General features: G+C 38.0%; 1 long non-coding RNA gene across 1 annotated transcript; it reads right to left on the bottom strand.

Moving 5' to 3' along the window:
• Positions 1 to 118,890: 118,890 nt before the first annotated feature.
• LOC124174026 lies at positions 118,891 to 120,495 on the bottom strand. The gene is made up of 3 exons (XR_006868841.1): positions 120,473 to 120,495; positions 120,289 to 120,389; positions 118,891 to 119,259 (listed from the first exon to the last, which is right to left on the bottom strand). It is a non-coding gene; the product is annotated as an uncharacterized LOC124174026 (long non-coding RNA).
• Positions 120,496 to 144,179: the final 23,684 nt, after the last annotated feature.

Here is a 144,179-nt window from a genome sequence, read left to right as displayed (position 1 = left end):
CATTGCCACCTACGGCTGGCTTGAGCAGCATTTAAATCTTAGCCTTCGCCGGGATTTTCTGTGGAGATTCGTTGTGGCGGATGTGTCGAAGCCGATCAACGGAGCCGATTTCTTGAGGTATTACGGCCTTCTGATGGACATACGTAATCAACGGCTCATCGACAGCACGACGTCACTGAAGGTAAGCGGCAGCATAGCGCGAAACCCTATCCACCACATAAAGGCCGTATGCGGTGGAAACAAGAATCATAGTATCTTGGCGGAGTTCCCTAATGTGATTCATCCTGGAGGTGCACCTAGGCAGACATCCCATTTCACTGTGCACCACATACGGACCACACCTGGACCACCGATCTCTTGTAAGGAGAGACGTTTGTCAGCTGACAAACTCCGTTTGGAAAAACGGGAATTCGAGGCCATGATGCGAGACGGTGTGGCACGCCCCTCGGAGAACTGTTGGGCATCACCCTTCCACCTAGTGCCCAAAAAGCTCCCTTAATGCCCCGTTCACACTACGTCCTTTTTACGCCGGTTAGCCCCGACCATGGTTACAAAACGAGGTGTGAACGCAAGTTCCCGTTAACCGTGGTTGGGATTCTGACCACCGTTTTCCGACCATGGTTGGCGGTAGTTCATGCGTGTGTGAACGCAAGTTGGTTAAAAGCTGGTTAGAAAAAGAAGAAGGCGAAGCAGCAACGAAGTGGGATAGGAGGAAAGAAAACAGAAAATAAAGTTTCGAAGAGGAGACGGCCGTTATTGTTGAATTATATTCGTCAGAATTAATTCAAAGGAAAGTGCTATTGATTCATTCCGTAATGTGTTGTATAGTATGAGATTTTAAACCTGATTTAAGTTATGCGATATACTTTATAGTTCGTAGTGAATTAGCTATTAGCTCGTATTGTATTGTTACGGACAGATTGAATAATCTATATTAATATTTTGCTAGAATTAAGTAAAATGTGCGAAACTACCATAATAAAAATCCGAAGGTCACAATGATTTTAATGTTTTGGTAAGAGTTCTTTGTCCCAGTTTGAAAAAGATCACTTATGTTCATCCTTGAACAAAAGTTCTTCCCATATCAACATAAAGTATCAGGCTAACGGCTAGTCAGATGTAACGATAGAAAATAAATTTAGAAACGTCGGGTGATACCACATATCGCAAAAATTACCACGTTCTCTCTCTTATTTCATAAGTTAAAGTTCAACAATCGTCACATTTCTGCAAGTTATTCGTCCACATTTGAAGAAGAGGTAATAGAGTTTTAATTTACGGTATAGCATCAGATTGGATCATGTCCTTTGTCAAAGTCAGAAAACAATAATAGCTAAGAATGTAATGCAGCGAAAAGTGTATCTCCATCCCAAATCACAAGTGACTCAAATTGAGGCTCAAGTCTCAAGATTAGGTCCTCGATTTTCTTCACCTACATCAATGATTTGTCGACACATCCGAATCAAGGGCAAGTAGTAGTATATGTTGTTGATATCAACCTAATTATCAGTAATATTCGCTTTCATTCGTATTAAATAGAGCAGTAGAAGAATGCAAGCCACACTATGGATGAAATGATTAGTTGGACGAACACATTTGAATTACCTTCTACGTAGCAAGGAACAATGATTGTCGACGCTGGAATGCAATTTTTAATTCATAAGCCGCTCATAATATGCACATATGTTTAAATTCATCATCAATATCATTGCAATTAACACAAGAACTTTTCCCTGCACATTCTATATTTCCTTCCAACAAGTTATTCGCTCTTGTCAATTCATTTTTCACTTGGAATTACTCTACCTCATCAGATGTCGCCAGGGTCTAACCATGGTTGAGTGTGAACGCGCGTTGGTTCTGACGTCATCTTACGCTGGTTAAGAAAGATGGTAATGTGAACGGGGCATAAGTGACTTTTTGGGGGGAAAGTGAAAGGGAAAGACCAAGTGCAATGGACTCCCGAACAAAAGAAAGCCTTCGAGGCTTGCAAAAAAAACTTAGCCTAGTGCAGGCCACTATGCTCGCCCGTCCCAACCCCGACCTACCGCTAGCATTATTTACAGATGCATCGGACTTCGCAAGTCGCCCTTCAGCAGCGCACAGGTGATGGTTTGCAACCCTTGAGTTTTATCTCTAGGAAGCTGACGGCGCCACAAAGGAAGTACAGCCCATCGCGATCGTGAACTCTTGGCAGTGCACGACGTTATTCGTCATTTCCGTTATGTGGTTGAAGGGTGACATTTCATTGTGCTTACTGACAGAAATACAATCGTAATTCTGTCAGTAATTTTCACGTTCCAACAGAAAGCGGAAAAGTGCTCCCCGAGGCAGTTTCGCTATTTAATGCCTCATTCACATTACGATTGTTCCAGCGATTGCCGGAACTATCGGAACTAACTTACTCGACGATTGTTTTTCACACGACGACATTCACACACGAAAAAAATTCAGTATTGAATTTTTCTTAGTCACCACCATTATTATGCTGATAAAATAAATTGCATTCTCTTGCATATATCATGTTTAAAAATGAAAAACATTGATTACTTTGGACTTGATCCCTCGCAGGATTCTCATGAAGTTACAGCGCACAGTGTAGACCCACTCGGCTACGGAGCCACGTATTGGTAAGAGGTAAACGGTGAGACCAAATATGAATCCAAAGATAGGAAAAACCTTGCCACGGAGACCGAAAGAGAACACTCCGACGGCCCAACGTCTGCGGGAACGTGAATTACCTCAATGCATTCCATGCGCTAATCTTAATTTCGATTGGGCAGTTGCTCTGGGAGTTTGACTCCAGGTTCGGTTGCTCAGTCACGTCCATGTCCGTCCTCGTCGACTCGCCGCGCGAAGACAAAGAATGCAGGTTGCTTCATGTGCAAACCTTCCAAGTTTTCACCGACCCGGCCACATCAATTAAGCGGGTCTCGTGAGTGACTACAACGTACATTTAGATATGGAGAATAAACCACTGTTACTAAGCCCGTATTGGTAATAAAAAGAGATAAATATAGCATTTAAGGCTATATTGACGAAGTTTAAAGTTTATCTGAAGAATTTCATGCTTTTAAGAAGAGTGAGAATGATCAACAAATAATGAGAGTATACAACCCGCGTGCCACCCAAATTGTCCAACTGGGGTGGCGCGCGCTCACTCTCGTTGCGATATCACGGGAGCCAAGTGGCAGAAGTGAAAGAAATTTGAGGTGATACTCTGCAAATGTCTAATGACTCGTTGTATAAGACAAAATGGTGATAGAATAATCCGAGAGTGACATCATCTTCAGTTATATCCGAAAAACACCCAAAAATACCAAAATTTAAAAACTTTAAGTGCAATGCTGCACGTTTTCCCGGTATCCGATTGCAAAAATAATTTTCATGATTTATTTTCTCACCAAATGGAACAAAACTGGGGGCGTCACAAAAGAAATTCGAAAACTTTAAAGATAAGGACCACCCTAGTCTACATATTATTGAAAACGATAGAATATTCGGATAATATGAAAAAGGACTTGATGAAGCAGTTAACCTGATTGAAATATTTTCCATATTATTGGTGCTTCAATTCCATCTTCATCAAATTATCACTTTAACAATGTGTCAGTATTATTCTGTAAGGCAGAAAATTCACTTGTGCACCGGTATCTAGTTTAAATTTGACGTTTACACCATTAACATTAATAATCTCAGACCAGACATTCGAATCATCTGTACACTTAAACTGCTCACAACACTTTAAATTACAAAATCATTAATATTCTTTCCTTTACGTATAAATCCTTTCTTATGGCCATGAATTCCAAGTTACAAATTTTACACTTCTCTGGCTACTATCCCGAGCAACGCCGGGAGGTCTGCTGGTTATTTATACAGTATTTCACCGGTTAAGGTAGGTCACGAATTATACCGGCTGTCTTCCCTTCAATCATTGACTTCCCTCTTCAATTCCAAATAAGGCCTTTTTCCTTCATTCCATGTAAGTATATATATTATTCTCTTCCTCCCCATTCCTCGCATTCCAAGCATTCTCCCTCCTGGTAAGGTTTTCAATATCCCCTCTCCACTCACTCATTGTCAGTACCCGCTCCATCCGAACCCTCCGTCTCCTCTGTATCTCACCTAAAAGCTGCCTCTTCTAACCCGTCGAGTGTAGCGTTTCCTCGTTCCTCTTCCTCAACGTCCAATTCACCTTCCCCAATCTCCTTAACACCCACATTACGAAACCTTCCAGCCTTCTCTGGTCCTCCTTCCTCAACGTCCATGATACCGCAACTTGAAACCTTACACTAAAGAAGTCAGTCTTCATCAGTTGCCCTTTCATTTAAATCTTTGAATTCTTACCTAAGGATCATCTCACCAGTTCTTTCGTACTCATGAGCTGCTCCTTTGCAAACTCATTTTTCTTCTTGATGTCCTTGCTGCTGTGTACATTTTCCTCTTATTCACTGCCCAAATAGTCGTGATCACCTATTTTTATCTTGAGCTTCACTGCCTCAGCTCGCGATACTTACGAAATCGCATAACTGTAGTCATTTTGTGCCGTATTCCTCGTACTCCGATGAATAAACTCTGATGGTTTGTTTATGAGTGTTGACATTTTCGACAGCCATCCTTCTTTCGTCTTCTGGTCGAAGGTTAGAAGCCTTGATTTTTCGCCACCTTATGCAGCACTGGCCGTCCTTCCGCTGAGTGGAGAATGGTGAGCACTCTTCCACACGTTGCTGATTGGTCTGGATGGTCTCCCTTTATGCTATCAGTGTTGTGGATTTCCGAGGTTTCCCTGATCGGCCTAGGGTAGTTGAGACTCTCCTTTGCCACCACCTTTGCTCCTTCAAAATTAATCTGAACCTTGCTTCACTCCAAAAGTGTTCTACTATGGCTGACAATGGCCTGACAATAGTTTTGTTTTTGTTTTGTGGCTTTTATATGCTCCTTAATCCTATTCGCCATTCCTCGGCATTTTTTTTCCAACATTAGGCAGTGCGTTAGAGGAAAACGGATTCAGTAGTAAGGACATCAGGAAGAGAATAGCATTAGCGAAGGAGGCGTTCATGAACAGGAAGGAGCTTCTAAGAGGATCGTTATGTAAGAGTTTAAAGAAAAGGTTAGTGAAGAGTTTGATTTGGAGTGTAGCTCTCTACGGTGCGGAAACGCGGACTCTGAGGAAAGAAGACGAGAGAAGATTGGAGGCATTCGAGATGTGGGTATGGAGAGGAATGGAGAGGGTGAAATGGACGGAGAGGAAAAGGAACGACGAAGTGCTGGATATGGTTGGCGAGGAGAGGCAGCTTTTAGATGAGATACGCGGGAGACAAAAGGTATGGATGGAGCGAGTACTTAGCGGGGAGGGGATGTTGAAAATGATGTTAGAGGGTAGAATGTTAGGGAAACGAGGGAGGGGAAGGAAAAGAATGGGATTTTTAGAGAGATTGAAAGAGAGGAGGCCTTACAGTTAATTAAAGAAGGCAGTGCTGGAAGGAAAGGGAGGCTTTCAGATCACTTCTTGAACACTCCATGGAAACCTACCTTAATCGGTAGAATACTATAATAATAATAATGAAATATGTACACACAGGAGCATGGCATTCTACACACGCTTTTGCGTGACTGAAGACGAAAGCAGAATGGCTTTCGAAATTGCTGACAACGGTCCAAATATAAGGATCATCCCGCTGACAGTCATAAAAAACAAACGCGGCCTCAGAACCCGGAATCGCGCAACTATTACGAGCATCGCCGCGGGAATCAAAGCAAGAATTTTACTATCCTCTACGGAGAGGAGGTTCTATGGAAGCCGAAGAGATTTGAGAGGTTAAGGAAGAAGAAGGGAAAATTTTATCCTCCTTTGACGTCCTCCAATGCTACCATCTTGCGTGGAAGTGAATCACGACCGGAAAAATTATGCAGCAAAGAAAATACTTCGCTGTACTTGTGAAGTACACTATAAAAAATGAGACCATCACATGAGGCTGGACCTTCATCGGTTATCTGAGGAGCTCTATCGGATTCACCTGAAGTTGGCAGCTATTCTGACTACCAGCAATAGAGTATGTGCATGTTTTTGGGAAGTGATCTTAAAAAAAAAATTAAACCTCAATTAGGCTAAATTCAGAGTCTGAGAATAGAGAGGTACTTTTTAAGTGAGATATTGATTATTAAAAGTTGCAAAATTATTGATACGCTAAGTCGGCCATATTGTCAAGGCTGTGACGTCCTTTTGTTCGATGTGTTCTCAGGCATACCTTGCTCTTTAGGGCGAGCCCCTCTACAGCATATACTGAGTTTGGAAAGCCATGGAATGGCTTATAAACTAGATTAAAAGTGTGTACATGCCATAATCTACACCTTTTAATTCATTCATTTCTCGGTTACGCTGACGACAAGACTATCAACTTTTCTACCTTGAACTACCTAATCGTATTTCTTACTCCTCGATCCTCGCTTTTGCGTTCGTTTGCAGATTTATAGTGACATTAAAATTAATAGAGGCACTTATACAGTGATTATCCTTGAAAATAGTACGACTTAATTCGTGATAACTAAGTCACAAATTAGTAACTAACTTACTTAGTAACAGTACCCGTACTACTTACTAAAAAACGGAAAATTAATTTTCGATAAAAAGTGATAGTTTGGGTATTCAAAATGTTTGTAATTTAATGCAAACACAGAGATGCTAATATTTTCCAAATCGGATGTGAAATGAGCTCATTATTACGTATCACAAGTCGGGACTACTTTTTGGAAATGCACCGCGCGCAGGGATTCCTCGCTTAATGGATAGTCATAACAAGACAGTTGTACCTTGAAAACCTATAAACTTGTGCTGTGAAGAAATTTAAAATGAACCAATTTTAAAATTGCGCTAACAAATGCTTCTAGAAGCATATTGAAACCGAAGGAATGAAAAGTAATCGTCTGATCTAACAATCAAACATTTAATTTCCAGCCCGAGAGATTTCCATCATACATCCGGGCCAAGTTTTCAATAGCATTATTTTAAGATATACCTCACAAATGCTATTCATAACCCTCAACCAAGCAAATGTATATCTGACTGATATATCTCTATTAGCGAAATGAAAATAACTTGTAGAAACATTGAGATAATTAGAACTCTGCTTTTGAATACATTAATTCTACGAAAGAACAAATACGTCGATAAAAAGTGCGTTTTGTTAAAGAAATTAAGATCACCTTACTGCTTAGTTAGTAAAATGTAACTTCAGTTATTTGTGCTTACGTTTCAAACCTTAAATAGCACAGAAGAAGAAGAACCCAGCTCAGTAGCGGCAATTAAATAATGAACTATGGACATTCATCCAGTCACCACGGGCCATAACTGAATATAAAAAATTATTTTTCGCGAGTCAGTAGGTTAGAATAGAAAATAGCTAAATAGATAAATTAAATTATGATCGGTATTTGAAATGATAATAATACAAATATCGATAGTTATCTATGTACCGGCACTTTTACTTCTTTAAACCTTCGAATCGTGCTAATAAACTTTTGGCCAATTACCTACTGTAAACAATCTTACTTAATTCACTTATTGTTAGACCTAATTTCCGATGAGGTTTCCCGTCGATTGCTCTTTATTATGAATGAGGCAACACAACAAAAAAGCTCCAGTTCAACATTAAAACTTGAAGGAAATTAAATGAAGGAAATGGAAAAATTTAGCAAATGAAATTCTTTTTGGAATTGATTAATAGAAAATTATATTAAGAACATGTTGATTATATTAAAATCCGAATATCTCTTAGAGTATTAAGTTGAATGGAAATGAAATTATCCATAAATAAAGCATAAATAAACAAATAATCCATAAATAAACGGTATTGTCGGAATCAGCCTGTTCCTATTCATGAACCTCCCTATTTCAGGAAGCCATTCTTTTCCTGATATTCTTTCTCCACATATTTTCTCTGAAATGCTCCCAAAATATTTACATTTTGAACGTGCTGAAGTTTTTGGCCATCTAATTTACAGTCAAGCGTTATATTCCTTGCCATATTGCCCAAAAACATAGTTCCTGAAGAATAAAATCGAGCACAGAAGGTGCCTAGTTGGCATGTTCGTATGGACAGGACACTTCCATAAGCCTTGGATATGTCTGTCATCGATTCTGAACTCATATAATCAGTTTATTTTAAAGTGGATATTATCGACCGCAGGGAAGGAGATGGATATACGAGAGCAAGTCAATTATCATCCGCAATTTAGTTACATCTTTGTTTATTTTATTAGTACTGCCGCTTTACGCTGATGACGTATGCTTTGTTTTTTCGTTGTTATGTCTCTGCAAGTTTCAAGCTGCTTTGTTGGTTTCGTTATCGCTGCCGTACTGTTAATCACGACTGCTCCGCTTTCTATTTGCACCACTGAAGAACAACGTTCAGTGATCCATTTTTTGTGATCGGAAGGCGTATCGGGGACCGAAAGTCATCGAAGACTTTCGGTACAGTACGGGAACAGTGTTTTTCCACAACGGAGTGTCTACTAATTGATTTAAATAATTCCAAAATGGTCGCACAATTGTTACGCGCGATGAAGGAGGCGGAAGACCGTTTACCGCCACAAATGAAGAAAAAATTGAGCGTTCACGTGAAATGATTCTTTTAGACAGTCAAGCAACTATTGAGGAAGTGGCATATCGTCTGAAAATTAGTCACGATTCGATTATATTTTAGTATTATACATTAAAAAATGTATAACTACATATAGGATAATAATTGACTTACCCTCGTAAGATGCCCCAGGAATTAAAGAATGAATGCCTATTTACTCCCGATTCCTTTGACATTCTCGTGGCATTGAGTTTGTCCAATTATTTCAACGGAACGGAATGCTTGAAGCATAACCAATTTCCTTATATTAAAAGAGATGATCAGCTCTCAAGACGTTGAATATCGTGATAAGCATCGAGGTGATAAGTTTAATGTTCCAATTACATTCCTAAGCGATTATTCACAGATAGGTTACTCATTTTTATCTGGTTAGGTAGGACAGACATTTTGATGTAAAAGATAATATAAAATGATACATTCTTCTTAACTCCTGAAAATAATTCTCTAAGATAGTAGTTTTGAGAAGGCCGACAAGTTAAATTTAAATAATATTTTGACTTTCACGAAACCGTCCTCAATGTTTCATTCACTCGAATAGAACTTCAAGGATTCATTTTTTTTACCTCTTTTCCGTTTGAGTAATGCCACTATGATTCCAATTTCTCTCCTTCCTACTTGCATGGTGCTGCATTCTAGTCATCCGAATAGTTATATAATGTTATATTAATGAATAATAGTTTTCACAAAACAAAATAACAATTTTGGCGAAAAATTAACGGGATTTATTGATGATTTACTTCAGTCATGTGAAACACCACGTATTGGTTAAACTGAAAATGAATACAGTTAATTATAAGAGAAAAAATTCGTTATGGACATTCTTGAGATGTCATCTCGTTGTCAAGGCGTTCTTGCTTAGATGATCTCTCCATATTTGGGTTTTCGCCGCGTTGTTAGTTATAGAGTGACAACAGTTTCTCCTGGATTCCACCACGCATCTTCAGGTCGAAATGTCTGTGTTATCAACAGGTTTTTGACAGGAATCTCAACTCGACTCCATAACTACCCAACCTTTTCAAATTAACACGCCTTCTCAATTAATTACCTACTAGTAACTCGCCCTAAACCCCTCAATTCTTTTACTAGTCGTTATTTTCGTCCACCAATGGTTCACTAAATCCGGCAATCCATATGTCATTTTACCAAAAGGCAGATTAAGTTGTTCCGTCTTTGGTTCTCAGAACTGCGATCGCGTAAACAGCAGATCCATTTTTAGGGAAACGAATTAGTCCCAACATCGAAATTTTTGCATGAAGACTCATGAGGAGCTTGTACTGACCCATGCTGCATGAGCCGCGCTGCGCAAGCGCTACCCCCGAAACCACTAAAACCTAAAAATTATATCATCTCAGAATATGAAAATGATTCACCATAGTTTGAAATGTAAACATAGTGACGCCCATGGTTTGGGTTGATGTTGGAGATGGATGTTGCCTAAAAACTAAATTGTAGGAAGGGGCATATCTGTTTACGTATATGATCGAAGGTTATGAAGACCAAGTCCAAATTGACCTGTCCCGATGAAATAATGATGCGAATTGACATGAGCTTACCATGGGTGGAATGCAAATCAAGAAACGCAATTACTGCCTGGATAATCCTGCTGTCTAAACCGAAATCTATCATAAAATAAATGAAATAAATAAATGTAGAACATGATCAATAAATAGGGAACGGGTGTAAAGATGGAGAACCTTATTGAAGAGCAAAATTCATGTCTATTCACTCAGGAATCAGATTTCGAATAAAGGAAGTCACCGGGTTACTAACAGCTTGGAAAAAATAGCAATCGCTTTAATTCTGAGAAGTGTATACACGTTTCTTTTAACTTATTGAAGCTAAATATTTATATGTAAGCGACCGCAGATCTTCACGAAGTCTTTAAGGGAATCACTCCTGCTTATTTTTAACTACGTACTTTCCATTAGTGAAAACACCACATGTGAATAAGCAAAAGAACTGTGGAATAAGGCGGATGTAAGAATATTTATTTATTTAATTTAATTTCCCCATAAGCAGCACATTTATGCCCTTTGCAATGGGGAATTAGCAATCAACAAAGAAGGACATTCATATATGCCCATGCCCTGGATGAGGGTAACTTACCCAGGAGGGACTCGAACCCGTGACCTTGTATTTGGCAGGCAGGAACTTTACCCAGTCGCCGCCGAGGCCGGCTCAGATGACAATGTAACTCCTCCAAGAGAGGACTTCAGGCTTCGTTTCACTCCAAGGCACCTTTCATTTCAGTACCTAGACGTCAACGCAAAAGAAGTCTCCCGTCAGTCAACGGGGATTTCATGGCAAATTTGATTGAAAAGGGATACGAAAAATTCCCTCTGCCCTAAATTGAGTTCAGTTGCACCAAAGATAATCTTAACAAAGTCTCTGGGAGTGTAAAAAAATGTTCCCCTCATGACCAAACTCGTGCTGAAGTAATGGCAGGAAATCGTTTCACGAGGCGAAAGTTGAAGGTACATGCCACACTAGACAGCGCTTGTCAATCCTAGTGTCCTGACACGAGTGTAGCGTTCACATTCTACCGTTATAAATCAGAGTAGTTTCCTCACAGGGGGACAAAGGCAAATGAAAGGGACACTCCATCAAAGCTGTAAAACTTCTCTTTCATCTCAATGGCACTTCCAGCAGCCCTAGGTTTGCTTAAAACCTGTAGGCTTCCCTCGGCTTCTGAGATTGGATTGCATTTTATTCGTTCTGAATAGAAATAATCTATTCTGTCATGCCTCACGGTCGGAGTTAACTCTCTGTCAATACAATGGTTTTTCAAACAACACCGTGTAGCAATTTGACAGTGGTCTATTGCTTAAAATAATTCCTTTGGGTTTATTTATCGCGTACGTCATTTAAATAACAATTGAATCAACCATATTTTGAGGTATCAAGGCTAAATGAAGACTATCCTCGAGTGAAAGAAAGGAAAAAGAAGACTTCGGATAAAATATGTCGAGTAATATAGTAGATATCGTGAAAATGAAAAAAACACATAGGTGTGAAATTTTAAGCTGACGTGAGAATTTAGTAGTGAGCTCCGTCAAACTGATCTTTGGATTGTTGACTGGTAATTCTGTGATGATATTTTTAAGGGAATTTCATCGGTTAAATTTCTTAACACGTGAAAAAATGATTTATTCGAGTTGATAAGGAACATGAGCTAAAAATTAATGTTCAATTTAAATTAAAAGCTTGTATCAATAAATAAAAAGTAAAGCTAAAGTAAAAAGTGAAGTATAAGTAAATATTGAATTAATATAAATTAATAAGTAAAATTATGAATGTTATGCGCATTATCTGCTTTTCCGCTTAAAATCAAGACATTAAAATAAATGCTTCAACAGCCCTACTGCAATAGAATTATTTTTTTACTCACTTATTTTTTAATATTCTCCTAAAGCTAAGAAAAACCGATGACCGTGGGTAAGGTGGGTGCTCTGCCAAGTCGAAATCATTTACTTACTACTCTCTTATCACTTGAGTATTTTAATGATAGATCAGACGCTAAAATTATGAATTTTAATGCAGGTGAATATTTACTTCGCAAGGAATTCTTTTGATTATCTTGGACGTTAACATTGTTAAATTGAAGCAAACATGAATGAAAATGCGTAACAGTGCTTCAATTAAGATATAAACATCAAAAAAGGACAAGCGCCCTCCTCTATGGCCAAAGTCGCCAAGGCCAGGCCAGGATAACGTTGTGTTCATTAAAGATTTTAGGGAGAAATTTCACCCATTTTTTTCATCCCTTTGCTATAATCAGGGATCGTAACAGAAACTAAACGAAAGCCAAAACCAGAAAAATTTCAATAGTTTCGTTATCGGGAGCGAAATGTAGAAACGAAACTAAACGGATTAAAACTCGGGGAGCTAAACTCGGGTCGCAACGAAATCGGAGTCAAAACTACTTCGGGTCGAAACTAAAGTAAGTAAACTCGGGGACGAAACCAAACATAGATAATGTTTCGCATCGGAGGGAGCACGTGCTTCATCTTCGAACGGTTTAGTTTCAGACACACACAACGTGTACGAAATAAGGTTGAATGAAGTAGAGGTTCGGCCTACTGCCATTAGATGCACAGGGAACTCATATTTTTACCACTGACAGGAGAACGGTGAACGCAAACTGGTCATTCGATTTTTAAGCTCAATGTTTTAACCTCCAAATGTATATCAAACGTAATGCGTGGAAACTATTCTCTTATCCCCCTCCGCCCAACTTTTGGGATCAAAACTTAACTGTGAGCAGCGGAGTTTCTTTTAATTTAGTTTCATTCCCGGGAGCAAAGTTTTGTCCCGGGTCGAAACTAAACTCCTTGGTGATATTAATTCGTGCGGGAACGAAACTGAACCTAGGCCTCGTATTTTTGCTTCCCTCCGGGTCGAAACTAAACATTTTCGTTTCGTTTCACTAGCCATCCTTGACAAGAATCATGAGGGTTCAAGGCGAACCCTCTTGAGGATACAACACACCGGGGCCGGGACCCAAGCCCGAGGCTTATACGCCCGATCACCCGGGGAGGGGCTGGAGAGGAAGGAAAAAGGATATAGGCGCCGCCGCGATTAGCCATCCTTGACAGTGACGCCGACTCCATGGGGCCTGAGGGGCCCGAGCCCCATCGAAAATTCGATATGGGTGAGAGGAAAAAATGTATCAGGCTTGCCGATTTTCCCCTGAGTGTCCAGATATCGATATTCGAATTATCAGGGTTCTATTGTTGATCATACGACTCTTCTAAAATGCTTAAAAAACTTAAAACTCACTACTTATAAAATTTCCCGGGGCATGATCCCCGGTTCGGGCAAGGAAGTATAAAGGAAAAGAAACAGTACTCCTCACTGAGAGAACTGCCCCTTCACCAACATGCTAATTACATCCGCCTAGTTTCACTTTCAATCTTTCGCCTTTCTCAGTACCTGATAACCTTCGTCCTACTTCAAATGAGTAGCAGTCATTGTCTGCACCCACGATGAACCAGTTGCATACAAAAATGTGTTCCGATCAATGATATAACAATAAAATTTTACACAATTCCCTATATTTCCAATAATTCCTTTCCTACGATTGAGATAAAAAAATCCATCCATATCCACATAGGAAGAAATCACATAATGTTGAGTACTATGTTCAGTCTTCGATTTTTATTCCATATAACTAAATACTGATGAAATCGATTGCATAATTTTGAATATGGTAAAACCAAGGGTGGCTATCGATCTTCACGGCCAAAATAGTTCGATCAGGACAACATAAAATACGTAAAATATCATCAGGCCAAACCACTGGGAAATTTAACAAAAGAAACAGTAGCTATTTTCTTTCACATTTTTCTTTTCCTTTAGTTACCCAACCTGATGATGACACCGTTGAGTCGGAAAATACTTTAAAACGAAAATAAATGTGTGGGAGAAAACTAAGTTATTGCTTTTTTGTGATGCCAGTAAGTCTTAGCTTACGGTCAGAATTTAACGCAAAAATTGTGACCGACGCCACGTGTCAGTCACATGATTTATTTTCTTTCCGTTCACCATTTTTTTCCGAATCAAGATTCGGTTTCTCATTTTTTCGTCATGACACGAAAGGTGCCTTGAAAAGAGACGAAGGAATTCCGCACCGACACAAATATTTCCTTCATCACCATCCCAGTTTCAAACCGCTACAGTGTGGCGTTAAAGCTAATGTCTACAAAAATTTCGTTTTACTTTGTCTTTTATGATATTAAGTACTTAATTTCGACTTGTGAAGCTAATTTCATGGAGGTTGAATTTGATATTTTAGGCTATTGTGGGCTAAAGGCAATGCAGCTCCATTAGTATTTTGCCACAGTAATAAGATAACTGGGAAAATTTTCTCTAAATTTTGCATCGCAATAAATAAGTCACAATGAATATTATGCATCTTAAATGCTAATATTTTCATAAAATATAAAATTGATAAAAATAGCAGAATTACGCTTCAATTAAGTATGAAAAACCGTCAAGGATGGATACCGTTATTTGTAGCCAAAATCACTCTATAGAAATATTGGAAAATTGTGGCAAAATGGTAGACGTAAAAGAAAAAACATTCTACCGAGTAACGTTTATACTTTGCGGCCCTAACTTCGAAAAAGTTTCCTTACACGAGAGACAATAGGGCTCCGCACCAAGACTACATTAACTTTGTCATCATGCCATTTCCCAACCGCAACTGTATGGCTTTCAGCCGGTTGGATCTAGCCTCCTTATGAAAAATTCACTCATTTAGTCGACTTCCATACTTCTTCTTTCATCCCAACCTTAATAAAGAGAAGAGAGACTTCTTATTTTCAGAACTCCTCCTCGACCCACCAACTTCTGGGAAAACATCCGGACCCACTCAATATTGACTCAGCCCCAGGTAAGAGAACAAAACGGCTCCAAAATATTGGAGGTAGGATTTGTTTGAAGACATGAGGAGGGGATTTATGACGACGAAAAGAAGGCATTTGTTAAGAATGAAAAACTCGATCGGATTCATTTGAGCAGGAAGAAGATACGTGTGGGGAAAAGCCTCCTCTCATGGCAAGGTTTACTCTCTGACGAAGAAACGAAATCAATTTTCCACAAGGAGCATTAATACTTACTTTCCATCCGTTCCATTGTGAAACTTCCGAAATCCACCTTTTGTTTTGAAGGGGTATCACTCGTCACATTGTTAGTTGAGGAGGGAAAGCTGTAACAATGAGCTGAGTACAAGGGTGTTTAAAGTGGAGATAAAGGCATCTGGAAGTTATTGATTATGGCCTATAGCGGGTAAATAATAATAATTTTGATAGCATTAATGATAACTAATTTATTCAAAATAATAAGCTGAGGTGTTTTTATTTACCAATATAAATGTATTTAATGGGGGCATGCGTGATAATCAGTAGCGTAGCCAGGTTTTTGAAATGGGGTGGTGTTTACCGGAGATTTCGAGGCCCTTCCAGGCGTATGAAAAATACCCCAGGACAAAGGAGTCTCCCCCTTTGCCTCTTTATTAAAGGCTTCAAGGGAGGGTTGTCACCCGGAAAACCCCTCCAGTGGCTGTGGTAACACTTTTATCCCCTTTGTATGCTCTCTAATTATATTTTTTCTCGGTAGGAACCTCCAGGTCAAAGCTTTAGATTCTCAAAATAAAAGTTACTATAGCATTTATGTGCACATAGATTACTTCCTGGTGTATTAAAATTTCAATCACTTCTTCGCTGCCGCAATCACAGTAGGGGACGCATTATTCACGACCAACCAGAGTTTTTCTTGGCCTACTTCTAGCTTAAAACTTTAGACATCTTGAAAATTTCCTGGCATACAGGGTAGACCCTCATCAACATAAACCTGTACCTCTAATTTAAAATATTTAAATCAGAATTTTCACAAAAACAACATTTTTCAAACTTAGTGCATAGGAAAATATTGATAATGTACTCTATATACCTACATATATATACATACCTACCCTGATAACTTGAAGATGGTAGGCTAAGTTTACAACATTGAATTAGTCACGGAAAAAATCCATCGGTTGAGCGGGAAGGATGCGTTAACGATCCTTTTAACGATATATTAATCCTCACACTCAATTCATGTAAACTTTTGCATTTCAAAATGACTTCGCTCATTATCACGGAAAAAAGAACAAAATCCACTGGTTGATCGGGAATGATGCGTCATATTAACGATCAATTAATCTTTACACCTAATACGATGAAAAACCACCATTTCCGTATGAAAAAATCGCAGAAATCCTAACAATGGGAAAATTATACCTATTTTTAGTTCAACGGACGATGTAGTTCGTTGCAGCACGATTGCCGGCTGAGAGATCATAAGGTGTAATTGGCCGCATTCATTACGTGTTGGTGACTAGTGCTTCCTGAATAAAATTAATGAATTGCATCTACTCTACGAATTTTTGAGGCTTAGAAGCACATTCATGCTGGCCTGTGGCCTTTTATTTCACAGAATCATTCAGTTCCACCCATTTAATTGATTATAGATTATGAGGTATTAGTGATAAGTCGTCTGAAGTATTTTCTGTCTTCGGGTGCGTGCTTCTGACAAGAATTGCAATGGAAAACTTTTCGAAAAGTTTCGATCCTGCCTGGACAGGACTCCAGCCTCATTTATGCATTAAATGCATAATAGTCGTTGGTATATTAGGAAGGCTGGTCGAGAAAAGTATTAAAATATAGTTACTATGGTATCGCTTCCAAAAACGGGGTTTTTGGGGAAATTAATCCAATACATACTCCCAAAACCCTAAATTGCGGAGAATTGCAGCATTTATTAGAGGATTTTTTCTTCAAACCCATCTAAAAAAATATAGATAATATCATTAAAATCTTCATCGAAAAATAATTAAAAAAAACCATCTGCGCTTGCTCTTCATTTCATATTTTCATTAAAAATTTCAAATATCATCCATTAGTATTTATTGGCATGCCATAATGCACTGGGTGAATAAAAGACGCAAGTGGAGACGGAGTAGGTCAGCGGGACCGAAAATGGAGGCCCTATGAGTGTGAATCCTTACGGGAATAAAAAAATAAGCTCATGCTACGGAGAAGTTTGAAATTCGAGGGTGATTCTTTTTTCAAGATACTATCGGTCATAAAATTCAAAGCTCAAATTCAAAATTCAAACGGTGACATTCAAATTCACTGAATGCAGATGGGTTGCACAGTGTCTATAGTATGTCCGTCGACCGCGTCACGTCGCAATTGTTAGATTTGAGGGCGCAATGAGCACTTAAATACGTCTTTAACAACAGTGTCTCCCACCAAATGTGAAGCGCGAGCTGTTATTTGATTTCTTCGCGCTTAGTAGTGCAATACCGCCGAAATTCATTAAAGAATGAGTAATTTTTACGGTGAAACTTCTGTGAGTAACAGTAACGTGCGACAGAGACAATAATAGTGCAGCTGGCATAGGCGCCGACTCCACGGGGCTTGAGAGGGCCCGAGGCCCCTCAAAAATTCGTTACGGGTGTGAGGAAAAAATGTGTCAGGCTTGTCGATTTTCCCCGGAGTGTCCAGATATCGAGATTCTACTTATGAGGGTTCTAGTGTTGATCATACGACTCTTCTAAAATGCTTAAAAAGCATAATACTCACTTCTTAGAAAATTTCCTGGGGCAAGATCCCCGGCTTGGGCCCCCCCCAATATTTTTTGTAAGTCGGCATCCCTGGCAGCTGGTCACGGGAAAATGCGAGTGTCAACCTTGATGATCTTGCTCAAATATTGGATCAGGTGAATTGAAAAGATCGTCGTTTTGCGATTGCAGCGCTGAGGGCTTGGCTTCCTTTGACTTTCATCTCTTTGCTCACATGAAACGATTGCAAAGAAGACGATGTTTTGGCCCCAAAACAAAAGCCAAATAAAGCGTAGAGAATTGGCTAGGAGCCCAGGAGCCCTTCTATGATGAGGGTATTGAAAAATTGTTACCGTTTTAAAGCAAATGTCCAAGACGGGTGTATGCAGAAAAGTAGCTGGATGGCGTAGCAAAATGTCGAAAGTAACATCTTTTAATTAAATTAGAGGAGTATTAAAAACATAAGATGATCGAAGAATATCAGAACTTGTTTGTTTAATATTTACTCTTCAGCAGCACTAAGATCACGCGTATTTTCGCGCTGTGAATAATATCGGCCGCAATTGATTTATGTGACGCTATATACTATGTTGGCTTTCTATATAGTGCACAATACGCTCCAACAAGGAATTAAACCTCTCTGTTTTACGTAATCACCAATGATCTACGTAATTTTACCATTACATACAGTGGCGAAGCAAGGTGGGTTTTGGGGGACCACCCAACTCCCTGAGCACAGATAATTTTTTAAGTTAAATCCATTTTACCTACTTGGGTTAACCCTTAACCAGTGACGTGCATTTCTTGTTACACCACCAGTGACGTGCGGTCTGGGAGACCGCAATAAATCAAAAATTAATTAATTATTGCTACGCCATTTTTACTGCTTTGTTTAATTTTTCTTTGAATGCTTAACTTTTCTAAAACTTATATTAAAATTTTTACACTCCCAATACTAACCAATTTGTCATAAAAAATTGTGATTTGAAGCAGGATCAAAAACTGATGCCAAAAACACTCGAGTTATAATTATTATATTTATGTATCAATATTTCGAAGGGGTTCAAAAAAGGCCTTAAATGCTAAAGTTGGAAGGCTAAGTAGTAAGTAGCCATGAAAATCCCGCTTATTCCTTTTCTAGATGGATTCTTAGTATGTGACGTGACAAAAACTTTGCTTCAACTTTCCTCAAACTACTTGTTTGTACTGTATTTTAGACATCGAAGGGTAGTCCTAAAAGAGTAAGGAGGCATGTATGCATCATTTTCGAAGGAATGAAAAAAATTGTTATCTTCGGCGATTTCATTTGATGACAAAGTTTTTTTACGTCGCGATATTTTATGTACTATATTGTAACCACACAGCTTAATTGCACATATATACACCTCAAAGCGCTAACTCCTTCTATGGTCTACACGTTTAACATTTAAACATGTTACAGAATTCCATGGGTGTAACATATTTTACTATTTTTTGCATTCTACCAAAAGATCTAATTTAGCGATGAAACTGATTATTTCTCACCGTCTTACGCATGCTATTATTGACAGTTAATTGCATTGTTAGAGTGGATTGATACCTGACACAGGCTGTAACGAGAAGAAAAAAATCGATATCTTACCGAGGAGTCTAAGAGAGAGATTGATAAAAGACGTTTGTACTAAAAATATTTATAAAGAACAGTTAGCTGTGTATGAAGGTCTAAATTTATCATAAGAGCAGCATTTAAAAAAAATTTCTGGTGCTAAATACGCGAATAACATCAGTCGCTGGGTTGATAAATATTAATTCTGGCTTTTTCTATAAGTGTACTGCAGATATTGTTCTGTGCACGGATATCCAAGTAAAGGCCCGTGACAGAATTTGCTTGAAATTATTGTGACAAGCTGCACAAGCCATATGATACCACTCTAAGCTTTAATTTACTCTAAACGTCCAATAAACAGTATTTTCTACCTGAATGACCGTGACTGTTCGCCATGAACAGATATTTTGAACTGTTCGTTTTACTGAACACGTTTAAAGTGAACGGTTCATCAAAATGAACAATGGATTCGAAACCCTAGGGCGGGCGCGCGGGGTTACTCTCCTGGGCTGAAGTCTGAAGCTAAAAGCTTATCACCTCTGCAGCTTATCATCTCTGCACCACAGCAGGGGGAGGACAGGAAGGAAAAAGTAAGCAGGCGCCGCGGCGCCTGTCGGGCTCCTATCGCGGCGGCGCGCGATAGGAGCCCGACGACGCCTCCTGGGAGTGGATAGGGAAGGAAGGGAAGGGACGAGGAATCCCGCACAGTCACAGAGGCGGGCGGGTCCTAGTATTAGCGAAAGAAGGCAAAGCCATTAATATTCTGACGACCTTGAAGGATTATTCTATGAGGAAGAATAATCCAACGATCAGATCGTTAGATCAACAAAATGAACAGTTTAACCCACCTTTACCTCCTTCTATTTTTACTTTGCCACTAGCATACAATGTCCTTCCGCCTGCACTTCCATTCCTAGAATTCGCCAACACTCTCCTGACCCTTTCTTCCAGTATTTTTCTCCTCCGTTCATTCTCTCCAAACCATTGAACTGTTTCCCCATCAGGATATTCCATTTTCAGGAAGTCAAGGGCCGGTTTCAGCTAGGAGGAGATATGTCACAGTCTCGGAAATTTCGATAACGTTAAGTCTCAACAAAGGATAACACCACATACCATGTTCATGCAGTAAATTCTACATCGGTGAGTCGTGTAGACCCATGAAGATCCGCCTGCAGGAACACAAGAGGGCCAAACAGAACAAGAAATTCGACCTCTCAGCAGTTGCCGAGCATGCTTGGAGCAAGCCTGGGCACAAGATAATATTAGACGAAGCGAAAATCATCGCAAAGGAAGAGAGGTATTACCCCAGGCTGATAAGGGAGGCAATGTAAATCATTAAAACGCCCAAGAATTTCAATAAAGATGACGGATAAAACACAACCAACGCCTGGAACAGTGTGTTCAGAAATCCGGCCAATCACTACGCAGCAGCAAGTGGCCCGGCCAAAAACACCGCGGCCGCGAGGAAGGAGAACTATATTTACGAGGCAATAACACGGAAATCATGACTTCCACCTTAAGACGCCTGGTGGAATCCTGGCGAAACTGTCGTTACCTCTGACAACAACACTCGGCGAAAACCCGGGAAATGGAGAGATCCACGAATAGTTAGGTACATAAACACATTCCGTGCAGTCGTGCGGCCTCCCAGCACATGGCGAATGACTGCTTATACCGTCACGGGGCCTATGACGGGTCTTTAGATTCTCCCACCCTGTCGCTACTGCGTAGCGTTCTCTTTTAGGCCCGTCGTCATCAATTGAACCCCTAGCGTAGCTAAGGAAGTATTCGTTCGTGGATCCATCACTATTTTTTGTTACAAGGTTCAAAATGTTGACGGTAACATTTCTCTGCAATCTAATCTCTTGGTTTCCTAAATACTCCGCTTCTCAATTTTAATTTTGTAACCTAACTGTGAAAACCATTTATTTAAAGAGATGACGTATGTGCAAGGTAAAACAAGGTGCCTAATAGCAGTATAGAAATCAATAATATTTCGTGGAAAACAACTCCATGATAAGACAGCTAAAGGAAAAAAAAACTTTTTGTTACGAGTTGCTTGAGTAGTCATAAAGGTCACACCCGCGCTGAAAGTGTTAATAATTCCTAGTGTACGTTGATGATTCCTGGAAATAATTGCAGTTTCCCAACAATGATCAACTTAGACAAATATGCAACACCCATCCTCGCAGGTAAGTTAAGTGATGCCAATGATATGTTACAGCTTAAACTGAAATATCAGAAAGTTTACAGAACTATCGTAAGAATGGAAGTAAATTCAGAGCAATTGGATCCACCATTACCATACTAGTAGCCAAAAATGTGCCATCTCAATTTCATTGTCTCTTGTGGATAAAAAAAATGTATTTTAACACCTGCAAAAGGGATTATCCATTTGACCCCAATTAGATAGATTACAGTTGGTCATGTATGTAATAATGAGTTCGGAAAAGGAGAAACAGCAGATGAATGGGGATTTCGCTGGAATATAACCAAATAAATTCATCCAACCATAACGTCAATGCCAACAGCAAGCAATCACGCTTAGTTCTCCTCAATTATAGAAACTTCATGATCTGAAGTGAAGACTGAACCGGGTCAAGAATTATATTTTAGCAAAAAAAATCAGAATTAAGAAAAATTTTAGCTGCCTGAAATTTAGAATGCATGTGGAAAGTTGCAATTTGTTTAATATAATTTAATGTTGATAAAAAGGTTGCCTATAGCTCGTAAAAATTTATCGGACACATTTTTCCAGCGATATGGGAACCTTGAAAACAATTATTTACTCAATTGGTAGCCAAAAATATGTTTAAGAGAAGAATTTTACAAAACCTTAAAACATTTTCGATGAATTACTAATTTTTAAATCCTCACATTATCGTGCAAGGTTTCACGATAGTATTGAATTTACATTGCGCATTCAATATTTTCATTAAAGCTTTCACATTTAACGATATATTAGTACACCGTTAAGGCTGCTAATCGACTACACCCAAGCGCATATAATTTTCTGCAATGTTTTCTTTTTAAATTACCTTCGAAGAGTTAACGTAAGTAAACGTATTATCGAACTGATATCTCTAAGGGTGCTTCTACTCTTGAAGTCGGCAATTCGTGGCTCATGCAACACACACCTATTTATCATAATATTTGTTATTCTAAGATATAACATGCCAGGGCTTGCTTGGAGAATAGATTTGGTTCACCATGTTTTATAAAATGGATATAATTTAAGCCATGTGTGGAAGAGATACATTTCGAAAATTTAATTACAATATTCCACCTTTCATCTTCCTTTTTTTATATTAGATGTTTTAAAGAAGTTGGCTTTTATTTTATTTTTATTTTTATTTACTTTTTTAAATACCTTAACAACAATGGACCAGTTTTTCCAACGGTATGATAGGTGTTTATATTTTCATTCTCCTGACGACGTTCCCAGTAAGTGGAACGAAACGTTGAGTTAAATATTAATAGCACGCAGACGTATTCCCGAAAATGAATTATAATAGTGCATGTTTTATAAAAGTTAGCTAGTAAGGAGACTCGTATTGGCGTCCTTTGTAACACTGCTGATTCATTCAGTACACAGATTGAAAATATTGTATGTAAGCGAATAAGGCTTAACTTAACCAAGTACGTGGTATTTTACTATATCAATGTCTAATTAGATAAAAACCATTGGTAACTTCTTTGAAAATTGGTTGAGAATTGAAAAATCATGTGGAAAGTTGCAATTTGTTTAATATAATTTAATGTTGATAAAAAGGTTGCCTATAGCTCGTGAAAATTTATCGGACACATTTTTCCAGCGATATGGGAACCTTGAAAACAATTTTTTTAGAGAGGCTGGGGAAATGTACACCAACACGAAAAACTTTTTAAAAAATCAGTTTTAAAATATTAAAACACGATTTAAAGTTGAATAAAAAAACCTAGTTTAAAATCCAGTGATTTACTTTCAAGTACAATACTTCGTTCCACTACAAAGTTCGTTATTATTTGCATGGGGAATCTAAATTCAATACTCTCATGGTTCTTTTCCTCCACTAACGAAGACTTCCAAAGCATTTCCACTTCAGTTTTCCCCTTTCAATACTATGTACGGATTTCCTGGTGGCTTTTCTCCATCTTCCCCACCCTACCCATGAATTCATATGCATTGAAGAACATGAAGCCAGGGAGGACTATGTGATCATTAAGAATATAAGGTACGAAAATACGTTATGAATAGAAACAAATTCTCATCTTCATTGATCTTTTATTGAAAAATCTCTCTTGATAAGGAAACGGAGACGTTTGAAGTGGTTAAAAGTGTGTAAAATGTAGATTATGATCAGGTTCAGTACATTAAATCGAAACTTGAAGCTTGTGTGTAGTGGAAAGGCTAAATATTAGCAATGTAAGGCACTTTGTTACTTCCACAATTTATGTAAAAATTGCTAACGGTTTCGACAGTTACGCCATTATCAAGTACATATATTTTATTTTTATGCACTAGACAACTGCGTGAGTGCCTTAATCGGTGGTAATTTTTAAATAATTGTGGAAGTAACGAAGTATCTTTCATTGCTAAATTCAGTACAAATGAATTTCAAAATTCACTAACTCTTGCTTTACTTTTTGATTCCATTGTAAGTTTTCCTGGATATACACAATTACTTATACCACTTATTTTTTATCAGAGCGCGACCCGGGTTTCAATGAATTACCATCATCTTCAGGCGCAAATTATGATTTTTTAATCGCAGTTAATTTTCTTGATATTTCTTAGCAATTAGAATTAAAAGAGCATAACAGGAAAATTTATTGAAATTTCAATTTCATGTTATAATCATTAAGGCACTTCTTAATCATCATTTATGTAAGAAACTAAATTCATAAGTAGGCGCTCATAAGCACTGATTGAACGCACGCGAATTATTTGCGCTTATACCATAGGCGCAAAATATCATAATTTGCGCCTGAAGGTGATGATAATTCATTGAAACCCGGGTCACGTTCTGATAAAAAATAAGTGGTATAAGTAATTGTGTACATCCAGGAAAACTCAAATGAATTTCCCCTAAATTTACTCGCCCATGATGTAGTTCACCTCATCTTATTTCCATTTCTCTGTTTCCCGGCTGTATTACTTCCGTTCGTGCCGCGGATCAGAAAGTGGCGAGGGGCTAACAAACATCCTCCCATTTGATGAAACACGCCGAGGAAAATATTTTCCCTTGCGACCCCGAACAAGACGAGTCCTCTTTCCTCAAAGGAACGAGCCTTTGTGAGCGAGGATGAAGTGATAACTCCAGAATTCCCTCACTTTCACCTCTATTAGCTGTGCGAAAAGGTTATTCCAATTACGCTCTCCTGTACCTTAAAATTCCTCCGTTAGATAAAATAGCACGTGCGGAAATACTCCTTTAATGATAAAAAAATGGAAACAGGCATAAAAAATTAACATTTTATGCTCTAGAAACCATTTTCATTTCTTTGACATTTCAGTAATTTTAGGCTCTAGGCAATAGCTTTTTTCGCGTGCGTTCAATGAGTGCTTATGAGCGCCTACTTATAAATTTAGTTTCTTGCATAAATGATTATCAAGCAAGTGCCTCAATAATTATAACATGAAATAAAAATTTCAATAAATTTTCCCGTTATGTTCTTTTAATTCTAATTGCCCTAAAATATCAAGAAAGTTAACTGCGATTAAAGAATCGAGAGTTCGAATTACACGAATGAAATGATGAGATAATAACAAAGAAATAATGGAATAATGACATCACGCAATGGGCGGAGAGAAAAAATACATTTCAAACGCAGAGCTAAGAGCTATTATTGCCTGAAACATAATTCGATGAGGAAAACCACCAGAGATGCTATGTTTTATAGCTAGTAAAGTAAAAAACGTCGTGTTTCTCTCGACGAAATCGGGGAAACCAGCCAAATATTATGCAAAGCAAAGGTCTTGCGTGTTCATGGCATGGTGGGATCAACGTTTCGAAAGTTCCACCCAAGTTTTCTTGAGAGACTCTGGGAGCGGCGGTTACCCAGCAACATAAACACAGATCTCCTTCCATTCAGAGTGTTATTCCAGGAATAAACACCCACCGTCTGCCTCCACCTTTCCTCTCCCCTGCCCCCGCCGGCTTAAAGAGCAAGTTACAATCCTACTTCCTCATACGCCAAGGTCGTCAATGCCATTGGCTGTCGGCGAGCCTTTTTGCTATTATACATTACAAAAAAAATCCCAAGATACAGCTTTTTAACTTTCCTCCCTTTCCATCCTGTGTTCAAAGACTCAGGAGGTAGCAAGCTGCGACTAAGCATTCCTTCGTGAGAGACAGTCCCTCACATCCAATCCATCAAAATCTCCAGTCAGGAAAGACTTTACGACGGTTTAACAACTCAGCAGGAGGGACATGGTGGATAAAAACCGAAAATTAAACGAGCTTGAAAAAGGTTTTACAGCCAAATTTTACGTACCGGATGTGACATAAATGCTTTTTCTATCAAACATTGGTGCTTTAAAAATATTCGTATCTTTAGTAATGTTATTGCACTGTATTTAAATTAATCTCCTCAACTATTACCAAACTTTGGTTAACTTTGTGTACATGTGGTAACTAATGTTTACTCCTAACATGTATGCATCGGATTGACTTACAAAGGAAGTCCCATAAGTGTCACTACCAGATTTCGTTCAAATTTTTCTAGGTGATGGAAAATGGATAGGTACCCATTAGATGTAGTTCTCGTTTCAGCCGCCGACGCTCAATACTTTTCCAGATTTTAGCGGCGGGAAAACGCCTTTTATGCAACCCACATCACGACAGTACACTATAGACACTCTTCGTCTTCGCAACCTAGTATAAGGGCACATTGCTGCTCAACTGGTTGCATACATTTCGGCGTTTTCCTGTTACTTTTCGTAGCTAATAACTCGAAAAGTAATGAGCGTTGGCTGCTGAAACAAAAACTACACCTCATGGGTAGGTATCACTTTTCTACCACCTAGAAAAATTTGACCGAGATCTGGTGGTCACACTTGAGGGATTTTCCCTGTTAAACAAAATCCATTTCCTGATACGCTGATGAATGTGTCTGAATGGGAAATAAAATGAACTCAGGAATAGAGAGATAGGAGATAGGAGAAGCCTCCAAAATTGGCGGGATAAAAGCGCTCTAATCTGGACACCAAAGCAGCGACCAGGCACAATAGAGTGGTTTCCTATTATTTTTTTATTGCCTTAATCGAAAGATTATTACTCCTGGAGCACGCATTTCACGCTCTTAGATTTTTAAATGACGATATCTATTTTTCGCGATTAAATGAAAAGTGAAAATTTTCAAGCGCGCGAAAACGCGGCGGCTAAGTATGAATGATGGGAAAAGCCCGTGTGACGTCAGTCTGGTTCCCGCTGCCGCATTGTGAGGTGACCTTGGGGAATGATGGGAAAAGCCCATGTGACGTCAGTCTGGTTCCCGCTGCCGCATTGTGAGGTGACCTTGGGGCGAGGCTTTGAGCGCTGATACGATGCAGGCTGCCAGCAGGTAGCAGAGTACCATGCTAGCAGGTAGCGTTTGGCTTAAATAAGGATTATTAATACCTTATCAAACGAAGGAAACTTTCCGACTATAGGCAGTTTTAATCGGTGATTATTAAGAGATGTTTCCCTGAAGTCTGTGCCTCATGCATGCATTGGTAATCTCAGACGATGTAAAACTCCTATCTACTCGTATAGAAACTAGGTCCCTGTGACGTCACGTGGAGTGGCATCGCATGGGCGCCAACCTGGCCTTTTTCAAATGCAGTTAAAATTGACCATTGCCATTCGTCGAAACTGTGATTTATAAAACCAAATAATTTGTATACTATGAATACACTAATGGTGGGTAACGAATCGCTATCAATGCTTTTCGTTTTCTTTGATGAAGGAAACTACCCTATTGTATTGTGGCTGAAAATTTGAGCAGCAGTGCTCGCGAAAGTAACGTCAACCGACAAATAGCGATACAGGAGGAACTCCTAAAGATGGAGTTAGCATCCAGGACTCGTGGGAGCCTTCTGTCTTACAGACTAACTCTCATTTGAGCTGATAGAATAAAATAAGAGAATTCGCAAATTTTGTTTTTCTTGCTCCACAAAATTTTAAGTTTGTACACCTTTATGGCCCGATATGGGTCTTCGCTTCCTCCATACTGCTCCTCCAGTCAGCTCTTCTGTTCTTGTTATGTCCTTCGATTTCGTGACTCCTAGTACCTTTTTGCCTTTTTAGTCTTTTACTTTACTTTAACTCTAGTACTTTTAAGTCTTTTTCTGCATCCGGTAGCCGTCTCGTCCACGACCCACCAGTCTCTCTGATTCAGATAAACTTACATTTGAAAGTAAATCTTGGAATTCTTTCGATTCTCATTCTCTCTACGCAATATGTCTACGCCACACGCAGTGCCTCGGAGAATCTGACCATGACTTTCTCTTTTAGGATACCGTTCATCAACATGTTCATTGTGACCCTTCTTCCTGTAACTGCACCATCGATCCTTCTGAAGATATTTCTCTTTTCTACGGATGTCTTCATCGCGTTTTGATGACGCAAATGTATTAGTCCCATAAATTACTACTGGTTTCACCCATGTTTCACCAGAGTTTTTTTAATACTAATTTTTGTGTTCCTTAATAACGAGTAGTTTATTTGAGGAGAAGTAATAGGATATTTTTCTTTCCATTACTTGTCAGGAATATTTTCTTATTTTGACATTATATATTTAGCTCGTTTCACTAAGAGATGCTTTCCGCTGATAAAATGGAGGAACGTAAAATAACCACGGTGTCAAAAAATACTTATACCTACCTTTTAAGCGCATTTCGAAGACGGAGACAAATTTACTATCCAAGGCGGTTCTTTGAACGAACATGAAAATGTAGACACAGGTGGGATGGAGTTTATTTTCCCAATGGTGGAGAGCAAATGGTGGAGTAGTTTGGAGCGTGGCCCCTAGAGTGCCTCGAAATGACATCTAGCTTCTTTGAAGCCTCAGCAAAGCTACACTGGAAGAGGACGAATTTGAATCTCGCGATACCTTAGCCGAGGCGAATCCGTTAGAGAGCTACGTTAGTTTAAGAAACCGGACACCCTTAAAATGAAGAACAGATTTCATTGACATTTTACATAGAATGCCATGACATGAAGTCATGAGAAATCCAAATCGCTGTTCAAAGCGTTGACACCATTTGGCTGTCTTATGGCCAAGAGCAGAGTATTCCTTTCCTAGGAAGTAGAAACAAATTGATTGCTCTGTCGTAATAAAATCGCTTCTAACGTATTCGAAATGATCGGGAAGTGAGGAGTTACTGAGATCGGCGATGGGATAAATAACTTCTGTGAATGCGAATTCAAAAGCCATGTGTGAAGGTAAAATCAGTCAATAATCTTACCATGAATGAAGTGCTAAAAATATCCCAAAAATAAAACATTTTTATTACTTTTTAAAATTCATCTGGAGCCAATAGAACTAAATTTTATCGCATAGACAAACACAGCTCAGCACTTCGAAATATACGAAAAAATATACGAATAAATTAAATAAATTAAATTTAAAAAAATAAATTAAAAGATAAAATGTTGAATGCAACTCAGAAAATAAAAATATATCCATATCGGAAAAGATTCAGGGCAACAAAAAGAGTAAATAAATCAGTAAAGAGAACCAAAGCATACGAACGTGAAGGAAATTTGCAAGCAATTATCACAGTAAACTTGGTCATTGTAATACCTTCAAATCCATCGACATAACACGCTCAGGTAATCATGAATGAATGGACACAAATTTATGTATGGGTCCACATTTATTCATAGATTTTCATCTCCTTCCTCTTCTGCGTTATGTCATCAGCGGAAGCACTACTGGTTAAGTCAGGAGGCGGAAATCTTCATTCGCCATGACTCACTCACCTATTTTAGAAACAGTTTCCATAAATTAACCTTCAACACGGATTTTCCATCATTATTCCCAACGGCAAGCCACGGAAACGCTTTACTTTTCCCATAACTTCCTTAATCCAATCGCTCCCGGCTTTGCACGCGGAATTAGTAACTTTTTCCTCCACAATTCCCCAAATACCTACTCTTGCGTACGAAAGCATTAAAAACCAATGGCGCGTCTTTTTTTTCCTTTTCACGGTGCTGCTAGCCTGAGAAGTTTGAGAGAAAAGTAATCCAATTATAAGAGGTGAGGAGATAATGCTCTGTGGAGCAAAACTGCAAACACCGGATGAAAGAAGTTTCAAATATGCCATTTGTCATCCTCGACAGGTGGGAGACTAATGATGCAATTAACGTATATTATGCTCCAATATATCATTCCTCATGGGCAACTTGCTCAATAAAGAAAATCATGGAGTTGACGGCTGACGGTGTTCCTAGTATATCTGTGCGCGCCGCCGACAACGAAAATTAGTCTAGGAGTTGATTACCTGCATAGTTCCAATTTTGCTCTAAACATTGGATAATGTAACAGATATAGCCAAATACGGGCTTTGTGTGGAAGTTAAATGAGTGACCACCGACGGTGCGCAAGAAAGGCAATGAATGATTCACTTGCCTACTCGTTTTCGTACCCAATGCGATCATTTTCATTCGGAAAAACAGAATAACTTCCGAGAGCAACGCTGACGCTGGATCCGCTTGGAAGTAGCTTAAAATCGCGAACTTAAACTGACCTACGATGCATACATAATGCACAAATCTTTATTATGCAATTTATGATCATTATAGTCCAATGTTTAGGCGTTAGCGACCAATTCCCGTCGTAGAGACCATTTTGTTCCATCAAATTCTACAGTAAGGTAAAAAGGGTAGTTTCCTTCATCAAAGAAAACGAAAGTCATTGATTGCGATTCGTTACCCACCATTACTGTATTGATAATATACAAATTATTTCGTTTTAGAAATACCGGTTCAGACGAATGGCAATAGTCCATTTTTATCCTCATTTGAAAAGGGCCAGATTGGCGCCCATGCGATGACACTCCACGTAACGTCACATGGACCTAGTTTCTATACGAGAAGATAGGAGTTATACGTCGTCTGAGGTTACAAATACATGCAGAAGGCGCAGAGCTCAGGGAAACATGTCTTAATAATCACTTATTAAAACTGGCTAAGGTCGGAAAGTTTTCTTAATTTGATAAGGTATTAATAATCCTTATTTAAGCCAAGCGCTACCAGCCAGCAGGGTACTCAGCTACCCGCTAGCAGCCTGCGTCGTATCAGCGCTCAACTCGCCTCAAGGTCACCTCACAAGGCGGCAGCGGGAACCAGAAATACGCCACACGGAGAGATTTCCCGACATTCATATTTACGCGTCGCGTTTTCGCACGCTAGAAAATTTTCACTTTTCATTGAATCGCGAAAAATAGATATCGTCATTTAAAAATCTAAGAGCGTGAAATACGTACTCCAGGAGCAATAATCTTTCGATTTAGGCAATAAAAAAATGATAGGAAACCACCCCATTCTCAATAAATCTTCGGTATCGCAGCGCAGTGGAAACAAATAAGTTTACAATCTCCTGGTACGACCCATCTCTTTTGGTTCCAATGATTACAATTCAGCCCACGAGAAGGGCCGGCTCAGTGTTCTGGGTGCAATTGTCTGTCCTGAATTTACTACAAATTTTATATCCTATTGAGGATTACGTAATTAGCAACTACTACCTAGAGCTCTTCGAAAACCCAACGTTGATATGCTCACATTAAAAGTAAATGAAAACAGCTATTTTATGTCAAAGACGTACGTTTGTAATCTGAAACGTATAAGGCAAAGATGTAAATCTAATAATTTTTTAACTTAGGGGTCAACTGAATGATGAATTTCTAAATACCGAGTTATCAAGGCAGGTGATTTGAACCAGTACTCTCAAAAAGGGGCAATTATTTTCGTTACAACTTGCAAAGATTATAAGTATAAAAATGCGTTTCTTAAACTAATATGTTGCTTCAAAGAATACGGAATCAAGCCATAAAATTAACGATGGATTTGATGTTCCCAATTAATTATCCAATGTTGTTATCTGTATCCCAACTTCGGACAAGGAAACAGAATAAACAGAAAATATTCTTAACAAATCAGAAATAAAAGTTTCAAGTTAAATTAATGAATTCAGAGCGAATTAATGGAAACTCAATGTCTATAATTTGGGAGAAGAGTGATTAGATGAATTCCGAAAAATTGTAGCTTCCAAATGACTTCTAAATGCCGTACTCAATAAATGTTGGACTGATGACTGGAGTAATAACACTTCCTGTGGGGGACAGGATGAAATAGAGAAGTCTGCGGTTCATCAAGCCCTCTCCTTCCAATTTCATAAATGCAACAGGACAGAAATAAAGACAGATACCCCAATGAACAACAATAAAGAAAAGAAAGTGAATACATACTAGTCAATGTTTCCAAGGTTCCCAGCGACGTGAAGCGATGCGGTATCACTACGAAGCATGAGCACTGGACAGCCTATGCGCCCTGCATGAATGGAAAAATTCGCTCTCCTCCTCCACAATTTTCTAGGAACTTACAACTAACATAGACCATTTTACGATGGAAATTCCAAAAAAAGTGTCAACAATGGTCAATAAAATATAGTGAAATACTTCAGCGATCGTTTTGAAACGAAGCTGTTAGAAATGAAACGTTTCTAGCCCACCTAAATCTATTTGAATGAGCTAGCTAAAAGTTTGTTCTCCTAAATGAGCTAAATGAAAGTCCTTCGTTTGTTAGGGGAATAATAATCCCTATTTAAGCCAACCGCTACCAGCTAGAAGGGTCTGCTACCTGCTAACAGCCTGCGTCGTATCAGCGCTCAAGCCTCGCCCCAAGGTCACCTCACAAGGCGGCAGCGGGGACCAGAAATACGTCACACGGACTTTTTCCCATCATTCCTACTTAGCCGTCGCGTTTTCGCGCGCTTGAAATTTTTCACTTTTCATTTAATCGCGAAAAATAGATATCATCATTTAAAAATCTATAAGTGTGAAATTCGTCCTCCAGTAGTACTAATCTTTCGATTTAGGCAATAAAAAATAATAGGAAACTACCTTATTGAGGACCGAGTTTAAAGTGACTGCGAAAAGCAATCGTAATCGCAAATCGCTATGGTGTAAATAGCAACGCTCGAAAAGCAATGCCAACGATTGGTCCTACCTTTGTATAAAATCACCATACCATAAGGAATTTTAAAAATTAGTGGGACTGTAAATATTTAGAATAGGAGATTCAAACTGTTTATCGAGTTATTTTCACTAACGCCGCGGAAACGACAGTAAAAAAATTCTAAACACGCAATCGTTTAAAATCACACCTAAAATGTAAAACCTCGTAAATAAAAAATATCATAATTGACAGTTTGAACAAAAACCTGTTTATTCTCTTCTCATACAACATTTAAATTACTGTTTTCTTTTTTGAATTAATTTGATTCAATTTTATAGGGAATTTTTTCTGCTGTATCGTACGAATTACAAGGTTTTACAACTGATGGTATAAAAATCAAATTCTTATGAAATATTTGATTCACGAGGTTTTACATTTGAGGTGACGATATTCGATTTTGCAGCTTTGTAAATATACATAAATGCAGTAACGCACTACTACGCAACTATTATGCAATGCCATTCTTTTAAGAAGATAGCTAAAGGAAGCATATAGCTGAACAGAAAATCGCTAGTAATTTCATTTTTTTCCATATTATCACCGCTCAAGTAAACCATACCACGTAAAGACTTCACAATGTACATTTATTTGGAGTGCAATGTAATATTATTGAGTATAAACCAAATTTAGCAAATAAAAATGTATATCGTGATGTTACAAAGTAGGCTAGGGACACTCCGTTTTTCGTAAAAAGACCCACACGGACCGATATCTCCATGCAGACTCCCATCGCCACCCTCCACAGAAATTCGGAGTATTTAAAGCATTATTCCACCGAGTATGCTCTCTTTCAGACGCTGCTTCAATCGGAAAAGAAAAACGGCATCTAAAGGAAACTTTCCAGATGAACGGCTTCCGGCGAGAAAACATCCGGCAGATAATCCACAGATTGAAACGAAAGCAGCAGCTGTTGGCCCCGAAAAGGGTCTACAAAGAGAGACCTACAACAGAAAAGGCAGGAGCACACGCTATCCTTTCCTACCTCGCTGGTACCACGGAAATGATCGCGAGAGCCCTTCAGAAACACAACATTGTGACCAGGTTCAAATGCGACACCAAAATGGCGAATACCCTCGTCAAAATCAAAGACCACCACCCTAAAGACATCTGTGGAGTATACCAGATTAAATGCAGCTGCGGTGATTCCTACGTTGGGCAGACTTCAAGAGCACTGACATGCCGAGTCCAAGAACACAGAAAGGTCGTAAAAAATAGAAAATTCAGCCAGTCAGCGGTGGCGGAACACCATTGGAGTGGACCGACCCACAATATTGACTTCGACAACGCCTCTCTATTGAATAAAGAAGGCCGTTATTACCCAAGGATCATCAGGGAGGCAATTGGAATCGCCAAAACACCATAGAACTTCAACCGTGAAGACGGCTACACTCTATCCAGCGGATGGAAACGAGTCTTCAAAGATCTCGACCAATCGGGGCACACCACCACAAAATAGGCGCCAAACAGGCCGTATATAAAGACGACCAAAGTTTTGCATCGACAGCGGACTTGAGGAAGCCAACCGGAACGTTGGCGAAATATTATCCAGTAAAATGGATAAACGTCCAGACAGCCTTCTAAAGATAATTTATAACGCCTTATTACAAAGCAGACTGAGCTATGGCATTTTTTGTTGGGGTGGCGCATATTTAAACTCCTTGAAACCTGCCGTTTTTTTACAAAAAAAGGATTGTACGTATTACTTTGAAAAAGGACAGATTTGAAAGATCCTTCCCATTTTTTCTCCATTTGCGTTTGCTTCCGTTGAGGCATCTATATATTTATAAGGTCCCACGATGTTTTTATGCTAGAAGTGGCAACTCTGAAATATTTCAGTCCCTGCCTTCTCCCTTTACCCTGTGTAAAATAAGTGTGCTATTACCACAACCAAAGATGTTTTTGTGTAGGACCAAAGGTTTTTAATTTGTTACCCCAGTCATGCAGTATTTCAAAGTCTTTAAAAACGTTTTTGCAAAATGCACATTCTTGGCTTCTCACTAAAAAAGTGTAGAACAAATATTGTTATAAAATATTGATGTAAACGAATTATAAATACTACTTTAGTTGTTTTTTCATGTACGCACTTAAGCTTTGTTAGTATAGATTATCAAGGTAACACAAAATGAGCTTCACTATATGTAAAGCATAATGTATTATTATTTTGGATGGTAGCCTCAAACAGGTTATACTTCGCGGCTACCTAAAATTACTCAATTTTGCCATTGTCATGTAATTTGTGTGTGGAGTAATAAAATTATTATTATTATTATTTTGTTCTTTAATTTTCTTCAGTTTTCACTGAGTAGCTTTAGTGTTAAGAGCACGGGTTCTCACCAAGGTAACTCTTTACTGTTGAATTGGGTTGAGAAATTTTCTCGTGATATGACAGGTTGAAATTATTACAGCCTTTTGCAGTTTGATGTATGTATTTGGGTGGAGGTTGAGTATTTTGAAACTATTTTGTATATGTTTTGGAATGATACCGGTAGCTGAGATGACAATTGGAGCTATATAAACCTGTTCCATATTCCATATTCTTTTTATTTCTATTGCCAATTCTTGGTACTTGTTAATTTTTCCTGTAATTGTCTTTTCGATGTTATGCGACAGTGGCACGGCAATATCTACTATGTAGCAAGTTCTATATTTCTTGTCAATCAACACTATATCTGGTCTATTATTAACTATAGTTTTATCTGTTTGTATAGGCAGATCGTAATAGATTTTAAATGCGCCGTTTTCAAGCACTGTTTCTGGGTGGTACACATAATATGGGGTCTTAGTATCTATTAACTTGTGCTGGTAGGCCAGTTTTTGGTGGATAATTTTTGCAACTTGATTATGTCTACTTAAATATTCCGTATTAGCTAGCATCTTACAGCCAGATATAATGTGCTGGATTGTTTCAGGTACTTGAAAACACCTTCTACATTTGTCATATATTATGCTTTTATCACCAAGGATGTACTTTGCATAATTTTTAGTGCGGATAACCTGGTCTTGTATTGCGAGCATGAACCCTTCGGTTTCTCCATAAAGTTCACCCAATGACAACCATTTGTTTGATGAGATTTTATCAACATATGGTTGATTGAGGTCATTGATGTGTCGTCCATGTAGTTCCTTCTGGGCCCATACTTCTACCTTTCTATTTAATAGAACAGCTACTGTGTTGGTTGCTTCATCGGTCGTGCCATTTTTTAGATTTAATGGTGTTAATTTGTTGTCGGCATATACTATTGATTTGTGAAGTTTCGAACTGTTTGATTTATCGTAGAAGAAATGTTTTAGTCCATGAATTTGGTTTTTGAGGAGCTGTTGTAAATCTATTAACCCTCTACCTCCCATATAGCGGGGTAGCGTTAGCCTTTCTATTGCAGCCTTTGGGTGATGTAAATTAAATTTTGTGAATGATGTACGTATTGATCTTTCTATGCCTGCTATTTCGGTTTTGGTCCAGTCAATCACTCCAAATGTATATGTCAACACAGGTACCGCAAACGTATTGATGGCTTTGATTACATTTCGTGCATTTAATTCTGTTTTAAGGATGGATGTTAGTCTTTTATGGAATTCAGTTGTTAATTCCTTCTTGATCTGTTTATGTTGTATTGATTTTGCTTGCAGGAATCCAAGGTATTTGTAGTTCTCATTTGCTTCCATAGATATTATTGACTCGTCATCTGTAACATTGAAGTTACCATGCTTGATTTTCCCTTTTTCTATGTGAATCAATCTGCATTTATCCAATACGAATTGCATTTTTATATCCGCGGAGAACCTACTTGTGACATCCAAAAGGTACTTGAGCTGTATTTCATTTGAGGCATAGATTTTAATATCGTCCATATATAGAAGGTGAGACAGAGTAAAACTGGTGTTTGTACTATTTTTTATTTTGTATCCATATTTAGTGCTATTGAGGGCATTTGATAATGGGTTCAACGCCAGGCAAAACCAAAGTGGACTCAATGAGTCTCCTTGGAATAAACCCCGTTGTATGTCAATGGTTGGTGTTATAAAGCCTTTACCCGATATATTGACCATTAGGGCTGTTTTCCACTTTGCCATAGTTGCTTCTAAAAACTTAATGATGGTGCCGTGGATTTTGTATGTAGTCAGAACTTTTAATTATTATTATTATTATTATTATTAAACGCGGAAGGAAACCCGGAAGAATCGCTGACTACCGTATATCGTGAAGATCTGCAGCGATGCTTTTTTGCCGAAGTAGACAGCTTCCTCATGAATATTAAGGAAAAGGATGTGAAATCGGAATGGACAAGAGCAGAAACGCTGATTCATCTTCATATTTCCTCCATCCACCTCCATCATCGCTTGAGGACACCCAAGGTCAATGCCGATTTCTTTCGATTGGTCTACTTGACTCAAAGACACTTGACGACTTTTCCCTAGAGACGGTCACGATATACTAAAAATAACCTAGCAGATAACAATAGATTACACACTCCTAGTGGTCCTTAAACGATTAACTTATTGGCACGCCTTTTAACAATCACTTTCGTAAATCATAAAAGCGAATGAATAGAAAACGAAAATAATAGCACCACGATAAAAAATGAAAAATGCTAAAATTAAAGCTGAATATTTGAGAATGAATCAAGTAGAAAAAATGCGTTAGTACGGTAGAATAATCACACGGGACAAAAAATGCTAAATGGAAGTGAGGATACAGATTGCTCAAGCAAAACTGGCATTTATGACAAAAAAATTATATACATTAAGGAGCAAATGCATGATTACGAAAAACAGAAAATCATTTCGCAAAAACAGTAGAATGGAGACCACTACTAACTGGAAGCGGAAACTGTGGCCATGGGCAAATTATGCGTGAGGCTGCTGAAATGTGGATATAATGGAAGGTGATAAAAACAAGCTGGGTGGAATTCAAAAGAAATTTGGAATTCTAACGGGAAGAGTAAAATATGGAACAAGAAAACGGCAAAATAGAGAAGAAAAATATTTTTACCGGAAATAGCATCAGGAAAATATTCATAACCAAAATTTCAGAGGGGAAAGTATGTAGAGCATTTTAGAGCGGACGGCCAATTTCCTGGATAAAAAAAACATTCGAATTTGAGGAACTCTTCCGTCCCTACGAATCAATCTTTCAATTCGGCTGAAAGCATGTAAGGTACTCGTTATTTCCACCGTGCCTTTAAAAAATGTTCTGTGCCCTCAAGCATTTATTGCACTTAATTCTTTTCACTAACAGTAATAGTTTTCAGTATAAAATAAAGCTGCCCAAATTTAGCCGTTTGGAATTCCCGAAGTTTGGTTCTGAATAGCTTTAAATTTCGTTCGGAATAAGCCATACACCTTTATATTCGCAGTAGTTTGCATAATAATACACAGGTTACCCTATAGGATTAATAAATATATATATTCATTGGTGATGGTTTTCCGGGTTTACACCGCGTTGTAAACCCGGAAAACCATCACCAATCAACTCACTGCGGAAGCCTCCGTAATATGTATTCATTTATTCAAGTCAGGAATAAGTTCTTGCTAATGATGCAGTAGAAGATTGAATGCAGCAACTACACGTAATTGAAGGGACAACAGGCAGGATAAGGGAGGATGGTCAGTTGGGGAACAAAATACTCCGAAATTCCCAAATTACTACACATTGGACGAAAATAAAGGTAGTTGAGGAAGGAGAAGAATAAAAATGGGAATCTTTAATGGCAATAGTTGCCGAAGTTAATGGATGAAATAGATATAATAAAAGGAACAGGAATGATGTACCATTGAGCCTGAGGCCAGCAGGCGTACGACCATAAACGTTTAACGTCAAACAAACAATTGTTAACAAATGTAAAAATATACACGGGAGCGATTGCGATGGGGAGTAACTATTTATAATACATAATCAAATTTCTAGAAGAAGATTATTACATATTGTGCGAAAAATCCTCAGAGAAAAAAAAATCGCCTCATATATATAATTGTGATGCTAAAAGCATTGCCCAGAGAAATTTCACGAATAAAAAATAAATATAATGCATTAGAAGATTGGTCCCCTTCTCCATTGAGTATCTTCTCCACCGTCATTGATACATAGCTACACCACCAACCCAGTTTGCATGCAGCAGACGTTGAATCCTGCCATAAAATACTACATGCTTGTGCATAGTTGCAAGATCGGTTTCAAATGAACTTTTATAGTATAGGGGCTAAAGCTACCGTGTGGGAAATATTGACCATAGGTTGATGCACAGAGGGAGCGTAGTAGCCTGGCGGGCAGTGATCGGAGGGTCCCTGGTTGAAATCCTACACGAGTCTTCGGACTTCTACTGCAAAAATATTCAAAGTGCTAGATAGTCCCGGGAAAGGAGCTGCCTCCCCAACCCTAAATGCATGGTATCACACGTCTTTGGCTTAGCCTAAGGTGAGCTCTAATCTCACCTATCCAAAACAACCTTTGGGTATTTATTCATGCAGTGAGTCACAGAGTGCGCGAGATACACGTGTTAGTGTTACGACATGATTTAACGAAAATAGGAGAGTTGCATAGCTACCGATGTCTTTCATGAATGGGAATGGTGTGTGTATCTATTTTAATATATCTACATCTCTTGATATAAAGCAATTTCTAGCTATGAGAAGTAGTGTTATCATATACGCTTAGTGATGCACATTGTCTTAACATCTCACAATGCATGTTTTAGCAAAGTCGAAGAATATCATAAATTACCTAGCAACAAGTACTCGCTAATAGACCCTTAACGGAGATAATAATATAAGCATTGAGGACATGCTTCATATTAGCAGTATGACGTAATGTTGAAAGGGATACTGGATAGTTTCAGAAATCTCGCGTTATCTTCATTGGCGGCACTAAAGATTGAGTGAACTACATCGATATCCTTAGATCTTTAATGATAAGAATGTCACATATCAATTCCACTTAATGTTAAAGTTATTCGTCTTACAATTTTATCAACCGTATGTTCTGTTCAGCTGTGGATGACATGAATTATTAGTGGCAATAGCTTCTCAAGGACTCTTACAAAGATTACGAATTAAAAACTACTCAGCGCTCAGATCATGATTCATTGCGTTACATCATATCGTTTTGAATACAAGTTTTCCGGGTGGAAACTTGCTATTAGATGAGACGTAAATAATGGAGAGATTAACTATCGGCTATCTGTTGTAACACCTAGAATTCTAGGCACAAAAGATCTAACCGCCGGGGTTGGTGAAAAAACTATTGACAATATAACCACTTCGTAACGGATTCCTGCAGTGAGGATGATCATAAATAAGAGCTTCGTTGCATGGGAGTGGCCCTAAGGACTAGGACTAAGCTGGGTCGGAATGCATAAGACAATTGCTACCTCAGCGGTCATTTCTATATGGTATGGTATTTGGAGGAGGCGACCGACAGCTGAGGTCATTTGCGCCATGAAGGAAGGGTATGGAAGGAAGGGTGGAGAGAAACCCGGCGTCGGCTTTAGCCTGCTCTTAACGAAAGGCGCCAAGGGGACCACGGCTTAACGTCCCATCCGACGGACGGAGTGTTGCACTTGAAATGTCCTCCACTCAACGCTCAAGCAGGGATCGGGCAGTCTCTGAAAATTCTCTGTCACTGCCGGGATTTGAACCCGAGCCCGCCGGGTGGGAAGCCAACACTCTAGCCACCACACCAAGCCGATCACCCATCAATTTTTGCGGTCACTTCCCATATCACTTGCCTGAAAATCTCATCATCAATACATTGTGGGTGCTCATACGGAATCACGCAATCAATCAATCAGCTAGCACTTGTTATTGACCCGATTGCGACGGATTCTACTCAGAGAGATATGATTAGTCTCTTCAGAACAACAAGAGAATTTGTATGGCGATTGCCATTCATAAATTCCACCCTTATCATGAAAACATATTTATGATCGAAATTGGTTTTATTACTTTTCTCCATGACGATCACCACATTTATGTATGCATATGAAACGATATTCGAAACATTTTTTCAATTTCGAATAGAGTCAACTCCAAAGATAGACATGATTAGTGTGAGTGGATACGATATCTCCTTTGAGTGTCAAAAATCTCCGCCGCCAAGTTATTTTCTTTTGACGAGATGGAATAAGGAAAATTTTTCTTCGAGGAACAATTTTCTTTTATTGCTAAGCGATCATGCAATATCTTATTTATACTTGCCATAATAAGGACCAAAAATTTCTCAAACTCACAGTATGTCACGTGGTGATCTTGCTATATCAGTTCAAGTATAGCATCGGTATTTCCCGGCATCACGACCGACTTAGGACAGCCTTCACAGAATACGTCTTCGCGTGGACATCAGCTGCGATGGAATTCGTTGCACCAATTTTTTTTACACGAGCGTGCTGCGCCCGCTCCCAGCGGGCTTCCCCCGCTCTTTTCAATGCAGGTCCACAGAGGGATAGGCGCGTTCCTAATTTTAAAATGTAGAAAAGAAGGCAGGGTCTTATGTACAAAATTTAATTGAAATGTTCATGTACAAATTGAGGTCAGAGGACCTCTTTAAACACAACATTGGAAGTAATTACACTATCCCCTGTTAAACGCACATGATCGTATCAACAGGAGACTTGAATGTGGAATCAGCCGCATTTTGATAAAAGTTATTTAAAGAATACGAGGTATTGTTGCAAATGAACAAATGTATCAGTTTGTGCGCCGTTAACGTCAGGAATATTTACTGTTTTTTTTTTATTATTATTTAAAAACCAATTTTAGGAAACAATAGCAATATTTAGAAAGTAAGATATGCCGTCGCATATTCTCTGATAAATTCTGTGCATTTTGGTACCTCATTTGTAGAATTTGGTTGCGTATAAGTTGAGAAAAAGGTATCTATACAGTAGAAATAATATAGAGGATTGCTATAGGATATTGCGTCATCGCCGGACTTAACAGGTAACTTAACCGATGGAAGTTACCAGTGGACCATATATATACGCGATGTACTACTACCGCAATTGGGATATTTCAAGTCTACTGGTAACTTAACCGATGTAAGGCTGTAGACCAAAAATATACGCGTGATGAAAAGTAAAGAAAACATTAGTTATTTCACATAAATATCATGCCATGTATTTTCATCATGTCAAGTAGATTCCATAAAGTTACGCCTGAAACAGCTAATTATAAATATACGCGACGTATGATACACGAAAAATTGAAGGCGTATGCATTTGGGATATTTCTAGTCTACAGGTAACTTAAATGATGGAAGTTACCTGTAGACCATAAATATACGCGATGTATTCTACCAATGCCTTCTAAGCTAACGAGCCGTATGCTGGAGATGGTAACACAGTTGGTCGTCTGCAGACCACGTTAGTGTATTGTTTTGATTGTTTATGAGTTGTGAGCAGTTGTGAGAGCTTCGTTTAGTGATACGTGTTGGTTATTTCCAATTTGAAGCAAAATATCCGACGATAGAGGCTCAGAAGCCCTCATATTTTGTATTATTTACAATATTAATATCTGAGTAAGCGCATAAAATATAAACTGGAACAGTGGTTAAACCAAAAAGTCAGTAGCATCGTTGTAGCAGTCTGACAATGAGCCTTTGGAGGTGGATACGTTAATTGTAAGTAGATGTTATCGACGGCACCTCATCCATTTATGTAATTAGAACAATTTTGATAATTTCTAATGCCCGCTATGCTTTGACAGTCAATAATTTCATCCATTTCTTCGTAGGTACTGGAAAATTCGTGGTTAAGGACTGCTTGTGCTTGTATTATAAGGTGAACAACAAGAGAATACAGTTCGCTATGCTTGGATATTTTCGATTTTTACCAAAACATCTTTTTTGCCAAAATAGTGTTAGTTTCATCGTGAAAACTCTCGTTAATCTTCTGCTGGTAATCACTGTGCCAGTGGTTGTAATGCACTATGACAGTTAAGTTTGACAAGGTTGAAAAACATCGGCCAAGAGTTGTATTTTTAGATTTCCATCGTGATTGAATTTTAAACAGTGCTATTGCGCTATCGATAAATGGACAGTTATGTAAATGTCAGTGGCGTGTTATCCTTCGTTTTTCACCGTGGGTATGACATATTACGATCAAGCAATCAAGATCAAAGCTGTGTGTGAAGTTTATTTTTCTAGTATATCAACGAATAGCAGTGAGAAAAGTCACCTGTGCCACTTGAATGGGCTAATTAAGTCTCCAAATCGGTGAATATATAGTATTTTTCATCATAACGAGCTCTATGATTGTAAGTTGTACGTGATGAATATAAGTATGGTAGTGACTTCCAGTTTTTGATGATTATATTAGCCTATTTCCCACAATGTTTTTATGGTGTGTGCTAGTATATCGTTTGTGGATTTACCTATATTATTGAAATACATTGTTGCTTGTGTGTGTTGGCAGCGGAACCGATTCGCGATCTCAGATGTGCATACACTTGCTGTGAATTCATATTCGTCAAACCAAGGAAATGATGAAGCTTTGTCACATTATCATGAAATAAAAGTTTCCTTCTACAATAAGTGGATGTCTTGTGCTTCTTTAACTGTATATTGCTTTTCATAGATAACTGCCTAAAAGTTATTTTTCATTATTTTAGAAAGCGTTTTCTTTTGCTCCCTGAATTGGCATTATTGCTTTCCAAACCCCGCTACATACACGAAAAGAATGCAGAGCAACCGATTATTTGTTATTTCATAGGAGATCAGTGTTTTTGTCTGTAATTAAGGTTCTCCTAAGTATTCGTGGTGGATATTTAGCATTTTCAGAGGGATAGGAATATCTTCTCCGCTAATGCGGCATTAACAAATTCAACAGCACGGCTCGTAAGCAGTATTAATTAGGCATTGCATCCTATGTTAATAATAGATATAATTGATAATTCTTCGAAGATAATTATCAAAATTGCCATAAATTCATTTGAGTTGAAAATCACATTCAACAAGATTAGCAGTATAATATGTATGTTTTTGTAAAAAAATTACGCCTACATTTGGTATAACCGTAGAGCAAAATTATCATAAATTGGCGACATTTGCCCCTAATGTAGACCAAATATAGACGTCTACATTTGGTATAACCGCAGACCAAAATCATACCATTATAAGTTACCAGTAGACCAAAAAAGGAAGACATTTGCACCTAATGTAGACCGAATGTAGACCTGATGTAGACCAAATGTAGTCGCCTACATTTGGTATACGGCAAACCATTAGGTTTGCTGTATACCAGATACAGACGTCTACATCTGGTTTACGTATGGTATTCTGCAAACTTTGTACTCTCAGGGGATATGTATTTATTTTCTCAAAACGAAGGCTGTGAAGCTATTAACGCCTAGTCATAAAATGTGAGGCAACTCGCCTCACACCTAGTGAACATAATGCTGAGGCAGGATTTTCCACCAGAGATCTCAAACCATATTATTTATTTGGGAAATTCACCCATATTTCTTATAGATACAAACAGTGCACATTTATATGAGAATACAATTTTAAAGAAAAAAATGAGAATATAATTTTATATAAAAATATAACGAATTTAGGTGGTAAACAAATGCCTCCATTGATGTCTGATAATTTTACTCAATATTGGAACAGCATCAATTTCCTCGAGGATGGTATTAATACACTCTTTCACCAAGAGATCTCCCCATCCCCAAATGACACTTCGAAATTATTACCGTATCTCCTCTATCGCTCTTTCAATCACTTCACTCCAGAGGGTACATCAAGTATCTCAAGATAATAACTGAGGAAGTTTTGAAATAGAAGTGCACCAATGATAGCCTACAGAATGTACAAAAGCCCTCATTATAACTAATGCACCTATTACCCGGTTACGTAAAATATCGCCATGTAAACTTAAATAGAAAAATTTCCATGACAAATGGATGATGTCTTAATATTTTTAGTGTTATGCCTGTTGTACAAAGATGACGGGTCACCATAAATTCCATTACATTTATTTGTGTGTATATATATGTATCATACATAGATTTGCAGTCTATAAATCTACACATATATATGTTTATATATATGTGGATTCATAGTCAGTAGATAAGAATCAAGGCAGTGGACACCCTAAAACGCAAATAACTCTCTCACTGAAAGCTTCAACTCCGTAAATGAGTTTCACCTCCGGTAATGGGAGTCACAACTTCGGGTTTAGCCCTGATCATACCAACTAACGTCAGCCTAACTTTACTTTAAACCAGATGTATTAATTATCTAATCCTTCACTGCACAAACTGTAGATGAATCATGATGTAGATACTAAAGCATTTAGGATAGTTCATATGCTTATATAAAAGAAATATTTTACCTTCCTACCAATCGATTTCAAGTTAAGGTGTGCTATTCTCTTATAATGTATATATTTAACCGGGTTACGCCATTTTAAGCTGTTGCTAACCACTACACGCTCTACTTGAGTTTTTTTCCAGATCCTTAGTAACGCCAAGTTAGGTCAAGTTAAGTCGTGCCTAAGGTTTTGGGCAATCCAGTTATTTTCTCTGTAAAATGAAGTCATTAAATTTTTTTCATTTTATCCAAATCGAAGGTGATCGGATGGGGAGAGTGCTCGTCCCCGTGCGTCCAACTGGAGGTTTTTTCGTGATTCGGGAGTAAAAAACAAGGTGTCCCTCAGGGAACCTAAAAAAGATATCAAGTAAAAATAATTTCGGCCGTTGAACAAAAGCGAAATTTTTAGGTCGGTAGAGCAAAAAATTTTCATTAACTATCTTTTTCAAGTATCTCGCCAGGTTTAACGGTCGAAAAAATTTTCGCGCAACGGGCCGCAAAATGATGGTTTGGTGTAAGAGCCGTAATAAAAGAATTTTTAAAAATGTTCTAATTTAGGCTCAATTGCAGACCCCTTGAACTCGATTTGGGGGAACCTCGAGCAGTATAATGACAACGAGCGCTCTTTACAACTGAAAATATTCGTTTTCCAAAAAATGAAAAAGTGTGTTGTATAAAAATGGAAAAGTACGGTACACACAAAAATGGTGCGTTCTTTCACCTCGCGTCACTAGGATGGGTGCTATCCATTCGTCGACGCAAGTTGACATGCGTCGACACAAGTCGTGTTTTCTGCTTTCCATTCGTTGGAGTTGCCGACACAGGCGGACCCACGCCGACTCTGACGAAAAGCTGAGTTTGAGACAGCGGACAGAGGAATTGCTAATGCATAGTTGTTTTGGCGCCTTTCACCTGCATTGGAGACAACACTATTTTTAAAGAGATCAATTTTTGTACTGGAATTGAAACATTTTTTAAATAAGTTACTGGCAAGTGTGCGATATGTTCAAGGTGTGACATTTTAAATAAATAGGTTATATGCAGGGATAATAATGCATTATTTTTAATTGGCAGTAGTTATTATACAATTGTGAGATGATTCTTATTGATATTTTAAAATTTTGTGATTTTGAGTGATATTATTTTTAAATATATCTGCCATGCCTGTGACTAAGTCGAATTAGATAGGCTATAAACTGCTCTTCGTTCATCTAAAATAAAAGACAATTTTCAGCACAAGTTTTACTTTAAACGGTCAAGAGAACAATACCAATGACCAATGATCAGAATCCAACATTGGTCAATAATATAAACAAAAAACATTCCAGATCTTCATTCTGAATTACTTACATCGTTCTCCTAGGATATATTTCCCGATGTTCTGAACTCGCGTTCTACCAAGTTCTGCGCGCATCAACTACTGCGCATACGGTGCTTTCCATTCGTGGCTGGCTAGGAGTTGACTAGAGTTAACACAAGGTGACACGAGAGTCGCCTGAATGGAAAGCACCTGATATTATTTGGGTGTTCCTTAAGGCTTCACTGGGTACAAAAATTTGATGATTCCTTGCTAATGGCACGAAGTACCGATAATTAGCTGGGTTTATGGTAACGTGTGGTAACGCCGCGCTCTTGTTCCTACTACTTTACTTGCTTATTTTTATTGATTACTCGGTCAATCTATTAGTGTTGTTTATTGTTGAAAAGGTACTGTGAAAATTAGTCAAAAATAAACAAGGAGACGTGCAATTATTGTTCCAGTCATCGAACTCGCGCCGTTTAAACTTTTCTTCGTCCCCAACTGGATAAAAATCAGACGGCGAGGCCGTACAGCGTGGAAACAGACCAAGTTTATAAATATATATATATATATATATATATATGTATTCACTCGATATAATGAAGTTCTCAAAGGATTTCCACGGAACAATTCCGGAGGCGTTTCCTTTTTTTAGCCGTAATCCAGCCAAATGAGACACAAGAGGACATACCCACTCACAATCCACCTTTGGATTCCCTGCGATCCCTCAGCGCCGTTCGAGGAAACGAAAGTTTCCTTCCACTCCTCTCTGCTCTGCAACGCGAATCTTCTTCCTTTCCGTTTCCGTTTACACCGCGACCTGCTTCTCCAATCGCTTTCCTCCATCCCCCACGACCTTTGCCTCTCATCCGGGGGAAATTTCCTTTACATCCCGAAGAGGAGAGAACAGGTTTCGAGGCACGGTGTGTATGGAGGTAAAGCCACGCATGGATGGATGAGAGGTGGCTATTCAGGTAAGGTAGCAACCGACAGTTGAAGGGAAGGTTTGCGACATCAGGGTAGGATGCTGAAATGGGGAAGGAGCTTCGCAGGTGGACGGGTTGATGCATGGAGACAAAATTTATCCTCACTTAACGTGGTAGACATTTTTTACCCGTGAGCGGATTTGCGCAAAAACTTGCCTAAATACTTTCTATAAAACGCCTGCTTCGGGGAAGGCATGTGTTTGAGTTTACCGGTAACTATGAGAAAATCATTGGTACTTCATCATCACCATCATATGGCAAAAATCCGATGATTGCTTTGACGCAGCTCTCCGCTTCGCTTGCCTATCTGCCAGCACAAAAATTTATTTTTTATTTCCTCTCTTTTAAATGCAAAATAAGTTGTCCTATGCAACTTATTCGGGGCCATGCTTTGACTTTCTTCACGTCTACTTGTCCTTCGACGATTGTCTTCATCAGGCCTCATCATACTTCATGATTGTAAGGCCGATAAACAGTGGGATGGCCAGGAATTTTGTTCGGGGGGGAGGGGAGGGTCCAAACCACTGAGGAATACTTTTGAAAAACAGGGTACTACGTAGAGGGTTTTCAACTAATTTTAACACTTTTCATAACCAAAACTTAATTTGCCATAGAAAATTTTTGTAAATTCATGATTTTTCAATACTATTCAATTCTTTTATAAAGGAAAATAATTTTGTTTTTATATTTCGCGGGGGGTCCAGACCCTCCGGATCGGAGCACGAGGAGGAGGAGGAATTTCAAACTGAATAAAAAATGGCAAAATACGGGTCTATACATTTTTCAAACTCTATCCCAATCGACGATAAAATAATATTATGAACGAGCCCTTAGGGAACTCTCCCGCCATTCTCCAACAAGACCATTCCTTGCTCTTTACGGATCGCATTCAATTGCCAAGAGCAACGAACCTTTCTTCCATCATTTTCAAAGCGCTTTGGCATCCAATCACAAAGCGGGCAAATTTTAACGGATTTTCCTTGCATTAGGTACCGAACGAAACAGAAATTTCCAAAAATTTAATCTTATACCAATTTAATAGTTATTCGCCTTTAAATCTTTATCCAGCAATTTTACGATCCATTAGTCCATCATCTTATAGCAAGAGCCTTCCTCATGGAACCCCTACAAAAGGGTCGGGATGAGATTACAAGGGTGTTCTACTTTATTTGGTCTACAAGCCTCTATCCTCCGACGATTATTGTTCGCATGTAGGGGAGAACTTACAATATATCTACCGTAGACGAAGGATTAATCGTGCCAACGGCTAAGGAGAAAAAATAGTCGCTCGTCAAACTATATACTGGTTATTATTTCAAGTTCAGCATAGAAAATAAATTCTCCATTGAAAAAAATGTATCATACTATCTCGGAAAGGATCCTTCGAATTAACAGAACCGTGGTATTATAATACAGCCCTTTGATTTGATTCTTAAGAAAAAACAAAACAACATCCGAGAGATGTGAGGTGTGCTAATTGGAGGGATAGTGCAGCAGATAAACTGAATAATAATTAACCTACCTCGGAATAAATTATTTAGAGGTAAAACTACAAGGTTACATTAATACAACAAGGAAGGTATAATTTTAATTTCTACCATCTATTCATGGAAATATGTCGTCATTATTGGAGATATGCAGTATTTATATATTTTTAAAGGGGAAATAGAGCATATAATTGATACTTTTATTCTAGCCTTACAATTGCTTAAAAATACATGAGACCAAAGATTTTTTTACTTATACTTTTATTCCTCTTAAAGGAAGAAAAAGTTTTCATCATCATAATATTAGTTTAGATACAATGTTCTTTCATTTTATACTTTCTGCTTAATTTTATTTTTGGACTAATTAGTTAGATGCCACTAGATTAAAAATGAAAGCTTGAGCCAATTCTGAGATAGTTTTATGAAATAGCTATTAGGGAAAAATTTGGTAAATATGGAAATTATAGACCAGGCTATTTGACAAGTTTTATACACTTATTGTTTTACAGAAAATCTAACATTTAAAATAAACCAAACATTATGGATTTTCGGCAATTTTATGGCCCAACGCACGTGTTTTTTTGGGAAAAAATGCACTTAAAACGGACAATTTTTTTTCGCAAAACGGTATCGAGGTATATTGTTTGAAATGAAGATCGCACCAGAAATTTTCATCGAAATCTGAGACGCTTAGGAAATTTTATTGAAGTGATGTGGAATGGCCCAAATATTTACCAACCCAGGAAATAAATGCGTGCATTCAAAACAAGACTGGAAAGAAGCCACCAAACATTCAAGTTGGGATATCTCCTTATCCCTTTCATCTTACGTCCATGACATTTTGCGATACATCCACTGGCGCCACAGAGTCCTGGCGCTTCTCTCATCGCCCACAAGCTCCACCAACGTATCCTCCGCCATGTGAATTATTAAATTCAACCGTCAAAATCCTTTTCCAATATCTTTCATACATTCCTCCTTTGTCCCAATCACATTATTATCTTCAAATCTCGTTCAATCAAAACATCCCAGACGATGACGAGATGTGGCTCAGAATAAGCAAAATATGAACAGAGGGCATACAAATATCACAAATGCCTTTTCAAAGGTCATCTCTAAGGTCGTAGAGCAGAGTGATTATTAACTTTGGCCTTTGGCCAGAATCTAAGAAGCCGCGCCTTCGGAAAGATAAAGATGATGTCATTCGATTTAACTCTTCAGATGCAGCAAAAAAGCAAAGGATACCACGACTTCAATATAGATGCGAGAGTACGGCATTAATTTTTGGCCGACACGTTACTGAAAGCTAAAACTTAGATTTGACTCCGATGAATAAAAATAGGAAAAAGTATATCATAGCCTAAGGATTTCCACACACTCACGATAATTTTCACTTCATAATGGAAACACAAGAAAATATATCTTTTAAAGAAATTAAGAATATTGTTACCATATGAGCAATAGATATCCTAGGGTTTCATTCCATGCCAATTGATTTAAGTTGAAAATTATTTAGGCGATTATTAAAACTATTTCAAGTCTAAGTTCACTATTTTTCTTATGCTTAATCCAGAATTTCATCATTCATGGGATGTAATAATTGAGACCACGGAATTTATCCTACTGAATAACATTTTCATGGAACATACCATATCATTGCGCTCAAATATAATTTTAATAATCAGGGCTATTTAATGCAAATGACGGCGTCGATATCTCATTTCCACGGAATTTTTGAATGACAAGAGTTGTTGATTCAAATGAAAGCGTTTTCACTCAAATATTTGGACATCAAACATTTAATTTGCTAAAAAATTTTATAACTGCTCCCTCTTTAACAGTATTATATAATATTTGCATGCAAACTTATCCATAAGGTGAAGCCTTACGTCATCACAATAATATTTTCAAGTAGACGTTTGAGCGAGTGACTTAATTAATGTCTGATGTATGACAAATATTATTTGAGGGAAAAATTTGACAATTTTCCACTAAATATGAGAGGCGCCCTGATGTAAAGAGGCCTTAAATACGAAGTAATCAGATCGGAAATAGTCCAATAGAGAACAGCAGTAGGTACATATAGAATAAGTTAAGGGTTCACGAATATTTAAATGGAATAAATGCAATACAAAAGTATTCTCCTTTTATTATTTTGTAGGCTACTAAATCACCAAAAACTTTAGCGATCAAATATCCACGCACATAAATGCTCACAACTGCTGCCTACAAAAAGACATTACATCTTGAGATAAGAGAATGATAGGAATGGAAGAGGATGAATGATAATGTGGTTAATGTATGAATAGAGGTGACACGTTCACGAACAAAGGTGAGGTGAAATTAGTGAGAGGAAAATGAGATGCAGATGTAATAATGTAATAATGTAATAATACGTACTCAATTACCAACTCAAAGAAATCTAACGAAAACATTTTGCACAACTAAACAGGAGGGTGGCTAAGACGAAGGTCTACAAATCTATAATGGGCTTGGTTGAAAATCTAAGGAGATATTAGGAGAAAAACCTCAAGATTTCTCAAGACGCTTCTGGGAATGAACCAACAACATTTCGGATACAATGGAATTTGAAAGTGATTGTATCTCAATCAGGGGTAATGAGATATAGAAGTAAGGAAAATTATTCACTCATTGCTAATCACGAACTCCAATGAATACAATGAATCCTGTATACGTGAGCACTTGTGCATAGATATTTTAATGCGTAGGGGAGGGTGGTGTACCTATGGCATAGTGTACCTAGGAACAGTGGCGCAGCGAGGGGGGGGGGGGTTTGGGGGATAAAACCTCCCCTAGAGCTCAGAGAAATTTTAAAGTTTAATCCATTTTACTCAATTGGATTAATATTACTAATAGAAAAGTGTAAGGATTAATAAAAAATATCCCTCTCAAAGACGTAAAACTCGCAATTTTTAACCATTTATCTTAAAATTCTGCAATTTACTAATCTCGCACCTACCGCTTATCCTGGTGGGTATTCCATACCCCCACACACCCCGGTATTAATTGCACTTAAACCCTCCCCAGCCTTAATTCCTAGCTGCGCCCCTGCCTAGGAACACTGGAAATTATCAGCAAAATCTGCGACCTAGGGGTTTTAAATTAAGTTATTACATGAAAGAAGCACTAGAGTAAAGCCTAGGCCAATTTGAGTTCATTTGGATTATGTTTACAAAGACGACGCTAGTTTGAAGTTTTGAACGCTGAAAATTAAAAATGTTTGGTTTCATATCGAGGTGATTTACCAAAAATTGATCACTCAAACAGTGGCTATTGTAGCATAGGTGAAATCAACATATATTGGTGATTAGTATTAGCTACGTAGGTATTTGGTATTTTAGACGTAATATTAAACAGTAAATTCAGCCAACATTAAAAATGGCTACCTTTTGTGCCAAGGAACACAAGTCCATGATGTACATCTAGCACCTAGGAACATGTTTCTGAGTTCGTGATTTTTTAGTCAGCCGTAATTTATAGTCTAATACCCCATAATTTGATTTCCGGTGTGAAATTCATTGTATAATTGGACTTTAAAGAATGCTCTTAATTTAGGAGTGTTTAACCTAAGTTTATTTTTCCTTGAAAGGAGTTTTTAAAGTTGAGTTTTTACCTAAGCAACGTTAACTTTCTTTATAAGACACGTTAATATATTTTTAAATTTAATTAACAAATCATATTTATTTCCATCTTTCACTTTTTAATTACTGTTCCCACCAATCTGAAATGTGTTCCTGGTACATGAACCTGACGTACCTAGAAACAATTTTAAACACTTTTAGAAGCTTTGATTAGATCCATTAATAGTAGAGGTACAGGTCTAAAACTTAAAACTTATTTTAAGTATCCTGATGGATTGAATTTTTACCATTGGGCTGTCTCTTCAGTAAATATATTTGCTTTATAAAAAAATTGAAAAAATGTTTCGTGGTACAGCACTCTCCCCTACCTTAGTAAAATTAGAGCAAAATTTATCTTACCCAGGCGTATGGAGGATCACCACTGCTAGTATTAAGTCACTCGTATTTTTCTGTTATTTCTCCATAATAAAATAAAATATCCAGTATTTTTAGGAACTTTCAGCTGCTAAGAACATCATGTGTCACTCAAAACCTAAAAGTCAGACTTGCATCGTCAGCCGTGAAGAAAATGACTATCGGTACAGGAAAGGCACTTCGTATTTCTCATAGTTTCCGTGGCTAAAGATAGATCAGTTGAGGTTTTATTGGTTTGCAAGGATAATAAAAATACGGAATTAGTTTAAAATTTCAAAATAAAGGCAGTAGATTGGAAAATAAATACCCAGGTCTACTGAACCTGTAGTATTTTCTTACCGATATCAGCGATAGAGTGGAAGTATAGCTTCCTTTGCAATATTTCTCGTTAATATCAATAATTCAAGTATTCAATGAATTTTGTTAATTTAGGCAAAAAACTGAAAATAGGTTTACAACCATCCTCCTTTCAAACGAAGATGAGCGTATTATCACATCAACATTTCTCTATCACCGGCTCTAATATATTCTCATCTGCTAATACCTTATATTGACGCTGAAAACAGTTTTTCGTCAGATTAGAAGTAAATAGAAGTTTTCACTAGGGGGGAGAGTGACAGAGGGTGAGAGATCTTGGAGAGGCCGGGCGCTTTCCGCCATTCGCGACGGAAGGCGGCGATTAAATTAACGGAATGATGTTGTGCGCATATCGTCCGGCTGTCGTGATCTCGGGAAGCGTGCCTCTGTTGACCGATCACAAAACCAATATTGACGCGCGCGGAGCGCAGAAACATTAATTAGTCGCCTCTAATTTCCCACACCCTCCCGAAAGTAATCAAACCCTACATAGGGGTTAGAGCACAGTCTCATTACACCGTGGTATGGTTAACGGAGGGTTGATGTGCATCAATTGAAGCTTGGAGTCGTGAGCAATTAACCCCTTTAGAAAAAACAATTTTCGATCACGCTTCATCCTGGAGTTAAATAATCGGCATACGATACGAGCTGATTTTGCGCTCCCTTTTTTTAAAATTTCATTTTTAAGTGGCTGTTTCCCCGCACAATATGCCATCAATTATGCAATTCTACGCCTTATTTTATGCAAAACATTATTTATCATAGCAACATTAACAAGTTACTCCTTTTTATGTAATTAATTCTATTCTTTACTTTTTATTTTTATGGAGTAATAAAACAATTTATTCCCTGATGCTCTTTTTATCGATTCTTCGACCGGAACAAACGCCGATTCAACACACGATAACATTCGTTTTACGGACTGTCTTCTGCGACCGTAAATCCTCTGAGATAAACATACTACGAGCCAAGCTAAAGATAAAATCAACCGGTATTTAAAAGAAAATACAGAATTTACCGCAAATTTTCATAATTTCATCCCTTATTGAACTAGCGAATGATAAAAATAATGTGAATGAACACTTCATACGATGTATTCGTACACATTGAGAGGAAATCATAGAGAATTCCTTTGGAAAGCTGTGACTAATATTCAGAAATAAGCGAATTTCAGCAAGTACTTTCTATAAATACGTTCTGAACAAAAGCGGTCGCTCTTACGCTCATTATTTTCATTACACGATTGGAATACTCGGCAAATACAAGTTTCCCAACTTTTTGAGCGTGAAATCTTTCTTAGATGAACGCTCTCATTAAGCTAAATAAATACAAACATAATTTGCATGATGGACAAACGAATTCGCTCACCCAAAAGTAATCAAACACATCACCGGGCGAGGAAAGTGTCATTACGGAGTGGCATGCTGGGGTAAGGGAGGTCAGCAGCGCATCCATTAAGGCTCGGAGTAGGGGACAATACCCCTTCAACAAACAAATTATCAAGCGTGCATTTTTATCATGGGAAAATCATGGGAAGCCTTCTTCATGTGAGGCCAGAATTGCTCCGGGGAATATTAAGGCATGAGCAGGTAGCATACATGAAACGAGCCACCAACAGCAATAATGGGAAAAACCTACGATTCCATATGCAATGTTGCATTTGGAGTGAATGATTACGGTAAAATAGAAACCCTTTGGAAGGCTAAACTAGCATACAAAAATGAGAAATTAGCAGCACGAAAAATGAATGCAATCGGAGCAAAAAGGGAGCAATAGCCTTAATCCTTGGGTCCATCATCATTTTCATTAAAATCATGGCTAATTCGGCAAATAAAACTTTTCAAACGTATTGAGCGTAATATTTTTTTCCGGGATAAATAAGGTGACCTAAATCAAATAACATTTGCAATATGAAAAAAATTATCCAACCAAAGGCAATTAAAGCCTTGAAGAAGGCGTGCACGATCTCTAAGCAACTTGGAGTAGTTTTCATCTAAGGCCGGTGGTTTTCCTTAAAAATATTCAGGCATTATTTAGGATGCAGATAGTATGTACCTATACTGCCATCTAAATCGCATATGGCTAAAACCAGGGTATTTTCTTCCAGATCTTTTGCCGCTAAAGATTAACGACAGCTAGCCACAATGGCAATAAAAAGATAGCAGAAGAGCTAGATAATTTCAACGCTAACTTGAGTTCACGATTGTTGAAAATTATGGGAATAAACGGCCTAGGATGCGTCATACACCAAACACATACATGTTAGGAGGTAAACTATTGCGATTTCAGGGAATTTCTTAGGGAGGCTTTGAATGATCTTTAGAAATAATTAAATGGCAGCACGTAACCATAAGACATTCTGAGCAAGAGGCTCGTTCGAAAACAAGCCGTTCCTACGCTCACCATTTCCATATCACGCATGGCTTGTTCAACAACTATTATTTTATAAACTTAGGTTTCAGAGCGCAAAAAATTTCCAAGATAAACACTCCCACTAAGGTGCTCTTAAAACAAATATAATTTAAATTATGCTTAAAAACCGCCCCCTCTAAGGTAATCAGACCCTTCATAGGGTGTGTACAGACTCAGCTTGCTTTAGTTTGGTATGGCGGAGGTAGGGAGGGCTGTAGCGCATCAATTCAGGCTCGGAGGAGAGGAGGGATAATTGACCTCCCTAAACAAGCAAACTTTCAAGCTTTCCGGGGGAAAATCGTGGGAAGCCATCATCATATGAGGCCACAAGTGCTTTTAGGAATATTAAGGCATTTAAGAACCAAAATATGGATGCGACTAACAAATCTGTGGAAGAAAACTAGAGAAACGTATAATATCGTTTCCGGCTTAATTTTGTGGTATAATGATATATCCATGATTAAAGCACAAATGGTAATATCCACACTATTTTATTTATCACTTAACCGACCATGGGTTCTACACTTGGTGTCATTTTCAAGGTGATGGTCGGTTAATTGATAAATAAAATAGTGTGGATATTACCATTTGTGCTTGAATCATGAACCAGAAAAACATTATAAATGGAATACAGGCAGCAACTGAAGAAGTTCATGATAGAATAAAAGTTGTTTCGAAAAACCATTGATCATGGGGAAGTCTTAGATCTCATTGAAGAAAGAATAAAGTACTAGGATCCGAAAATAGACGAAGGGTAGAATAGTTACAAAGGAAAAAGAAACGAGATATGTCGTAAAGGGAGGGAGGCAAGAGAAGCGTGGATGAAGACTATCTGTGAAGACGTACAGAACAACCTTGTGCATGGAAAAGCAGAGGCTGCCAATAGGAGCGCGAGGAACCACTCCAAGGAAAGGGTCGTAAGATATACCACCCTAGGGGACAAAAATGGCGAATGATGATTGAAGAAGAAGAAAAAGCGAAAATATGGAAAGGACATCTGAAAGAGTTATACAACGGAAACAGCCTAAGAGCGAAAGCTATTGATAACTAAATGAAAGTGTATAAAGATGACATGAGAAACCCATTTTAAAATCAAAATTTGATGCGGCAGTAAGAGACATGTGGATGAATATAGCATCTACAATTGACGATATTCCAGCCGAGATAATTAAAAATGCCAGGGAAAATACGTTGTACAAAGTCATAAGTGAAACGTATTCAACAGGTGAGGCACCAAAGGACTTTTAACGGAACAAACTAGTCCCAACAGCCAACAGGAAAAGAGTGGAGAACTGTGAAGGCTTTAGGACCTTAAGACTGAAAACCAATCAGAATCTTAAAAATCAATCCTAGGATTGTTGACCAGTGATGTTGAAGGCAAATACAAGATGCTTTTAACGTAAAATCCAGGTGCCATAGATAGGCCCTTATGGCCCTCTTGCATTTTGAGTGGATAATTTCTATCCAAGGTAAGTCCTAAATGAGGGTGTGACTGATATTCAGAAATAGGTAAAATATTTCTCGTAACAGACACTCGCGCAGAATAAAAGAGTCGTTGAGAGAGAAAGGTTGGTTGAAAAATAGTCAATTCAACGTTAAATTGTTGGAACCATTTGCACGTTACGGTGAAAAACTCATGCATACATACGTATCCACATACCCAGGACTAAAAAAATAATACTCTTTTCCTTCCTTGGGCAGTCGCGTGAGAAGACACTTAATACACGTTTACTTCCTTAGCGTTTGCTAAAAATATCTAAAAAATTCTGGGAATGGCTTGAAAAGGTTTGCTATTAATCGTTTCAGCCAAGTACGGTCCTGTTTAAGCAAAGCAACTTTTTTCTATTGGTCATTTGTGATGGGCACTTTAACTTGACCTAGATATCATTTTTTCCAACATAGTTCGGTTTTTTTATATTCTTCTCAAGTTCTGCCCTAGCTCTTTCCGCGCAAACTATCGTATACCTCCCACATAACCTGATCCTTTTCCTCCAAGTTCCAAGGCTCCTTTGCAGTACGTAGGGCATTTTAGCGACGCTATTTTTACCTCTTCTGAGCACATATCCAGCCGCTTTTCCATGCACAGTCTTAAATTTTATTATCTGAGCTCTTTTTTGGGTCAAAGTATTCTCTAGAACTGGGAGTACCTCGATTTTATGGGCCATGTCTTTAGCTGCCCCTTTCACATTCCTCATACTCAATTCAGATTTTTTAATGAACCCTCAGCTAAGATTTAAAAAAGGGAAGTACTAGTTTGGGTCTGCATAAATATTTCCTTATAAATTCTAAAAATGGATGGACGATTGAGAGAGGAGCAGAAGAAGAAGGGGGAAGGAAGACCGCCAGACAAGGACTGCAATCCGGAAGATGAGTAAGCCAGCGACAGGCCGGAGTGAGGTGCCTAAGGACCCTTGCGATGGCGTGCCCTGGATGAAAGTCAGCCGGAGGAAGGCAGTCGTGAAGGGGACGATCACGAAGAAACCGGCTAACCCCGTTTCTGCCGCCCCGCCGCCGACACCGCCACCGATGTTCACGGCCCCTCAGTGGCTAACTCGCCTTCCCGTATCTCTTTCCGTCCCGGTTCTCTTTCCGAATCGGAATCCATCTCTTCTTTCCCAACACTTTCCTCAACCACCTCACCTTCCCGACAACGCATTTCCCCTAGACCTTCTGCCGCGCCTAAAACCCCACCCGTCAATGACACTACGGTGTTCACTGCCCAATATCACCAAAAAAAAACTTTTTTCTTGCCCTAATAAGGTGACGAGGATTGTAGGTAGGAGAGATAGCCTGCCGACCACCCTTATGCGCGTCATCACTAAAGATGCAGGCATGGCGCAGAGACTGCTCCACGAGTGATTGAACTGTGTTTCGAGCCTTCGCTTAATTTATCAAATAAATTCTTCTCATATTTTGTTCTGTGGCCGAAACAACATATTATGATCTTCATTTAAAACCATTCAAATTCATGACATTAGTAATTTTCCTTTATGTGTTAAACCTTCCATTTTAAAGTTTGCCAGTTAAAGTCGCTTGATTTAAGTCAAGCTTACTTGATAATGCTGCAGCGCAGCGAAAAATGTAGACTGTAGTTTATTAAATTTTTATTTGGAAAGTGAAAAGTGTTTCACTTCATATCTCATAATGGATCTCCACAAAGTATCTGCCTCATCCATCCAATTCATTATCCTCTAAAATCCTTACTTTTACCACCTTAAATAATAACTTAAATAAATCTCTTGTTATGAAAATCTTTCTGTTCCTAGAAGCAAATTTAAATATAATTTTCAAACTCACAAAATGATGTTACTTAATACAGTTTCAACATAACTCATCCGTCGTATGTATGTATCTTGTACTTTTTTGCCTTAAACTATAATTACTAATTGACGACGGGCGTATATAAGTAGCATGTAAATAAACCTTTAATGTGAAGATGAAATTTCTAAACTGACGACTGCAAGTTTGCTCCATTGTAATTATATGCATGTAAATATTCTCTCAGTGACCAAAGCCTGTTGGCTCAAATGTGACAATAATACCTGTGCTTATAAAATGTAATATAGTGTATGTTAACTCCTACTTTTGACATTGCAGCACTGCAAACAAAGCATCACCACAAGACCGGACAGACCAGCAATGCAAGGACACCGAGATAACAGTGAATCACATCACCGCGAGCACTTCATCAACCCAACAACAACAGCATCATTTCTCACGGCGGTCTACGTGGGATTTTCCAGGTTTTCCTCACGTCTCGGACGAATGTCGGACCAATAGCCATCTCGGAGGAAAAGAGTTCCAGCATTTTTGACTTTTACCATATCTGCTATAAGTTCACAAACAATGTATAAATAATAACAATTGTGACACCCTCTGAAGAGGAAATATTTTCCTATAACGGTGACCTACTTTAAATAAATATAACTCTATACTACTAAGTAAATATGTTGATGTACACTGCAGTATGGAAATAAACCTTTTTTAAATTGAACTTGAACATTTCTGCTAAGACAAAAAAAAACAGAAACATAATTTCAAAGGCTAATCACACGCCATCAAATTTTATATAGTACACGTCTTTACAACCACCCACTACCTACTGAGTTATGCAGGCAGCACACAACACTATGTGATGCAGAAATTTTGAGAAATCACCTTAGATGCAAAGGTTACAAAAATGATAAACCATAGTTCAACCCTAATTAAAAAAAAATCGTTTTACCATGCATTAAATTTTAATGCATGCCTTGAAAAGCAGTATCTTAACCCAATTTACCAATGCATGGCAAAAGGCTCAGAAGAGGCACTTACGAAAGTGGCTTCCGTGCACATGAAAGTCATACTTCAGTGGTTTAGTACACTGTTTATGAAACACTTACTATATTTTACGGCAAGGAAAATACCATCAAGATGGAAGAGAGGATTTCAGTCTCTACTCTGAAATTACAAACACAATTTACAACCGCTTTCCACGCATGAAACTCTTTGGGAATCACTGAAGGGTGAGATATCGTTTGAAAATAATCGGTCGTTTTCGTCAATTGAAAGAAAACTAAATACGCTTGAAATAAAAATAGAGAGAAAATCTTTTTCCCCAACTTTGACCAATAATAAATGAAGCCTGTCAGAAGTTCACCTAAAAATATGAACGGAGATATCGGCACCAAGAAATAAACTTGTCAATAGATAAAACTAGCTCTGTTGGTTTTCAATCATATGTGATTTTGCTACCCTTGTGTGTGATTTTCAATCCACCGAGCCAGTTTTATGTGTTGGGTAATCACCTTTTTAGCGGCCAGAAAAGCCCAGGCGAAGAGAGCATTCCACCAAAAGAGAGACCTGCTTACAGCGGGAAACTTAAATATGGAAGTAAAGAAACAATTCATAAGAACCTACATCTGGAGTATGCTCCTATACGGAAGTGAGGCATGGACAATGACCGCAGTGGAGAAAGCAAGGATAGAGGCCGTTGAAATGTGGTGCTACAGAAGAATGATGAAAATCAAATGGATCGACCGAGTTAGTAACGAGGAAGTCCTAAGAAGGGTAGGAGAGAAGAGAAGCCTCATGAAAACCTGAATAAGAAGACGGAACAACCTTGTAGGCCACATCTTGAGACATGATGGCCTGATGAAGACAATCGTCGAAGGACAAGTGGGAGGCAAGAATGGAAAAGGAAGACCTCGAACAAAATATATGGAACAAGTAAAGAGAGATGTGAAAGAGAAGAAATACGTAGGTGTGAAAAGATTAGCTGATAGGAGAACTGAGTGGAGAGCTGCGTCAAACAAATCCCAGGATTGTTGACCAGTGATGATGATGAGATTGGCTAGTAAAACAGCCCTTTCATTTTTACATGAATTGCCATGAGAAAATCCATTAGATCGGCAGAGATCAGATCCGCATTCACCGCCCTGAAGACGATGCCCGAATTGGAAATCGAAACGTCGGCGGTGATGCAGTCCCTTACCCGGTGGCGATTCGGAGAAGTCTTCACGCAGCTGATTATTGATTTATACTTCTGCCAGAAATAAATGCAAAAGAGTCCATGTGGTTTTATGCAACTGTTCTTTTTATTTTATTACGGTAGCAAATAAATTGAATAAAGTTTCTCCATGTTTAAGATGTGAAACAGCTTTCTTTGGGTTCTGTTCGAAAATACGGACGTTTTTGATAAACCTACCTGAGTAACGATCCAATTGGTTTATCGATGCTTCCCAGCAGTACTATCCATCTATGGAGCTCGTGTATAAGGGTTTCGATTTCGGACAATACAGAACCCCAAAATCATATAATCTATCGAATGATAGAAAGACATTCACCCCAAAAAAAATTAAAATCGTCTCCACAAAATTGTAACATGGCTAACTGAACTCTCTTTGGACCATAACATCGATTCTTTTGTTGACGATTTGTGCGATAGTTTTAATTTCCATTGTCGTTTTCCCCTTATTTTTCCTGCAGCTATTCAATTAAGTTGAGACTCATGTTTTGTACTGCCGACTAGACAACATTTATCTCCGTAGTAGCATCGTTTAGATGGTTGTTGAACATTTGTACTTTCTAGCATCCGTAAGCACAAGAACTTAGATCATTTGGCGCTTGAAAAATTGGGATTTTTAAGAATGTGTGAATTCATGAACGATTTTGGTGGCCATGAGAAGAAAATGTACAAATTCCTGAACCAAATTAGAATTGACTGTTTATGTGTTCGCACGAGTTGGGTGGTTACAAGGTGCATTTTCGTGTCCACACACACGTTCCTACATTCAAACATAAACTCGTACGTGTTAATGTACTGTGTAACGAGGCCTTTGCAGGCAAGCAAAATTGAAATTTTTGTGAATAAAAGGAATAGATTCTACTGATGCATCTAGAGGGATATGATTCCATTGACGATTAATAACCAAAAGATTTTGAGCGAATTTTCTTTGAACACACGAAAAATGATATCAGCATAAGATACGTAACTAAAATAAATTTTTTTCCGAGCAAATAATTTTAAAAACTATTAAAACGCCGTTGTAATTTTCATAAAATGCCGGTTACATTCACGTTTTCCGTGCTAAAATGTTACAGCTTTAATGACCATTGCTTGCCTTGCAGTGTCGATCCTGGGTACGCCCTGATTTCAATTTACGAAAAAAAACTCAATTAATGATATCATATATAATGTCATTGAAAAAATTCATTACGACGCTTATTAAATAGTGACAAAGATAATTATGCAAATGTCTTCTCGGAAAAATCACACAGTTTTGCGCCGATAACGAGTTCTGTTAAATCATTTGGCCATTTTCGCAAGAATTATTTTTTAATTAAATCATACAATGCTCAAAAAGGTCATTCTACTTAATATACCATGGAATTTGTAGGATAATTACCGAACACCCATCCAAACGCAAAGTAGAGTTAAAAGGGGTGACTTTTACGATAGAAAATTATAGCGTGGTCCAAAAAACCCATAAGAGGGCTGTAAATCTATTACTTACATTACAGTAATCAATATTATTGATTGAAAATCGGTTATTAATTAATTAAACTAAGTGAAATTTCCTTAAAAATGCGTATCAAAGCAAATACCACAATGAATAATAAAATAAAGAATCTTAGAGCACTGTAAAGGTCTTACAATTAGTACCTAACATCGTATAATACCGCTATTTAAGTCTAAACTACCCGAAACAAGAGTCGGGACCTTACCACTGAAAATTAATCAATAGAAATCAAAATGATTGAAAAAAATGGATTGAGAAAAATAAAAAGATCAATAGCTACATTTGCTAACTTTACTCAAGCCGCGAACCTACGGGGTACCTCAATAACGTAAATTAGACGGAAAATCCAAAAGGATATTAAACACGACTTCCAATCGCTCATCGCCAATAAATTCTAGTTATGTACATTGTGCATCAGCCGAAGCAAAAGGGAATTAAAAAACACTAATTGAGATTGATAAGTATTCTGCCCTACGCATCCGGTCTAAACAAGAGGAAGCTTCCAATACTTTTTAGGTTTTAGCACTCACGGAAATGTAGCATAAGCAGTAACGATTTTTCTATCAAATATAAGGATTATTTGCCGGTTTTTCTTTCACATGCATGGCGGATCTAATTTTTTTAAAGATTTTTTAAATGTTCTAGTCCAATATTTTTCAGGGATTTAAGTTTTAATATTTATAGGGCTGTTGTTTTTTTGGACCTTATATTAATCATTACTTTTTTTTTTTACAAAAATTGGTTTCTTTTCAATGGTGGAAAAATTATACGCCCCTCATATTAAGGCAACAGGTAGACTTAAAAAACGTTTGCTATAAGGAAAACCTTCTATAGTTATATCGTACGTAGAAACAAGAATGCTTGAGGTTATACGAATGTCTTGGTGAGGTTCTCTCTTTTCTATCTATAACCTTAAGGCAATAAGTATCACTACGAGTACGTATCAAAAATGTGTTAAGCTTATCTAAGTTACAATCTCCTGAGTAACATAGAAAAATAGATACCCGGATGTTACTCTATTTACTGCAGAATTATTCCCAGCCAACGCATGCACACGCATTCGCTTTCATTTCTTCCCTGCCACTTTGAATAAAGTTCCCTGTAACCCGAAATATTTTCCTCTTTGATTCCGAGAACCATTTCAATCGGCACATTATTCTCATCGTAACATAGCGTTCTATAAATACCGCACTCTCAAAACTCATTAGTTCCCGTAGCATTCTCCGTCACAAAATCTTTTGTTTCAATCTCAATGTCTTCTGCCGTCCATTCAATCACTTTTATCAAAGGGCTCTCGTTATTATTGGTTTCTCAAAGGCTTCCCTAACATCTTCAAAGACAAAACGTCAGAGTAATCTTGACTTTTCATTGTCAGGTGAAAAATACTCGTCGAATCTAATATTATTTTTACTTACTTTTTTGGACTGGTGGTTGGTGAGATGAGGATATATTAGGGCAAAACTGATATCAAAATAAGCCAATAAAACTAAAGATTCAGTTTTCCAGACTTTGACGTGGATGAAAATAGTTTGAGGAAACGTAAGATGTTCATTATAATACAAAAAATTGTAATATTAAAAATTCACTTATTCATTCGACCGACGAAAATTTCAAGAAAGTCAGTTTTTGAAAATGGCAAATGACTTGCTAATGACTTTTAAAAAAGTATACCATTGACTAGGACACGGTTATTTCCTTGAATAATGGTAGTTAAAATTTTGTGGAAAGTTAAGAGTGATTTTAGGTGATTATGAAAGTTATTCCCAAAATGAATTTACAGTCGCATTCAAAAGTATTGCAACGAATGAAGCAGCGCCACTTTCGCCGCAGTTTGGAAATTGAGTTTTGGTATATTCTATTTTACCAGTGGAAGGGAAATTTGAACAAAATTGCCACCTTCCGCAATATTTTTATTACAACATCATTAAAGGGAAATGTATGCGGGATATGTGCAATGTTTTATACCACATAAATTGTGCAGCTCATGCCAGATATTAAATCCACCTCCAGAACTTCCATTTATTTTCTCTCGTAAATTAGCCGAACCGTTGAAGTTTTTTTCTTACAATTAACGCTGAAGTTTTTCGATGAGAGATAGCAATCATAGCATATGTATAAAATATCCGTTTCAATATCACAGCAAATAATGCCTCGGCGTGTTAAAATTCAGTTTGATTAAGTGACACTGAAAGACTGGTTCGTTCTCTTGCATGACCTAGGAAAGCTCGTAATGAAACACCATTGGTATAAGTGAGTGAGTTAGTCTAGTGGTGATAGGTAGCAATAGGAATTCGAACCTCTCCGAAATAACTTTTTTCTGATACATAGTATGGTAGTAACATATTTTTCTTATCCAATTTAACGTAGTACATTAACCACTGCTGTCGTTATAAAATGTTATCTTTTATATAGATATCCTTTTTATCGAAACCTCAATGCACAAATAGTATGAAAAACATTTCAGTCAGATATTCTTCTACATCAAGTCCTTTTCGTATCACCCGAATGCTCTATCGTTTTCAATAACACTCACAAGACCCACTTAACTGATGGGTCCGGGTCGATGAAAACTTGAAAGGTTGGCACATGAAGCAACCTGCATCCTTTGCCTTCACGGTATCAAGGGCCGACGAGGACGCGGACGCGACTGAACTGCCGAACCTGGAGTCAAACTCCAGGAGCAAATGCCCTGTCGATGCTAAGATTAGCGGAAGGGATGCACAGAGGTTCACCCGATTACGTCCCCGTAGACGTTGGGCCGTCGAAGTGTTTTCTTTCGGGCTGTGCGGCGAGGTTTTTCCTAACATTAAGTTGAAATTTGGACTCACCGTTTACCTCTTACTAGTACGTGGCACAGTGACAGAGTAGACCTATACTGTGCGCGGTAGAGTCCTGAGATGGATCGAGTCCGAAGTCAAGCTCACGCGAGAAATAAATTATTACATCTTCAAGCAGTAACCCATCCTAAGTTGATGCTACAAATCGATATCATGGACGGTATGTGTGAGTAATTTTTGAAGCCTTAAACGCTGGAAGAGCAACCACTCTGTAAAACCAAAATGAAATATTTATTTTGGGGTAAAAATAAAGGCAAAAGATACAGTGAAGTATCTCGGAGTCACGATGGCTTCGATTCTATTGCGGGGAACACACAAAAAATATTTGTGGCAGATCCCTGAAGAAGTTAGCATTCGTCAAGCGTACTGTGAGAAATTTTTTGGACGAGAAAGCAAAAGAGAGGTGTTATTTCGCACTTATCCGGCCACACCTAAAATATGCAACGAGCAAATGGGATACGGTGCAAAAAGACTGAGTCGTAGAACTTAATAAAACGCAAACGCAAGCAGTGCGATTCGTCAAAAACTACCACGGGCGTGCAGGAAGCGAATTACGTTGGAAGTCGCTAGAGACGCGGATGCTACGAGCTAGGCTTACATTGCTTGAGTAAATGAGAATAGATATTTTCGAGAGTGACTCGAAGAACATGATATGAGAACACCACTCTATTTCCAGGTCCAACAGAAACGACAAATTAAAATAGACATTTTGCCGAAGAAATACGTGTGCGAATTCGTTTATCACCCGCGCGATGAAGGACTTAATAAATACTAGGCTTCATTTCGTTAGAAGATTTCTTTTTCAATGCAAGCGGCTGGTGTCTCCCTCTCCCAGCTGCACGCCTAATGAGGCGGCTTTCGGGGTAGTAATAATAATGATATTAAATGTATTAAAATTATGAATAAGTATTGTTAATATAATACACTTATGACAGAAATAGATGTCATCCATATCTTCAAACTAATTACAGGTTGTATAACGTAGGGTGACGCACGGGCCCTTCAGCTACTTGAGTAGGTCCTTACCTCCCCGGGCGCTCACGCTGGCCCGCCAGTTTCCCGAGTCGGTCCTCTCTTCCCCCAGTCGCACAGTGTCCGAAATCGGAAAAAGCCGGACAAAAGTCCAAAATGGCTTTTTTTGAGATAGAGACTTAATACTTAGCGCAAGTGCTCATAAATGATTGCTGATATTGGATTTGTATGACATTTTATCCGTTGCTGAGATACAGTAGCTCAAACATGACTATTTTTTTCAAAAACGCGCGCGATATCGTTTTTCGCCGAAAATCTTTTATCATTAGCTGGTGGTGTTGCGGTGGTATGATTTTTATGGAATAAAAAACGAAATATTCCTTTGAACAGATTCTTTGGCTGTATTTTTCATCACTTTTGAAGATTTTGGTTTACATCTGCACGGTTTTACGACACAAAATGGCGTGCCCATTTTTCGCTTGGAATTTGAAATAAAGTAGACATTGCCTTTCGTTTACGAAATGCGTAACTCGAGAAATTTACATAACAGTGTAAATCAGAGGTTTCTTAAGGATACTACGTAGGAAATCTTGGAAAAAGTTTACGACCAAGGAAATGAGAGCGAATTTTCGATCGCGCGTCGAGTCTGAGCTACGCGACGCGGGACCCTTGGGCTCGGTAACTGAGGCCCATTCATCAAGATTTTTGAGAATTTATTATTATAAATTGTCATTTGAAGCATGGCATATAGTGATGATTGACCTAAAACCCTATTACCAGCATAATCGAACGATTGACTTGGCCATTTGACGCATTACTCTAAAGAAGATGGTAAGGATTAGATTTTTGTCCGAACCATTTTAAGGATAAGAAGTATACTTCGGATATTGAAGTACTGTTGAGGGATTAAGTCGGCATGCGAAAAAGAGAGAGAAATAAGCAGTTTCCTGGAATGGCAACAACCTTTGCTCTTTGTCCCCGCCCTTCCTTTTCGATCCCCGCCGAGGAGAGTCGCACGGAAAGGGACGTTTTATTACGACCCACAGCCGTGGACGGTATTTGAATTCCTCCATAAGGTCTTTTCTTTTTTGTCAATTTGACAAAGATTCATCGCCATGGTAATATTTTAGGAAAAATAACCCGAAAATTATTATCTATTTGAATTTATAATGTGTATCTTATTTTAAGACGGTAAATTTAGAGTAACTTTGTTTAGGGCAAATTTCTCTTTCGGTCATCCATCACAAACAAATTTACTTAGGGATAGATTTGATAAATCAAATTTGAAATGAAATCGTACAAAGGCATTGGCAAAAAAATTTAAATTGCTGCTAAACTTGTAAATGAAAAGTTACATCTAAAATTAAAATATCATCAATCGAATAACAACATCAACTAATGCTTACAAATGACATGAATTAGAAGGCTGAATTAGGGTCTGATTCCTCTCCTTAACTATCATCTAAATTCAGCAGTTCTCTCAAAGCCTTCGGTATTTTCGCTGCTCTCCTTAGAGTTGATTTTAAAGATGGAGAAAGGAAAGGAATTAGGCGCTACGAACAATCTTTTGATAAGGTCTTCACTCGTGACATCTCCGCAGTGCTTCCTGCTGAATAATATTGATTAATTCCTGATTATCCTAGTGTCCTAAATCCGACCTTCCATTGCCTCTTCAGAAAGTTGTGTCACGGGAAGTATCCCCTCTTTTGCAATGTCACCCCCACGAGGAAGTACCTTATGTACCACGGTCTATGGGTAGAGCTTGACGAATAATTTGGCAGCTCTGCAATAGCCCGATAGTGCTGATTAGTTGAGTTAAGCTACTGGATATTGCCCCCAAAATTAGGATTTTTTATGAGATCAAAAGATACCAGTATGGCCTGCAATTAAAACAGGGTAAATTCATTTACTGCTGCTACCATATTTTACTTTCCTATTGTAATTAATAATTTAGATAACATATTTAAGCAGTTTATATGCAAGTACTTGAGTGAAGTTTACATATGCTTCGCTATTACCTGGCATGTTTACTTCATTCTCTGATGAATCAGCGGCCAATTGGAATCGAAGAACCGCCTTGCTATGTTACCATCATTTGTGTTACTTTTTGCAGGCCAACGAACATCTTCTTTCGACCCAACCCTCTCTCTAAAAGCCTTCTTCATTCTTATTTTTCTCTGTATAAGTAGAGTTTTTAGGGTCTGGGCCTGTTAAGTATTTAATCATAATTGAAAGGCATTGTCACCATTGTGAGAAATTCTAGTATCACCTGCCACTTTTTATATTGTCATATGTACGGGATTGGCACCCTTTCGTGCCGGACGTCGCGTCGGGTGGAGCCGACGGGCATTTTCATACATAAAACACCTGACGTCGGGCATAGCTGTCGCGAACTTTTCAACGCATACGAGCGTACGTCGGTTATAGCTGTCGCGGGGGATGGGAAGCCACCGCAGAGGTGGTATTCAATGGTCGGTGGTATTCATGCCCGGACCGAGACCCAGCTTTTAAAAGTTTTTACTCAAACTCAATTTTTTTATTCATTGGAAAGAATTCTTCGTTTTGTTCTGTACGTGGGCAAATTGTAAATGAAATTTTAGAATTATTTTTAACGAAATTCTAATGTTAATGCCTTAATGCCTTTTTCTTCCATATGGGATGAAAAACATGTAATGGGCAAATGCTGTTGTTTTATTGTTATCATCGCTCATGCATGTTACAATCCGAATAAATTCCTACATTAGCTACCCTACGTACATAAATTTTCATATTTATTCATTTTCCCCCAAGTAATTACTAATACGCTGGTATTCTAAGGTAATGTAACTTGTATAGCCAATTCCGTACCTAGGTTGTATGCCCTATTTTTAGCTACTCATTTTGGGTGAAACATTCGTTCAGCTGCTTGAAAATGTCTCGGGTAACCTATGCGGAAAAACCAAACCTTCCACTCCCACAACGACGTCGCACTTGCATTCATACAGTCCAGGAGTTGAGCACTAATGACATTTTCGCCAAATTTTTCGATGGCCCTCTACGATTCCTCGAAAAGCGATCCTTATTATACCATTGAGTTAGTTCTATTATGGGTTTTCAGGCTTGCATTCCTTTTTCCCTACCCTTTTCCCTTTATTGCTGAATACTTCCTCAACTTCTAAGAAAACGTTATCACTAAAAACCCACTTCTTAGTACTTATGCCAGTCCATACGATAATGCATTCCCTCCTCTCTAATTTCACTCTCACTTCAGCTTTGGCTCACGAGCAAGCAGTGTTATCTGTCCAAAATTGTGCTTCGGAGAAAGGTATTTTTTAATTCTCTTTCTCGTTTCCCTGTGTAGGGCCCTTGTGGTCGTTTTTATGTACTAATTGCATCTGTTTTTAGACAAGTTATGTCGAAAAGGTCTATACTTAAGGACTCCATTTTGGAGTTGCTCACCAAAAGTGTTAGCGAGGATGAAGATTTCTATCCCTATGCAGAAGAGGATTCATTAGAATCCGAGCCAGAGACTTCGAATGTAGCGTCATCGAGTGCATCATTAGACGATTCATCAGATGAAGGAGAAAGTCTTGTCGCAAAAAGGAGAAAGATTTCATCCAAAGGTATGATAAATTGGTTTTCCGGCGAATTTTTTCCAATCATTCACGTTTGACGCAACATCTTCCGATTGTAAGGCTGCAGCATCTGAAAATTCCCAAATTGAATTGTATTTCGAAATTTTTTTTCTCCAATGAATTGGTCGCCGTGATATCCGAAGAAACTAATCGTTTTTTTAAGTATCTGAAATTGAGCTTTCTCCAGAGATTGTAGTGTCGCGCTTGAAAAATTGGAAAGATAAAACTTTTGAAGAAATGTACCTTTCTTGCAACTAACTTACTGATGCCGCGAACCGAGAAACTTTCTCTGCACGAATACTGGTCCAGGGACATGCTCACGATAACTCCTATATTTGGTGATCCCATGAGCAGAGATAGGTATTTAATGATACTTCGAATGCTCCATTTATCAGACAACGCTCTCCCAGAGCAAGGAGATCGACTTTTCAAAATTCGCCGGATTTGTAGACCGGCTCCGTGCAACATTTAGGTTGGGCAAATTGTGACGTCTAACCTTCAGTAAAACTAACAAAAGTCCTAACTTAGTTATTGCCAACGCTAGAAATCGGTTTAAATTCCACAATGCTTAGCTAACAATTTAAGTTAATTTTATCTAAGTGTAAATTCTCGGATGTGATAACCAATAATTAGGTATTTATAAAAACACTGGTGACACAATAAGTTTACTACTGACTCCCACTAAGAAAGGGCTCGACGGTCGTGTGAGAGGCAGAGATAATGGCCGGTTGCCCCGTTGAGTTGGGTCCCAAATCGGAGGGACGAGTGTACCCGGGAAACTCACCCCAAAAAAGAGCTCCGTACACAGAGGTTTAAAATATTTTTATGCTACTCGTAGCATGGAATAGCCTCTTTCTTATTTTTTCTCATTAAACGTTCACGAGTATCAGAACCGAAACAGCAATCCATCACATTTATATGCTAAGTATAACAGCACTCACAAGATAGCACAATACCCTTATCAAAGAAAAGCCTCGCGGTTTATTCAAATGCAAAACCACCTTTAATGTCATTTATTTAATTACGCAGAACGAAAAGACGAGTAAAACAGTACACAGGTTACATACCAAGCATCTTAATAACAATTGAACTCATTGGTACCAAAAATACAAAATAATAATGATGTAAAGCGGCGGTAAAACCACGAGTCTGTCTTTCGTCAATTCTTTCGCCAAGCCGCTAGAGCGACCTCATCGTCGTCGCTAGTGGAATTCGCACTTGGCGAATGTTTACGTTCGCTATATGCTCGCCAGTCAGAACGAGAATAACTTTTTCGTCGCAAGAGACACGAGGCGAAGCATAGCTAGCGAATGAAAATAAAAATACGAATGCATACAGCGTTCGCCAATCTTTTCGACAAATCGCTTCGCCTATAGCCAGAAAGATCCTGAGTCAGGCCCCAGGTCAGCTGGTAGGCGATCGACGAGGGCCCCGAGCTATTACACCGCTCACGTATACCTTGAAGCGGCCGGCATGCACTGGTCGCGTCTCTTCTCTTTCTCTTCCCTTCACCTGTCCCATTTATTTCCCTTCTCCGCTCTTCCCAAATCCTCAGTTCCCTAGCGAAACTCGATATCCCCGCAGCTGTGTTTCTTGATATGTGACACCCCAATTAGGTCACCGAGAAAAAATATCAGATTACAATGTGTGGTTACAATTACACATCGCACTTTTCTGAGTCTTTGACTAAGGGGCATCACGGACCATGAAACTCCGTGCCGCGGACAGTATGTAAGGTAGGCAGCGATTCTTGAGGGGGATAGTAACACACGGCGCAACTATTCTGCATTCTTCTTCACATAGATCGCAATTCCTGACATAGTGCAATGATTGCTAGTTTTTTTAGTAAGAGAGTTTCGTGTTATTTAAATTATTCATATGAATTGTGCATTCAAAAGCGGTTCGCAAAAAAGAAGTGAGAGGAAGAAAAAACTATTAGATGCTAATATTTTCTCAAAAACACTTGATTGCTTGACTGAACAAGAACGGTGGTTCCAGTACAAATACGCAATCGACATCACTACACAATGAGAGTTTAGATACAGATTTAGGTACATTGGAATATTCGTATTTTCATTGAGTGTATAAAAATACTCATTAGTAATGAAATCAAAGAGCAATTGCCCACGAAAAAGGTTTGCATCAAAAAATTTAAAGGAAACACGTGGAAAATACCGTTTTCAAATAATGTTCAAAAAAGAAAACCTGGAAAAAAATTGCGTCGTCATTAGGATTCGAACCGGTGACCTCCATATTGAATATTAAGGACTTCTTCATGTTCTCAAATGATAAAAAATGAAAATAAAACAAAAAACAAAAAGGTGAGGACAGCGTGTGTAAACCCTGAGAGCGTCCAATTGAAGGTTGGCAGGGTTATTCAAGCAGACTTGCCTCTCGCAAGAGGCGGTGCCATTCCGCTATCACAAATCCTATCACTGATACAAACAAATATCCCAGCCAGATACAAACGGTCGAATCAAAGGCCTGGTTCTTATATTCGTGCCGTGGATCAAGATCAAAATCAAAACATACAAAAAATTGAAACCGTATCCAAATATTTTACTCATTCTTTTCTTTTCTGCCGGACATTTTTACTTGGTCAACTGATTTATACAGACCTAAAAAATTGTTAAACATGAACCTGTAAAAATAGTTTGAGGTATGTTAGTTAATTCAGGATTAAATTTGTCTACAAAATTAGTACCTCAACTTTTGCACGAGCTTTTATCCACACTAAAAGAAACCAACGAGTATGGATAAAAGTAACGTACTTATGATTATATCTATATGCCATACTTATATTAATTAGACAGTTAACTATCTAGCCCCAAATTTTCTTTTGAAATATTTTACACCTTTACTTTTAATAAAAAAAAGACTGATTACGCGAACCAATATAATTTTATAAAATCCTACGTTTTCATTAGTTGCTCTATCTACAATATACTCAGTTTAATAGGATTGCATAAAAAATAAATAAAATAAAGGTGTAATAAGATAAAACAGAACATGATACTTTGTTGAAAGGTTTAATCGAAAAGCTAGTGTTAGATTTCAGTGCAGTCCCTAGGAACAAATCCACTAAATAAATAATGGAGCCTTAACAATGATTGACGTCTATAAGCTGTTAAGTTCCCACTTTTCAAATTTATTTCTTAAGAAATTGCAATTTTTTTAATTAAAGGAAGTGTTCAATCAAGTGTTTCAGTGAAAAGCACGGGTTAGTCTGGATCTCCCTTGAGTGTGCGTCTGAATTTTTATATTATTTGTCGATTTATGGAACCTTGCATATTTGACGAATCAAACCTTAGCAGGTTTTTGTCTTCGGCTGTTGCTCGTCGTATCCCGTCACGGTGCTTCATTTGCTATGGTGGGATATTTGATCTTTCAATTATATTTGACTCATGGTGTTAGTTACAAGGAGACTTCACCGATACTCAACGATTCCTCAACTTGATCCTCAAGTATTTCGTCTGAATTATTTTTATAATATTGACTCTGACTTTTCATTAAAAGGCTCTGGCTTTCTCCGTTGTTTTTTTTTTAACTTACACCATGCCATTTTGGGTTGACATTTCCCTCTGGATTTAAGCATTCCAAGAATTCTCAATCAAACGGAAACGTTCTTTTCAGTGATACCGGAAAAGATCTTATCGGAAATCACAACGGGCCCGAGGCTCTCATAATTTTCGAGGATGTAAAATTTTCCTCATCAGAGACATTTTTTCCAGGTGAGCTGAAATATGATAATCCGCATAGTTAAATCAATAAATATTACTACCCCGAGAGCTGCACAATTTGAGCTTCATCCATGTCAATACCCAATATGAACTACCTCTCATTTAAAACTGGAGCTCGAAAAAAATGACTAATTTTGTAAAAGGTAGATTTTTGGAAGCTTTATTTAATCCCGTCACCAATTTAAAAAAATGAAATGCATTTAATGACTTTTTTTTGGAGCTATATGCTTTACCATTTAGTAAACATAAACTTGAAAAAATTGCACTAAGAGGCTGCAATGAGACTCGTTGCGTCGCACGTTAAAAATTGCGATGTAATAATGTATAGTAATTACGAATAAGTAGTTGAAACTTTCGGCTATTTGTAGCGAGCCACTGCATTAATTTTTATTATGAACGTAATGCTAATAGAACTTTAATTTTCTGCTCCGCATTTTCAGGTCGAATATAAATTTTTATAAAAATTTCTAGTGATGAAAACATTAAATACGCCGAGTAAGATTGATAATTTTTCACGTATTTCATTTGATTAATGCAAGCTTAGAATGATCATTGAACTTCGCCATACGCAAGTTTCCTCAAGTCGCAATACAGATTGCCCGGCTCCAATATTGGGCAAATAATTGTGACCCGGTTGGTCTCCATTAATTGCCCGATGGCCGTACAGAATAGCGAATTGCCACCGCGCTACTGAGAATCTTGAGAGTTACGACTATCGTTTGATTTTCAGCCGTATTACGTGTTACGACATATTCCGCTATCGTTCCGAATAGCGCGGCCGAAATCCCATTCAGAGAAGCACCCATTTCACATACATTTTTCACTTACATTCAGAAATTTATTCACCAACTACAATTTTATCATTATTTTAGCCGTTTTTGGAACAAGTGACACCAAGAAGTAAGAGCATAAGGAAATGTCACCAGCTCAATCGTACAATTTCAGAATTTATATCCCAATTGATAAAATAAATATTAGCTATTGTGAAAGACTTGAATTCAAAGTAAAATTTCTCAGAAATTCAGCTGCAAACAGAAACATATTCCCTTGAGCGTTCTCAATCACACGTATTTATGAGTCGTTACACTAAAATTCCCTCATATAGTATATTCAATGTAATCTATTGGATGCGGTTGATTTTACTCTGTTAAGTTACGGCTTTGGTTTACAAGAAAGCCTTAAAATAAAACTCAACCAGTAAAGAGATATTAACGTCCGGAAAATTTGATAAGGGAACACTAATACCGAATCGATATTATCTGGGAAAATTTTATTTTTCTACAGCCATAGTCATAATAGCCACAGATTTATATGCATAAAAATATAGCGACCGAGAAAAATATTGCAAGATGGGAGAGTTTCACTGAAAGTAAAACAAAGCTGACCAAATGAAAATCATAAATGCTCCTTAAGATTTGCGTTACATTAATTAACCGTAAAAATCATAAGCTACAAATTTTATTCCGGAAAAAAGTAGTCATTTTTTCGTAAGCCACTGTCATCCCTATCACCTCCTACTACCCGCCTCTGAAAAAGAAAAAAAACTCTGTAGGGAATCGCAGAAGGCAATTGATTGGTGAAAGACACAATGCAGTTGCCAAAAAAAAGGTGGAGAATTTAAAGCGCACGGTTTTGAATGGCACGGATGTACTCCAGGAGCATTTTCGAGCCTGCTTTATGAAAACCATTATCCTGAGGAGAGACAGATATCAACCAAATGTTTGAAATTCCATGTAAGGAACCAAGAATTTTCTGGAAAATCAAAATGTATACATGTGTTGTATATAAACGCCTGCAATGAGTGATGCATTTATAAAACCCATACTGGCGGCGAGATGCAATAAATATCCTCAGATCCCATTTTTTAACAAATTAAATGCTACAAATTGTAAATCAACACGAGTAATTAATATAATAATTACCAGCCGTTTCCACGAAAAACTTGGGATTAAGTTAAGACAGTAAAAAATATAATGAGAATTCACTAAGGGCTCTCTCGAAGTCATTTATCGAGCAATAGAATTCACTGAAATTCTATGCAGAAATTTTCGAATACTTAATTCAGATTTTTCATGCTCCGAAATATTATATGCCCCATCATAGTTTAGAAATTCAAAACTACGAGTGGGATTACGAATATGAGGAGCAACCTCAACTATGAAACTAATCAGGGAAATAATTTACGGTTATTAGGTAATATCTAACCTGTTCAGGTGGTTTAACGGTATCGTTGCTACCTAGAAATTACGACGGAGACTTAATATTTGGCCGGTTGTTCCTGCCACACTTAGCGGGAAATCTTTCGACTTATTGCAGCTTTTTTTCTCGTTTAGTAATAGTGGCTTTCATTGAAATTAGTTTCTCGTGATTTGTTTGTGAGCTTTCAGGTACCTATTAGATTTATCTTTGAACCGGTGATGGATGAACTCAAGTTCCAACGGAAAGGAATGCAATTTTAGTGGACCTCAAAGATATTCAATTATTCCTTCGGAAGAAACATTCCTATTTCCTTATCGGTATCCGTATAATATACTGGGTGCGACTTCAAGGGTGTCTGAAACGGTTGATTTTCACCACCATTTGTAATAAAAGAATACTTAATTGAAATTAAAAATACGTACACTTAAACCGGAGAAATGGCTGATCGTTGGTGATACATGCCGATTGTATAAGGTGAGGTGAAGTACCATAGGGACCCATTATGAAACTAATATGGCTGCTTTTTATAACATTAGGTGATTGGGTAGATGTTTTTATTGTCCTATTGAGAATATGAGAAGATTTTGCCAATAATTTGTTGATATGTTCATTACATCGAATAAGAAATCAACTTCGCATACTTCTGCCACTTAACATGACTAATTTTGCATTTCGATTAACAGTCACTGCAGACACCAGTCTTTAGATTGGGATTTCTATTCGCATTTACGATTATTTAACGTAATGTATTCGCTTTATCTACCCTGGTTGTTCTTTCATCCATATATCAAAGTGGAGCGTGATTTGCGTTCAGATTTTCTTCCTCATATAGTCGTACGTGTTCATGCACTCACTTTACCTACGGAATAGATATAATAAAAAGTACTCCCACCAATTAATAATGAATATTCATTTTTTGCCCGAATTACACTAATTAGACTGCACAAAACCCGTAATTTTTATACCTATTCAGAGTTATTGTGCAACCAGTGCTACAAATCATACAAAATGTATTAGAAAAAACGAAAATAGTGCTTCGTTGAGGAAATTTTAGTTGAAAAAAAACATGAGCTAAATGGCTAATGGAATCTTCATCATCTATAAAATTTTTAGAGAATATGTAATTCGAAGTGATTTTCATTTTATGAAGGATGAGTAACCATTTCTTCTGGGAAAAATAACCACGCGACGGAACCCGTAATTTTAAGCATTAGCTGATTGACATCATATGAATATGATAACTGCGTACTTCTCGACTAAAAATCATGAATTTTTAGTACTTCCTAAGTCAAAATGCGCATATTTAATTTATGAGTTGTACTTCAGTTTGCAATTATAATTATCGGGTGATCCAGGCAGCGCACTGATTGACTCGAGCTTTAATTGACGACGCGCTGGCGACGTACCTACTTCGCAAGGACGAAGTCTTGATGGTACTCAATGTCATGCTTTTGATTATACATATTAAAGAGCGTAAAGTGATTACTGTACAAGTACTAGTACATAATTTCCTTGAAAACTTACTTTCTTTCTACTCTTTTCTGTATTTCAAAAATTTTCTCATGCCGACAATTTTAGCTTTCCAAAGTCAGGGTGACAACGACAGCGAAAAACGATAAAGCCGTGTGGTATATGAATTTGAGAAGTACCTTGCGAGGTGTGCACTATTTCGCTGAGGGCATAATTTGTAGTGCATCATTCAGATAAGCTCTTACATAACATAGGTTCTTAGCACCGTTCACCAGCGGGTGAACATGAAAATTCGCATGAAATTTTGGTAGAACGTACGTCATTTGTTTTCCATACCCTGCACAAACGATGTTTTTCGCTACACAGCTGGAATTAAAAATATAAAAACGTGCTATTTTTTCATCAGATCACGGGTTTTCGAGAAAACAATGGATTATATAGCAGTGGAAATCTATTTGGAGCTAACCATCCCGATTGGTCGTAGGTTGAAATGCCCAAATAGCCAAGTTAAAAGCAACAAATGAAATTGATTGATTTCATAAAAGTATTTTAATTTCATAAAAATTAGAAGATCATGTCTTCACTTTATATTCTAACATAAATTAGCTAATAACTGCACATTGCAGTCTATTTATTTCATAATGTCTTAGTGATTCTTTTTACCGATAAAATACTGTACGAGAAACATACTCTGTGTGAAGCCATCTGGGAATCAGTCTACTCCGCTCTGGATCAGTAAGTTTCACCAAAGCTCTTAGTCAATTGAAAATAAGCTCTTCACAGAACTAATTTGCAATTGACTATGTTTATGTACGAGCGATAACTCTCCACACAGAGCACTAGATGTTATTGCATACTGCTTTCCACCCATAACGTTTTAATTCCTGCTTGTATCATTAATATATCAGTCGTGTTTAATGTCATGACTGATTAGCGTTGCTAGCACAGTTAGAGTACGTGAATTCCATTCAACACTGAATGGAGGCTAAGTACATAACGACGCAACCGATTGGGTATAATGGAAAGGAAATTTAATTTTTCCATAAAAATAAGGAAATCCACAGGAAAGGGAAATTGAGTCTTGCGATACAGCACTCAACCGCAGATGTGAAGGGCATGCACAAAAAATATAGCGGATAAAATTTGAAATGCGAGACATACACTTACATATTGGATTTTTCTACACAATCATGGTATAACCTCTCATGAGGTATAATGAAGTTCTGGCGCACTTTTTACGCATCCCATAATTTTATACTAGAACGTACTCGATGCGCAAGAAATCAAGCGTAAAGGACCATGGGGCACGTTCACACAGGTGATAGTTCAAAACAATGAATTAGAGCACTAAAAAAGCCAGGCTTATTTGATTCTACATATTTCCTGTAGACACTTTTCCATCTTTTAAAGCTCCATAATCGCAATTGTATTAGTTCGAGGAGAATGTTTCCGATTTTCAATCAAGAAAGTAAATATTTTACAGGATCCATCCGAGTTAACTTAAAGTAAGTTTTTAAGTACGTATTATGTACGTATTCATGGTGAAACAAAAACCCAGTACTGCTCCACAAACTTATATTTGCTGTCGATTAGTTTCAATGGCTACAGCGTCATTATCAAGAAAAAAATTGTTTGTCTTGATGATGACGCAAAGTCGTCGAATCTAAAAGACACCAAATAAAAGTTTGTGGAACAGTGTTGGGTTTTTGCTTCATGATGAATATCTCATCGTTCCACCAAGTCACGTCAAAAATAATTGATTTCTTTAAGTACGTACTTTTAGGGCAAGTCACAGAACAGAAATATACTAAATTGTGTAATCAATTGAAATCTTTTTACCTATGAAACTAACTAATCATCCTGTTAGTTAGTTTAATTGGTAAAAATTGGCGGTTATAAAAAATGAAATGCGCCATTTCTACAAACTTTCAATAATCTCTCCCTCCAAACCCGATTGAGACACATGTTTAATTTCTTGATTGAATGGGTACAATAGTCAGCTTCAACTGCGGGTGGATATCTTACAGACAAATTAAACTAAATCATAATCAGTGAATAATATGCCTAATTGTAGTTCGTTTACTAGTTAAGGCTAAATGGTACTATTCAGTCAAATAATTGACACACAAAATGAGAATCAATGAATTCATGATACCAAAAGAGCTAGCGATGGACGGGAAGTATGATTAAGTAACGTTGAAGTATATTTTAATTAGCATATTCTGTAACTGATGACTCAACGAAATCAGTATTAATTCCGAATTCAGAGTAGCTAAAATCGAGAAGTAAGTTTTCCTGAAATACAGGCAGTTAGGAAAACACGATAATAAACGGTCAACGAAACCTTGGATGGGTGATTTATAGGCACAAGCATACCCGTATAAATGAATAGCTTAATAGTTGGCGTTGAATTTCATACTGTTACCTTCTTCGATAACTCATTGTCTACCTTTTATTTGATCAAACATATAGGCCTAACTTAATGGATTCTCCCGAAGAATTCAAAACTGAACATATACCTCCCTTGAATTATAGCTCATGCCACAGGAAACACGACAAATTCGAGTAAGTAAGATTATCTTTTCAGGTAAACAGCTATGAACTCTAATTTTATGTACTCGGCAATGGAGGAAATTGAACAACTTGCCGAGAAGTTATACGCTTACAAGCCAATGTGATTACACATATTACTTTAAATCCCATTAAAAATGTCCTTCTGAGGATATAGAAGAAACGCCTTGCTAAATTGCTAAGACAGGAATTTACAGTGGCAAGAATGATGCATATGCAAGATAAAGAATAAATCTAATGACGGTAAATACCGGCACAAACTCTACTTGCTGATTCAAGTGGGGAGAATAGCACTTGAAACGCAAAATAGCTCCTTGAGAGGTAGAACACAGGTCATAAGAAAGGCGGACTTCGCTACACTGCGCTTCATGCGACCCCATTCCATGCTCCTGCAAAAATTAAGTCGTGAGATATTCCTTAATGCTTGCATTCACATGAATATTTACTTTAATTACTTATTCCAGGATATAACATGCACACCGTTACTTGGTGCTGGCTATTTTCATTTCCATATAATTTGGAGTCCTGTCAATTCAAAAATCCTAAGAAGATATTTTTATGGGACATGCATTACGCATAGTTTTAGGATAAAAGTAAATGATATAAAATTAACTAGTCATTTGTATTACCTAATGAATACGTAAGCGCATATAGACCCATCTTCTCTCCTAAGTACACGCATCACTCTTGTTTGAACGGTCTTTTTCGTGGCCAATTATTCGACTAAAATTAAGCTATCATCTAGAAAATGTCAATGTGTTTGAAGTAAATCCTATTTAACTGCGTTTTAAACTTGAAAATTTTATCTCAATAGCCCTCTTTTGCAGATGTGAAAATGTTACCTTGATATTTCTCACTTGAAAAAAAAATTGACATTCAAATAGCAAAAAAACGCTGATTATAGTTCACTTCATACACAAGGTGTCATATCGATGGCTAAGTTCTAACAACACGTATCTCCAAATTTGGCCGGTTTGACACACGTATCTTAAACAAAGTGTAATAACATCTATATATATAAAAGAAAGTCGAAAATCGTGTTAGTTAGAACACTTATAACTCGAGAACGGCTGCACCGATTTCAATGAGATTTGGTTCTTTGGATTCGTCTCAGGCGGGGTTAACATATAGGCCATTAAAAAAAGGATAATTTCACACAAAAAATTCATCTCTTTCCTATGGGCATGCTTTTAGGAGTTATAGTAACACAACAATTGATAAGTCGGTCAAAACAACAAATTAAATAATTTGTTTTTTTTTACCACTTTAATAACTGAATTTAGTAACAATATAACATTTTAATTACTAAATATATTCAAAATATTAATTAAATTGAAATAACATTTTAAAAATTTAATTCGAGCTGATTGTAAGCCCAGCCGTGGCCCAGCTCGAGTTGACATTTCACGACCGTGTTTGTAAACAAATCTCCAAGTAATTGTTGACAAACGGCAATGTCCGTGTTCCTGTCGAGGAATCGAGTAGTTTTAACTCATTTCCTTGGAATGATTGCAAATTAGTTTCAGCGGAAGGTGAGCTCATCAACAAAGAGTTCCAGAATATGATTGATCACCAAAAGAATCAAAGATGGTTGATTTAGCGAGCAAGAACGAAGATGTGGATGACTAAAACGAGGTAAATTCAAATAGTTCGTACTCTGCATGGATTCGAATCTTTTAAATGTGTAACAAACGAAGACGAAATCACCAACTATCTATCTGAATATTTTAAGTCCTTGGACGTACCTGGCTTACCAAGGCACGATTTACAGAAAAATGTAGTTTCTGTGCTCATGATCTTTCGAAGCCTAAACCAACCATAACTATCCAACGGAACGTGTTTGATCATTAAAAAAATTGGTGATGAATGTGATTCACGCAACTTTACTCAAAGGAAAATTCAAAGGTTAGGAAGTCCTCATTCCGTAGATTCCATGATCTCAACTCATATGCCCTTTTGAGCTTAAACGAATTCAATTTACAATTCGTGTTGCATTCGTGATAACGATTAAAGAATCGCATGGTCATTCTTTCAGTTTTGGTGTTGTTTGTGCTCATGTGCTAATGAAAACCCATGATTTTCTCATGGTCAATTTAGCGTTCTATGTTCACGAGTCGATAAACCATCCTCTGTATTTCTTCCTTCGCTTCAAGTGCGTAGCTAGGATAGGGGGTTTTGGGCGCAGCTAATACCACGGGTCTGTAGGGTATAGAAAACTCGCTAAGGTAAGCGGGAAGTGTGGGGGCACTTCCCCCACACATTTTTTAAGATAAATGGTTCAAAATAGTGGGTTTTGTGGCTGTGTGAATAGTTAAATATGTTTTGTTTGTTAGTCATCCGTCCCCCAAATATTAATTAACAAAAACTGTTGTTTCTCAGAAGGTGCTTGACGCAAGACATTAAACCCGAATGTGTAGGGCTCACCGTGGTGCGTTTACGCATGCAGTACGTTTACGCAGTGCATTTTTTCCAAACAGAGATACTAAAACTGGCGCGCCTTAAGTCATTTAATGCGAATGCTGCTTCATAGGGGCTTTTCTTGCACGATTTTGAGCATCAGTCAAGCGTCGGTCTGGGGTCGTGTCAACCTGCCCCCTGAATGGGCCAAGTGTATGCAACAGACTTGGACCTAAAAACATTTTTTTACAGCTAATAACGCATATAGCCAACAACTGAATGCGTATAATTTTTATTTCATGAACTGCTTTATAAAACCACAATGCCCAAAATTTCTTAAGCTAAAACGTAAGAAAATTTGTTGAAAAAAAATCCGCGTAAACGTGCTCCGATTTACCCTATGTAGATTCAATAAAGAAAATGTCTTTCTGACAAGCAATTTTGGTACTCATTTACGTAGTTTTATTGAATTTGTATCCTTATTTTATTATAATAAATTAAACATGATTAAAAACGATACAGCCGCTCTTGATTTATAAATGGTGTACAAGTAAACTGAGAGTTCATTGATTGTTAGGCGGTACGAAGTTCGCCGGGTCAGCTAGTTAAAAAATAAAACTCAAGCAAAAAAACTTTTTTGGCAAATGTATGTCTCTTTTTTAGTTTTATGAATTTTTGGTTTTTTATTTTAGCATACAATTAGAAAAAATTAGTCGTTTTTTTGCTCTCTTAAAAAGTTGTTATTTTTGAGATACGTGTTGTTAGAACTTAGCCATCGATGTACAGATTTTTTGATTATTTATTCTTTATTATGCTCATTATATGATAAATAATTTTATTACATAATTAATATGATTATATTCATTTAAAGTGATCACTTCCGATCGTGATAATAAAAGTGGACTGTATATTGTTTAAATCAAAGTCGAGCCGGGCCAGTGGCATACCACTCACCGCTGCTGTTGTTCCCGTCGGGGGCGCGACATGGCTCCTTCTCCTGGGGTTGCTCATATGCTTGCGAAGTTCACTGGACGACTGCCTATTCACTCCCATTCTCGGAGTGACAAACCAAAAACAAAACCAAAACGAAAACCCGACAATTCGTGGTATCGCCAACAGGTGGCGAGGCTCGACTTTTTCTGGGAAATTCACAACCAAACATTCCCCCGCCCTTGGAACAACGTTCCAAAGCAAAAAAAAAAACCAAAAGTAATTATCAATTAAATTAATATCGAATAGATAAACAATCATATATTACTTCACCTTTCGAATGTGATCATATAGTCCAACTTTAACTAAACCAACCTCAACTTTGGGTAAGGAGAGGGAAAGACAAAACAAAAAAGGAAAGGATTGCTTATTCTTCACTCCAAGGGGGCCATCAAGGAGACTTAATAGGAATGGGTAGCCCTCGGAAAGGTTCACAAATACGAAACACTAAATTATCAACTACAGAACTAAACCTAACATTACAAAAAAAAAACAAAACGAAATCCTGACCTCAAACGTTAATTACCCGATAGAGGTAATGGACACAAATCTTTTACTGACCGTCTAAACACTCCCTGCTCGGTTTTAACCTCAGCAACCCTAACCAAGCCATCTGTCCCCAAGAAGCAACGGTTTATTCGGCCAAGTCTCCACCTACATGGGCTACGATTCGGTTCCTTCAATATAACTAAGTCACCCTCCTTGATATTACCACTTTTTGAGGTCCATTTTCCTCTCCGCTGCAGAGTCATTAAGTACTCATTTTGCCATCGCTTCCAGAATGTCCCTACTACTTGTTGCAGCAAACTCCATCGTCTCCCCAATCCACTATTACCATGCTCCAGTTCTTCAGGAAGTGCGTAAATTGGTTCTTGTAGGAGAAAGTGGCCAGGAGTTAAAGCCTCAAAATCGTTAGGATCCGAACTAACTGGAGTAATAGGCCTTGAGTTTAATACAGCTTCTACCTGTACTAACACCGTGTAAAATTCTTCGTACGTCAGCACTTGACCGCCTAGTGATGCTCCCAAATGCCTTTTCACCGATTTTACCCCGGCTTCCCATAGCCCTCCCATATGAGGACTGCCCGGTGGTATGAATTTCCATGTGATTCCTCTTCCACCCAGATATCGTTCGGCTCTGTCATTGAAGTCAGTTGATGACGTTACTTTCCTCCAAGTCGCCATCCTTCTCTGTGCCCCTACAAAATTAGTACCATTATCACTATGGATTTCTGTCACAGCGCCTCTACGAGCGATAAACCGCTTTAGCGCGGCTAAGAAGCAGTCTGTGCTTAAATCCGAAACAAGCTCTAAATGTATTGCCTTTGTTGCAAAGCAAACGAACAAGCAAATATACCCATTTAATATCTTAGAATTTCGGATTTTAGCCATTTTTAGAGCAAATGGCCCGCCATAGTCAACACCCGATATGCTGAAAGCATTCATTTTTTTCAATCTAGAGGGCGGTAGATTGCCCATAAACTGCTCTTTCGGTTTGGGGTTTGCACGAAAACATTTAATGCAGTGCAATATTCTTCGACGAACAACGTCTCTAGCATTAATGATCCAAAATTTCGACTGGATTAGGCAGTGCAAATGAAGTGACCCAGGGTGTAGGTAGGTCTCATGATAATAATCGATAATCAAAGCCGTTAAATGATGAGAACTTGGAAGCAACATTGGATGCTTCTGGCGGAATGCAATTTTGGCATGCTTCAATCTGCCTCCAACCCTTAAGACACCTTCCTCATCGATGAATGGGTTCAATTTTCTTAAGCGACTTGGCACTTCTTCTTTCCGTAATAAATCTAATTCCTTTTGAAACTCAATTCGCTGCACTAAGATTACCAACCGCACCTCAGCCTGGTCCAACTCTCCAGTAGTGAGATAACCAATATGTTTCTCGTTAGGGTGCTTACAATTATGAATGAATCGCAGCAAATATGCTGCTATCCTCTTCAGCCGTGAAAATGAGGAAAACATCAACAACCAAGTCAGCGTGTTTTCCTCTAGTGCTGTATGGAGATTAATTGTTCGAGCTTCCACTTCAAGGGCATCACGATCCGTTTGGCGAGCTAGGCTGGGAGCCCTCGGCCATGCCTCCGATTGCTCACTTAGCCATAACGGGCCCGTCACCCAACCTGCGTCCTCGATCAATTGACGAGGAAGGGCTCCTCTCGATGCTATGTCACTAGGGTTAGAGTCTGATGGAACATACCGAAATTTGTTCGGAGATAATTTCTCTTGAACCATAGTGACTCTGTTTGCGATAAATGATTTCCAGCGGTGAGGAGATGACTTGATCCACTGAAGAGCAACCATTGAATCACTCCATACGACAACATCAGAAATTACGCAGTGAGGGAGCAATATATCTCTTGCGTAATCAATAAGGTTAGTAGCCAAAACCATACCTAATAATTCTAATCGAGGTAATGATATCCGCTTGATCGGTGCCACCTTAGACTTAGCTATCAGTAATGACGTGGAAACCGTCTGGTCGGAATTCACAATTCGTAAATAAACCACCGCCGCATATCCCCTCTCCGAACTATCCGCAAAGGCGTGCAACTGAAGGTCGATTGCCGAGTCTACTTTCAAGCAACGACGTAATTCAAATTTCGAAATGAGTGGTAACTCAAGTCGGAATTGTTTCCATTTGACAACCACTTCTTCGGGAGGAGTGTCATCCCACTCAAGTCCGCAATGCCAAAGGTGCTGGATGAGCCATTTTCCATAAAATGTGACAGGGCTAATAAATCCAAGTGGATCAAATAAGCGAGCCACCTCCGACAATATGGTTCTTTTCGTGATGACACCAAATCCAGCCTCAAACTTAAACGAAAATTTATCCTTCCTAGGATTCCATGCCAAACCCAAAATTTCAGCGGCAGGTTGGTTTTCATGCTGAAAAGTAAAACACTCTGGCTTCAGAATGCAAAATTCTGAGGGTACATTCTCTAACAGTTCCAACTGGTTACTCAACCATTTGCGCAACTCAAATCCTCCACGATCTAAAAGCTTCTTTAATTGGCTCTGCAATACTAATGCTTCGTCAATGGTTCGAACTGAAGAAACTATGTCGTCCATGTAAGTATTTTCTCGAAGTATTCGAGATGCAAGTGGAAATTCTGCGCCTTCATCGCATACCAACTGATGAAGTGTCCGAATTGCCAAAAATGGAGCTGATTTCATTCCATAAGTCACAGTGGTCAAGCAATATTCTTGGAGCTCTTCCTCGGGACTAAATCTCCAAAATATTCGTTGCATATCATAATCGGCCGGGTGTAGCTTAATATTTCTATACATCTGGCGTATATCAGCGATCACCACAACCTCATGCAATCGAAAGCGCATCAAAATGTCGATTAGATCCACTTGTAATTTGGGACCCTTGTGCAACACATCATTCAATGATATGCCATTAGTGGTTTTCATAGAACAATCAAAAACCACTCTAAATCGCGATAATTCCGCCTTTGAACGATAAATGCAATGGTGCGGAATGTAATAAGATGTTCTCAATGGGGCACTCGTTGCCACAATCATATGGCCTTGCTCAAAATAATCCTTCATAAATTCGTTATACTTCGAGCGTAAAGCAGAGTTTTTGGTTAATCTGCGTTCTAGCATATAGAACCTTTGCAGCGCGGAACCATGGCTTTGCCCCAATTCAAGGGTAGATGAGATAAAAGGTAAACGAACAACATACTGTTTCAATTCACGAGAAATATTGTTCTTATAATGCTGCTCGCAAGCATCATCTTCTGGACTACACTGATATCTCTTAGGAGGTTCCTCAGACTCCCAGAACTTTCGCAGTAAACCTTCAATATTATCACCAAGTGTTGAGCAGAACACTCGGATTTGATTTGCTTTATTTTCAATTTTCCCCATTAGGCAATGGCCAAAAACAGTTGGCAAAATATCTGGTGTCCCTGGAGGACCAATTATCGGCGCGTTAACTACCACGCGCGCAAACCATTCTGCCCCCAATAATACGTCTATTTCTTCCTCATCGTAATAGCTCGGGTCCGCAAGTTTCAACCCCTTTATATGAGGCCATGATCTATTAAAGACCGATAATTTTGGGCATTGAGCAATATGAGGAACCACCATAGCTTTGACTTCCAATTTCAACGTGCTTTCAGACAAAGGTTTCATTTTCAAACTGACAATTCCAGACGATATCACGGAATTATTATTTCCGAACCCAAAAATAGGAGTTCTAATTTTATTGGAATTCAACCGTAGCTTTCGAACGCAAGATTCCGTGATAAAGGTTCCCTGACTTGCAGTGTCAAGCAAGAGTTTAATTACGCGGCCATTGCCATCAATGTCTAATACGATCGCCCTGGCAGTCGCAAGCATCACGACAGACCCCAACCGATGAGTGTACGTTTGGAAAGAAGACACCTCTCGAACTGGATTTTCTTTCGTCTCATCTGGGTCTGCGCTCACTAATTGAGGGTTTTGCTGCTTCTGCTCTACCGCAGTATTATCTTTATCTAATTTCGAACATGAACCCTCACGATTGGCAAAACAAATTAATTCATTGTGAGGTAATTTACACTTAGGGCATGGCATTTTGAATTCACAATCTTTTAAATAATGGTCTTGGCTGAAACAAACTAAACAACACCCTTTAGCCTTAACTAATCTTAGCCGAGATCCCACTGACAATTTCAAAAACTTCCTGCATTTTTCCAAAGAATGCGGCAACGAACAAATTGGGCACGATTTCTGGACCCTTTGTCTATCAGTATTAACAACCATACTAGTAGACTTTCTTAAAGATTGCATTGGCTTATGGGGCCTTTTATTCAGACTAGTATCTGAATGAAACGATGAGGCTGCTTCCAAAATCTTGGCTTCCTCACTTAAAAAATCAAAAAATGTTTGTAGGGAAGGCTCACCAACATTGAGCGCTACCTTTTCCCACCGCTCCCGTAACACGGAATTGAGTTTGCGGCGCAACATAAAAAGCATTGGGACCGACCAACTTTCGACATTGTGCCCCACAGCGCTTAACGCACCAACATACTCAGTAATTAATGTGCAAAATTTGCAAATAGCTTGACCTTCCCGGGTGATCGGGTTGATATCGAACAAAGCCTCCAGATAGGCATTAGTCAACCTGTTTGAGTCCATATAGCGCGCTTTCAAACTCTCCCACGCGACCGAGTAATTCGCCGAGGACACAGGTAAAGACGAAACATACGAATGAGCTTCCCCCTTAAGAATAGATTTGAGATACAAAAATTTCTGCACGTCACTCAAGGACGGGTTTTCATGAACCGCAGATAGGTATACATCATAAAATGCCTGCCATTGCATTAAATCGCCATTAAACGCGACTAAATCGAGCTTAGGGAGAGCTACGGTATGAGTTGAATTACTTTCCCCAGTCGCAAGATGGCCCGTTGACCTTAAGTGTGGCTCTATATCTGGGAAATATGTCAGAAGAATTGCCTTAGTATTAAAAAACATACCCTCGAACTCCTCCGTAGACTTACGCAATTCCTTGTCCTTTTCGACGGGAGGGGACTGTTTCGCGTACAACGAGGCTAATTTCAAAATACCCTCATTGAATTCCTCCAAAAGACTATCCACGTGGTCCGTCATAGCTCGTAATAAATTCCTCTTTTTTACATCACTCGAATTCTTTTCGAAATCTTTAGCGACATTATCAATACGACCCATCTTCGCTAAGAGAGATGCAATACGAAACTCAACATCGTCGATCGCTGGCATTTTCAACGTTCCCTAATAAAACCAACCAAAAAAGGGAAAACCAAAAGTATTCTAACACCAACACTGATTCTACAACGACAAATCCGGCCCGAAGGACCATATGAGCACTTCCGATCGTGATAATAAAAGTGGACTGTATATTGTTTAAATCAAAGTCGAGCCGGGCCAGTGGCATACCACTCACCGCTGCTGTTGTTCCCGTCGGGGGCGCGACATGGCTCCTTCTCCTGGGGTTGCTCATATGCTTGCGAAGTTCACTGGACGACTGCCTATTCACTCCCATTCTCGGAGTGACAAACCAAAAACAAAACCAAAACGAAAACCCGACAATTCGTGGTATCGCCAACAGGTGGCGAGGCTCGACTTTTTCTGGGAAATTCACAACCAAACATAAAGATTCCCACAGTTTTCCAGAAGAATTTATTTGTTTTCCAGTGTGCCATGAAATCCTACATTGTGAGCCACCGTGCATTAAAATGAGTTAAATTGAACCGTTTATCGCGACGCTGATGACAGAGCGATACTAATTTCACGAGTTAATAAGCTATTAGCTGCTAACCGTAATTTTTATGGAAATGGTATAATCTATGGCATTCACAACTTTTCATTTCTATGCATTCTTCGCGAGTGAAAAAACAATTTTGCTAGTGTGGATAATGAATTGATCATTATGATCTCATCGCGCTCATTAAAAAGCGCTCGAAGTGATCGCATAAATTAAGCTCTTACGCAACGGGATAGGGCTTCCTATCTGTAATAGTCCCATCGGTGAACTTCCATCTGAAGTTCGCAATTCCAGTCCTTACACTAAGGGCACTTCAAGGACGAGGCCCCAGTCCATTCCATAAAATCTTGATTTATGTTGCCACTTTGAGTGCATCTTAATCGGCGTTCAAAAATGTCTGTATCGCAGCGCCCAGTGCAAAGCAATCCATTTATCTGAGTTTGCAATAGGGTGGTTTCCTATTATTTTTTTATTGCCTAAATCGAAAGATTATTACTCCTGGAGTACGTATTTCACGCTTTTAGATTTTTAAATGACGATATCTATTTTTCGCGATTAAATGAAAAGTGAAAATTTTCAAGCGCGCGAAAACGCGACGCTTAAGTATGAATGTCGGGAGTCTCTCCGCGTGACGTATTTCTGGTTCCCCCTCCCGCCCTGCGAGGTGACTTTGAGGCGAGGCTTAGCGCTGATACGACGCAGGCTGCTAGCGGCTAGCCTAGTACCCTGCTGGCTGGTAGCGCTTGGCTTAAATAAGGATTATTAATAACTTATCAAACGAGGAAAACTTTCCGACCTTAGCCAGTTTTAATAAGTGATTGTTAAGACATGTTTCCCTGAGCTCTGCGCCTCATGCATGCAATGGTAACCTCAGACGACGCATAACTCCTATCTTCTCGTATAGAAACTAGGTCCCTGTGACGTCACGTGGAGTGGCATCGCATGGGCGCCAATCTGGCCCTTTTCAAATGAGGATAAAAATGGACCATTGCCATTCGTCTAACCCGGTATTTCTAAAACAAAATAATTTGTATATTATGAATACACTAATGGTGGGTAACGAATCGCAATCAATGCCTTTCGTTTTCTTTGATGAAGGAAACCACCCTATTATAGTAGCTACAATTGTGAGGAACATCACTGAAAAGTTATGAATTTGATTTGAGTCCGTGAGGAACAACACCGAATAGTTATAAAAATTTGACAAATCACATCATTGCAAATACAAATTTATTTCAGAATCCATCATTAAATATCCTAATTTCACGTAATATATCCCATTTATCCGTGAAATTCCGATCCCTCTCCCATTCAGAGACGCGAGTGGCCATTTTATGTTTATAACCCATTTAAATGTACGTTGGGTGAGAACATTTTTTGTGGCCTACTGGAGAATCTTCTAATGTAATATTCGTGCTTTATGATTTCAGCTTTCAAAGGAACCTCGATGGAATTACATTTAGTTGAATCCGAGAGGACTTTCGAGTGACGAGATTTCGTTAACGCGATCGACCTCTCTCACTCACAACGGTCGAGGTCTCCTGCGATAGCTCGGGATTCAAATGTCAATAAATACCACGTCCCTTTTTCACTGTCGCCAGTCTAAAACAATTCATTGCACCGTAACTCAGTAGAATGGCAAAAGTATTATAGTTTGTAGATTTCAGGCATCAAAAATAGACAAAAAATAAGATTCAACATAAAATTATAAATTACGAGGGTAAAAAAGCCATCTTAAGTGGTAATTAAAAATAGGGCATGGCTCTTTCCAAGCTCATTTATACATTCATCAGCTTTCCATTCCTTTAAAAGAGGAATGAGTTACAGAGGCGGGATCTGTATCTGAGACGCAGTATACATTCAAAGTATATTGTAAGAATGCACGAGGCCATTATAAACAAGAATATATGTGCAATGTTGAAATCCTTGGTTTTCGAAGATTGGCGTACTGTATACGCCAGCGCGCCCGCTCGATGGTTAATTAAATAATAAGTTATGTAAGTCAATTAATAAATATTGCTTGTTATAATACGTGAAGGCTATCTATTCAGAAATTATAATGAACCTTGTAAATAGTTTTTACTGCCAAACTGCTGTATCAGTAAACGTCAACTCGACGCTTTCACAACAAAAATTATTTACAGTGGAATCAATAATTCGGTAGGTTCCATCTTCAAATTAATCAATCGAGACAAATAAAAATCCATTCTTCTACTCACAAAGTCTCTTTTTTGCATGTGTAGTAATAAAATCATCGCGGGAATGATATATTTTAAATTCATGGTTTCTTTGTCAGTATGACATATTTCTTTTCTGGTAAAAATGAAGAGTACAAAAAGCGTGTGAGGAAAGGTTGACTGAAGTATGTCATGTATGATGAGGAAAAACGAATCGTCAATCATGACAATTTCGACACGGGAAGCTAAACGACGAGAATATGGAGATCAGACTTCTATAGGAATTTATTAAAATGGGCATATTCCCAACTCTCTTTCCATGTATTATTTTCGCCAAACTTTCTTTATTTGCCAAATATCGATGGGGATGAAATATTTCATTTCCTGTGTTGTACCTGGGCAATGATGTAAGTAAGCAAGATTAATCATCAAGATTATTTCCATTATTTGTGGTTGGATTTGAAATTTGGTGATTGATGATTCAATCAGATTAGCAAAAACTGCAAACAGTTTTACGCGGTTAATTTTTTGGTGCTTACTCTTCCATGAGCTCATTAATCAGGATAATTGTTTTTTGTGAAGCGCCAGCTAGTATGAATGAATGAAAAATTGTCTGAATGACTGTGCATAAAATATAATTTGATCCATTTTCGTTCAGACAAGTACCTATGAAATCTCACGTTCATTCCTTTGTACCAAATCTTTCACTGCATAAAACAGTCTCGATACATTATCTAAATTATGTATATATAAGTCTCTCTTTTATTCACAATGGTGATATATATATTCATTACATATATTGAATAAAAATTTGTGGATTTAATGAAATGAGTTCTATATCTCCTCTTTCTTCATTACTTCGATATAGCTTGGGTGGAGAGCACCCACAAATACAATACTCTTAATCATTGGCTGCTAGCCACACTGTGATGAAATCAAGGCCAAGATAGACTGTGTTTCTCGTGCAAAAAATTTGACCCTTTGCCCCGAGTTGTCGGTCAATATTTATTATTCCTTTTTTTCACCGATGCAGGCAAAGATTTTTCTCCTGGTGGCAGGCAGCATCCATACTGCTCTAGACTTCCGTGTGACAGCTGTGAAAAATCGTTCAAAAACTGTCTCGCAAGCTTGGTATTTCCTCTTTATATCTCCCCATTGCTCAAAAAAAGGTCAATTTCGATTTCATTGCATATGCAGAGCATGGAATCGTAGTTGTAGCAAAAATTGCATTCTTTATTGTTCGAATTTCTATTCATCAATTCTGCATGGCATAATAAGATATGTGACATATCTTACATTCATAAATTCTTTCTGCAGGGACGCAAAGATGTGAAACCCGTCGCCACTTTTCGCTAAGAGCAGGCTAATGCCGGTGCTGGGTTTCACTCATGTCTTAACAGCTACCATTTCCATTCCCTTGTCACTTTTCTTCATGCATTAGCAACCGATATTCTAGTTTCCCTTCCCAAGCCTACGATCTTGACGGGATTTTTACATCATGTGGTGACTGTACATTTTATATACAATAAAGGAAGCGTCAATTGTAATTCCTTTTTTTTTTTGATGGCCTACTTTACCAAGTTGTATTAATGCCTGTTAAAACTGCTCCATTTTGCTCAACCAACTTCCTACATTAGGTACTGCTGAGTTAATTTTAGGAATTCCATTCAAGAATATTTTCTTGTAAATCGCTGAAAATATCATCGATTTAATTTCAATTCGGCGTATTGGTTGGTCATTAAAGATGCAATAGTTTAAATTCTCGTGCTATTGGCCAAAATTTATCTACATATATGTTCCCCAAATTGTACATTCACATGGCCGTTCGTGGCTTCACAACTAATATCATATCAAAAATAAGCCATTCAATTTCATATCAATACGAGCAAAGCGATATTGCATTGCAGCCATAAATAATGGTGACAAAAATAATCCTCACAACATGAACTTCTGAAATGACAATGGGTAGCCAATAATTATCATAAAAATGAATTTTTAATTCATGCATAATGAATGCCATAGAAGGCCAGAGCCCGACGCAATGCCATTAATTATTTCGTTAATTTTTAATTTCGTTCCCGTGGGAACCAGAGTAATCGTCCGTGCTTTCGCCGTCGGAGTTCAAAATTCTACTACACAAATAATTTTATGATAGGGACTTACGTGTTTTTATGACAGTGTTTCATGGTCGTCTATCATATCTTAATACTAAGAAAATTAACGGATATAGAAATCACACGCATATGATCAAGTTATAGCCAATCCAGTATCAATAAAAAACTTCTGCTTAAAACCATAGCAGTGCGATAACCGTCATTATCGTTTCTTTCCAAGAAATTTATTGGGTTCATTGGGCAGTTATGGCTCCTAAGTCGAAGAGTATCTATGTGATGCTTTTTCTTCAAAATATTAAGTCGGAATCTCTTTTTAAAATATTTTTTATGATCATAGAGTTCCTTGCGTGGAAAAACATTTTTCACTCCATGCAATCGTTTTTAATAAACCCTGTTCTCAGATTCCCAACTTATAAATAGATATGTGTGATTATTATGACCGATTAGAGACTAGAGGTCCAAGGTCGTGGTCACTTTTTGCAGCATCTCATCTCATCTTCGTGCGTCATCAGTTCCAGAGGCCTTAATATTTCTCTCTGTTCATTCTCCAAGATTACTCTTTTCTAAGTATTAAAGAAAATTATGAGAAGTTCAGATTGAATTTTATTTCTAAAAATATGAAAATATCATATACCATTGGCATGCACTAATATCTTAATGATTTACTCATAATTTTACTATCGCATCATTTTTATTTTAAATACGACTTGAAAAATATGTACCAGCTTGCTTTTCATAAGTGATGAACTAAATTATTTGGTTTCGTAATGCGAAGTGTTGACTCTACCTTTAAACTCACGAAGTCGAGCATCATTCAACTTCATGTTTATCAATTTGCCTTCAGGAAGGTAAGTGAAACACTTTTTTAAAAATACACGGTGTTTGATACCATTCAGGGTAATTAATCTTTCCAAATTTCCTGCAAAATACGCAAACAAATATTGTATCCATCCAGATGCTATTTTCGCCACAGCAATTACCATGAATGGAATTACTCAGCAGAACCAGTACCTTCCCAAATGAGCATCTAACATTTATTTCAGATAGGTTCGGTGAGTTAAAAATCTTATTTCTGTCGTCTTCTCGCTCGCTCACTCAGTACTTCAACCTGAAGGATGGTTTGAATTGGTGAGGGTAGAGCTCAAATTGGACTAGATCACAGGCGTGAGAATTTCACAAATTCAGGGTGGTGGGACCAGTTCCTTTCCCTGCGCCACCTCCCACTTCTAAGATTTTGCCAGGGAATGTCCGAAGGCTTCACACGGGATTTGAACCCAAGACCCATCAATCAGCAGCTTAGTGCTCTACCCACTAAGCTACCACGCTACTCACCCCTCCTCTTCCAACAAAGAGTATGAGGGTTCAGGGCGAACCCTTACAGGATACAACGCAACGGGGCCGGAAACCAAGCCAGTGGCTTATACGCCCGATCACCCGGGGAGGGGGAGGAGAGGAAGGGAAAAGGAAAGAGGCGCCGCCGCGATAGGAGCCCGTCGACGCCACTGGGAGAGGAAAGGTGCGGAAGGAACGGGACAGGGAAAAACACCTCAACGCTATAGAAGCGAAGAGGGCCCTACTATTAGCGAAACTAGGCAAGCTTTTAATGTTCTAACGATCTTGGAGGATTATTCTATGATGAAGAATAATCCAACGATCAGATCGTTAGATTATCATTTGATTACCATCGTATCATTATTATTAGATCCAAAAATGAAAAAAACTGTTTTTATTGTTATTTTTAATTATTTTCCGATAAAAACATCATGGAATTACCAATGCAAGCGTAAAAACTTTGGCCCTGATGTTTAGCACAAGCGGGGTTATCATCCATTGCGGAATGTGAGCTGAAATTCGGATGACGTCAAAATTCAGCTAAATACGGGAATTGTTTGAAGTTTAATAAATGACCGACTGCGGCGCGCGAGTACCGGCTCACTGAAAGGGCTCACCTCTGAATGCACGATGGTATCATCACTGTTGACTACAGCAGTCATAGCCCAATTGAGGACCCTAGCAGCCGAGGGGATACAGCAATTTTTTATACTTGGAGATAGGTACAGATGAAAATACGATAATATGGTTGGTGGGGTACACAATACTGTTGTGGCAAAGAGATACAAGTGAATCACTGATAAGCATATAAATATAGATTCGGTCATTTACATGTATTTCTTTATTACATCAATATTATGTTCCCGCCAACCAATATCTGCAATTATCTCAACAAAAATATTGAACTTATCCTCCATGGCTTCTAAGGTCCTCAATTGAAGGATTCATTTAAAAACCCAACAGACGTGATCATTTTCAATCGGGAATTCAGCATAATCCACCAGGCCTACTCTTACGAGCTGATTCCACTACCAGCTGGTTAGAAGCAGTTCATCTTCAACCAGTATCTGATGACCCTCAAAAAGAACGGTTAGGGCGATAGCATGCCTAATCCAGCACGTGTAAAAAAAGTATATAAAAAATTATCCGAATTCCACAAGTTAAAACGAAGAGAATCGATTTGGTGATGGAGGGAGTCGCTATACGGGAGGAGTTTTACATGAATCTTCCCTGTGACAATGAGGAAGGTGAGGTGGATTTATGAGCGGAAAAGGAGTCGTCCTTGGCAGTGGATCGAAACTTGAAAGTTGCGGACTCGTTCTTCATTCGCTCTGTCCGCCATTGGCTGTAAAATTTACTATGACGTTTTGGGAAATGCGTCACGTTTGACGTAGGTACAGCACAGGAAATAGGCTCAGTTTCTATCATGGGTGCGTCGCGCGTCTTTTCATTTTTAAAATTCCCCAGGCGATGAATGTCAACCTTTTTAACACGCGCCGAAAATGGAAATAGGTAGGTACTACGGGAATTTCAGCGAATGTTAAAACTGGAGCGTCGAAATAGATATTGAAATTCACTTCAAGGCTTTCACCGCTTTACCAGTGTTTCTCATGACGCCTTTATTTATTTCAAACTTTAGCAACTATTTTGAAGATCCTTGAAAATTTATTCAATGATCTCAAATTTTAAAATGTTACACCATTTAAAATTTATGCGATTAAGTTACCAGCAACTGTGGACCAGGATTAAAAAATATGAGTAATGAAGATTTTAAGGTGTCATGTTTCAATCATCCCAACAAACGAGGAATCAGTTACAAAAAAGGGGAAAATACGACCGGTTGAGCGGAAGACATGCACGCTGCAAATACTTAATTAAGTAAAAGATGCCAGCGTTGAGGCTTCAGGTGCATTCAATTCAAGGACGTATTCTTGTGTATTATGGACCTTGTCAAAATATTTCACGGAATGTATTATGGCGGTAAAATGGCAGTACAATTCGTATCTCTCCCTACTGGAGAAAATAAAGAGCGAAGATTGCACAGCGGCTGTTAAAATATAGCGAAATGATATGACGGATATTAGGTCTACCTAGGATATTGTGGAACACAAGAACCGCATGTATCAAAAGTTTCAATAATAAATCTGAAAATTATTACTAACTAACCAACTTTTCTCTAAAGATCTTTCCCAAATGTAATGTCAAAATCAAATGTAACACCATGGGGAAACCTGGACCAAAAGATCGTATCCCGCAGGCACTATGCGAAGGCGTGTACACAGTGCCATGCTCCTGCGGAAAATCATATGTTTCCCAATCAGCAACGTGTGGAAGAGAGTACTGACCAATCAGCGCACAGGGGGAGATCGGGCAGTGCTATATAAGACGGCAAAAAATAAAAACTTCTCACCTTCGACCTGAAGACGAAAGCAGGATGGCTTTCGAAACTGTTGTCAACCATAAACGACAGACGCGGCTGGAGAACCCGAAAATTAGCAGTCACCATGGGGAAATACCTCAAACTTCATGCTAGTAATTACGCAAGGCGATGACAGAATAAAATAGAGGAGGAACGGTAGCAAAATCAGATAGCACATGCTTTTGTGGGCGTTTTTATCAGTACTCACGCGAGTCGACCGCACGGCCTCCGTTGTCAACCCAATAACAACGGCCCATAGAGATTATACGGCCGCACTTGCATCGAATTTCCAAATCGAATCAACGGCGAATCGAGGGAACTGCTTCCGCGGCTTGCAACGGCATCTTTGTCCCGAGTGAAACACCACATATGCAGCTCTCCAACGCACCGCAGGAAGTGAGAGAGATAGAGAGAGACAGAGAGAGTGAGGAAGCGGGAAGATGAAACCCTTCATCAAGTAGATTGCTTGCTTTGATTGTCATCTGCGTCGCCATTGCAACCGAAAGAGCATTTTTCGTTCCAATGCAATTAACGTACGGTGAAAGCCCTATCTGCTCTTGGTATCCTCGCAATTTCCGGGTGAAAAAATGGCCGTAAATATTTCACTACTATTGATTTAAAAGTACGAGTGAAACTTTCTAGGACTTTCTTTCTATGTTTATGTTGTATGTTCTTATGTTTTTTCTCTTTCTTTCTTTCTATGTTTAATACATAAGAGCATAATCCTAGAGTAATCTACACCTTTGTTCCTAAACACTGGTGGGATTTGAGTGATAGTGGAAGCAGTAAAATATCACAGCGTCGGTGTTTATAGAAATTTTCTGATCAATCGATGGCTAAAATGACAAAATTCCAAATCAAAGTGATTCCTTCCAAGAAAAGGAAAAATAAAAACCATTTGCCGCTACGTTGTCATTGGATGTAAAATTTACGTAAAAATAACCAAGTATTCATACAATGGCATGTAAAACATTTTGGGTCGCGGAATTTAATAAGCTATACGATATAATTTAAGCCCTCCACCACCATGCATTTATCTTTTTTGTGGAAGGAGGCCTAACTCAACTGATGGATAGCATACAATTGTACCATTTTCAGGGTGAACCTAGAGTAAGGTTCCAGAAGTATACCATCCATATCAAATAAATAAACTTCTCGGATGTTGGAATTAAATGTTATAATAAAATAATAAAGCAATTTAAGCAAATCTCTCATCAGGTGGTCAACGCAGGTAAAACGTTGCAGCGCATTCAGGTAAGGGTGCGTTTTTGGGCAGGGCTATACTTTTCTCCGTAGCATGCTTGCATTCTATGTTTTTATATTTCAGTTAAAAGAGGCGTGATAATACCTTATTGTTAGCATGCTAATGTGCAATTTCAGATAGTATCACTAGTGAACATCCAGAAATACAGAGAGAGTCGTCGGCAGAAACGTATGACTTTCTTACTATGCAAAACTTGTCACAAGGAACTCCTGCGCTATGAAATGACAATGCGCCTCGCCTCGTTTTTTACTATAAAATAGATCAAAGTGAAGAGAAATTAGTGAATGAAAAATGATAAATCCATTGCTAATGTTATGGCTTTCTCAGCTACGTTCTATTTTATTGAATTTCACCTTTCACGATGTCAGCATCATTTTCCTTCTTGAACACATATATTTTCACTGACTTTATTCATTTCTTTCACTAATTGAAAAGTTGAGTATACACACATTAAAGTTCTAAACGCTGTCGGCAGGTAGAAAGCAAATATTTTCCATTTTTAGTGATTTCCTTAACATAAAAAAATCACTCAATAATGGATGGCACTTCAAGAGGAAAAAACAGCTCAGTATTGCGAAGGTAAAACTTATCTTTCATTACCGTTAACACTTCACTCAAATTCAAGGCCTTCTCAATGGAGTTGCCATTACATATTCATTGAAGAGATAAATTTCAAAAGGAAAACATTCCCTGAAGGAAACGTTGTTAAAAAATAATGAGATTCTTTTGACATACCTTCTATATTGCTACGAGTAATGAAAATATCAGCCTTCGCGATACGCACTTTAATGAGTTCGTATTTTAGAAAATTCCTTCTACTCAACTCACTTGAGGTAGAGTAATTGTGGCAACGTTCAGCGGAAAAAATTACAAAATAATACGTTTACTTATCTAAAATCTTGTCACTAAGCGTCAATCACTCTCCAGAAACTAGCATCCCCGGAGTACTAGATCACACGTGGAAGTATTTATGCGATCGATATTTTATTTAAAAAAAGTGGGCCGATGGTGGCGGACATTTTGGAACTTGGCGACTGAATTTCAGCTGGGTCTCAACTTATCAACTGTGGAGCACAGTCTTAGCGAGCCTTGAAACTCGAGTATGGTTCCACAATGAGAACGTGGCAACCAAGTCTAGTGCGAGTCAGAATCAAGACTTCAGTGACTTTTTCGGCTCTATGTAACATCGCCCCTCTGATCAGACGGAATGGAAATCCGTTTTTCGCTCGAGCAATCAGGGACTTGAACAATAAATGCTCGCGGATTTCATTCAGTCAAATCCTTCACATGGCGTACCTATATATTTGTTGGTATTCTCGTACGAGTGGCTGAAGTCCTCACACTCCCCGCCACGCACCTATGTAGACGTCTTGCCGGGTAGAGGTGGATATCGCAAATGATCAACTATACGTTGAAAATTCTACGACCCTTGTTTGAAGGTCAGTAACTAAAAAATTACTCATTTGATTAAAACACTAAGGACACTATATTAAAGCTCTTTAATAGAAGGGATTACACTACCAAATACTATGCTTGATTTATAAAGCAATGGGTGTAAGAAAGCCTGTCACCAAATTTTACCATTGAGCGCTGAATAATTTCGCCCCCAGAAGAGTTTGAAGTTTCAACTTGAATTCCGCGCCAAAAACGTATTTCTCGGGCGACGCCATGTCGATGACGTGTGGACCTCATGATATCGGCATTGCTTGCATAAGGAGTGCATAATCGTAGGCGTTATTTCGAGTATAAATAAATGAGAGATGAAAAGGAGAATTTTAAATGAGTAGGAGGAAACCTTACGTGTACTGTTGTGTGCCTTATGTGAATCTACCTCTCGTTAAACACAATAAAAGTATTTATTTATTGTGCCAAACGACCCAGACCGAGGAAGGCGGTGGTGCGACGCTGCACGGAGACAGCATATTCCTTCAGAGATGGGCTGTTATAGAATTTGTGAGGGCCATTTTAATGTAAGTCTCTTCTGCTTCTCAATGGTATTTAGTTTCCATTACTCCTTATGTTGTCTTTGGCCACACATCGCAAAAGTTCGTATGTGCTTAAATAAATACGCTCTCAACAGGAAATTTTACTTTTTAATAGCAAATATATAATTGTGTTTCAATTCATGTTGAATTTAATGATTATTTCGTGTGCATTTACTACATATTTGCCCCGGTTTTCACTCTTTGTTTCTATCTTGCGCATTAAAAGCCAACTACTGTAACGGAAAGGGTCTTCGGCGCTCACCTGGTGATGTGTCAAATAGTTCAAAGTAATGCATCAAAATCACAAATTTGTACTCCAGGAAATGCTACGATATCGTATTACTCACAACAAGCAGAAATAAGTACATTTGAGTCACGGATCCGCCAGGTTTATAAATAGATGCACAAATAGTAAATAATAACTTTTCTCTCTTTTTAACTTTTCTAATCTTACAGCAAAACAGAGAAACTAAAGGCAAATGCGTACTGAATGAATACCAGCAAATAGTTTGAACTATCATCAATCGAAAAAGAAGTGTCAAATTATACAATGTAATGTGTGACTCCTCTCGCTAGACTTCAAACTGAACGCTAATGCCGACGTCATGATTTTGTCCACCATTTTTTTCTTAATTTAAAAAATTTGCATTAGCTACATTGAAAGCGTATTAGCAATGACAGCGAAATTACGAACAAAAAAACTGAAAATGAGAAAGATAACGATAGAAAAGGCTGAAAAAATTATGAAAGACAGTCCCGATTCCTCAACCTTTACTAGCACAGCTCAAATCGATGGCCACTTGGCCGCCTCGGTAACATAAAATTACTCAAAAAATAAGTATTAAAAAAAGTAAGGGTGAAAACCGGTTCAGGTATGCAGTAAATGCATACGAAATAATCATTACATCCTGCATAAGTAGAAGCGGAATGATAAATTTGCATTATAAAATAATTTATCCCTTTGAATGCATATATATATTCACTCATAAGCGGAATGTTAGTGGAGCACAGCAGAAAACTACGAAAGTAGTATAGGATACTAAATTTTCTTTAGAAGCATAAGTGGTGCCACAAACTTTGTCCTAAAACTTTTGAAAGTAACTGTACGTGTAACTCAGATATAAATATAAGGGAACTAACGGATATTTTCACGTAAAAATCCCCATCTCTGAGTTCCTCTATCATTTTGATGACAACTGCTTACCATTTTTATACTACGAAACTGACTTGAAGAATTATCAGGAGCACAGTTGACCAAAGGACTCGAGTCGAGGAAAGGTCGAGGACTCTGCTTTAAAAATGCAGTTCCAACGAAATTTGAGTGCTAATCCTAAAAGAAACGGAGAGAACACCGAACTTCCTCACTTCAGAGAGCAAAAAAACAGCTATAACTATGGCACATTTTTTAATTTATTTCATAATTTACATCCGGAAACTAAAATCATCAATAATTAAAGGATTTTACGATGGTATGTCCATAAATTAAAGCATCCACTATAATTGCCGTGTTCACTGTCTCTATCAAAACTGTAAACATTTCATCTTAAGAAGTTTCATTTCAATAAAATTATTCGTTTTAAGACAAATAAATTGTTCATCGAGCCTCGGTTGATAATGTCAGTACATTTCGATAATCATTCAAAACAAAATTAACGTTTTTTTCACCGTGATGATAAACTTTTGGCCACTATTTCCACGAACCCAATGTGTTTACGGCTTCTTCAAGCGTTGCTCCCGCGGCATTCATGAGGTTCACATGTCACACGGCGTCAGCCAATAGAAATACGTTTCGCGTCGTGGGCGTGGCCAAAGCTCCTAGCGGACTTTAAAAAATACTTATCTCGGCTAAAAATCGAATTTGAGCTCTGAAATTTAGCGTGTGTGTTTTTCATTCATATCTTTTTGGTTTAAAATAACGAAATCCAATTTCGAATTTTGAGTGTTCCCTCCTATTTCTGCGATGACAAATGGCATTCAAACTATTTTAATGTGAGTAACAATTTGATTGTGCGCTCAGAAACCTATTTCCGGCACCTTTATAAGGTCATCACACGGATGCATCGCATTTGCGTCTTTGTAGCAACAAAACAGACGGATATGTGAAAAATCTTCTTAACATGTGTTGGAATCTTCTACATGCACGATGCAAAATAAGACCTGAATAGTATAATCCACTGCACAGCCTTAACTTACAACTGCATGAATATGGCAAGGACGCAGCGCCAGCATAAATCCAAATTCTAAGCATTAAAGTTTATAAATGTAGCTCCATTGTATGTTTATTGAAGAGATAAATTTCAAAAGGAAAACATTTCCTGATGGAGACGTTGTTAAAAAATAATGAGATTCTTTTGACACGCCTTCGATATTGCTACGAGTAATGAAAGCATCAGCATTCGTGATACGCACTTTAATGAGTTCATATTTTCTAAAATATGAACTCATTAAAGTAACAATGTGGAAATGGAATGAATATCGACGTGTTAGGAATCAGCGAAATGAAGTGGCCTGAGGAGGGAAACTTTTGGAGTGGAAGCTATAGGATCTCTAAACACACAGGATCTCTAAACGGTTATGCCTGGGTTGGGATAATACTCAGAAACAGCGCCGGAATGTGTGTGAAAAGTTTCGTACAGTACAATGAAAGGATAGTAATGGTAAAATTAGAGATTAAGTCGGTAGATATCTTGGTGGTGCAAGTTTACATGCCTATGACAGACTACGAGGATGAAGACGTCTATGATGATATCAGGGTAGTAATCAAACAGGTAGGGGAGACCGGGGCACGTTGGCCCGATTATTTTAAATATTATTCTTCGTTAAAACTTTCGCGGGTGCTCGTCATGTTGAATTAAAACTTTTGGGCTATGTCGCCGCGTCAGATTTTGGGTGGCACTCCCCTCCCCCCACCACCTGACACGTATAATCTTCCATCCATAAACTGGGATACTTACACTGTAAAACCGAATTCAAGGAATAAAGATATCAGCGAGGTATTACTCAACATACTTGCAAATCACTCTCTCGCCCAAGTAGTTGACAAACCTACGAGAGGAAACAAGCTATTAGACCTTTTAGCAGTAAGCGATCCTAAGTTGATAAAACAAGTCGATATTATTGACGGTATAAGCGACCACAGAGTAATCTTTGCAACGTTAAAAGTTGATGTGGTGTCAGCCGTAAAACCAAAACGCAATATTTACCTATTCGATAAATGTAACTTCACTAAATTTGGCGAGATGCTTAATGACTCCTACAAAAAATTCGTTGCTACATCAAAGGACCAAAGCACAGATGTAATATGGACACGTTTCTTAGAAATTCTGCGCCAAGGAATCAACGAACATATTCCGCAAAAACTGAAATGTGATAATAAGGAACCTCGCTGGTACAACAACGATGTCAGAAGAGAACTTAGGAAACAGAGAAAACTATACAACTTGTACAGAAAGTCCATCACGTCTCGTAATAAATCGAAGGAACTTGAAGCTAAAGAAAGTTACGCTGCTCAACGCTCAATAACCAAGAAATCAATGCGAACTGCAATGCGAAAGTTTAAGAAAAAAGTTCTTGGTGAATTACTCGAAGAAAATCCGAAATCCTTTTGGTCGTACGCGAGAGAGCTTCAGGGAAAACATTCAACCGTAGATTCGTTATTTGATAAAGATGGTAAACTTGTCACCGAAAATATTGACAAAGCTAACGCTTTAAATGCCCACTTCGAAAGTGTATACACTACTGACGATACTCAATTCAATTTAGACATCCCATATACTGATGATTTGATGGAAGAAATATCTATAAAACGTGATGGGATAACTAAACAACTACAATCGATTAAGAATAGTAAATCTCCGGGTCCGGAAGGAATACCCGCGCGTGTCCTCAAAGAGTTAGCTCCACAGATCGCGCCTTACTTAGAGATCATATTCAAGAAGTCACTCTCCGAAGGGAAGTTACCGCCCGACTGGAAAATTGCAAGCGTTACACCCATTTTCAAAAAGGGAAACAGAAATGACCCAGGCAACTACCGTCCAATTTCCCTAACATCAATTATAGGCAAGATACTTGAACATATCGTTGTTAGTAATATCATGACTTTCTTGGACAGACGTAACTTCCTCCATGACTGTCAGCACGGATTCCGAAAAAATAGATCCTGCGAAACACAGCTCGCGCTCTTTCTTCACGGCGTTATAAAATCTGGTGAATCGAAAAGACAAGTTGACGCACTATTTCTAGATTTTAAGAAAGCTTTCGACACTGTACCTCACAACAAACTATTATACAAATTACAGTCATGCGGATAAAACGAAACAGTTGTAAACTGGATACGCGACTTCCTCAGAGATCGTAAACAAAAAGTAGTTTTGACGGAATTAGCTCTGATGTTGTAAAAGTTACATCAGGTGTTCCACAAGGAAGCGTAATCGGCCCCCTGTTGTTCATTATATACATTAACGATCTCTGCTCCCGCATTAGCAGTAAAATACGTTTATTTGCTGACGACGCTGTCATCTATCGCGAAATTAGTGATCACTCTGACTATGGAAATCTATCATCGGACTTAAACAACGTTCATTTGTGGAGTCAAGAGTGGGGACTTGAACTTAACCTGAGCAAATGCAATGCGGTACATTTTTTGCGGAATTCGTCCAAAACTAACAATGTTTATGCAGTAGATGGCATTAACATAAAGGCAACAGACGAAGTGAAGTACCTGGGAGTTACGATAGCCTCGAACCTCACGTGGAGCACATATAAAGAATATTTGCGGCATAGCCCTGAAGAAATTAGGATTCGTGAAGCGTATTGTGGGAAGATTTTCGGATGAGAAAGTAAAAGAAAGGTGCTATTTCGCTCTCGTCCGACCGCACCTTGAATATGCAGCGAGTGTATGGGATCCAGTGCAGAAAGACTTAATCCGCGAGCTGAATAAAATACAAAGGAAGGCTGCGCGTTTCGTCAAAAACCGCTACGGGCGTACAGACAGTGTTACCCAGATGTTAAGCGAATTAGGCTGGGAGCCGTTGGAGACTCGGAGGCTGCGCGCTAGGCTTAGATTGCTTGAACAATTAAGAATGGATATCTTTAAGAGCGACACAGAGAACATAATCTTAGAGCCACACTATATTTCCAGGTCCGACAGAAGCGATAAATTAAGAGAGATTTTTTGCCGAACGGATAGATATGGGAATTCGTTTTTCCCCCGAACAATAAAGGACTTTAATAAACGCTTGTCCCAACCTCGTTAGAGCACTTCATTTTTTTTTTTTTTAATAGCTGTAAACGGCTGGTGTCCTAACACCCCCTGCCACACGCCTTTTAGGCGGCTTGCGGGGTATTATGTAGATGTAGATGTATACCTATATATATCAATTTTAAATCCCACCTCTTCAGATTCCCTTGAGAAAGCGAGCAGCATCGGTCGGGAAACGTTGGGGCCACCCAAAATCTGACGCGGCGACATAGCCCAAAAGTTTTAATTCAACATTAAATATTATTTATTTATACATATTTAACTTTATGAAATTATTGCTACATTATAGAACAGTCTTTCTGAATCTGGATGGCAATAATTAAAATTGAATATATGAGTTATAAATTTTAAAAAATAAATAAATACTGGGCATATGACAGGTGGGCCAATCTGCCCCTACATCGGGGTAAGTTGGCCCAGTGGCTGGGGCATGTTGGCCCATGTATTAACCATTTTACTAAAACAACGGGAAAGCTTTAAATTATTAGGATTTATATCGTGCTAATACAAACCAGAAAACTTTTGTGACTGTCCAGATACAAAGGATCAGCACAATTATTGCACTTGTAAAATAGTACGCGGATTTAAAACAGAATAAAGACGAGATTTGCCGCAAAGCGAGGAAAGCCATAAAAGTGCGGATGAGGAACACATGCGAGGACGTGCAAAATAACCTCGTACAAGGGAAAGTGGAAGCGGCCTAAAAAATAGTGTGAACCATTTCAAGGAACGAAGCAAGATGTAATACCATAAGGGACAAGAATGGAAATATTCTAATTGAAAACGAAGACAAAGGCGAGAGATGGAAGGAACACTTGGATGAATTATACAACGGAAGCAAACTTAGTTAAAAAATTATCGAAGAGGAAAGTGAAGTTGAAAAGGATGACATTGGAGCGAGCATCTTGAGGCCGGAATTTGACGCTGCAATAAGAGACCTGCGAAAGAATAAGGCTCCAGGAATAGACGAGGTTCCAGCATAGCTATTCAAAATTGTAGAAGAAAAGGTATTAACTCAACTGTATAAAACTATCTGCGATATGTACTCAACAGGAGATTTACCTAATGACTTCGAGAAGAACATCATCATTCCCATACCTAAAAAGAAGAGAGAAGAGAAGTTCGTAGACTCTAGGACCATAAGTCTGACGACACATGCGTCGAAGATTCTGACAAGAATCATTTATTGGAGAATAGAGCGAAGAGCAGAAGAATTCCTGGATGAGGACCAATTCGGATTTAGGAAAAGCAATTTTGGCACTGCGGCTGCTCATAGAGATGAGAATGGAGAGAAAAACCGACTTTCATAGCATTTGTCGATTTCGAGATGGCATTTGATAACGTGGAATAGAATTCAATGCTTAGAATTCTGAAAGAAATCGAAGTTCTCTACAATGATCGTAGAATTATTCATAGTTTGTATAAAAACCAAGTAGCTGTGATCAAATGTGGACCCAACGGTGTAGAAGCAAGAATAAGAAAAGGGGCGAGACAAGGGTGTGCTCTTTCCCCCTTAATTTTTAATGTTTACGTAGAGAAAGCGAACGATGAAATCAAGGGGAAAGCTTCGGGTGTCAATACCCACGGAGAACAAATTAGTAGGCTGCGATTTGTTGACAGCACAGCAGTCATTGCCGAGACAGAGAAGGACAATGGCCAGATATCAGCTGAAAATTAACAAGACTAAGATATTAGTTTTCAGCAAAAGAGAGGAGGCTAAGACAAAGATTAACCTAGGAAAGCATAACCTTGAAGAGGTGAAGAGTTTTCTTACCTGGGAAGCAGAATTACCAACGATGGATGAAGCGAGAAAGAAATAGTCAGTAGAATAGCGCAGGCAAAGCGGGCTGTCTACAAAAAGAAGAATCTTCTCACAGCTGAGAATACAAGCATAGAAGTAAGGAAACAATTCATCAGATGCTACATATGGAGTATGTTTCTCTATGGAAACGAGGCTTGGACGTTGACGTTAGCAGATAAGTCAAGAGTGGAAGCATATGAAATGTGGTGGTACCGAAGAGTGATGATGATAAAATGGATTGACCGGGTAAGTAACGAGGAAGTGCTAAGAAGAGTGGGAGAAAAGAGAAGCCTCCTAAAACCCTTAAGCAAAAGACGAGACAACTTAGATGGCCACATTTTGAAGCACGATGGCCTGATAAAGGCTACCGTTGAAGGACAAGTAGAAGGGAATAAGGGCAAGGGACGGCCCCGAATGAGTTACATAGGACAGGCTAAAAAAAATATGTGAAAGAGAAGAAATATGCCGTTATGAAAAGGTTAGCGGATAGGGGAGAAGAATGGAGAGCTGCGTCAATTCAATCTTAGGATTGTTGACTAATGATGATGGCCAAGGTATAAATACTAAATCTAATCAGGATGCATTAATTATATTATGCATAAGGGTTAATAAAAGGATAAAATCTCTGAAAAGGGAAAGATAATATTTTGGAATTTAATAAGTAGCATTTTTACACATGATTTTACAATAACAGATAATTATTTGAGCGAAAAAAGCGAAACAACCGTTAAATAATATTAAATAATAGCATTAACATATACTTTTAAAAAAACCACGTTTTGTTAAAAAGAAGAAAATAACTAACTGCCGACGCGACGATACCTTAAATTATTGAAAATTTCATATATGATCGATGACAAAGTAAAATAAGTTTTAGAAAAACATTTCAGATATCAAAAACGAAAAACGTGGGGCACATGTAAGATAATGTTCGTTTTCGCTAGGAGACAAATGTTATATGCACATAGACCAGCAATTATTAATTTTATAATCTTAAATGCGCACCACGTTTTTCGCTTTTGATACCTGAAATGTTCTTTTAAAACTTATTTTACTTTTTCATCAGTCATATTGAAAATTTTCAATAATTTAAGGTATCGTAGGCAGTTAGTTATTTTCTTCTTTTAAACAAAACGTGGTTTTTATAAAAAATATATTTTTATGCTCTTATATTATTTTTAACTTTTTATTTTTGTTAGGAATTTTGTAATCACTTTCAATTTCAAGAACAGCCACTCTCTTGTTGTCTCAAATATTATCTTTTATACCGGACAGCGATAACAACCATTATGATTTCAAGCAGCAAGAAAAGTCTTCTAATCTATTGAAAACAAAATGCCAGAGCCTACTTAGTTGGCTGGAAAGGATCTTTAAATTATACAAGCACTTTAAATCAAGTAGGATAATTATTATAGTCACAATTGCTCTATTTACTTCCGTTCACTTAATTTTTGAATCAAGTAAAAGAACATTTGTTTACATTAACCTTTAAAAATGGATATTTTTTCTATTCACTTTCATTCATCATTTATCGGAATGTAGAAGTAGAAGTATTTTTCGTAATTTCTATTTATTTAAGTCGACAAGAGAAATAAAGAGCTAATGCAACAGTTTCATCAAGAGCTATCAACAGTTACGTCATGGATCTTCCGTAAAAAAATTATCATGCACTGTATTTGTTATGTTAAAATTAATTAAAACAAATAGGCTTGAGAGTGCTAATCTGATACAATGTTCTAATGAAACAGTTCATCTCGCCAACCTGCCTTGTCCTGTTGCCCTGAAATTGATGCCTTAACACTATAGTATTATTATGCAGTTCCTCACTTTCTCTTTTCTTTCTTTCACTTCACAGAATATTTTGCTCTGCAACAATTTTACTTATTTGATAATTACCTAATTGATGGGTGCCATATTAATAGTATTTATCGAAAGACATTCACCAAATTGTTCCTTCAAAGTAACAGAAATATGTGATGCTCCATTTGAATCCTAATTGCAATGAGCTCGATCAGAGTCTTGTATTTCTAACTATAATTTTTACAGAGTTTGCTCTGATTATGTAATGCTTCATCAATTACAATGTAGTTCACTGTAGTTCATGTCTTTCGTAAATTCGTTATGTAATGATATAGGCATAAATTGAGTGTTACAGTGGAACGTGCTCTCAGCCTTTATTATGTGTTTGAATTCAATAATTCAGAGACTCGGTCAGGCTATTTATTTTTTCAGTCAGAAAAACGTTGCTCTTCTATAAAAATTTATTTTCATGTTCTAACCTACGTACCACGCGCTCGTTTTACTTGAAAGTGGAAATATTGCTTCTGCCTAAACTAGCCAATTGAAAAGTAACGATCCTAGGTAACAAGCGATAGACAAAAATTGTAAGACCTTCCATAGTGACCATAACAAGCCGCAGGCCTTTGGCTGGGGGGTCTGAGGGGGCAGAGCCCCCCAGCGAGCAAAAGCGAGTTGGACCATAGAGACGGCAGAAGTTACACACGAAGTCGAAAATTCTCCGTAACAAAGTACAGTTTTTCAAGTCATAAAATGAATGGTAAATCGCCGGCTCCTGTTGAAGATAAACAACAGAAAAAATACACAGGTACTTCACGCTTTAAAAATAGATATTTTATTGCACCTTCTGTGATTACAGCGCCTCCATTGGATTTAAGTGGCGTTTTTTAGATCTCCATATTTTATTGTTACTCCTGAATATTTCTCTAAGTAATCTTCGAGTCATGGTAAAAGTATAAGAAAATTGCATTGTCATCAAGTTCTGAGCCATCCTGAAAATATGAGCTCTCGTGTTAATCAGGAGGTGGTCGAAATTTTAGCTGCAAGATTTTGCGCGGAAGGACAAACAAGAAAGCGAGTATAATGAGACGAGTTAAAAAAAGCCACTGCTTTTGGTTTGTGAACCTTATTAAAGTCCTCATCATAAATATTATCATCGAAAGATTTTCATGTACTTAACAAAAGAATCCCAAGTTTTTTTGCCATACTTTTTAATTTTTCAATAATAGAAACAAAGGAAGACTGTTTCCAAGATTGCCACAGAATATGAGCATTATTAATTAAAGGCTGTCTGCATCACATCCGGATAAAGCCATTTAGCACAAAGCCAAAATCCACGCAAGGAGACATGACCCAGATTTATAAACTAGCTCTCCGACTCTGAAAGCGGAAACTATACAAAGATACAGCTTAAGAGTCGTATTGTGTCTTTATTAGCGACGAATAACTCGCTTCAAACTTACGTTATGGCCTTGAAATTCTCACTGTACATGGAGAAAAACATTCAACATAGAACTCGCTACTCAAATTAAAAAAAAGAACACCATGAGATAATCATGAGGCAAAAAATTCAAATTTGAGATACAGGAAAATGCTGAAAAGGATAGTAGTCCCAGAAAATAACAAGAGTAGCTTCATAGCGTAAATTTTAAACGAGTATGATATTAAGAAAAATGATCGATCAAGCGGTGATGCCTCTTAAAAGATAAGCTCTAATCTTACCTATCCAAATCAATGTTAAGGTTGAATCTTATGGTGAAAAAGAATGCAATTCTATAAAAAATGAGCACTATATTCACTCAGTGGAATACCTTCAAGATACTTGTTCAGACGAGCTTTAACTGAATATGGCATCGATCGAAAACCAATTTTATCAAGGAAGATGGGGACGAGACTTGTACGCCAAAAATTTCAAGGTTAATCCGGTTATTTCCTATCCCCACGAACCTGGATGCTGAATAAGCTAATTGTAACTTAAACTGAGATGATATGATAGTTCTACGATGGTAAATAAATTCAACGACATACCGTTAAAACAAAAAAGTATAATGCTCCCTTATAGATAGCATTATCATTTATCTCATGCTACATTTTCGAATATAGGAATAAGTCATAATAAAATCTATCCAAATCAACTTGAAACACCGAGTGAATGAAAAAAGAACACCATTCAATTGCAATCCAACATCAAATTTACCTAGCGTAACTACTTTAAGATACTTATAGGTAAACACTTCAGCCGAATAAGAAATTGATCGACTGTCAAATGTCCTAAGAGAGATGGAGACGAGGCTCGCATCCCAAAAGTTCCATTGATAAGCAGGTCGACTCCTATCTCCACGAAAATGAATGCCGAATCAGCTCAATATAAACGAAGCTAATAAGATGCGGTAGTTCCACCATTGCGCTTCAACGATTTCCACCGGAAAAACATAAAAATTTCATTCACAATAGGGTATATTCCTTCATCAAAGAAAACGAAAGGCATTGATTGCGATTCGTTACCCACCATTTGTGTATTCATAATATACAAATTATTTGGTTTTAGAAATTCCAGTTCAGACGAATGGCAATAGTCAATTTTAACTGTATTTGAAAAAGGCCAGGTTGGCGCCCATGAGATGCCACTCCACGTGACATCACAGGGGCCTAGTTTCTATATGAGTTGATAGGAGTTTTACATTGTCTGAGATTACCAATGCATGCATGAGGCACAGAGCTCAGGGAAACATGTCTTAATAATCACCTATTAAAACTGCCTACGGTCGGAAAGTTTTCTTCGTTTGATAAGGTATTTATAATCCTTATTTAAGCCAAGCGCTACCAGCTAGCATGGTACTCTGCCACCTGCTAGCAACCTGCGTCGTATCAGCGCTCAAAGCCTCGCCCCAAGGTCACCTCACTTGGGGCAGCGGGAACCAGAACGACGTCACACGGAGTTTTCCCGGCATTCATACTTATCCGTCGCGTTTTCGCCCGCTTGAAAATTTTCTCTTTTCATTTAATCGCGAAAAATAGATATCGTCATTTAAAAATCTAAAAGCGTGAAATACGTACTCCAGGAATAATAATCTTTCGACTTAGGCAATAAAAAAACAATAGGAAACCACCCTATTCTTGTCCTCCCATCCTGAATACAGGTATAAACCTTCATCTTACCAATCCAAACAAAATTACAGGTTAAAAATCTGGGCGAGTGAAACAGAAGGAATATTAACTGATTCACCCAGCTATTCCTTCAGGAAGCGTCGATTATAACACGATGGCATTCAAGCAAATGAAAATTGCTGACGCTCCCAGGTGGCGCCATGTGCGATCCAGGAAATATAAAGCCGGCGTGACACACTCTCTTCCCGTTCTGCACTTTTTGCGTCGGATTTCTATCGACCACGTTACCCCTGGATTTCTGCGATGTCTGACGAAAGCGCAAAAAAAATAGTGAGCATAAAAATCCCCTAGGAATTTAAAAAAAAAGCTCCCGAAAACACATTCCCTGAGCCGAGCGGTTCATTTTAATCTTGTTTTCGTTCCTCGGCAAAACGCCACGGGCGCACTAGATTCTATTGATTACCTTAAAACCTCGTGCAGTGCCCATGCTTCAACTGGCCGGCCGGCCCACGATACCTATGGATCTTCCGCCAAACAATGTGCCCCTCCACCGCGCAAATCCTCGGCCCACTCCTCGTTTTACTGAGAGGATATGCCGTGGGCGGACGCATGATTCACCGACAAATGGGGCGAAAGCCGGACGGGTTACTTCCTACCCGCATTATCGTTCCAGAACCCCGGTCGAACTAATGGCGCCATCTTTATGCTGGAGGTTTTTCGGGACGTTGGAGCGAGCATTTGACCAAATCATTTCAGGGGGATACTCTGTAAAACTTATCAAATGCTATTCTTACATTACCCATTTTCATCTTAGTAACGTTTACTCATGTTCATACTCAGCTAAATAAAATATTCAATAGATACTGGTGAAATTATTTATGAGTAAATTGTCAAATTTAGGCAAGATAAAGAAGTTTAGCCATAAAAATATATTCATATACCTATTAATTAATCAGTATTTTTTTATGGAACCCAAATTCAATGAGATACCGATGTGGAAACAATTAAAATTAGGATGGAAACGAAGCATATGTTCCATAACTCTCCTGGCTACGCCGACTTGCCTATTTCTAAGAAAGGATTGGTAAATAAGGAATCTGCTATATTCTCATTCAACGACATCTACCGAAAAAGAAGGAACTTACTCAAATTCTTACGCTTCTTCATTAATAATACCTACGGAAACAAATCCCACGCCTTCGAAGAGACTGGTGCCTTAAACCAGCGGCTTAGACCGCTCGGCCACGCAACCGCCATATGCTATTATAATCCACTGATTCCATGAGACATAGTGGATTATTTGTATCAAGCAACTAAGTATAGGTAATGATGCATGAATGTAGTAAATTACGATATCGAATTGGTGAAAAAAATCGATGGGTTATTTGTTATTTTGTTAGATTAGCCTTATTATTTTCAATCGACCTCTTTAAATGCCCAATTCATAATCATCAAATCATGCCAAAGTGGGTAGGAAAGTTTAAGAACGAAAGTTTACCTTCAAAAATTTTGTCTTCCGTTGTGGAAACAAAAAATATCATCCAGAATGACGCAAGGTCGAAAAATGCACGGCCATATCCTCGGATTTCGCCGATACCTGCCTTAGCAATTTTTACAAGGAAAGCCGAAAAAAACACAGTAGCGGAAACGTAGAGATTAGAGTGAATCAGGAAAGGACTGAATCGCATTAAAAACCAGTTTCGGCAATTCTTTTGAAGACGAAAACCATGAAAAAGCTTACACGTCCCCCGAAAACCATTCCATGACACAGTTTCAATGATCCTTCCGAGTTTTAGCGTGCTGTGCGTCACAGACATTTATTCTAGTTCAAGAAATGGCGGTAGAAGTAATACTTTATTCGCACATTCTCTACTTTTTAATCCACATGATATTACGACTTACGAACAGAAGATCCGTTTGTATCCAAACATGTGTCATATTATCATTACTGTTCATAAATTAGTCAGTTACCCAGTTTTCACTTAAACCTCAACTAACGCTGAATAAGGTCTATACTAACTGAAATACAACCACGTGTAAGGGCAGGGAAAAATTAAAAAAAGTAATTAGTCATGATATGGATCACAAGTTTAATCACTGAATTAGAATGAATGAAACGAAAATAAGTGACATAATTGGAAAATCAGGGAAATAGTTTGTGAATACAAAGAGCAGAGAGGTACAAAATGCATTTTTCCCGCGAGAGGTAAAAAAAGATCATAGCCTTGACCGTGCTTTCAAACGTTGTCTTTCTTCGAACAGTATAGCCTCTTTTTTGACTTCCTACTCATCAATTACAGAATAATTTGCGAGAAATACCAAAAGGGCGATAGTTACGACTAAATAATGAAAGACTAAATAATTAACCTTAGGTAAAAATACTCACTACTACCACACATCTTTAGTTGGTCAGCAAGATATCTTGCATTTGCAGATAATGAGATATTTTTTTAAATCAGCAACATACTAATATCTTATATTTTATGATTAGTCCCTACGTATAAATAACATTTCAATGATGATGATAATAATCGTCATCGATGGGACTCATCAAACTGTGAAGGACACCTTATCGCTGATACCGCTTTAATTGACTCATCGTTGAAGCCAACAAAGTAATTTCTTCTTAATTTTACATAATGAAAATATTTAAATCGTCTGCAAATAAATACTCAATAACTACAGTTAGATATAGTTGAAAAAAGTTTATTTTGCGAGACTTCTCTCGGGTTACCATGATGGATTCTTCTTCGAATCTTCATACGTACCGACACGCTCTCTAAGAAAGTAATAGCAGCTAACGTCACATTACTCAATGCGCATGGATGGCAACACAGAAAACATGACAAGAATTCCAAGAAAACAAAACAACAATCTTGCGTAACGAAGACGGCGCATCTGCTCCACAGAGCTAAAGATAAGCTTACCGACAGCAAGAAAGTGCATAAATGCGATTAGTCACACAGCGGGCATATCTGCAAACATCTCAGTGACGTCTTTAAGAGCAAAGAGAATTTACGTAGATTAGGTAATTTCGGGATTTGGTTGTCACGAAATTACTTACACTGGAAAAGTAACGCTGGCCACTTACATTTGCTTGTGCCATTTTTCTCTTTCGTACGGTTAACTGCACAGTCCATCCCGCAGAAAAGGAAGTATTCCACACACCGGCAGCTGGACCTGTGTCCGGTATAAATATCGTGACAAACCCAACTGCGTAGACACAAACCGCCTCAACACATTACTCGTCTATTAATCATTGTCATTTTATTAATTTCAAATTGCAAAAAGAAAAAATAATAATCATATTCGCGGATGCGAATAAATTATCAAAATACTTTTTTAAAATAATAACCAACCATTGTTAATAATTTTATTAATAAAAGAAAAAATGTATTCAAAATTTAAATAAAAAAAGAAAATAAATTTTTAAAAATCTCAATAATATTCTAATGCCCTTATCCTAATCAATTTGTAAGTTGATTAGTTTTTAAGCTTCATTTTCACGCAAACAACACCACAGACGTCGGCACTACATATGCGCCTAGCCATATTCTTGTTGATTGTGATTTGACTGGTTGAGGTCAGAGAGGACTCGTCGGAACAGTTGAAATGTTCCCGCCTTCGGAGCAGTGATGTGTCGTCGGCAGATTGTGGATCGTCGTCGTCGTCGGTATCATTAACAGTCCCTCTTACCGGGCCCAGGGCTATTGCTGGGCAGAGGGGGTACGTGCACCGGGCGGTGGATTTCAGGGGGCGGCCAAATTTGACAAGTTAATTTTAAAATGCTATTTAATTTTTTTCGAAACGAATTATTAATAACTTTTTTCTCTGTGGCTTTTCCGCAGAATTTTTGCATTCTACATCTACATAATACCCCACAAGCCGCCTAAAAGGCGTGTGGCAGGGGGAGTTAGGATACCAGCCGTTTACAGCTTTTAAAAAAATGAAGTGCTCTAACGAAGTTGGGACTAGCGTTTATTAAAATCCTTTATGGTTCGGGGGAAAAACGAATTCCCATATACATCCGTTCAGAAAAACATCTCTCTTAATTTATCGCTTCTATCGGACCTGGAAATGTAGTGTGGCTCTAACATTATGTTCTTTGTGGCCCCCTTAAGATATCCATTCTCAATTGTTCAAGCAATCTAAGCCTACACTGAAAGAAAAAATTGGTTGTGGTATCCAAGAGTTGGATCCCACACCCAATTTAAATGGATGCTGGGGCGCCATCCAATTAGTTGGATGAGGCAGCCATTTTAAATGGCTGGGTAAGAGATGGCTGTGACAACCAAATCGTTGGATACCTCAGCCAGCGTCGTTGCGTCTTATGCCCATCTATATTGGATGCCGCAGCTTTGCGAAATTGTTGCCGTAGCGTTTAATGAATGGGCAATATTTTAGCGGATATTATAATTATTATTACTAGTGACACCAGTTAAATATTGTATGTAGGTTATATAATAAAAGATAACAATGATATTTTAATATACGCCTTTATTAAAAAATGGAAGAAACTTTTTATAAAGAAATTTAAAAAAAACATACATATGCCAAAAGTACTCAAGAAAATTTTCCACATTTTTCCAAACAGAACATTCTACAATGCCAGATTTATCAATCCTGCCAAGACATCTTCATTATCATAGCTATCAATATTCCGTACACTTTCCTTCCTCTCCTGCAAATATGTGTGACTTGCTTTTGACTTTTACATCAATGACAGAAATAATTGGCTTTAAACTGTAGTAACAAAGCCCAATAAGTCATTTAACCCCAAATTATCTTCAAGAATTCCATGCATGAAATTTATGCCTTCCACAAGGATGTTAAAGACCTTAGAGTTTTTGTATTTTTTCTATTTGTACAATGAGAAAGGAGGGCTAAAAAGATATTTCCTAATAATGAGGTGTTTAGTGGCGAGACATAGAAGTATAAGTGCCCCTCACCTTCTAGCCGTCCTTTCACTAATTTCATGTTCATCAACTTAAAAAAATCTACATTGTTCTCCTGTGACGCACTCCCCCTAACGGCAAAGGGACTTTTATCTTACATTTCCACTTGGGCATGATTTAAGTGGCTTCGAAGAGCTCATATGAGAGCGGGTATTCTAACTGCTTCCATCTGTGGCTAAATGTTTTCTACTTTTAATATCCGGAATTTATTTTCTTTTTCATCATGGCAACTATGACGAAGGCGTGACTACTTAAGACGTGATTGCTCCAGGCGTGGTCATTTATATCCGCATGGGACCTATGAGACCCATTAGTGTCTCGTGAGTTTACCACACATTAATATTAGGCTCTCAAGGAGATGGACCGTGACGTCTCTTGTTTACTTAGATGCATTTTTTTTACCTCAATTTCGTCCCTCAGCTGAATCAGTCTTAGTGGACCATGGCATTAGTGGACTATCTCTCTTGAATCCTCCTTCTAGTAACGGCAAGATTCTCGAGAAGAACGGAGTGAAATGAGTTCACACTCGATTTTCAAGGAATTAACTGTGCGTACTTTGGATTCATGTGTCGAAGATGAAGTTTTTCAGTGCTTCTTGTACAATCAAATGGTTTGAAGTTGTGTGTGTTCCTTTTCGTTTTCTTTGAAAATGTGGTTTAATAGGCAAAAGTTGTGCCCGTTCTGTTCTCAGGTAGCCTGTTATTTTTGTTTGCATTTTTAGACTCCCTATTTTATATCACCTCTAGTTAATGTAATTCAAAAGAGTCCTTTTCTTTCTTAAGTGGAATATTTACCTCCTATAACTTCAGGGAGAAGTGAATAACATAATAGATAACAACTTCCCAAAAACCCGGTCATTCCAACCCCTGTTTCGACTTATACACAGTTCAACAGCCAAATATCGGGAATAGATATCAGGAAGATGAAAATTCTGCAAAATGTAAGTACAAATTTAATAAGTGGTAGTCCAAATTCCATGGTATAAATTTTGAATAATGATTAGAATGCTATAAAAATTAGAGCTGGAGGTTTCACTAATTTTCCGATGTCTATCAAATAAAATTACCCAAGATATTTTAAATACATCTAATTAATGTAATACTGGAGGCAACGTATGAGCACGTGTAACGCATATTTTGCTAAGGACACTTGTTAGAGGCTAAACATAAATGAAGACGTATGTGTACACAAACATCGTAGTCCCTCAAAATTTCTAAGAAAACAATTTTTACTGTAGCCATCACTGTATCGCGAGCATATTCAAATTTGACATGTGGCAAATCTTGGCAAGGGGCAGAAAAAATCAGTTGCCTTACACACTCACAATAGATTTTTGATGATACATAGTCACGTACATATATCAAATGATTTTCAAGAGATGAAAGATTTTCAATAGTCACAAAATTCATAAATACATTAAGGTCAATTCAAATAATAAATGATAGTCTATATCCTTTTAAAATGATACTACCTTCGTGCTTCCGAACATGAAGTATTTTATCACCTTTCATGTACTTTTTCTGAAGGCCCAATGGGAGGCACTTGACATTCAACGTCCTCTCTCGTCAACATCATTAGGTTTGTATAGTCAATGTATTCATCTGCAAAAAGAAATAACTATGCCATTAAAAATACTCATGCTGGAAAAAGAGCTTATTTAAGATTCTATTTTTAATTATTTCTGAGATCAAAGAAAGAATGCTGTTGAATGAATGAATGATGATCAAAGAAAGGTAATACTCTTGCTAAATAGTCTTATTGACCATACTTAAAATCTCTACACCATTAAATACGTGTTTCGTTTATTGGTTCCTCTTTTACAGTTAGTTGCCTAGGTTATACATGAAAAGACAGCAACTTCCTACTCTTAGCATAAGCCATTAATGCATTAGATAAATCAGCATCCATTTTTTGCACGTGTAAACATCAAGAGTTAGTATATCAGGAGAAAAATTATAGATAAAATTCTGTGATACGTTACACAGCTTCGAATACGGGCAGAAAAGGTCTATATCGACCTGAGTTCTAAATTTCGCGATACACAGTTCTGAATTGCAGCTCATACGCATGATATTGTATGCATTTAGAGTACAGGCCTTGAATAATTAGTATACAAGTGTCTGCATTTCACCTTGCGTAGTGATACTCAGGCTATAGTTTGCATGAAATTATCATTGATAATGAAATCCATATCCAAATGATAACTATCAAGCACTTTTTCACAAATTTTTATCTCATTATAGCCTTTTTTGAGTCACATGATATCACATCTTTCATGAGAGTCTGGCTTCTGGTGATGATCCTCGAGTTGACACATTTAGTGGATATTGAATTTGTGGAAAACTGCTTGAAAATTTTCCTTAATGGATTAATTGAGAATTCCAATGTATCATTTAGTAATAGTGCTACACATGTACTAAATGCAAGCTAAAATGTATTCATTCATTTAGTAACAAAACCATAATTTATATGGCAGTCGTTGAAAATTGACCGGAATTATTTTCGAGAAAACAAGGGTTAAAAACACAAAATCCAACCCAAGGATAACATCAAATAACAAGATAAAACCTTTAACGGCGAAATATAATAAGAGTTGCGCATAGTAACGGAAGTACAATTAGCAAGCTTACCAGTAAATTTTCCCGCGAGACTGGTCAGGTCCAAAGTATCAAGAAAATCCCTAGTTTGATTATCCATATCTTCTCGTCTTCTTGTTCTAAGAAGAAGTGTTCTAAGAATATAAAAAAAGTATTATGCCAATGGATGGCTATATTTTCACAAATGCTAGAGCAAACAGAAAAACCATTTACTTACCTTCAAGCACGCCAAACATGTGCACATAAGAACTGTATGGCATTTTATCGCTAGATGGCTCTGGCGTAGAAGCAATATTCACCACCGAGTTGGCTGTGGGATCCAACTGTTGGATGAGCGATCTCTTCATGATTGGTGTGGGGACCAACACGTGGACCCTACAACCAAGTTGCGAGCGTCCAATTTAGTTGAATAGTACACCCAATCGCGTTGGCTGCCGTGTCTTTTGCAGTGGATACTGCATCCAACTTTCACTTACCCAATAAAAATTGGATGCCACATCCAATCCTTTTTTTGAGTGTAGCGCGCATTGTGGGTGACTCCCGTAAAAGTTATCACTGTGGCTACTCCCGGTGTAGGGAAGGGTGGTGTACCAAGGGCAAAGTATACCTAGGAACACTTTAAACTATCGGGAAGCGCTGCGACTTAGGGACTTTTAAGTAAGCTATTACGTGAATGAGGAATTAGAGAGTAGCATAGGCCAATTTGAGTTCATTTGGATTATGTTTACAAAGAAGACGCTAGTTAGAAGTTTTTGACGCTAAAAAGGAAAAAGTTTTGGTTTCATATCGAAATCTTTTACCAAAAATTGATCACTCCCACAGTGGCTATCGTAGCATAAGTGAAATTGACATATAATGGCGATTAGCATTAGCTACTTATTTGGTATTTTAGACGTAATATTAAACAGTAAATTCAGCCGACATTAAAAATGGCTACCTCTTGTACCAAGGAACACAAGCCCATGATGTACAGTTGCGGAAAAAATTAACGCAAAGCTCATTGGCGTCTGAAAGCGGCCAGTTCAGGAACTACTTGTCTTCCAAAATTTTGCCCACGTAATGCTCTCATACAACCGGGAATTTTAAAGGCACACGTGGTGCTTAAAGAATTTGAATTACGATTGAAAAGGAGATGTACATAGTAACCAAATTATCCCAAACTATTATTAAATTATGAAATAGACTATAAATCAAATTAAACACGAAAGCAGCAGTCTCCGGTGTGAATTGGTGGATTTTGCTATGACTTCGTAATTCCACATAATGCATGCCCCACGTTTGCCCGCGTATGCCCCTTATAGCGGGGAAATAATCATACCCGTCGCATTATGACAACGCGCAAGAGATCCAGCTACGAATTCTTCCCCATATTCTCCCAAGTATGATTCGCCCACGACTAACCTAGAAAGGAATTTACTCTTTTCGGGACATCTGCGGACCTCACCGACATATTGGGCATTGAGACTGCTTCAGGGCACAATCATTCTGGTGGCCAAGTGGTTAAAGTATCATGCAACGACTCAGAGGTTCCACGGATCGAGTCTCAGTGACGGATGATTTGATGCTGCACAAACACTGGGACATTCTTCTGATTCTCAAAGCTTCGCAGAACCTATCACAATGTCCAGAGGATGTTTCATGGCTATTGAATTCTTACGCGCTTATTTGTTTGTTGAAATTAAACTCCTATATTGCATTGCCATTTGGGCAGTTGGCTGTGGAGTGAATTTTGACTTCCTTTTCCGTGACGAGACGAAGGAGACGACCGTTTCGCTGCTCTCATAGTTTTTCGCCTGTTCTTCTTCACTCTTTCGACCATAGAGGCTAAACTTTTATGCTTAAACAATGTTTAATTATTGATTGTAATAGCCGAATAAACAATGAGTAATGCGATATATGACACGACCCTGTGGATCTACGGCAAAATTACGCAAAAGTGCTACAAGTTCAGCGTTCTATTATTTTGTGGCGATAGTAGTCCGGTTGTGTCCACAAGTATCCACAGAGAGTAATGACGCCTCGGTAGCACTCGGCCGGAAATCGGGGGATCCGGGTTCGAATCCTGGTCAAGGCGAATGATTTTATCTCTGTGGCTTTTACGCACTATTGATAAATTATTGAAGAATAATTTTAATAAAACTTCTCAATAGTGAACATACGGTGTTTAACTTCAACTACCGCATCTTAAAAAAATAGCGATAGGAGGGGGGAGTGAGCGAAGGTTGATCATGGGAGGGGGGGCGGAAAACTCATCAATGCCCTTCTGAAAAAACTCCTAGTTCCGGATCTGCTTTTTACCACACATAATTAAAAAATAATTTTCAAATAAATTCACTATTGAACACAATCACGGGCTCCACGACAATTGTGGGCGTGTTTAAACGTGGAAAAAGTGCTTAAAGAATTTGAATTACGATTGAAAAGGAGATGTACATAGAGACCTAATTATCCCATACTATTATTAAATTAAGAAATGGACTATAAATAAAATTAAACACGAAAGCAGCAGTCTCCGGCGTGAATTGGTGGATTTTGCCATGACTTCGTAATTCCACATAAATTATTTGGCAGACCATGGTTTCGATGAGGAATGCTGCCAGCAGGAAATAACACAGGGAAAAACGTCCAATGCACCAAACCGTGTGAAAATGACGAAGAATATGCATAACTATTTGTTTGTACATACCTGTGTTGTCTCTAACAATGACGTCCCATGACGAAACCATAAATTATGTGGAGTTACAAAGTTGTATCTCTACATCTAATTAAGCATATTGTATAACCAAAGCATCAGCGAGGATTAAATCTCGTAAGTTTTAATTTATCAGATCCACTCTGCAACAAGATTATTTCCCATACACGGCACCAGACAATAAAAAATTTCCCAAATTACTACTGAGGACGCTCATAATTGTCGGAGTTGATGTGTCATACTCACGGGAAGTTTGAGGCTCCACCTTGTCAAGTCCTGACGTAATTCAGTCTTAGGTACGGATGCTGATCATAACTCGACGCCTCACCGCAGTATAAATGGAGTATCACCTGAAAGTATGGATAAATACACCAGATGAGGGTTTGAAATTATTGTCAACATTTAATATCGGATTTGAGGTAAATATTCCCTTTTTCGTTTCCATTTGATTTTCTCTGAGACCTATGATTATGAATTTTTATGGAAAGGATTACAAAAAAACATGAATTAACTACATGAATTCAATTCTGATTGAAAAGCCAATTCTTACGGACATTGTATAGTGTTTCACACCTAAACATAGCGTAGGTCAATTATTACATACCGTGGATCCTCACAATGCATTATGTTGGGGAACGTCACGTGTAGTCTAAATTTAGACTACTCATTCAGCAGTGCTGAGCGATCAATTACCATTAAGTTGGTGACAAAGAACACCAAATTTACATTAACTCATTCTGCTATTCAACTTATAAATTAAAATGGTAAGCAAACACAGAAGACAAGGAACACGTTTGAATTTAAGTAAATATTGAAAGGTGTCAGTCCTTATAGCTATTGTCTCGGGATGTGCATCTTGATACTACTACAAGGCACTAGAACAAAAGAGCAAAGACGAAAACATAATATGACGAATAAAAACGAAATAAGCTATGAGAAATTCTATCTTCTCCTATATCGAGTGCAAATTTAGTGTGAGCGATACGCTCTGACAAAGGCTGGAACAATGTATCAATAATTCCTCAGAATAAAAATAAAATGACTAAAGAAAACGCTATGTGCAAGAATAACTACTGTTGATAAAATTATTCAACATCTACAGTGCATTTTTACAGGCACATTACGGTAATTTCGTAAGCGAAAATTTTCCGCGGAAAAAAACATTTTCAAAAACTTGTATGAAATCTAATAACATAAAACTGGAAAAAAAATCTTAAGAGCTGCAAGGGTACTAACTGATAATTAAGGAAGGAAAATTGTGCGTTCCTCATTTCTCAGACATTCCTCAGCTTTACGATAAATTCTGTAACGCAAATTACTTTTTAGGAGGTCATCATCAGGAAAAAAGTCCGACACAAAAAATATGCATGAAAATGAAGGGAAGCTGACGCTACACTAACGCGTTAGTGTAGCGTGTGTAATGAAGTAGTCATCTGAGGGTAGTAATCATTTGACATATTAGACGTAGGCCGCGACACTGAGGGGACACAGTAATTGGACTAGAACAGAAAAATGAAAGAACTATTCACTTGTAGAGTAAAACAGCTGTTGCACTTACGAGATTTCACTGGTTCCCATTAATTTCAACATTCATTTCATTAGCTTTGGAAGTTACAGCAGATCTTTTTTTTACTTACAGGCAGTATGAAAAAAGTTAACTCCAACATTTCTATCGATATTTAAAGAGCTATTGTAAAGAGAAGATAATTTTCATCAGCCGATTTCGGGAGCACCTCCTCTGCGTCCGTTCAAGATGCAATGTCAGGGATTCATGAGAACCTACACCTGCAATATGCTTCTCTATTCCAGTGAATCATACTCGATGATTTCAGCAGAGAAATCAAGGGTAGAAGTATTGGAAATGCAGTGTAGCAAATTAATGATTGATATCAAGTATGTCGACCAAATGAGCTAAGAGGAAGTCCGAAGCATTGAAGTAAATCCTTATGAAAACATTAAAAAGAAGGCGGAAGAACTTAATCGACCACATTTTGGAGCAAAATGGCCCTATGAGGACAACAGTCGACGGACAATTAGATGCCAAGAAAGGAAAAGGAAGACCTCGAACAGGTAACTGGAACAGGTAAGGAAGGTAGTGAAAGAGAAGAAATACCCAGGTGTGAAAAAAAACTAGCTGGTAGGAAACCTAACATGAGTGGAGAGGTGTGTCTACACAATCTCAGGCTATAATTAGATAATAATATTGAATATCACATATTGTCATGTCGCCCTCACATATTAGGTTCAATTACATACTGAGGCATCTATTAACCGCAGGAACAGCCAGGTTTACATAACATTTTCCTCTGGAAGATTTTCGTTATTTATTCATCAAGGAAGACTTCATTGAATCCGAAGTAGGGTTTTCCATCTCTGACGTTACAGTATACTATAATGACGCAGATGCTGCTTTGGAGACGGAAACGTTCGTAAGCAGAACTATAAATAAGAGGTGGGAATTTCGGTTCATTTGGAGGATTCAGTTCATGGGATTTGATTCGCGGCAATGAATCGGTTCTTTAAATCGTTCATAATGAACCGAATGTACCGTGGGAATCTCTCGAATCATGTGAACATCGATTCCAGCTGAATCTCGAATCTATGTGAATCTTGAATGCATAGATAATACATAATATGTAAGTGTAATGTATTTATCATGCTTGAATCCATGATAATATGTCAACGTACTGTATTTCAAATATTATGACCGATATAGCATTTCACGGTGGTTATTATTTTTCATTTTAAAGGCATCTCTGATTTATTTTTTTCAGATTTTAAAACCTCTTCGATTTGTCTGAATGTTATGCAATACAAAATTAGTAGTCCATGATAAATTAATTGCGAAATGCAATTGCTTTTAATGACAAACCTTTCAAACGACGTTTAATACGCCAGATTACAGACATTTTTAATTGCTCCATTGCATGCAACTATTTTTCAAAGACTTTCATACTAAGTAAAAACATTCAATTGTGAGAGAGAAGAAATCATTTTTATTTCATCTTAAAATTTCCCGTGCCTCAAGAATTTTCATTTCACTGATATAGTCAGAAGAATATCTATAGCACTGATTACTCCGTGAAAAAGCTATTATCACGTTCTACGAAATCAGTGTATATTTAATTCCGTCACACTAAAATACATATCGCACATTCCTAGGAATCAAATCAATGGTAATTATGGTGAAGATTTCATTTTTATTGCCAATCCGTGTGGCCATTCGTCAGAATCTAATGATAATTCACCGCCTCTCGTCAGCATCAACGCAGTCAATCCGAATTCAAATCGTTCTTATTTAACGATTTGGATTTGGAGGATTTGAATCTTCCATCGTTCATTTTTAACGATTTGGATTCGGCAGATTTGAATCATCCAATGCTCATTTTGAACGATTCTAGTGGAAAACGTGGATTCAATTCATTCAGTTCATGCCCCTGAATGAATGAAAAATTACGCGCAGAAAACGTTTAATTTGGCAATGTATTCGAAGAAAAAAATATATTTACGTGAAATAATTTCAAATTAAATAAATATGATTTTTTATTGCCTCTAGCATCAAATATGATGAAGGCTAAAGAAAACACTATAAAGCATGAAAATAAAAATAACATGAGAGGAGCGTAAACAATTTGGTTTGAGTCAACCCAAAATTTGGCAAATTATTACAGATTTTGCCGCATTAGTTTTTTAAATAAAGCTTGCAATGACCTTACCCAGGGAATTAGTATAATTTTCAAGGAATTTAGCATAGCACCTTATATTGTTATCTTTTTAAAACAAATTCCCATGGCAAATATTATTAAACATCACGGCGCAGAAGCTGGAGGAAATGCCAGAGGTAAAGATTAATATTAATTATTTCAGTAAGAGCGGTTACTCCAATGAAAATTAGAAAAAATACCTTCATAAATAAATTGCCTTGTTCACTATTTTAATCTAACAACAAGTGAAAACTATAGGGGTCGTATTAAGAAATGAGAGCATATCAAAATAAAAACGCAAAGTAACATAACGATTTATTATGGATAGGAAAAATAATAAAACACCAGGAAACCTACTTGGCATGCACACTGGCGAAGCAGAAAATGGGTAATTACAGATTCATAAACAGCGTGAACCGAAAGAACTACTCTCTCACCATAAAAAATAGTCTTTAGACATTTAAAACTACATTCAATAGCACGAATGCCTACACGGGGCTTACGGTCACCGCAGACCTTTTTTTTCTCATTCCCAGTTTAAGGTGAGTAGTACTCGGCCTAGAATTACTTTAATTTCAGCATAATGCATTGATTGTTCTTCATTTGCGAATCAAAAAAGGATAATCATATTTGAGATACAGTATTATTAATTTGATAACATATATTTATGGTACATTTAAAATTATAGTAACAGTCCACATATAGCGAGGCATCTTAAAAATTTATTCGCGTACCACACAGCTTGATCGTCCTTCACGGCCGCCACCGTCGCCCAGTAAGGAACGAGTAAACTTAAAAAAATAAATAAACTGAATAGCGGGGATTTTTCCTTATATATTGGTATGATAATTTTACAATTAATTTTTGAATAATTGAGTGCAGGAGACTGATCATAATCACGTTTTCCTGGATATACACAATTACTTATACCACTTATTTTTTATCAGAGCGCGACCCGGGTTTCAATGAATTATCATCATCTTCAGGCGCAAATTATGATGATAATTCATTGAAATCCGGGTCGCGCTCTGACAAAAAATAATTGGTATTAGTAATTTTTCATATCCAGGAAAACTTAAAATGGAATACAACAAAGTAAATCAAGAGTTAGTGAATTTTGTTCATAATCAGTTGTGGATAATTATCGTCCCCGACAAAAGCTCATACTTTCATAATCTGCTGTTTCAAACTACCAACGGACGAAATTAGCAAAAAAGGACATATTCACCAATATTCATTGATTTTTAAGAATGAATTACGCCTAATTGCGAATAAATTTAGTTTCATCTACTCATCAAAATATAATTCCCTTTCAATAAAATATATCAAATATATATGTCGTCTTGTTTACTCAAGAGAGCAATGAATGTTACGAGTATATAGTGTTGACAAGACTTCCTGATGTAAACAAAAGCCGCCATCTTTGCTTCGCACGGTACCTCATCCTCTCTCAACAAGCGAATTTCCTAGGCTTTCGCCAACTGGCTGAATGTTAAACGGCGAAGTGAAAAATTTAATTGCCATAGTAGTGCACGATAGCATAAATTTACCGAAATTTTCCTGCTCTACAGCAATTTGAGTTCCAAAATATTTACAGCCTCTTTCCTAAACAAAGGGTTGCGTTAACAAAACAGAAGAATAGAGATAAAATACTATGGCGGAGCATTCTCAGTAATTATCAATGAATTTTTATCCACTGTCATCACAAGACTTTTTGTATAACTGAAGTGGCACACCTTAATATGCCGCTGCACGAAAATAGTCCCAATTGTTTTATTTAAGTGCACAATTCATATTTTTTATATCAATATTTAAATAGTACATTTATCGAAAAAATGAGTAGGCATTTGTCTCTCAAACGATTTTTTTACCTACAGAGTAATGTCTAGCTTTGGTAAGTGGACGCAATATTTTACGAAGAGGGGCTCAGAAACAGAAAGAGTTTGTTTTATTGGTAGGCCTATGTTTATTCCAAATAGCTTCCGCAAAATCACACTTAACACTCAAAAGCACACACGGAGAAGACAGAAAATACTCGAATCAGTAATCAGAAATGCGGAATTATCATAGAAATGCCCGAAGACAGAAAATTTAAATACAAATATAAGTTAAATAGAAAGATTGCCAAGCCCACTCAAAGACAATAAAAAACCCGGTTTCGGAGATATTTTTCGGTCTACTTTAATTGAAATATGGTTTCTTGTCTTTGAGAATATTCACTACAGCCGTTTAGAAGTTAAATTCAATTACTCCGGAATTACCACGCTCCAAATAATAGTAACAAATCGTCGCTAACAAAAGTAGGAAAGATACATTTGCGTAAAGAAAGCCCACAAAAATGTCTTTTCCTTGTAAAGAATAGTTTGTGAGGCGTAAATGAGATATGATATTACAGTGATATAAGGAAAGTAGAGGCGAGATATAAGCAAGAAAATTAGCAACACGATATTCAATATTATCTAATTAAAAAAACATTATGTGCCACTATATTGAGGGATGCATCGACTGGGTATATTGCTTGCAAAATATTAACAGATGTGTTTAGTTGTGAATATGCTGTATACTTCAGGATATGGGTAGAAATTCAAAAGTGTCACTAGAACACTTGCAGCATTTAACTCTACCCCTGCTTAACAGAAATTGTAACCGCCACCAGTGATATTATGGATTAAAAATAGTCTGGTGTGAAAAGGCAGAGATTCATACACAAAATATTTAAGTATCAATTTTTTTAAATATCAGGGAGTAATCAATCAGAGTACTCTTCGTAGGAACACGACTTAAATCGTCATGTACGACAGTTGGCTACATGTATAGCAAAACGCCATTGAATGTAATATATATTTGAGGCTTTCTTAAAAAATTGCTTTTCTAAGTGAAGGTGCATCCAAAATACTGACTGCGGAAACCAGGGGCGGCTAACATCTTTGTTCCCATGACAAGCGGAAATATGAGAACAAAGAATAATTCTCATAATAGATTAAAGACATAATAGATTAAATTAGACAGCTTTATAAAATCATACTGCTCTTATTAAATTAATCTTCAGAGAATGATAAAACGAGGGCTTCATTCTGATAAGACTTCAATAGGTTCCAGCATTCTTTACTGTGGCCTAACGGACGCATTAAAAAAGACTTTCATTTAACAAGCCTTTTTTATTGAAGACAACTCTGGCTCTAAAACTCCACGCTGGAGTACTTGGGTGGTTCTCATTCCGATTCATCAACACAGTGAAACGTTAAAGTTGCATATCTTACTTCGAGTTATTAATCTCTCACCTTTACCGGTGAAAATTTATGAATATTTCAAACCAAATACACCCTCTGAAGTAGTCATTATTCTTAACAAATAATTTGTGACTTCTTCCAGTCCCTCCAAGAATTTGGTATTACGGGTGTCCGCAGGCTCTCCCAGGATTTGAAACGGACTAAACCAAAAAATATTAATTTTTTACCATTTTCTCCTTTCCATATTCTGAACGTTTGAAAAAAGGTCACTTTTTTGAACAATTTCTCCTGAAAAAAATTCAACGCAATAAACTCTCCGCTACCACGCTCTAACATGTATTTCTCGCTCTAAAATCGCCATCCCGAATCAGGAAGTGATCCACAAATCCATGGGATCTCTCCATCTCAGCGACCCTGACCTTCCTCTAGAGAATTTATGGCCGCTCATCCACGTATCCATCGTTTTCCCGTCAAGTGAACCCCATCCGGAGGCGTCGTCGAATGCCACGGACGGCTTGAAAATCGAAAGTTTGAAACGCTACATTTTCCGAGCGACTGAACCAGAAAACATTTCCTCCCGAAAAATAAAGCGTGTGTTTTTTTTCACAGAATACCGAGGAATACAAAACAGTGGAGGCTATCTGAATACGATCTGCAGAACTCAGCAACGCAGACCAAAGCAGCGATCAACGCTCTCTAGGTTTGTATTTTGGGACTTTCCATTGCAATTTTACCGGTATTTAGGTATACAAGAGCTACACCTTTGCCCATGTGACTACGTAGATTTCCGCGGTGTTCAGGTTCCAGTTTCTCCATATTTCCGGTGCAACCGCGTCGGTTTGTTGGTGATGACAACAGTTTCGCTGGCACTGCTGCCAGCGTCTTCAGGTCGAAGATGATGCCGGTCCACGATTTTCGTCCTCCTTATATAGGGGGTCAGTCCCGCCAGTTGTGGCTGCCGCTCTCTTATTGGTCCGCCTAATGAGCCTCCTCCAATGGGCATCCAGATGGTAGCCGTCGTCTCTGTTAAAATTGTCCGTCCGGGCTATCTCAATGGATTCGCAGATGAGTCTGGGAAAATATCTGCCTTCTTTCACTATTACCTTGGCGTCGTCAAACTTAATGTCATGTCCCGGGGTCCAGGCGTGCTCCGATATGGCAGACAGCTGGAATTGCCTGTTTTTCGTTGCCCTTCGGTGCTCTTGCATCCGTATCTTGAGTGAACGGCAAGTCTCACCGATGTATGCTTTTCCACACGAGCAAGGGACCTTGTAAACACCTTCATGAAGGTCGTGCTGTAGTCTGTCTTTGGCTGTGGGCAGCAAGTCACCAATTTTTGTCGCACAGTTAAACCTGGTGGTGATGCCGTGCTTTTTCAGGGCCCTGGCAATCCTTTCGGTGGTCCCTGCGACGTAGGGGATGACGGCCCAAGCTCTTTCGTCTTCCGTTTTTTCACTTGAAAGTGGTTTTCTTTTAATGGTCCTTTTCAGGGCCGAATCCGGGTAGCCATTCTTTTTCAATGCTGCAATTAGATGTTTCTCTTCTTCTACCAGCGACTCAGCATCCGAAACGCGGTGGGCCCGGTGAAAAAGTGTATTTATCAAGGATGCCTTTTGCACAGGATGGTGGTGCGAGGCATAGTCTAGATACCGGTCCGTATGCGTGGCTTTCCGATATACAGAGTGCCCGAGGTGACCGTCACTCCTTTTCTTTACCAAGACGTCCAAAAAAGGTAGCTGGCCGTCTTTCTCTAACTCCATGGTGAATTGTATATTAGGGTGGGCCGAAAAAAGGTTTTTTTTCCTGATCAAATTTGCCCAATGCGGGAAAGTTGTGAAGTGATATAAGGATCTCGCACACAAAATTTTTTTCAAATCGGATAATATTAACCACTGCCGCCCGAGCTCTAAAGTTTAAAATTTTGCGAAAAATCAGGCTGATTTCAGAATCAAACGGCTATTAAGACGGATTTTATGAAAATATGGGATAATGGATAATAATAAAGAGTGTATACATGTTTATAGTTTATGAAAATGAAATTTGAAGTTTTTTTGACAAAATCTATGGTTAAAAAAATGTCTATGAATTAACAACAAAATTATAGTATAGACCACCCGCACAACACAACTCATTTTTTCCTACATTTCTAAAACTCCATTTTGGGGGCTAAATTGCAGGTAAAATAATATTTATTTCGATTGAATTTCATTTCTTATCAAATAAATCATCATATGGTAGTAAATAATCCCACAAAAAGTATTTATAATGTAAATTATTTGAAATTACCGGCCTTTGCCGGCCTCGGTGGCGGTGGGGTAATGTTCTCGCCTGCCAAACAAGAGGTCGCGGGTTCAAGTCCCGCCTGGGTAGGTTTCCCCGGTCCAGGGCATGGTCGTTTGTGTGCGTTTACTTGTTACATTTGTTGAACACCCCGGTGTAAAATGGCCAGTAAAAGCTGTATCCGGTGGTTTGAGAATAAAATAAAAATGAAATAAATAAAAAATTAACATCAATCATAATGATGAATACCTGTGGAGCTATTTTCAACAAGAAATTCAGCCAAGGCTGAGAAAAAACAGAACCTGAACACCAAGCATTTCACTAAGTAGTAACTCTTCACTCCATATCTGCCGACGTTTCGATGCCTGACTCCGTCATCGTCCTCAGGGCTGTGAAGTGTTCATTCACAGCATTGAGGACGATGACCGAGTTGGACATCGAAACGTCGGCAGATATGGAGTTCCTGACCCGGTGGCGATCCCGAGAACTCTTCACTCCATCGAAGGTTAGCTTTGGAAAATTCGAATTTCCTCGATTCCTCCTGCTGAGTTTCTTTCGATTTCAATGCATTCGTGATGGCCATTGCACGAATTTGCCAGCGTTCATCGGGTAACATTGCAAGCGGAATAACATTTCCCTGAATCATAGATTAGCGGCGTAATTTGATGTCTCTATCTATATATATTTCATAAGAAGAATCATGTTCATATTATGCTTCGGGCCTTCTGTTCAATATTGTCTCAATTTTATTGAAAACCGCATTGGAGCGTAAACTTCGATAACAAATTTTGCCAGGGTCATCAGTTCTTTTGACGGTGCTGAACGATAGTTCATTGCAATGAAGCAGGCAAACAAACCAATGCAAAGGTCTTCTTAGGGCCATTTCCATTCTCCTGATTACTCCGGCATGGCTTCCGGTGTTAACCTCAGTTCCATTGCACACAATTGTTTGAGGTCTATCGGTAATGATCATTTCCTCCCCTAGAAAATTCATTATGGAATCTTAAGAGGCCAATAGCTTTGCTGACACATGGGGTGATATGCCATAAGTAGCGTGAACCGGGCTCTTGAACGAGAGTTACATGCTCCTCACCTATTATTTTTCATTTTGATTGACTATAAACGGAAGCAGAGTCTTTCCTCACGTCGAAGTAAAGCGCTTGCAGTTTAACAGTTCCCACATTCCTCCGAAGACACGTGCGCAATCTTTCTCTTTCCCTTCTAACTTTGTTCTTGTCAACAAAAAGTACATTGACTCCTTGAGTAACCAACCCGATATCTATTAGGTGCGCAGATGCAAGTGCTGCAGAGGTATGGTTTGATATGCAGAATTATTCACAGAATGATGCAAATCTTGGAAATTTCAAATTACTTACACTAACCTTTTTCCATGAAATCCTCTCCTTCACTTGCATTACATAACTCTCTGTTCAATGTCATTTCCTCACATGAGTATTCCGAACTGAAGTGTTATGACATAATAGGGTGGAACATTCGAGTGTTCCTTTTTTCTTTCCAACCTGCAAAGCCTCGTCTTCCTATTTTTGAACTCCTGCGCATCGATGGCGCCTATCTTCATTTTCCTGCCACTTCTCTGTCCTTAGGGAATTCCCATTCTAAACAAGGCATTTTCGAAAAAATATCACAAACAGAATCAGTCTCACTAAAGCAACTTACATGCCGCAACATCAAAAAGCTGACGTGCGAGACGAAGGAAGTCTTGCTTCAGATCAATGAAAGCATTCTTGTTGACAGATCGAAGAATATTGCGATTATTTCCATGATATTGAATAACTCGTCAAATAATTTGCCTATAACCAACAACTGGGATAGAGGATCTATGCCAAATGCCTTCAATGGCATAAGCCACTGTCTCCGCGATTCCCGGCAGAGAAATAATGGTATTTTAACTTTATTATTCTTCTTCTTCAATGTACCGAGAGTACAAAAACATTTTCACCATCCCTTTTTAAGTGGGCAAATCATTACCCATGAAATTTTCGGGTGCAACAAATATCACGTACTTCACTCCACACCTGGTACACTTTCCCTCTATTCTAAAACCATTGCGTCAATCCTCCCGTAATCCTTTGGATTGTTGGTTGGTGGGACACGGGTGTAACTCGATGGTAGCCTCTTCCTCGTGGTGAGTTCTGGGTAGTTTCTTTACGAAACTAGCAGAGAGCTACTTAGTGAAATGCTTGGTGTTCAGGTTCTGTTTTTTCTCAGCCTTGGCTGAATTTCTTGTTGAAAATAGCTCCACAGGTATGTTATTCGTCATTATGATTGATGTTAATTTCAAATAATTTACCTTATTAATACTTTTTGTGGGATTATTTACTACCATATGATGATTTATTTGATAAGAAATGAAATTCAATCGAAATAAATATTATTTTACCTGCAATTTAGCCCCCAAAATGGAGTTTTAGAAATGTAGGAAAAAATGAGTTGTGTTGTGCGGGTGGTCTATACTATAATTTTGTTGTTAATTCATAGACATTTTTTTAACCATAGATTTTGTCAAAAAAACTTCAAATTTCATTTTCATAAACTATAAACATGTATACACTCTTTGATATTATCCATTATCCCATATTTTCATAAAATCCGTCTTAATAGCCGTTTGATTCTGAAATCAGCCTGATTTTTCGCAAAATTTTAAACTTTAGAGCTCGGGCGGCAGTGGTTAATATTATCCGATTTGAAAAAAATTTTGTGTGTGAGATCCTTATATCACTTCACAACTTTCCCGCATTGGGCAAATTTGATCAGGAAAAAAAACCTTTTTTCGGCCCACCCTAATATACAATTCACCATGGAGTTAGAGAAAGACGGCCAGCTACCTTTTTTGGACGTCTTGGTAAAGAAAAGGAGTGACGGTCACCTCGGGCACTCTGTATATCGGAAAGCCACGCATACGGACCGGTATCTAGACTATGCCTCGCACCACCATCCTGTGCAAAAGGCATCCTTGATAAATACACTTTTTCACCGGGCCCACCGCGTTTCGGATGCTGAGTCGCTGGTAGAAGAAGAGAAACATCTAATTGCAGCATTGAAAAAGAATGGCTACCCGGATTCGGCCCTGAAAAGGACCATTAAAAGAAAACCACTTTCAAGTGAAAAAACGGAAGACGAAAGAGCTTGGGCCGTCATCCCCTACGTCGCAGGGACCACCGAAAGGATTGCCAGGGCCCTGAAAAAGCACGGCATCACCACCAGGTTTAACTGTGCGACAAAAATTGGTGACTTGCTGCCCACAGCCAAAGACAGACTACAGCACGACCTTCATGAAGGTGTTTACAAGGTCCCTTGCTCGTGTGGAAAAGCATACATCGGTGAGACTTGCCGTTCACTCAAGATACGGATGCAAGAGCACCGAAGGGCAACGAAAAACAGGCAATTCCAGCTGTCTGCCATATCGGAGCACGCCTGGACCCCGGGACATGACATTAAGTTTGACGACGCCAAGGTAATAGTGAAAGAAGGCAGATATTTTCCCAGACTCATCTGCGAATCCATTGAGATAGCCCGGACGGACAATTTTAACAGAGACGACGGCTACCATCTGGATGCCCATTGGAGGAGGCTCATTAGGCGGACCAATAAGAGAGCGGCAGCCACAACTGGCGGGACTGACCCCCTATATAAGGAGGACGAAAATCGTGGACCGGCATCATCTTCGACCTGAAGACGCTGGCAGCAGTGCCAGCGAAACTGTTGTCATCACCAACAAACCGACGCGGTTGCACCGGAAATATGGAGAAACTGGAACCTTTGCCCATTGTTGAAAATATTTCTGATATTTGAGTATTATTAACCATAGAAAAAATTGACGTAACTTTTAATTTAAAAAATAAGGATTGGGAGTAGAGGGGAAGGTAGAAATAACTCGCGATAGTGATGTTTCAACGTGTAGAGTGAGAATGGAAAAAACTCCTGCACATTCATTATCGATAATTTGAATGAATAACAAACCCTAAACTGTGAAGGTATTTAAGTATATTTATACTTACATGTGCTATACAGGTATCAGTGGGACAAATGAATCCTAATTGCCATGGAAAGTACCTAAGGGAATTAGTGATAGATTTGGAGTTCCCTTGAGTTTACATTTTATAGCCGTTAATTTCACTACAATTATAAAATAGACATATAAACATAGGGAAATATTAATGATAAATGATATTAGCCCATAAATTTACAGCCAATGGCGTCATTCCTTTTAAGAATTTCATGCTTCATTCGACCCAATTCCGCAGAGATTAAAAATCAAACTTTTCACATCCACGCTTTTTAATAGACTTCAACTGGTTAGAACACCTTCGCAAAACACTCCACGGGTGTATTAATTAGCAGCATGTAAGTGAGAAACTAAGACCGTGTAAGAGGATGTTGGATACAATAGTGGTAATTTGACTCGACGACAATTGACTTTATTTGCTCCGATTTACTACGCAAATACATAAATAAACTCTATGCAGTCTTACCATGCAAAGAGGCTTTTTCTTTTTATACTTTTTCATATTATATGCATCATCCGAGGATGACACCTTACCTGATCATTCACTTCACACAAAAATGGTCTTCGCATGTCATTTTCACGACATTTTTAATTAGCATGCATAGAAAAACTAGTAATTTCTTTGACAATCAAACGTGAAATACTTATTTCATTCGTATTATGAGCAACTGATACAAGATAACAAAACTAAGATTTTAAACAAAAGTATGGCCTTTCATCAAATACATGCTCAGTCCTCATTTAACGTTGCCGTAATTTAGCATGCGAAAAAAGATCATCATATTGGTTTGAATGACATTGTAGCATGCGTAATGTGCGACATATAACATTCATTGTTAAACCACTGGATTTTCTTTATCAGGAATAAAATGGTAATTTAGGATACATATAAACTCAATGTGAGCATTAAGAGGTTTAGTTGTTACAGCATTTATGAAGATAATTAAAATCTTAGGGAGAAGGTAATCAGTAGTCTGAAAAATAAACACACAAGACATAAATTTTTTACGGTTTTCATTTCTGAAGGTTAGTTCGAACTTGCCTGTAGTAAGCTCAACAGCTTTTCGCTAGAAAAAGAAGTAGTCGTGCCGTCAGCGAAATGATTTTCGTATTTTTTATTTTTGTTATTTATATTTATTTTCTTGAATTAAAAAAAAATAGATTTCCTCGAATACTAATATTTCTATTTACATAAATATTGCGTTCATCTCAACTGTAACCAAGGATATTTTGGTGGTCTGAAATTCACCTCTAAGTCCTTTAATCATTCTTTGCAGAATTCGCATGGAACTACACCTACCTTAGGCATTTTAAATTACAAATTGGCAGTGGCGCCGGCGTCGCTTGAGGGGGCCCAAGACCCCTCAAAAATTCGTTATTAGTGTGAGGAAAAAATGTGTCAGGCTTGTCGATTTTCCCCGGAGTGTCTAGATATCGAGATTGGAGTTGTCAGTGTTCTAACATTGACCATATGACTGTTCTAAAATGCTTAAAAAAACTTAAAACTCTCTACTTATAAAATTTCCCGGGGCAATATCCCCGGTTTGGGCCCCCCAATATATTTTTTTAAGCCGCCATCCCTGCAAATTGGATATAGAAACTCGAAATTTAAGCCCGTCTCAATGATTATAATCGTAGAGAGACACTTATTAAATGTAAATTTATGTATTTAATCGCAGCGATATGATTGTGAAAGTGATTCTGTAGCATCTCCAAATTAAAAATTGGCATAAAAAATAAAATTTCTCTCGCATGATGTTTTTGAGCTCACCTTGAATAGAAACTTACAGTATAAGATCTTGGCGGTGAATAATGAAATCTCCTAATAATGAAATAGAGGCAGGTGATAGCCTTTCCTCTAGAACAAAGCCCGCCAGAATAGAATTATGAAATACATTTTGCAGGTAAACGTTGCAATGCGCATGTATATTCAATAGAGATTGAATTCGTTAAATAACACTGGATATCTGAATATAAATGGAATGCAAAAAACGCTTTCACAGGGTATAAAACCATTAATAACGAATAAGCATTCAAAATATGCGTTTTGATATTCTCAATATCAAGCTTCAGGTCTGAAAGCCATCGTAAAAAAAACCAACAATGAAATTATTTTAACATAATAACTGCCTCTTGGCTTAATTTCCGAATTATTTTTAGAGTCAGGCGTAAAAAAATGAGCAAATCTATTTATTCCTTTAGGCAGAAAAATATTTGCTTCCTCGATAAAAAAATAAAAAAAGACTTATGTCGAGGTGTCCCCACACGAGGCGCCAAGTCCTCGGGCCATCAAACATTCCTGTCATGCCTCGCGTCATCACCTGAGGATTCCCCGGAGCATTCCCCTTCTCTTTCCTCACATAAAACCCATCCCATTCCCTCCTCTCCAACTCGACGAATGAATGACTCTGGGCTCGGGAAAAATCGCATTTCATGTCCAGAATGCGGGTTCTTTCACCGTCATAAGCTACTTTTTTCACCCGTGAGTTACGAGATAGATACACAATCTTAAAGGTGAGAATGACCTACACAAGCAGCAAAAACTATATCTTCCACAGAAATAATAGCCATTTTTACGTTCTTCACTCAGCAATAAACCAATCGCCAAGGAGGAAAATACTCATGCAGTAAAACACCTCAATAACGTACTGACACGTCTAATTGTACCAAAAGAAAATAATACCATCTTTGATTGACGCCTTTAGGAGTTCTGCAGACCAAGTTAGAGCTAAAAACTACCACAACATTTTAACAATAAAAGAACTTACTTTTCCCACATTGAACTGGAAGGTACATGGCATCAAAGGCGTAACTAAGATACATTTTTGAGTAAAGGTAGTTCCTTCTACACTTTAAATTCCGTCTCTAAGGAAAATAAAATTTAAGAAGCAATTAATCCCATAGAACAACAAGATAATATAAAGATCAAATTCTTAGGCCTTACAATAAGTGGTTTTAAGTCACTAACGATACTGAAATGACTGAAATAAAAATAGGTGGAGTTACCATGCAAATGGCGCAGCAATCAGTTACACCACAGAGTTATCTGAATTCACATTTAAGGACCATGGTAATGTATTATTACGTCTAACAAAGCCGTCATTGAGGGTGAAATTAGGACGACTCTGTTCATCAGTATAGGGTATTGGTAAGTAAATGGGTACTGGTAAGGAAAAGTATGGGCACTATGCATTTCTTCGAATGACGGCGAATGTCCCCAATAAAAGTATTATCTCGAAAAAAATGTGCACTTAATAGACAAAAATTCGAAAAATACTTTAATTTACGATATGTTCCGTCAATAAGTAGGCATCACAAGGTACAAAATTCATAACTAGTGTCATTAAGATGCCCGCTCTAGGATAATATCGGTCGTAATCAAAAGTATTCTAGCGAAAATTTGTCACGACTCTTACCAACTATAACTTTACAATGCATTTAAAATGCTGGACCTGAAAGCGTTCAAGAAATGTAGATAACAAAATTGAGAATTTGGATTTAATTTTTAAAGCCGTAAGGAAACCTTCAAATATGACTAAAATTATCGTGGTGAACTGAACGGAAGCCGAGTCGAGTATTCAGTATCTGCCATAGAGTAAATGGACACATGGGCACTCCAGGAGGCTGCGCTACAGTCAAAGGCTTAGGCCAACACTGAAGACCTAATGTTTCGTATTCATTATAATGGGAAATGAATAAGAATTGGCACATAAAATGGTTAAAGATCACCTACACCAGGGTTATGTTTTTCTGGAGATAATATTCGCAATAAAAATGATCGACATAAAAAACTCTATCGTTGAAGTCGGCCGATCAGGCCAGCGCGTGATCTCGAATTTAGCTATTTAAGTCTTGGTCGCGTGCACAGAAGGTGATTAATTCTGTCTTTTCGTATTTACCCTCAGGTGAGTGCATTATTGGTATTGCCGTATTGGCGTCATCGTCACGGAACAATAAGCAAAGTGAAAGGGTGAGGGAATTCCCCCCCCCCCCCCCCCAAGGGAATTGAATTCCCGCAGTCCGAAGCGTCGTGCCTTGGCGCCTGCCGACCTGCACGTGCCAACACGCCCAACTTCTCGGTGTCGCGTCCCCTGGGCGAAACCCGGTCAGGCGTGCACGACGAACCGCAATGCCCTTTGTCGCCTCACAGAACTCAGGCCTAAATACTCAAGCTGGGATGAGAGGGCACATTCAATGGGATATCAATTGCTAGTGCATGGGCAACGGCAGTGGTTAAAAATATTCATATACTTGTTATATTCTTGACCTCTTGTTTATATTTTAAACTTTGTACCACCTATTAATCAAAGAACAGTTTAGTTACACTATTTACAAATCAATAGCGGCCGTAATAAATTTTAGCGATTAAAATAAATTAAATGGCGATTTTGAATAATTTTTGACTTATTATAAAATAATAAAAATTTCAATAGAACTACTAAAATAAGCATACAATGGCTTGTTATAAAGACAGTTTCTTTATTCAATACCGTGGCACGTACCCACGCGGATTTTTTCAATGATAATTTCTAATTTTCATGTTTTAACTTCGGAAGTTTTAGACATTGTGGTCTTTCAAAGCAATTAATAAAGTCAAAATTTTATCTTGACCCTTTTGATCTTTGATAGTTTTTTGATAATTTGGTCTTTATCAATTTGAGGTTTACCGGGTTTACCTCAAGAGTTTGTCATTAAAATTAACAATGGTGTAATGAAGATGTAGCGATTTAAGAGAGGGAACTGACTTATAAACACCACTTGTAGCATAAGACAAACCTCCAAGAGCCAGTTAATTTTCATTTAGATTAAAAATTCCATGCCAAAATACAATGAAAATTAATAACAAACAACAGTAGAGCCATAATTGAACGTTGGTTGGAGTCAAATTCATTCCTAAAACCAGGAACTGCAGCTCTCAATTTCTCCATATACTGAGCTAGTTCCTTCAGCTCCCTGATATTCATCTTCCTTGTGTAACTTCCGAAAAAACCTAGAGAAACACTGAATTAGGTTATCGTCCCACGTTTCGAGACTGAGGGAGCTTCTACAAAATTCCCTCCCCAGAGCTGGGCGGCGAGTAGCGTCACGTTTTCCTTTCAATGAACCCGGCTCTTCCGCGTAATCTACTCCATCTCCGCTAGTGAAAGCACCCTGGGGAGCTGATGCGCCGCAGAATCGGCGCAATTAGTTCCCCATTCTGTCTTTCTCAAGAATCATCTTTCAACCAAACACACATCAAACGCTCTCTCGAAATTAGTCCTCACGTACTCACATCTCACAGTAAAAGGAGCCTGAAGGGAAAAGGATTTTTTTCTAGGGTCAAAGCACAAGAATGAGGGTTGTTAAAAACGAATTTTACGGAAACCAGCCAATCTTTTGACACTTTACATAGAAGAGAAGATTTCGTTTTGTCGACGTGACTTCAAGGACAACAAAGTAAAGCATGTATTGCTCGATTCGAGACAAAATAGCCTTTGAAATTTGAATTCAAAGAACAAAGACGTAAAACGGAGATGTTTTTAGAGTTAAACGGTGGAATCTCAAAAAAAGATTTGGAGCAGCATAATTTTTAAGTGAAAGAAGCTATAAAATACCCATTTACAAAATAACTTAATGGAATAAAGAGTGCCAATGAGCGTAAAGAATAACAGAGATTTGAGTGTCTGTAATTGAGTTTTAATAGCAGTGTGTTTTTTTAAGTAATAACAATTACTTGCTATTTCAAAATAAAAACTGTACAATTTCCTAGAGTGTGTTTTATAGCAAGAAGATCTTTGGTTGTGCGTTTTAATATAGGACGGATTCCTAGGGTCCGTATGTCGCAATAAAATTGATTTGCAAAATTCTTCTGTCACCGCCTCAAATACCCATTCATCACTTTATGTCCACTCTAGATCCGATTCTTTCTGGTTTAATTATTGATTAGTTCTGCGTAGTTCTGGAGAAATCATGGATAATAATTAGCGATAGAAATTAGTTTATTTGAACTTGGGAGAAGACTTATTTGATACACCAGTTTCGTCAGTATCATAGTTATCATGACTTAATTTCCGGTACATTGCTAAATTGGCGCTTTATTCATTCTTAATACCGCATTCTCAGAGTCAATATCCTAACTTATCAAGTATGACGTCACGTTTTTTGTTCGTGCATTTTCTTTTGTAAAATTTCCTTATTGATGCGAGGTTAACAACAGCACGTAACGCTAAATAATTGCTTGGTAGGTACTTTATAACAAATATCTTTCGGCATTCAGATAATAAATCCGTGAAATACGAAAAAATGCGAATTTCACTGGCTCCGAGTAAACGAATTTCAGAAGTCAAAAATTCTCTGAGTATTCTTCACGTAATACAAGAGTGTAGGTTATATTAGTAAATATACATGCGGATAAAATCTTTAGGTTGACTCGCACGTTATGCAAGAGTGCATGGTATAGTAGGGGTAAACGAAAACAGTTTTTTCTATCCCAAGGAACTATTGCTGCTCTGTCATGGTGCTCTCTGATCCCTGACTGACCGCTAAGCCAAACCGAAGCAATATGCTGACAAAGGATGCGGATTTTACGCAGTGAATCGATGAATATGATGCCTCTTATTTTAAACAGGGATTAGATTCGATATTTTTAAAGTTATGGGCCTCAGGCGTAAAACTCAAACGTGAAATGCTCACACCTTTGGCTTATTGTTAGCAAGGAGTGAGTTCATCTCTCACTTGTGGATATCAATATCCAGTTTTAGTAACTATAGTCTGTATACCGTAGGACGGCGCACGGGCCCGCCAGCTACTTAAGTCCAAGGCCATAGATGGGCCATTCTATCTATGGCCTTGCCTAAGTCGGTCCGCGAGCGCCAGGCGAGGAAATGACCGACCAGTTCGTGCAGGTCCGCGAGCGCCTTGGGAAGGGGGGAAGGACCGACCACAAAAACTGCATGGGACCGACTCAGGTAGCTGGTGCACGGGCCCGCCATCTACCTGAGTCGGTCCGCGAGTCGCGAGCGCCGGGGGTAGGAAAAGACCGACCATAAAAACTACACAGGCCAACAATGAAAAAACGTTTTTACTGAAAATACCCGATTCTTATATTTTTAAAGTTGCTGAATCCAAATATGATGGATTTAAAGTTGTATCACCCACCATTTACTCACATTTTACAGTTAAATTTATGAAATCAAGCAATATTTTTAGAATTCAACAGCTTTTTTATAGTTTAATAAAATTGGAAAAGTAGGTCTAATGAACGAAGATAATGGGGGATTACTGTTGGTACTTCACCGAGAAGTTCAGCAAGCGATTCATCGCAGAAAAGGCTACACAAGAAACTTCAAGGAAAAAAGGGAAAGAAATGTAGACCAATTCCAGTTGACAAGTGAACCCTGTATTATCACGCTGTAGTAAATACAAACAACTTTATCACGATGTAGTGAACAGTAAATACAAACAATTTTATGATGTAATACAGTGTGTCATTGATTTCCCTGATACCGTAGAGGGATATTAGACTAAATATTAAATACATATTGCTTGGAAACTATGGGTGATACAAAAAAACTAAGGCCAGGTTTGGATTCGGCACATCAAGATCTATAAAGATCAGCTATTAAAATAAAAAAAGTTTTCAAACAAAATTTTTTTGTTGGCCTGTGCTATGGGACCGACTCAGGTAGCCGGCGGGCCCGTGCGCCACCCTACGGTATACAGACTATTAAGATTGTAGCAAAATCCGACATCACCTGATGGATCACTCGTATCTGCTTGGCTGACCGCGAGCATTTTTCAGCATTTTAGACTGTTTATTAATGCCATTGTATATGCTTTCGTCCTTGAAACAACTTAATTATTCCCTATGTTAGGTGTTGTTGGAAATAATGTAATTATATTTTACAGAAGAGATATCACTTGGAGAATCGCACATAACTACAACGGGGCTTTTTCGTACACATAGCGAACTGTATGAACTAGCCATATTTTTCATTTAACCAGGAATTTCA

This window comes from Ischnura elegans, chromosome 2, assembly GCF_921293095.1.
Source record: "Ischnura elegans chromosome 2, ioIscEleg1.1, whole genome shotgun sequence".
NCBI lineage: Eukaryota > Metazoa > Arthropoda > Insecta > Odonata > Coenagrionidae > Ischnura > Ischnura elegans.
The sequence above is the reverse complement of the archived record's forward strand: the minus strand, read 5'-3'. Positions and strand labels throughout refer to the sequence as shown.